The sequence below is a fragment of the Triplophysa rosa genome, linkage group LG25, assembly GCF_024868665.1.
Source record: "Triplophysa rosa linkage group LG25, Trosa_1v2, whole genome shotgun sequence".
NCBI lineage: Eukaryota > Metazoa > Chordata > Actinopteri > Cypriniformes > Nemacheilidae > Triplophysa > Triplophysa rosa.
The window spans coordinates 6,447,454-6,591,632 of NC_079914.1; the positions used below are offsets into that span (position 1 = coordinate 6,447,454).

At 39.1% G+C, this 144,179-nt stretch overlaps 3 protein-coding genes across 7 annotated transcripts in view; all 3 read left to right on the forward strand.

The window, feature by feature from the left end:
* Positions 1-12,318: 12,318 nt before the first annotated feature.
* add3a (adducin 3 (gamma) a) lies at positions 12,319-93,660 on the forward strand. 4 transcript variants are annotated; one of them, XM_057325591.1, is made up of 16 exons: positions 12,319-12,416; positions 31,873-31,917; positions 71,531-71,755; positions 78,960-79,098; positions 81,433-81,584; positions 81,793-81,873; positions 85,409-85,558; positions 85,879-86,022; positions 86,151-86,249; positions 86,626-86,799; positions 88,189-88,440; positions 89,117-89,233; positions 89,356-89,439; positions 90,247-90,370; positions 90,704-90,793; positions 91,601-93,660. In XM_057325591.1, exons 3-16 carry the CDS (start codon positions 71,561-71,563, stop codon positions 91,846-91,848), a joined length of 2,049 nt encoding a protein of 682 aa, XP_057181574.1. In that variant the 5' UTR covers positions 12,319-12,416; positions 31,873-31,917; positions 71,531-71,560; the 3' UTR covers positions 91,849-93,660. The 4 variants fall into 4 exon arrangements, with proteins under 4 accessions (XP_057181574.1, XP_057181573.1, XP_057181575.1 ...); XM_057325590.1 differs by lacking the exons at positions 12,319-12,416; positions 31,873-31,917 and adding an exon at positions 67,821-68,088; XM_057325592.1 differs by lacking the exons at positions 12,319-12,416; positions 31,873-31,917; positions 90,704-90,793 and adding an exon at positions 67,821-68,088.
* Positions 93,661-115,029: 21,369 nt separating this feature from the next.
* mxi1 (max interactor 1, dimerization protein) lies at positions 115,030-135,245 on the forward strand. Of its 2 annotated transcripts, none has more exons than XM_057325819.1 (6): positions 115,030-115,345; positions 117,683-117,785; positions 120,493-120,522; positions 131,150-131,264; positions 132,266-132,455; positions 132,668-135,245. In XM_057325819.1, the coding sequence occupies exons 1-6, from the start codon at positions 115,120-115,122 to the stop codon at positions 132,829-132,831; spliced, it is 828 nt and encodes a 275-aa protein (XP_057181802.1). In that variant the 5' UTR covers positions 115,030-115,119; the 3' UTR covers positions 132,832-135,245. The 2 variants fall into 2 exon arrangements, with proteins under 2 accessions (XP_057181802.1, XP_057181803.1); XM_057325820.1 differs by lacking the exon at positions 115,030-115,345 and adding an exon at positions 117,132-117,538.
* Positions 135,246-139,297: 4,052 nt separating this feature from the next.
* Positions 139,298-144,179, forward strand: part of cusr (Copper-only SOD repeat protein) — an 11,296-nt gene continuing 6,414 nt past the window's right edge. The window contains exons 1-3 of the mRNA XM_057324897.1: positions 139,298-139,504; positions 140,579-142,649; positions 144,075-144,174. Coding sequence (XP_057180880.1) covers positions 139,468-139,504; positions 140,579-142,649; positions 144,075-144,174 — 2,208 coding nt within the window. The 5' untranslated portion in view covers positions 139,298-139,467. The remainder of the gene's footprint in view (positions 139,505-140,578; positions 142,650-144,074; positions 144,175-144,179) is intronic.

A 144,179-nucleotide genomic window follows, 5' to 3' on the forward strand; every position in this document is an offset into this window, starting at 1 on the left:
CTACTATTTTATATTTTAAAGAAATTGTTTTGACTGTGCAAAATGCAGCTATGCAGTTGTCAAGGTGTTCTGAGTGGCTTTATGCACGTTACTATGCAGTTGTCAAGGTGTTCTGAGTGGCTTTACGTACGTTACTATGCAGTTGTCAAGGTGTTCTGAGTGGCTTTACGCACGTTACTATGCAGTTGTCAAGGTGTTCTGAGTGGCTTTACGTACGTTACTATGCAGTTGTCAAGGTGTTCTGAGTGGCTTCACGCACGTTACTATGCAGTTGTCAAAGTGTTCTGAGTGGCTTTATGCACGTTACTATGCAGTTGTCAAGGTGCTGCGTAAAAACCCCATTCCACTCGGGTGGGGTTAAGGTGTGTCATTACTAATGAACCAGAAACATCTTCTCACCTGTTCCTGTGTGTGTGTGTGTGTGTGTGTGTGCGCGCGTGTGTGTGTGTGTGTGTGTGTGTGTGTGTGTGTGTGTGTGTGTGTGTGTGTGTGTGCGTGTGTGTGTGCGTGAGGCCTATGATGAGGCTGTAACATGTAAGCACAATACAAATGAGACTTCATATTCACATTCAATATTCATAAAGGAATGTGAGCGGTTTGGACGGTATGCAAACTGGAGCGGATCGAGTGTGTTGGGGAGGCTGGTTTTGATGTTGTGCATGACTAACCTCTCAAAGCACTTCATTATGATTGGAGTCAGTGCTATGGGACGGTTGTTAATGTGTTCTTAGTGGCTTAAGGTACGTTACTATGCAGTTGTTTATGTGTTCTGAGTGGCTTTATGTACATTATCATGCAGTTGTAGAGGTGTTCTGAGTGGTTTTACGTACGTTATTATGCAGTTGCTAAGGTGTTCTGAGTTGCCACTGTGTTGCTAAGGTGTTGTCAAGTTAGGGCACTGTTTGTTATTTTTAGTCCTCTCTCGAAAGGGAGGGGTGAAGTGAGCCGTTGCAATTCGCAACTTAACCGCTAGATGACGCAAAAATCAAACAATGGTCCTTTAAGAAATTACAATAAAAAGATTATTTGCAACACTGCCAAAATGGCTAGTAAAAAGTTAAGAAATATCACCAGTTTAATGTTTAATATTAATACTCATTATAAGAATGAAAAACATTCAGAAAGATAAGAAATATTCATTTAATCTTCAGAATAATCGACTATCGGTATAGGTGTAGAAATTTAGTATCGTGCATCTCTAATAAAAAGCATTGAAAAGTTAGCTATTTGTGCTTCGTTCAATCAGCATACTTCACAGTGAGTTCATTCAAAGGTGACATACCATCAGATCAAATTTTGTCAGCGCTTTATCTCAGCCAAGATGTCACCGTCGCCACGCACTGACTGTCAGGTGTGGTCATGAGTTCATCAATGCAGAAAAATCCTTTTGCTCTTCCTCTTCAAAGAGCTCTTCTGGGATCAAGTAGACAGTCATTTTCTCAGTCCAGAAGAAAGAATCAATACCGCTGATCCTAAACCAGCCTACAAGGCCGTCACTGACTCAGTGGTGACCCAGTGGTGAGGTAGAAGATGCAGCTATTTGTGGTGATCAGATGTAAGGCTTAGGGCGCAGCCGCGCAGACACACAAGATGAAGCTCCGATTAGACAAAGACGAGTTTGACGGAGAGAATACGTAAGATCTATTTTGAAGTCCATCTGAAATCATGTGGGAATCCAGTTTACTGGATTCCGATGTCCGGTTTGAAGTGATAGATATTGTATTCAAAACAAATATTTAAACCCTGTGTAAATTGCTTAACCGTTATTGAAACACGTAATGTAAAAAAACTACTGGTCTTAAAATGCATTCATTTTCTTTGTACAAAATATGTTTTTCTTTGGATTTTTGACCAACAAAATGTTCTTGACAGGCTTTGTGAAATTCACCGGTTAACCTTTAGTAGTACACTCACACTTCCTTTAACACTAATGGACTAAAAGCCACAAAATGTCTACTTCACAGGGTCTATAAATCACGATTCCTCTGAAGCACAAATGGGTTTCAAGCTGTGCAGCCGGACAAGACCGGAGACTTTACACTGCTCTTCAAATGATGCTCGTGTGTTTGTGTGTGCTTGTGAATAATAATGAAGTGAACCGGTCACTTCCTGTTTGATACGTAAGACGACAGATGGGTGACAATGACACATCTCATTCTACAGATCCAAACATACGCATTCACTGAGTTTAAACATTTCTGCATCTTCGCCATCAACAGTGCATCAAGACCAGCCATATAGTTTTGTGTCAAACTGTTTCTTCACATATTAGCATGATATCCCTGACGAAGTGGAAAAGCAGCGAGAGAAGCGAACGAGGTGTTTTATCTTCTGTTATTTTTTTCAGAACATGAATGTGCTGACTGCTCTCTCAGTCCGTGACGTCAAACGACACCTCTGATGATGTGTCAGGTTGGTGTGTGCGTTGGTGCAGCCATTACATTTCCTGTCCACTACACTTTTCTGACAATGTGACAATCAACAGTACACTTGCAAATACGACGTGGGGTTTTTGTGAGAAGCAACTGTTTGTGCAATGCAAAAATTGGTCCTGTTTTACAGTAAAAATACTTCAAGACCCACATCAAGATATAAAGATAACTCTAACTGCTTGTCTTGAATTAAGTTGCCAATTTAAATTAGATTGGAAATATATTCTCTATAAAGTCTGTATGTAATTTTTGGAGGATCTATTGACAGAAATGCAATATAATATACATAACTATGTCTTCAGAGGTGTATAAAGACCTTACATAATGAAGTGTTATGTTTTTATTATCTTAGAATGAGCTATTTCTATCTACATACACCGCGGGTCCCCTTACATGGAGATCACCATGTTGGTTCTACAGTAGCCCTAAAAACTGCTCTACAGAGCGCGTTTCGGAAATACGTTATCTCCTTTGCCAAAGAGGTGAAAGCGTGACAATATCTTTTTCCTATGTCAACCGCCGTAGTGCTTCAAAAGGGAGTGAGTTGGTGGTTGCAATTCGCGACCTTACAGCTAGATGTCGCTAGCTTTTACACATTGGACCTTTAATATTGTATACATAGTATTACATATTATGTATAATTTAATATCAACTCAACCCTGGTTAAAACATTTGACTTTCTGGAAAAAATATGAAGAAAGCCAAAATATGAAATACCATGGATGAATATTTATTCATTAATATTTATTTATAAGCAATCCACTATTTTGTAGAGGGGGTCAAAATGACCATTTTCAACTGAATTTGGAGCCAAATTACAGGGAGTGACAAAGGACCAAAAATCATTATTTTATTTTTACACATCGAACTGTTAGAAGAATTTGTCGACTTTAGCCCTCTTTGGTGCATTATGTGCCAACAGCAACAGTTCAAAAACGAGGAAAAAGTACTTTTTCCCAAAGTGTGCATACTTGTAACTAAAGAAATATTACAGTTTTCCTAATATCCTTTTAGAAATGTCTTTAACTACCTTTATTTATCTGGCCTATATGGTATATTTCCAGAGATAGGCTATGTAAATCTCAAAAAGGCTCTGTGTGCAATGTACTCGTTTTCAATGGTCAAAAATCAAGTTTGCATACAGCATATACAGTACATATGAAAATGCATTCCATTTAATGACAACAAACTTAGAAAAATGCCACAACAAACCAACAGCATTTTGTACTTTCAGGGAACGTTTTGCCAACGTTGTTGCAACCTTTCTAGCAGCTCTCCATGCTACAAGATCACAGGTTTGGTTCCAAGCACACAAATGGATTTATTTCAATGTGATGAACTGTATGTTGCACTGCATTCTTTTTTTAAAAAGACATTTTGCCAGTTTTGGCCACTGGATTCACAGAAGAACACAGGAACAGGGTGATGTGGATTACTGTGAATGTTGTGTTGAGTACATGTGATTCATGTCATGACGGTACAACAGGATATAGACTCATCGCACTCATCTCTCACAACAAGCTGTGCCATGACACTGTCGACACACAAACACACATGCGCGCACACATCAGAAATGCTTTAGGGAACTTGTGGAAGCTGTCAACACCACACACCTGCATTAATGCCAAGCATTCCTGAAAGTGTGTTTCAGATGCTAATTGGCAAAAAATACATATAAAGTTACAGTACACAAAAAAGATCATTTCCATTACAATAACATACACCGATGATGTGCTCATGGTGGCTTAGCAGTAAGCATGTGATGCATCGCGATGTGGTCCTTATACGGGCGAGGGGTATTTGTGTCAGTTTCGCATCATTTCCTGATTACGCTTCCTTCTCTTGTGCGCATCATTTCCTGTCCTCGCATCCCATCCGTGTCCATATCTGCTTCAAAGATGCCTCCCAAACATAAGGAACTCCATTTATGTTGCTAACATACAGATTGGAGTCACCAGCATTTTTAAGATGGGAGTCATGATGATTTATTTGAATGTCTCCCTGTCCGTTTGTACAAAATTGACCTAGAAAGGACACTTGTTCATTGTACGCTTGTGTGTGTGTCCATTCACACTTACGTAAACACATATTGTGGACAAACGTCAAGGCTAGTGGTCTATTTTCATATTACCGTTTGCTACTTTGCTTACGAGCATCCGTCGTGTGATGGCAGCGCCCGTTCAACAGCTATGTGTGTTTTAGAGCGAGTGGATGTGTGTTAATCTTAAAAAATGATGACGCACACCTCATAGTGCTGTCTCACCCCCTAAAGTGTGTGTGATGGAGAGGTGGCTACAGTATGTGGGACGGCTAGCGATTGAACACACTAAACACTGACGCACTTCAGATTCAAACCGGCGGCCTACAGAGGAACATGCGATTCCATTCGACTCACTTTTGGGGCTTTGATATAGAAAAAGCAACTATACACAGCAGCACCAGAAATGATTCACAAAGATATACAATACCTCACACACACACAAACCCAATTCTCTCAAGAAGATTGCAGAGAAATGGAAGTGGAAATTGAGGTAGCTTGATTAGAGCAAGACAGAAAATGAATTGACGACAGCAGTGATGTACAGACTTAAATGATGCCAAAGAAACACACACACACACATCTGGTTTACTATCCCCGTGGGGACAGTCCATAGGCGTAATGTTTTTTATAATGTACAAACTGTATATTTTATCCCATACCCCTAACCCAACCCCTAAACCTAAAGATCATAGAAAACTTTTTGCATTTTTAGATTAAAAAAAAATATTGTTCTGTACAATTTATAATCTTTTTTGCCCGTGGGGACCTCAATTTTGGTCCCCACGGTGACACGAGTCCCCATGTGTTGGTGTGCGTTCAGGTTTAGGTCCCCACCGGGATATACAAACATGAACACACACACACACACTTGTCTGGTTTATTATCTCCGTGGGGACAGTCCATAGGCGTAATGATTTTTATACTGTACAAATTGTACATTTTATCCCCTAAACCTAAAGATCATAGAAAACTTTTTGCATTTTTAGATTTTTTTTTAATATTGTTCTGTATGATTTACAAGCTTTTTTGGGCATGTGTTTTGAGGTTTAGGTCCCCACCGGGATATAAAAACAAGGCCGAACACACACATAAGCCCCGTTTCAAAACCTACCGAGGGAGCTACCTTGCTGTCTACTTTCTACATAGGCAGCTGTTCTCCAAGACAGTATCTCACACTAAATTGCCTGCATGTGTACGTGTGGTTGGTGGGTAGTGGGGCGATGGTAGGATGTTGCTGCATAAACAGTGGGCTCCAGAGCCGAGCTGTCTCTCTCTCGCTTCCTTCCCCAGCTGGGGGGCGTTGGTGGGGGATACAGGGCGTGAGAGGGCCCCTGGCTGTCAGAGTCGCTATGATCATTTCAAACATTAGAATAGTAAAAGTAGGGTTAGTTTGAGATAGTGTAGGGTAACTAAGCCATATAATGACAGCATAATGTCATAAAGACTTCAGGTTTGGCTTTTTTGACTTGAACCCGTGACATGCGAATTTGTATCACATGACGACGTGTGACAAGATTGATACGCCATGGTGTGAACTTTTTAGTTGGAGAAAATACAACTAATAGGATAATAAATACTTGCAATAATAATAAAAAACACACAATCCAATTTTGTACAATACAGCTTAAAAAAAAAAAAAACAATGACACTGCAAGCAAGTCCGAAGGGCTGTTCAACGTTTCATCATGAATAAAAATTTGCGTTTACATAGTAATATACAGTATGTCTGTGCACTGTGAATATTTATTTTGTATTTATAAACACATAGGCCTACACGGACAACTACATGTATTTATGTAGGAAATATTTTCATGTTTATATTCATATATGTATATATAATTTTAATTATATATAAATATTTATTCATTTTTATAGTTTAACAAAATTATTATGCACAGTGCACAAACATATATTATGTACACACCAACTTTTATTCTGGATGCGATTATTCTTTGAACAGCCCACAATGTGTAAAAGAAATTGTTTTTCATCAATGACTGAATTTCATCAATGACTGAATAAAGCATTTTTGAGGTAAGGTAAAGTAAAGCACTTAAAATAGCTAGACAGGACAGAACGCTCAAAGGAGATAAATGCAAAAACGGGTCCAGTTGTAGTGTGTAACAAGCAATACACAGACATTAAAGGTTTGCTTGGTTTATGTGCCACAACACGGCTTACTTCAAAAAGATGATGATAGTGATGCTATTGCAGTAGTTTATTCTGGTTTTGCCAGGGCCGTAGCTAGTGGGGTGAAAGGTGGTGACAATTCTAGGGGCCCCCACTGCCCAGGGGCCTCACAAAATCCAACAGTTATACTATAAAGCCACCTGTTTTGTAAATAATTTTAATACATGAATTGCATACATGAGATTTTAATGAAATCCACATTCTAACTATATAAAGACGTAAACACATGAACATGTCTGAGCTGCTCTCAGAGTTTACTTCACACGCATACTTCACTGTTTCCTTTGAGAAAAGCTACTCGCACTGAAACTCAAAGGTCTTTGCAGCGGCCCGCCAAAATAAAAGTCCGGTTAATTTGAACAAATTATGACCCACACATAAAAAAGCACAGTAGTACACTTGTAGCATAATCTGTATAAATTACTATTAGTTTATTGTCATAGTGAGGGTATAGTATAGTATAAGAACAACATTATACTATATGTATTCTAGAAAACATCTAGAAGAATTAAAATATAAAAAAATAGACTTGTAGAGAATTTTTATTTATTTAAACAGGGCTCTGCACGATTCATTTTGTGGGGCTTTTGTATATGTAGATACATTTATTGGCTTTATTTAATTATATATTATGCAATACCATATTATTTTCATCAAACATTAAGACTTTATAAACATTTAAGTGGTCTATTTATTTATTTACATGACTGTATTCTTCTCAATTCTTTAATGTTAACTTCAGTTATTTGATAACAGACTGATTGATAAGACTATTATACAATACTGCTGGTCATTTTTACATGTTTTATTTATTATGATTTAATAATGTATTGTGTTGTATTATTCTTTTATTAGTTTGTTAAAAGTCTTCATGCATTTATTTAAGACAATGTTTCATAAGTTTCTATAACATTTTTAAACATTTAACTTTTAAAATAGGGTTTACAACAACAATACTATATTCTGTTAGATGTAAATAGACTATGTCAAAGTGATATGATATAAAACTTGAAATAAAATGTCCCTCTATTAGTTGGAAGGCCCACATCAATATTTTTTCAGGGGGCCCAGAATTCTCTAGCTACGGCCCTGGGTTTTGCTACAGTAGATGTTTGATGCAAACGCATTGAGGGAGCTTAGCTATTGCGAGCAGCGCCCCCTGTTGAAGAAAACAAATAAAACACGCGGACGCCGTTTTGCCTCGTGTTATTGCAATATTTTTGTCATGGAGGCCTATTATTTTATTTCACATTGAAAACTCTTTGAGGGATATTTCTGGGGAAACTCCAGCTAAGGACAGGTAACCCAAAACGTAGGTCAACCTACTAAAAGGCATAATGTTGGGTGCGATACAAGTACTTGCAACCTCTTCAAATATGTGACTAAAGACTCAAGTGCCCTGTGGCTTAAACGATTTATATTAAAATTATGCTACATTACATTTCATTTATCGTGAACTGTCCGATAATGGTAAATAAAAAGCAGAGGTGGACAGTAACAAAGTAAATTTACCTGAGTACTGTACTTAAGTACACTTTTTGAGTACCTGTACTTTAAAGTATTAGTTTTTCTGAGTACTTGTACTTTAACTTGACTACATTTGAAAGACAAATATTATACTTTTTACTCCACTACATTTATAAAAAGGTCCAAAAGTAGAAAATGGTTTCTATGCAGCGGGGTTTCATGTGTGCGCAATTTATCTGGCTTGCGATCTGCCAGGACTTTTTACTGTTGCCAAGTATTTCAGTTTTTCTATGCTCGCCGTTTTCCGGCAAGCTTTGAATGGCCATTTGGCAGATTTTGTAAGGCAAATCTGGCAACTCTGGGATCTTCTCCGCTAAACTAATGTAAACGTAGGCGCTGCTACACCATTGATAGCGCTCTAAAAAGACAAATAGAACAATAAAAGACGAAAAGTTCATATTAAAGTGTGGTGTAATCATCTGTGGGTTACGATCAGTCAAAGATCGTTGAAACATTGTCATGAAAATGATCGACATAACGGCTAAACGGTAAATAAGCATCACATACACCTTGAGCTACGCGTGTGTGTTAACTTCTGATCTGCTGCTATATCATTTAAAGCGATTTGGAAAATGAATGATGTTTTTACTGAAGTAACTATAGTTGAAGTATTCCTGTTGAAATAAAAACAATAGAACCCTGACCAAAACACAACATAAAATGTAATGGATTTAATGGTTATAATGGGAATTGTACTGTGGATACTTGTTGTCTACTTGTATGTGATGTATTCTATTGGTGGGATGGTATCCTATTGAAATAAAACCCAAAACACACTACAAAGAGGAATTTAATTTTAAAATCTCATTCTAGTTAAAAAAAATCATTGTTTTTTTTCAGCAGGGATGGTATTTGCAGTAAAACCACAGTATCCACACATTTACCATTTTCTATATATAGGAACCATACTCCAATTAATAATCTTTAGTAAAACCACAGCAACTAAAAATACCATAGTTTCATTATACTAGCTATAGTTTATGTTTGTAGTTATTATGGTAATACAAATGGTAATAAATCCAACAAACACATGGCTTCTACACTTAACTATTTACAACAACCTTACTACTTACTGGTAAATTGCTGCTAAAACTGGTAAAGGGAATATACAAAATAAAAGAACACTGCTCATAAATACATATAGGCCTAGGGGGCTAATGAGGATAATTAGGCTAAATGATCATACAGGATTATATCTAAACTAAACATACATGTGCTAAACATATAAAGCTCTTAAAGGAGTTGCTCACTGCAAAATTTGCCCCATTGACTTAAAAACGACTATGGAAAGTCAATGGGGGCGAATTTTGAAGTGAACTACTCCTTTAATACAACTGATACTGTGAGCTACTCAGTGTATTCAGTAGGTTGCTTCAGAGGCATAAGGTATACGACAATAAAACAATGCACAACTGACATAAAGGAAATTTACTTTTAATACTTGAGTACTTTTAAAAGCACGTACTTCTGTACTTTTACTCAAGTAAGAATCTGTCTTTACAACTTTTACTTGTAGTGGAGTAATATTTGACCAGTAGTATCTGTACTTTCACTCAAGTAAGGAAGTTGCGTACTTCGTCCACCTCTGATAAAAAGTATAAATGTGAATATTTCGTTCATTTTTGGGCGAACTCATTTCTCCAGTTGTTTGTATAAGTTCAGCTGGGTTAAAAACACACTGGTTTGAAGGGTCATGACTCATATAACACGTGCACTGCTGCAATGCTTGCTGATGCACGAGCAGTTATGGCTGACGTCTGAATATTAAACTCACACGGTGAGTCATACAAGATCTGTAGGAAGTCAGCCGTCAGGAAAGGGAGCTGTCAATCAATTCATGCAGTGACGCGTAAATCACACGCTCGTCAGGATGCGGTGCATAAATATATAAAATATTGCGCATAGAGAGACGCACCTGTTGGGCTTTCTGCAGACTGAAAGTGTCTCATTGACTTGGGCTGTGATGGTGTGTTATTTACCGTGACATGTAAACAACATAGCAATCCAAATTAATATAGCAGAAGCGCCATCTAGTGGTTCTTACACGTTATGAGCCAAAGAAATAGGGGGCATGAACTTCACCCCTCAAAAAATATTCTGTCATCATTCACTCACCCTCAGATTGTTTCAAACCTGTATAAATGTATTTGTTCTGCTAAACACACAGGAAGAAATCTGGAAGATGGTCAAATCTCACCCCCGTTTACTCCCATAGTATTTATTTTCCCTGCAATGGCAGTAAATTGTGGATCTGACATTATTCAAAATTTCTTCCTGTGTTTTCAGCAAAACAAAGAAATTTATACAGGTTTGGAACAATCTTAGGGTGAGTAAATATTGACAGAATTTAAATTTTTGGGTAAAGTATCCCTTTAACGTTGTCTTGGTATTACGCATTCTGTGAACACTGCCACAGATTTTTGCCTCAAAACACTTTTTCTTAGGAGGTTTCATTTATGTAGAGATAAGCTAATGTCTATTAAGCCCTCCTTCAGATTTTTCTGTACATATCTAAAAATATTTTATGACTCATTGAATGCAAATACTAATAAGAAATGTATAAATATGCTTAAAGCGGCCGTATCTCAGACAGTTTCTGCATATCTCATGTTAATCTTGAGCACTTACAGAATAGTATCGCACCCTTCAAATATCTGTAGAGTCTTTAGTTTGATCACATTTATAAAAGACAGATACAGCTGTACGATTATTTCCAAAAACATACGACGCGTGTGGGAGGGACATCAGTTTTACTTACCGCATGCGGTTCATGTCCGGCATCTTTTATCGCTGGGACCGCCGTTCCATCTATCAGATTCAAACGATCTCCACATCCAGCGTTATATCCACCGTTTATATAACATTCATCACCCAAATGCAGTGAACAAACAAATACAGCTGAACTTCGCGAACGTAGCGCTCTCACTCTCTCCTGCACGCAAGTGAAAGTGACTTGTGCGCATGCTCCTTCCCCGCTGTCCTTGATTGATGCGTGGGCGTGCCGTGTGCTTTTCCGGGAGAATTGTCCAATAAGGGACTACAGAAAGTTGTTACGAAACGGATTTTCATGTTCGAAAAAAACTTTCCGAAACCTGTACGAACGCTGGGGGAGTGTATCGAGCACAGAAATACTACGTAATACGTCCAACTCGTTTTTTTGACAAGTTGACCATGTCAAGCATGAGAAGACAGCACGTTTAACATCGTAAATAACTCAGAATGCATGAAACGCCGTTGCACGGCCGCTTTAATGCTTGATACGATATTTATGTTTACCAAGATGAAAAAATGTCTTCTGGAAATAGAAATATGTGTTGTGTGTTTGTTGTCAAACATCTATGGATGTTTTCTGAAACGTTAAAAGATACTACCACATCTAAATAAATATTTACATTGTTATAATTGTTATAGGAAATAATGTATGTCCAATAATGTAAATTGTATGGTCCAGCAGTTTTTTTCCTCACTACAATGTAATACAGCTAATGGCATCTAGGTGGAAGCATTGGATCATCATGGGTGAAGAGTAATCACTTATAAACAGCTTTATAATAATAACATTTATGAAGTTCATGGTCAGCAAATGTATATTCTATATTCCCTGTATTTGCAACTTGCCGGCATATTATTTTACAACAAGTACACTGAATTTGTGCTGAATCAATACAAAGGTCAAATATTGTAATGCATTGAATATATAAACTATTAACAGCTCAATCTGCTTTGCTATTTTATTTGTAAAATATTTTTAATTAAAATAAAAAAGTAAATAAAATACATAAAAAATACCTTGCCTCTTGAATCTTCTTAAAATAATAAAAAATATAGATTATAGATAAGAAAAAATTATATCAATATATCACAAAAGTCACGGTTTGACATGAAGCAAAAATGCAAAGCAATAGAGTTCAGTGCTGCCAAATTGTGTCCCTCTTTGAAACATAACGAAGCAAGCAAGTGACACTTTACTTCCTGTCACATAGTGAGCAGCGCCTCACTGACGCAGATCTCTATAACATGAACGCTTCCTCAAACGTATTGCGTTCTGCTTCTGACGTCAATTGCCGTGCTTTCACATCTGCGCTACGCTACCGCCCTCACGCGGTGTTTAATGAAACTGCGTGAAGTGAGCTGTACTTGAAAACTGCTCGTGCTCTTCGCGCTAAACGTGCGCAGGGATTGAATGAAAGTACCAGATTGGGCGTAATTTCCCAAACGCGTTACAGGTAATCGGTTTTTAATGCGCTTTGCTTCATGACGCTCACATCTGTTTTTTACACCACATAGACTGTTTGTGTTGTGTTACGCGAACGCACATATTTATGCTGGAGAAAACGTGCTCGTGCTGTTTCACGCATGCTTCCAGATGCAGATCTGCTGCAGTGAAGTGATGTATTTACGAGACTGTCGTTTAACGGGCTGGATTAATAGATGCCTTTTAAAGTTAAAGTATGTCGCACCACAGCATTGAAATTGTTAGCGGTTGTCTTAGACGTACTGTATTCACGCGACCGCCATAGTTTACCGGCAAGGTGTGTTGTGATAGTAACGCAGTGTGGTTTGATGCAGTACACAAATCACAGGAATGTATGTGCATGGCTTTTCTTGTGGTCATGAATGTAAAACATCTAAACTGGTCACGACGAGCTGATGCATTGTCAATAAACAACAATTAATTTGTACTTTTAAAGCTGTCCTTTATGTGCTGATTTTGCGTTTCATTCATAGTTTTGGTGATTCGAATTCACAGATTTGTATCAGTTTTGTCTGTCTTTTATGTATTGAGTTATGGACTCGAGATTAAAAATGTAATGTCTAGGTGTGAAGTGTGTAATAAAAAATTGCATAGATTGAGCCTTTATTAATATTTTCTCTATATTAAATATGAATATATACTAATATAGCCCATTCTTATTCCTGTTTCAACATCCTATTTTTAATAAGTAAAACATTGCCGTTTTGGGCATATCTTTAGCATGCAACATGCTTATGCACAAATTTTGCTCTCCTGTTAAACAATTCGGGTATTGAGACCTATTTAAATCACCTATTGAATGAAAATTTAAATGAAATTTAGCGGCATCTAGCGGTGAGGTTCCGAATTGCAACCAATTGCTCTCTGCACCCTCCCTTTCGAAGCACTACGGTGGCTCTCACAGGACAACATTTTGTCACTTTGCTGAAGGAGATAACGTATTTACGAAACGCGTTCTGTAAAGCAGTTTGTCCGTTTAGGGCTACCGTAGAAACAACAAGGTGAATTCCATGTAAGGGGACCTGCGGTGTATGAAGATTAAAGGTAATAACAACATAACGCTTCATTATGTAAGGTCTTTATACACATCTGAAGACATAGTTATGAATATTATATTGCATTTATGTCAATAGATCCTCCAAAAAATGACACACAGCACCTTTAAAGTCAATCTTAAATGAACTTAAAAGTTTGTGTAGCTCAACTTGAATGGCACGTCCAGCACCAAAGTCCTATTTTTGATTCCCAGCTGATACATACAGTATACTGATAAAATGTGGATTTGGATAAATGCGTAATGTAAATGTTATCTGTTCTAGCTTTAGCCTTTACTCTGTTCCTGATGACATTTAAACTGCTTCCATTTCTTAATATTCCTGCTCACTGGCTTCTCTTCACACTCATTTTTTTTATAAGGAACACATGAATATTGCAGATGATCAAGGGTGGTTGAACCCCTCTTTCACTGGTTTTCTTCATCCTGGAATCAGGAACAGACTTTCACCTCTCTTGTTGTCTAAGAGAGTCGAAGGTTCAGGTTTTGACACCAGGGTATGTTAGAAATGTTCTATCTACCCTGTGAGTAATATAAACACAAATTGAAACTGTAATTTTATCTTGACAAGCTTAGTTTCTGAGTGAATGTGTATGTGCGGGCTGGAGTAAGAATGGAAAGCACCAGGCTTTTTTCAAGCTGTCGGATGGATCAGCATGACCTCATTATTACCTCATGGTTCTCCATTAACGCTTATCAAAAACATATGCTGACTGCATTCGGCCATGGAAACTTTCTTTTGTTTTTAGGAGTTTGTGTGTCGGTGGTGGTATTGTTTTTATTTGGCCATTTACTCTCTCTTTCTTTGGTGTTGCCGCTCCACATGCATCTGATTTGTATTTTCCGTGTTTTTCCTGTTTTTCTTTTTCTCCGTTTGCATGTGGAGCAGCAACTAGAATTTGCAGACATAGTTAAGAACTGGTAAAGACGTTTACCAGTACCATTTGCTAACTGTAAAGACGTTTACATTGTCTATTACTGTGGTTATGTTGATTAATGCCCAGTCATGTGACCAGATATATTTTTTAGTTTTATTCATATTTTGAATTGGCTTTTATTTTTTCATATTTTTAATCAATTTTGTAATGTACTTTTGTCATTTTATTTATTTATTGATGTATATATTTATTTATATGCAAAATTCAAAAAATCACACCTGACAGCACTACTTATAGTGCCTAAATCATTATTATCATCTTATCGCTGCAAAAAAATTGAAAAGTAAGAGTTTTTTATTAAAGGTTTTTATAGTTTACAAAAATGTTTGTTAATTAAAATCATATGAAATATTATTTAAAAAAAATGTTGCCAGCAATAAACTTTAAAGTTTAATTTAAGTCGGTAAAATTATTAACTGAAAACAAATAAAAACTAAAACTGAAATAATACATGTAAATGTAAATCCACCTTTATATCACAGAAATACATTATATTTTAAATTATTAAAACAGAAAACTATTATGTTTTGCAATATTACTGTTTTGTTCTGTATTTTGATCAAATAAAAGCAGGCTTGAGATGAGTAAGAGACTGCTTTCAAAAACATTTAGAACAGTAATGTGTCCAAACCTTTGACCAGTAGCCTACTGTACTTCTGTATGATGACAGAAAACTGGCTAGCAGAAAGTAGAAGAGCATCAGCTTCTGTTAGCTAGCCTCATAAATTGTCAGTGAAATAGTGCTATCTTAAATTTAACATATCTGATTTACTGGGTGGATAGCTACTGAATAAACACATTTTAGTAGTTAAACTTTAATACCATAGAAAAAAATATATATACATTATACTAGTTGCACAATAGCTTACAGCACAAGGTTTGAAACTTAAATTTGTGTAATTTTTATGGACATTTTTTACATTATTTTGTGTGCATGATTCAAGAAATTATTTGTGTAATGTTATGGAGGAATGCACAGCGCATGTAGGGGGCGTGGTCTCAATAGCCCTGCAGTAAGCAGTGTGCTTTGGGGACGTTTTTGATAATTGTGCAGGTTAGAAATTCAACTGAAATTGCATTTAATCTGGTTGTTTTAACCAAGATTATTCTTCAAGATTTTTTTTACATTAAATTCCCTGTTATAGGGTAACCTGCAATTTTGTAAATTCCCTGTCTATTCCCATATATTCCCGTTAATTTCCATATTTTCCCGTTAATTCCCATGGAAAGTTTCTAGCCTTGAAAATTCCCTTAATTTTGCAACCGTAATAATGATAAATATTGATAAAAATATGATAATGATATTATCCACTAGGGCTGTCACGATTATTAAATAATCGTCTCATCGCGATGGTTTCAAATCATCGCAATTATTGCACATCTCTATAGAAGACACTAGGGGGAGCTGTAGTCCCTGCATATTGCATATTTTAGTGTCTATTGTAACTAAAGCATGGTAATACTTGTAAAATGTACCACCACAACACAATCACTTAAAAAAACTAAAGCATATTCCATAAAAATTACCTGCAGTACAATTTAATATTATTTAAGCAAATCTCAGTGTGAAAACCAGTCTACCAAAATTTCATTAACATAGAAGTAAAATTTTATTGTAGTCTTGCAAGTGAGAAAAAAACAGACTAGAAGCTTTTCTATGACTGATAGTATTTTAATGGTGGCTTCAATTCACACCTGATCAATTTACTTAATTTACAAGTATTTGGCGGTTGTATTATTGACAGGTAAAAGCCTAAACCTTAAATATATGATGACCCAATTTTTTCCGATGTATTTCCAAGAAAAAAACATAGTCTTGTATTCAGAACAATATGGTCGTTTCAATCGCTGAATCAAAAATGTATGAGAATTAAAAGTCAAAGCTCAAAAACAGACAATTAATCGTCATAATCGCCAAAGCCCCAAAACAGACAATTAATCGTCATAATCGCAACGATTTATTAGACAATTAATCGTCAATCAAATTTAATAATCGTGACAGCCCTATATCCACGTAATGTTCGGTGATATTATTTAATCAGAGCTAAACATATTAAATGACAGAGAATATCAACATGTAAACAAGCAGATCATATGGTTACAACAATACTTTGGCATAAGACGGCGTCGTTGTCTGAAGTGCCGGGAACGATGTCTCTGTGGGCCCTGGGTCAGAATAATCTCTTTATACATGTGTGGGTGGAAACAGGCCACAAAGAGATGGTTCTCACAGCCTTAAACACAAGTCTGTCCCACCACAGGAAGTGAGAGGAGGACAGATCCCGTGGGGCCGATTTGGATGTGACACTGAAGGCCCGTTTCACAGACTTTGAATGGGCCTAAGAGGTCTTTCCATTCAGAATCACCATTGACATTGTCCTGTGACTGTCAGCGTCCTATTGGACTCTCTAAGCAGGCGTGACATGACAAGTTTCCAGTTTCAAGTAATTTCGCTGTCATCGTTGAAAGAGATATGCCACTTGAAGGAACAAAAATAACAGCCAATCAGAATTAAGAGTGTCAGGATGATTAAAGGATTAGTTGTGTCAGGCCTTATCACAACCGTTTTGATGTGTGTGAATGAGTTGTCACGTGTTATTGGCACAGCTTGTCAGGACAAAAAAAACTGAACTTGGTAGAGAGAAAATGTATTACATTGTGTTGCATTTGGTTACAGAGGCTGTAGATGTTGGTAACCAAACAACACTGACTTCCATTGTATGGACACAAAACCACTGAGACATTTCTCAAAATATCTACTTTTGTGTCCTTCAGAAGAAAGAGTCATATAAATGTTTTGACATTTACATTTATTCATTTGGCAGACGCTTTTATCCAAAGCAACTTACAAGTAGGAGAGCATATAAACATTTTGTCAACACAATAAACATTACGGTTAGTTAACAAGGCCATGCTACTAGGAGGATTAAAGCTGGAACAACAAGATTTTTTTTTGACAGAAGACATAGACGGTTATTGGTTAGTCAAATAAATGTGGAAGAGGTACGTTTTGAGCTGTTTTTTGAAGGTTGTGAAGGATGCTGCAGTTCGGGTGGAGGCTGGGAACCGAATGAGTAAAGGTTTTTGCAAGCGATTTGGTGCCTCGCTGTGATGTTTTGAACCACATGAGAATGAATAAACGATGACAGAATATTCATTTTTGGGTACACTATTCCATTTAGTCGAAAGGTTTTGTTTCTGCTGCTAAACATGACACTTTTGTGGCAACTCTAAACTTTTTGTAAACCAAGTTTACATTGTGTTGGATGGTATCGGGCGGGACAAGTCTGCGGTTTGACAGTTGCTGATGCGAGGGTCTCCCTGGGGGGCGTATCTCTGTTGGAAAGGCATTAGTAAAAATGTTCCAGGTCAGAAGTTTAATTGACCCAATCACTGTCATTTCACATCTGAGAGCAGCAAAATCACTCCCAGATGGGCTTGCCTGTCGCCCGCTCTGCTTTGAAATGTAGGCTGAGATTCGGTGGTTGATTTGGTTGGTAACCCTGTGAACTGAAATGTGGTGAAAACAAAATGTCATCATTACTTGAGCATTTGAAGAGTTTGGCATACCGGATGAGTTTATTGTTCTTTAAAATTTAGAATAATAAGGAATTTAACAATTATTATAATTTATTTTATAATTTGTGTAATTTGTTTGAACTATAATTGTATAATTTAATCATTTGTTTTAACTGTATACAGAGCCAAAATACTAAACAAACACCTTGAAGCGACGCAAGCAGTATTTTTTTTCTCAGGTTTTCCACTGGCCCCTTGTTTATGAGGGGAGATTCACATTTCGTGTATAAAAACGCTAGCCGTGCCGTTTTCTCTAGTCAAATGACCCGCGGTGCGCGCGAGTCACTCTGTAAAGTTGAACTATTTCCATCTCGATGTGGCGCACCTAGAAAAATGCGCGTGCCGCACCGTATGCGCATCGCGAAGGCGTTGCTCCCTATTTGCGTGCGCCTGCCGCGTGTCTACATTTAAAATAGCAAACTTGCGCGCGCAAAAGACGCGAAATGTGAATCACCCCTAAACCTTTTCTTTTTAATGAGAAAGACATTATAGGGATGGCTCATCCAAACATTAAAATTCTGTCATTATTTACTCACCCTCTTGTCAAACCTGTATGACTTTCTTTCTTCCGCAGATCACAAAAGAAAATATTTTGAAAAAAGTTGGTAAGTGGAAGGCGCCGGCGCCCATTCACTTCTATTGTATGGACACAAAACCAATGCAAGTAAATGGGTGCTGGTTAAACATTCTTCTGAATATCTTTTGTGTTCTGCTGAAGAAAGTCATACAGGTTTGAAATGCCAAGGGAGTGAGTAAACAATGACAGAATTTTCATTTTTGGGTGAACTATCCCTTTGACACGTTGAAGCTGAATGCAGGTCTGAACACCCGTCTTACATCACTTCCAGTCTGAATGGACGACGGGCCTTTGTTGCTGTTCAAAAGCAACACTTTGTGTCTGTAAAATCTGCAGGGGTCCATTTGTCCGACGGTAAAATATGAGAAGCCCAGCAGCATTGCAGTCAAAACAAAGACATCCAACAACTCTTGTCTGTCATTGATATATTGTTGGCGGTTGTTTAAATTAACATGTCAGATTCCAATGGGTTCGCTTCTTGGTAATTTGGCTTTATTCGCAAATCATGCAGAGTCTCGATCAGCGAATCCTGAGATGAAGACTTTAAATCAAGATCGGTTTGGAGGGGTTGGTTTGTGGAACACAGAATGTGGTTTGGGGTTAGATTCAATTTACAACACTTACTCAAGTTCTGTTCTGTTGACGTCCTCTCTTAAGCTTTGCATAATTTAAGACGACGTAAAGTTTTCTGGATTTATGCATGTAAGTTTATGATTGCATGTGGATTTCTGTAGTCAGGGTTCGAGACTGGTACGGTCTCACAATTACGTACACAAATCTGAACGCATGTGTGCTTATGATACTATATATACACGCTGGCAACGGTATACCCCTCCCTTCGGCTAAAACAGCTCAGCTTTCAAAGGAATGTACATGAGAGTATCTTCAGGTGTAGAGCTGCCCTGCCGTCCCTTGCATGTTTTGTTTTTGTGTGTGTGTGTGTGTTTGTCCGGAAGTCATTTTTATAGCTTCTTTGTGTAATGCAGAGTATTGCAAAACAGCATGTTTACCACTGTTGTATACACAAAAAAGATAAATGTTCCTGTAAATATACTTGAAAAGAATCATAAAACTTGACCGTTTATGCACACTCTATATACAGTACATAAAACTGTTACAAACAATAGTATCTTTGTGTTTTGTTTAATAGGTTCGTATACACGTGTGTGTGCATGTGTGTGTGTGTGTGTGTGTGTGTGTGTGACCCTTTGACCGTAACTTCGAGGTTGGTGTGTAGCATCACGCCCATAAAGGAAATAAGCTCTATAGCACTGATTGCTCAATAAGGAAAGAATAATAACCTAAATATAACGTCTCATCTGCCCGGGCGGACACACCCTAGTTTTAGTTCCTGTTATCAAGTGCCCAATCGCATGTTTTTGACAAATGCTTTCACAAACAGGACACAAAAAAGAGAATATTTTGCCACACCTGCCGATAACGAAGCACAATATTTTTTACGATATACACTGCGTTCCAAATTATTATGCAAATGATATCTTTCTCTGGTTTTCCTAATTTGTCGATGCAAATGACAGTCAGTATAATTTTCAAGTAATCAACAGTTAGGGTACATTTGGAATTTTATTGAACAAACCTCCCACTGACAACAGTATTTATTTAAAAAATGAAAAACTCAAAATGCACTGTTCCAAATTATTATGCACAACAGAGTTTGAAAACATTTCATAGGTTGTAAAAAACTGAAAATGGTCATTTGTTGAATTTGCAGCATTAGGAGGTCATATTTACTGAAATCAAAAGCTATTTCAATCAAAAACATCCTAACAGGGCAAGTTACATGTTAACATAGGACCCCTTCTTTGATATCACCTTCACAATTCTTGCATCCATTGAACTTGTGAGTTTTTGGATAGTTTCTGATTGAATTTCTTTGCAGGATGTCAGAATAGCCTCCCAGAGCTGCTGTTTTGATGCTAACTGCCTCCCACCATCATAGATCTTTCGCTTGAGGATGCTCCAAAGGTTCTCAATAGGGTTGAGGTCAGGGGAGGATGGTGGCCACACCATGAGTTTCTCTCCTTTTATGCCCATAGCAGCCAATGACACAGAGGTATTCTTTGCAGCATGAGATGGTGCATTGTCATGCATGAAGATGATTTTGCTACGGAAGGCATGGTTCTTCTTTTTGTACCATGGAAGAAAGTGCTCAGTCAGAAACTCTACATACCTTGCAGAGTTCATTTTCACACCTTCAGGGACCCTAAAGGGGCCCACCAGCTGTCTCCCCATGATTCCAGCCCAAAACATGACTCCTTGCTGACGTCGCAGCCTTGTTGGGACATGGTGGCCATCCACTACTCCATCCATCTGGACCATCCAGGGTTGCACGGCACTCATCAGTAAACAAGACTGTTTGAAAATTAGTCTTCATGTATGTGTGGGCCCACTGCAACCGTTTCTGCTTGTGAGCATTGGTTAGGGGTGGCCGAATAGTAGGTTTATGCACAACTGCAAGCATCTGGAGGATCCTACACCTTGAGGTTTTCGGGACTCCCGAGGCACCAGCAGCTTCAAATACCTGTTTGCTGCTTTGCAATGGCATTTTTGCAGCTGCTCTCTTAATCCGATGAATTTGTCTGGAAGAAACCTTCCTCATTCTGCCTTTATCTGCACGAACCCTTCTGTGCTCTGAATCAGCCACAAATCTCTTCACAGTACGATGATCTCGCTTAAGTTTTCGTGAAATATCTAATGTTTTCATACCTTGTCCAAGACATTGCACTATTTGACGCTTTTCGGCAGCAGACAGATCCTTTTTCTTTCCCATATTGCTTGAAACCTGTGGCCTGCTTAATAATGTGGAACGTCCTTCTTAAGTAGTTTTCCTTTAATTGGGCTCACCTGGCAAACTACTTATCACAGGTGTCTGAGATTGATTTCAGTGATCCAAAGAGCACTGAGACACAATACCATCCATAAGTTTAATTGAACAATATAAAATTAAATGTTTACGACACTTAAATCCAATTTGCATAATAATTTGGAACGCAGTGTATTTGTGTTATGACATGAAAATGATTAGCTATTTTTTTCTCCTCAGTTGTGACGAACAGTGCTGGTTAGTCTCCTCTTTGTGGTGATACTTCTTGTCACAAAAATGTGTAGATGTGTTGCTATTTTGGTCCTCATTTTTTAGGGAAATATTATGGCATCCTTGAGACACTGCTAATGCTAAAGCTAAAAGATCAAACACTTGCGTCACTTATATCAACACCGATCTTTCAAATAAAAAAGCATTGTAGACCATGTCCTTGTTGAAAAGCATATGCTGGTTAGGTATGTTTTGAAGCATGGTAGCTGGTTTGAGCTGGTTTAAGCTGGCCTTTAGTTGGTCATGAGCTGGTTTAAACTGGTCCTGAGCTGGTTATATGCTGGTTATGAGCTGGTTCTGAGCAGGAGCTAGTTGCTAAGGACCAGCTTAAAACCAGCTCTTGACCAACTAAGGACCAGCTACCATGCTTCAAAACATACCTAACAAGCATATGCTAATTTTTTCAATAGGGGTATTGGGTTGTAGGTCCTCATGACGTTACTGTCCAAGTTACTTGTAAATGTTTTATTTACCCGACAAGCCAATTTTGACTTGCATTCAGTTCTTTGATGGGGGTATAAGCTTTGGACATTGCTCACAAACACTAAGTGTTTATCTGAAGGGTTCATATGACCGACCCAAACAGGTTTTTGATGTTCGTTTCTGTCAGGCGTCACATACAAAAATAAATATTACTCGCAATTATGTGAAGGTCAACTATGGATTAGATACTTGTTGGTGTCCTGTGAGGTTAAACGTAAGACTAGATGAAAGTGTACGCTAATTAAATTCATTGGCTGTTCATGAACTTTCATGAAGGTTTACGTTTTATTAGGAGTTGAAAAAGGTAATGTACCCCTGATAGCACACATACATCTTGGAGACGTCTTTCTGATGTCTGCATTACATCTGCAAGACTTTTTTTTTTTGTTTGCGCATTTACAATACATCTCTGAAATGTCTTCTGTCAGATGTAATATAGGCAGTTTCAAAGCAACAACATAAATAAACGTTACTGCGCATGCGTGCATTCGTGGACTTCCCTTAGACATTCACAAATAAGTGCCTGTGACAGCCTGTTACTTGGCTAAACTTGCCTCTCCAATATTTTGAATTTAGACTGCAATACCAAGGTCAACCACTAGTAATTAATGTACCATACGGTTTCTTTATATGCAACCAAACTACAGGACCCATTCAACAAATCCTTTATTTAATACAATTATTATACAAAGAATCTGCTGCCTATGACACTTTTAACCACCACATACTCCTGTCGACCCTCAAGGCTATGGGTGTCTCTGGAGTGGTGCTACAATGGTTCAGGTCTTACCTCACAGGTAGGTCATTTAGAGTATCCTGGAGAGGAGAGGTCTCTGACTCCCAACATCTCGACACAGGGGTGCATCAAGGCTCAGTGCTTGGTCCGTTGCTGTTTTCTATATACATGACATCCCTAGGCTTTGTCATTCGGAAACATGGCTTTTCCTATCACTGCTATGCGGATGATACACAACTCCACCTGTCATTTCAGCCTGACGATCCGACTGTTTCTGCACGCATTTCAGCATGCCTAGCCGACATCTCTCTCTGGATGAATGACCATCACCTGCAGCTGAACCTTGCAAAAACAGAACTGCTTGTAATCCCAGCCGACACAAAGATTCATCACAACTTCTCCATTCAACTGGGCTCATCAACCATCACATCTTCCAGAACGGCCAGAAACCTGGGAGTGGTGATCGACGATCAGTTTAACTTCACTGATCAGGTTGCCAGCACCACCCGGTCCTGTAGATTCATCCGCTAAAATAATAGGAAAATTAGACCTTTTCTATCCGTGCATGCTACGCAAGTCCTAGTCCAGGCTCTTGTTCTGTCCAGACTGGACTACTGTAATGCACTACTGGCTGGACTTCCAGCTTGCACAACCAAACCTCTACAGATGATCCAGAATGTAGCGGCAAGAGTGGTCTTCAATGAACCGAAGAGAGCGCACGTCACTCCTCTCTTCATTAAGTTACATTGGCTCTCTACAGTCGCTCAAATCAGATTCAAGACTCTGCTCCTGGCCTACAAGACCACCACTGATTTGGCACCCCCTTATCTTCACTCGCTAATGCAGACTTATATACCTGCCAGATCCCTACGCTCTGCAAACGAACAACGTCTTGTGTTGCCATCCCAAAAAGGTAAACAATCTCTCTCACGTACCTTCTCGGGATCGGTTCCACATTTATGGAATGATCTGCCCGCTGCTACAAGATCAGCAGATTCTGTAGCCATCTTTAAGAACCATCTGAAAACACATCTCTTCCGTCAACACCTGACTGATCAGTTCTGACTTCTATCTCTTTTTTACTCTTTAAAAAAAATACTTAGCTCTGTATACTGTGGTAGGCTATATGAGACCAGTTTTCTTTTATTGCACTTATGCTTTTTGTTGTCCTTATGTTGTTCCATTGTTTCCCTCATCTGTAAGTCGCTTTGGATAAAAGCGTCTGCTAAATGTAAATGTAAATGTAAAATAATAATACAAATTAATATTAACATAAATTGAATATAATATAAATAGTTATATTATTAGACACTATCCAGACATTTAGCAGACATCTTACAGACGTACCTGTGTTATCTGGAGTTATCTAGCATTGATGTCTCTTCTCAACTTGCGTTTGGAGAGTCTGTTCTCTTCAAAAATGACTGTGTTTATAGTACAATAGATATTTTGAAATGCGTTAGTCCATGTTTTTATTGACCGTAAGGATCGAGTTTACTACTGGGTGTTTAAATAAGACCTCTGAGAAATGTGCACTCTAATTCCAAATGCATGGCATTCCCTTCTAATCCTGGACCTTTACAGCCCCGATCATATTTCTTAGAGATTCAAGCCGCTATGTTCAAATACCTGATAAAAAATATATGCCTTTGATTTGGTGTAGAATAACATAAACAACCTGCTCGCAACACAAAGGGTTTAGACAGCAATCTTCTGGTTCCAGGCCGTCTTTTCCAGTTTCTATACAAGAAGTATAGCTATTATTTATCTGGCTCAAATGTGTCAAAGACTCAATGACATGAACTTCAGAACCTTCAGCAAATCTAGAAATTTCTTGCAGGTGTGTCCTGAAGTAGGGGACTCTCAGAATTTGCATTACAAAAAGGCGCATTAGCTTGGAACTGGCATCTAGTTTTTGTCACTTATTGATATTTTGGTATGCGATATGCATCAGCTGATCTGTGGATGAGACTAAAAGAGCTTAAATTAAATTAAATTAAATTAAATTCTGCCATTTAATTACTCAACCTCAAGTAGTTTAACATCCCTATGACCTCCGTTTTTATGCAAATTATGGATGGCAACGCAACCAAACTTCAAAGCGTTGAAAGTGCGTAAAGACATTGTAAAATAGATCCACGCGACTCCGGTGGTTCAGTATTAATTAATATAATGCGACGAGGATACTATTTGTGCGCAAACAAACAAAAGTAACGATTATATACAAAAACTTCCTGATCTCATTGTTCGTTTCCAGTGTGCGTTCCCGAGAGCCACATGACTTTTTTGCTTGCCAGTGTTTACAGGGTACAATCTTGCAATGCGTTACACTGTCCTAAGTGTTCTGTTGTGATGCTAAACAAGACAAACACTTGAAACATTTAAAGAGCAAATGGAGGACAATATTCTTGCATAATGACTGACGTGTAATGCAAGAACTTCCTCACCGTGGATAGTTCCTCACCACTTAAAGGCTGCTTGCTGGATGTGGAAATTTACTCAAGGACAAGGCCTTGGTTTTCTCTGAAAATGACCCTGAATGTGTGTGGCACAGTAGGTTCTGTCTGTTTGAGAGCGAACATAAGTTTGTTCCTTGACGTTAATAACAGTAGACATCCCACACGATGGTTAACAATGTTTTGGCTGCTGTGTTTGCAGTCATACTTTTCTGTAATATGAAACGCAGCCATTGAGTTTCTAACATGTTATCACCTTGGAAAAACGTAAACTCTCTATTTAATTTTTTATTCATTCTCGCGCTAGGCCGTCATTGCCGGCCGACGGAGCCCAATGGCTTATTGGTGTCGAGCCACTATCCCATTGTGAAGTTTTCATTTATCGAACCGACCACCATCAATCATTCACTGTCATGGATTGCTATGGTATCGCAGCGTTGGTATTTTGACAGCCAGAACATGTCGACTCCCCCCAGAAGTAAAGCTGATATCATTGTCTGAGCAGTCTTCTACTGTTTTGTGTGCACTCATGGTTTGTCTTAACTGCTTCAATATTTCTTGACTCTCCAACATGTCTGCATTTGGCTCAAGAATCAGGTCTGTAGTTCAAGATCTTTTTATTGCTTTTAGGTCAACCCTTACAAGGAAAGGTTTAGAGATCACCCAAAAATGAAATGTAAGCCATAATTTACTCACCCGCATGCCATCCAAGATGTATATGACTTCCTTTCTACAGCCAAACACTGAGTTTTTTTCTTCGTAGCGTTGTAATGGCATTGGATAGAGCCCCGTTTCTGAACCTCAAAAAAGGGCATCCATCCATTATAAAAGCAATCCACACAACTTCTGTAAATTAATACACGTCTTATGAAGTGAAATTTATGTTTGTTCGAAAAAATGATGAATATTTTGAGCATATTTAGTCACGTTTGGATGTAAACATAATACATCACTGGCCACACACAGGCTCCATGAATCTCAATTTTCAATCTCATTGGTTCTTGTGGTCATAATATTAGCTTTTACTCAAAAGAAGATATTTTAAGAAATGTCTCCGTGGTTTTGTGTTCATACAATGGAAGTCAATGGGTGCCAGTGTTGTTTGGTTATCAGCGTTCTTCAAAATATCTTTTGTGTTCTGCAGAAAGAAAATCATACAGGTTTGGAGTGACATGAGGGTGAGTAAAGTCTATATGAATTTTCATTTTTGAGTGAACAATGAAAAAATGTTGACCAAATATTCACACATACACCGTTATTGGATGTTGTTGCAGTGTTGTAACAGTGTTTTTCTAACGTTGAGACACACATTGTTCACTGTGGGATACTGGAGTCCTGCAGATCTCTGGATTATCAAAACACTCCTATCAGAGTTTCCACTGAGGATGTGCGGTTGCAAAAAACAGATACACTCAATACACTGCAGACCTATATGTTTGTCTTGCTTTATTCTGTCAGAGTGTGTTTGAATGACACGCGTGCGCTGCTGCTTGTACAATTCAATGCAGAGACGGGAAACGCAATCCGTTTCCTCTTCCTTTTCTCGATTAAGCGGACAGGAAGCGCTCTTTCTTTTTGACAGATCGGATAGGGATGGTCTCTCAGGTCAGCTGACACAACAGGCTGTGATGAAAGACAATGTTAATGGTGTCACTTTCTTCTCTAGAATTAGTCTTTATCAGTTGAACGTACGTGGGTCGCCCCATGTGATCTGAGACGGTCATTGTGATATTCTTTTCAGGGAGGAGCCCAGTGACCCTGTGATGTCACGAGTTGGGTCTCCGTGGTGACGGCAGCCACCGGATGGATCTGCTACATGGCCTGTGTTACGCAGTCACAAAACACAGTGACTTTGCTGCTGTAAGAATCGATTTTTTTTAGTGCCAGAGAAGGGATGTGATCCCACAATTAGACACGGCTGTTTGTAACTATTGTGGCAAAATATTAAGCGGGTGCAAAATTGCCATATATGTTGATACGGTACGATGTCAATAATCATTGTAATATCATGGTTATTTAAAATATCTCTAAACTGTGACACGGATATTCATGGATAACAACAGCAATGTCCACATACTCGCATGAAGAGGCGTAGGTGAAAACTTTAATGAGATTCAGCAAACTTATTTGTAAGTTAAGGCATGTGTCATGTCAGATATTTTATAACGCTTTAGCAGCTGTATGAAGCTTGAGAAGAGGCGCTCACAAATCCCTCCGATTGTATACAGAAAAATCTAAGCAACACTTTGTCCAAAAAATGTGTTCTTTGTTCCTGAAGAAAAGCGAAAGCCATTTGCAGTTTGAACAACAAGAAGGATTATTATTTTGGGGTAAACCATCTCCTGCACAGCGGCATTCCGGATCCACAACCCGCTGATAATTCCATCATTCACTGGGCGGCTGCATTCACCGATGAAGTTCAGGGTCACTTAGATAACATCAGTACTTACATAATTATGTCTAGCCAATGTTGTGCTAGACACGGCTGGTGGCCTCAGAAGAGATGAGATGCTTTGCCACATACAGTACATCAGCGTGCTGGTCGCATTTCCGATGCGACCTGACGCACTCAGCGTCTGTTTGGATGTTCTCATGGCCTCTAGAAAAGCCAGCTGCATTTTGAGTCCTGGGCCATCAGAATCTCAGTGTTCTCGGTTGAAAAACAAAAGGCCGTGCCCTTAGCGGGCAGTGAGACGCTTATGCAACACTGCATCATTAGTGCGATGGATTCATGTGGACCTCAAATTCACTGTGTTTGACTGTTTTTTGTCAGTCTGAGAATCTGGGAGCTTAGGTTAAGACTGACTCAGACACTTTTACTTTTTTGTAAGGGAAGCATTACAATGAGCTTTCCTGTGGCTCATTGGTTAGAGTATGGCGTTAGCAACGCCAAGGTCATGGGTTCGATCCCAGGGGATTGCTCATATCAGGAACAAAATGTTTAGTATAATGCAATGTAAGTCATTTTGGGTAAAAGCGTCTGCCAAATGCATAAATGTAAATGTAAATAACTGCATTTAGCCACCGGACAAACTTAATGAATTATGAAAACACATAATTGCATTAGTCTGCGAGATAGAGGGGCTTTGCATCTGATACAGTCTATGGTGGTCAGACTTGGCCTGAACCGAAGGACATGATCAAAGAGCAGAGAGGAAGTTCACTTGAAAATTCTTGCAAAGTATACTTCGCGAAATAACGGATGGGTGAACGTTCAGTAAACCATCTCAATATGTGAGCGCTGTTGCTTTGCCAGAACAGATGTGGCCTGGAAATCTCTTGGGAATTTTTGCCAAATGCATGAATGGAATTCTCTTTAAATATGATGAATTAGTGATTGACAAGTTCTAAACATATGAATCCAATCAGGCCAATGCACACTAGATTGACTTTTAAAGCAGAGGTAACGCACGCAGTTTCTGACGATCTTATATTAATCTTGAGTACCTATAGAGTAGTACTGCATACTTTGTATCTTCGAAGAGTCTTTAGTTTGATCACATTTATAAAAAACAGATACAGCTGTACGATTATTTCCGAAAACAGGCGAGCCCCTGAAGGCGTGCGGGGGTGGAACTACAGCACGAGCACACAATACATCATCGTATTATCCCTTCATAACTGTTTAATATTCAATATAAGTTTGTGTTGTTTACCTTATGCACGTATGCAGTGTTACATCTCCGTCACATGCTTGCAGTATTCGACCACTACACACTTGTTAACTGGCCAATCAAAGCACACCTCGATTTTCAGAGCGATGAGCTTTGTATAAAATCCACCCGTTTCAGAGAGGCGGGGCAAAGAGGAGATACAAACATGCACGGTATGTGAAAAACACAGCGTTTTTTAACCTTAAATCGTGTAACCAAATTGCAAAAAAATGTCGACAAAAAAATCTAAAACAAACGATAATATTCGTTTTAGCTGTCATATGACCCCTTTAAACGATCTCCAAATCCAGCGTTATATCCACCGTTTATATAACATTCCTCACCAAAATGCAGTGAACTGACAAACACAGCTGAACCTCAGTACAATGAACGAAGCGCATTGATGGGCGGGCTCTTGCTGGTCGACGTGTGGGCGTGCTCTTTTTCTTGCTCTTGCTGGTTGTTGTGTGGGCATGCTTTTCCAGGAGATTTGTCCAATAAGGGACTAAGAAAAGTTGTTACGTAAGGGAATTTCATGTACGAAAATAACTTCCGAAACCTATACGAACCCTAGGGGTGTGGTTCGAGGACAGAAATACTACGTGATACGTCCAATTCGTTTTTTTGACAAGTTGACCAAGTTAAGCATGAGAAGCCAGCATGTTTAACATTTTCAAGAAGTCAGAATGCATGAAACACTGTTGCACCACCCCTTTAATGTATGAAATACTGTTAACAACTAATTTAACTCTTTTTGACTAAAATAAACTGTTTATTCAGATATATTACTTATAGTGCACGAAACAGTGGAGCTAAGAGCTTGAATACCAGCTTAATTATGTTAAATGGGAGGACATTTGTCCTGTGGCCCAGTGAAGTTGAATATTATAGAATATTATATAAAAAGAATATTATGCAGCATACACAGAATTAAACATCTCTTACGGTTGTCATTTTTCTCATTGCAATTGTATATACCTTCTTTCAGCCCAACCCCCATGTTCCAAAAACCTGACTGTTCTGTCAAATATTTTGAAAATATCACATTTCTCTATCTGGGTTGTTAATATACGTCAGATTACAGAAACAAAGGGAGTTTACTGTTGCTGTTTCTAGGTATCATTGTCTGCCAGCTACAAATTCCTAGCCTATATTCAAGAATTAAACACGATTTACTGATCTATCATCACAGGGGTGTGGCAGCCTGTATGACCAGAGGAAATCTGCGAGATTGAAAAATCATTATTGCTCTTTGTCATCTCACGCTTTGTGCCTGTGTTTGCTGACGGTGCTCAGCAAACAAGGTTTAATAGTCCATTGCTGACACAAAGAAAAACACACTGGTTGCAGCAGAGACAGAAACCTGTTTTTAACCTGCCTTAGTGCAGAAAAAAAATCTTATGTGGCGAGTCAGAGCCCCCTGGGATGTACTTGTGTAGTTCAGTGGTTCTCAAACTGGGGGGGCCCAAGATGGGTCCGGGGGGCCACAGTTTTTATGTAATTTTATGTAATATAGAAATTTATAAAAAAATTTGTGCAATCAAACATCAGAAAAATTAGACCACCAACCAAGAGAATCGATGTTCCAGCATTGTATAATTGAATATTTATTTGGTTTAGTTAAAATTCTAAGTTTAAGATCATAAGTCTTTATTTGGGGGCCACAAAGCAATGTGACCAACGCAAGGGGGGCCTTACAACGGTGTGAAGTGTACAAACTGTAGCCAAAACACCCCCAGACATTCAACAGAGATAAGTGCTTCGATACAAGGTCATTTCATTTCACAGCTGGGGACCTTTTACTTGAATGAAAGGATGAGATTTTTTTAAACAAACAGCATGTGGGGTATGTATGGATGTTTCCTACGCCCATTTATATCTGCTCTACCTTTGTCTCCTGAATTTAGGAAGTTCAAATGCAATGCAGACCCGTTTCCAAGAAAATATGGGTGCATCCTTTAAAAAAGAATCTTTTGCAATTACATAAAATTACATAATATTAAAAAATTACATAAATATTTCTCAAAATATCTTCACACACTTTTCGTCCTGCAGTTGTCCAGGTCGTCTTACATGAATTGCTTAACATGCAATCTTTGTAATCTTCTGTCACACCCTCATGTTAGATATGATCTGCATCTTTTGACCTAACTGTGGAGTTGGGCGGTTTTGGGTCATCTGATACACACTGATGTCCTGGGGAGCGTGATGTGCACGCAGATGGATGTGAATGTGACCTTTTCATGCACTGTTAATGAATCAGGCTCATTTCATCCTGGCTGTGAATTATCTTCCGTTTTAACTGCAAATGAGGGCAGCATATGCAAAATGTTTCGATAGACCATTTATCTCAAATTTCATCAGACTGAATGTTCCACATCCAGAATAAAAGTTTGTGTTTACAAAATATACACTATGTCTGTGTACTGTGCATTAATTTTGTATTTATAAACACGCACACATGTATATATTTAAGAAAAATAAAAAAAATAATAAATGTTTATATATAATTTAAATTATGTATAAATATTAATATATACATGCAGATATTTCCTAAATATATATACAAAATAAATAAATACAAAATAAATAAGCACAGTGCATTTTTTCCTCAAGAATTTGTGTAATTAGTTTTTTATTTACAATACCGCAAGTGTTTTACGTAAGGGATAATGTACAGGCAGCCGGTTGTTATTGCGGAAATAAGCCAGGACAGTGGGATAAAACATCTGCTGTATGATAGAAATATTTTTGTAGCTGCTTGCTTTTAGCTGTTTGGCAGCGTTTACTAGCCAATGAATGACTATGATGATCTTTGTGTTTGTTTTAATTTTAGGCGTCATTGGAACTAACAGGCGGCACGGTCTCCGGCTCCCAGCAGGTATGACTATATAAAGCACATTCCCACAGAGAGTCCTTGAACTGCAGCTTCACGACACATTCCATGCAATGCACAGCGAGTCCAGTCTTCAGTTTACGACCTTGGTTAAATCTGTATGTTCTTTTGAATTGGACAAACACACTTTTAGGAAGAGCTGCTACAGATGAATAGGAGAAATGTAACAGTTTTACAATCATGATGCTGATATCTAAAGTGACAAATGCCAGATATAATTTCTACATCATTACATTTATAGGAATGGGAACAAAGGGTTTTAAGAAAAACAGATCACAATGTTTTTATGATTTATTAAATTGCTTTATTTCTAATGGAGGCATTTTTATAAATGTCTAATATTTCTACAAATATTTCTATAAATTCTGATGAGTAATTTATATTGAAAATGTAGATTTTTATTAAAATCTCTTTGTTCCATTCTTGTTCTTTTCATTTTCTGCGTCTAAGTCTTGCTGTTTCTTCTGGAAAAAATGCTTTAGACTCGACAAACTGGCGAGACATTTTACAGCGCTGGAGCAGGAAACTCTGGTGACTTTAATGACCACACACACGAAACTACTCGTTTATAGCCTCAATGCTCTGTTTCCATCTCGCTGGCGTTTTCTCTGAGCTCTTGTGATGAATTTACCATCACTGCAGGTTCTTCTGCTGAGAGACGGAGAGAGAGAGAGAATGGGGGTTGTACAGTGTAAAAAATGAAAAATAATTTACTGTTAACAAACATCACAGGCCAAACATTTTGCAAACTTAAGACGACATTGAAAAGGGAACGCTTGGTTTGTATATGTTTTTCCTCACTTTATTTAAACGTTTATAAAACAAACATTTCAACATACAGTTTACATTTTTGCATTTGACTCTGTAGAGAAAAGGGGATTAAAGGCTTCATGGGGGGGTTAGGAAGCACCCAAGATAAAATATATATTGATACTAATTATTTAGGGATAATTGAAAGGTTGAGTGTATAAAATGTAGCAGCATCTAGGGGTGAGGTTGCGAATTGCAACTAACGGCTGCACCCCTCCCTTTCAAAGCACTACGGTGGCTGACACAGAACTAAGATGTCATCACATTTTCGCTTCTTTGCCGAAGGAGATAACGTATTTACGACGTGTGCTCTGTAGAGCAGTTTGTCCGTTTAGGGCTACTGTAGAAACAACATGGTGAATTCCATGTAAGGGGACCCGCGGTGTATGTACATAAAAATCATTCCAAGTTAATAAAACAACAACGCTTTTTTCTGTTTCTGTGCCAGAATAAGGTATTATGTAAGGTCTTTATACACCTCTGAACACATAGTTATGTATATTATATTGCATTTCCGTCAATAGATCCTCGAAAATTACACAAAGGACCTTTAATGTAAGTTATTGCCTATAACGCAACTGATATAAACTAAATGACTTAAAAAAGACTAATTTTGCCCTTTTTTGCTCTCACATTTGATTGTCTCAGACTCTTCCAGTAGCCAGTAATTCACTAAACAAATTGTGGTCGGCAAATACCATGTTTACTCTCTCTACAAGCATAACTTGTATTTAATTTAGTCTTTGTGGCATCGCTTTGTTTTGCGGTTTCTAAGGATGAGGACTTGATCATGTAAACATCCGCCTAATTTGACTTCCGTTCCGTGAATTTGCATCAAAATAGCGTAGTGGGTGATATTAAACATGTTTTCTTGATTTTAAAAGTGAATGATTATATGGTTACAGTAGTTGTATTTGATTATTTTTTTGTAAGCGTTGTTTTTTCCCTGCAATCCCTGTCTGAACAGATCTTCACCGGGCACAAGACTACACTGTTCCTCACAAGCATCATTGTTAGATGCCAGCTGAAGATTGAATTACACTTCCTGCCAACACAAAGTGATTTCTGACATCTGGCTTATATTTGCCAGACGAGAAACACAGTTGAAGTCCTGTAGATGTATAATTTATGTTTGCTGATGGGTAAAAATCTAAAAGCAGACAGTTAAAGACAGACACATAATGGTGAAGGTGATTATTTCTGTGTATTGGATTTCTTCTTTTAAGACTTGAAAATAACTGGATATCTTGGGTAACATCAAGTGTTGTTTTGGGAAGTTTTAGGATCAGTTGTTTCTTTCTAAGCAAATCCGGAGATGTTCTTTGTCTTTTGAACGTTCGCTCTCCCCCGAGCAACAGTGCTCCTGTTACAGTGATGTTGCAAATCAGGGGCATCCGAGGACACGAGCAGAGAATGCTGGGAAATTGTATTGATAAGCCTCTTTCACATGAGTCGGAAACTACGTCACCGCAGGGTAAAGCAACTTCCCCTACAAATTAAATCCCATTGTAATAGAATGCGTTTGTGTCATTTAAAGATACTTAGGTTTATCTGTTCACTACACTGGACTTGTTTTGCGACTTTAATCTATATTAAACATAAAAATGTGCGTTTATCTGTTTTGTGCAATCAGACTGCTAATATTCATTAAAGTGTTTTGAGTTTATACACCCTGTTATTTAAACGTGATCACGTCACTGTATTATAAGAAATTACTTTAAAATACTGGTACACTGTTAACATAGAGTGGAACTGGTTAATATTGTTAGTAAATAAGATACCATAAACTGCTAAGGTAAGGTTTCTTTTTTTTATTGTAATTAAAATACGATTCATTGTTCATTCATAATACCAAATGTAAAATGTTAAAACTTCAGTTGTGAAGACGTAATAAATGTAGAACTTTAAAATGAAGTATTACATTGCGCTGTAACCAATATTAATAAATTAGACCTTATTATAAAATGCTTACCGTAAACAGATGTATTGTCCTTCTCCAATCTTTTAATGGGTCGCTTTCAATACTGCACATAAGATTCTAATGTTCCTGAATAATCATGGTCTTCCGTTTATTTTAATATACTTTATATATGAACAATTATTCACTCCCCTATCACATTAACACAGAGCAGACGTAATAAAACACGCATACATAATGCGTGACTATGATCCAATGCACCCGCCAGTAAAACGTCTGATATTATATATTTTACATTATTAAAATATTTTCGATAATGTCAGAAGCACTAGTGAGAAAAGACAACAGAAGACATTTTTTGAAATTTTCTGAAACAGAAAGTGTGATGCAAGTCTGACGGGAGGGATTTGGGTGATGTTTTTCCAGCACAACGTGCTGCCTTTACTGTAACGTTTATTTTATAAACCAGGCAGGACCAAACCAGACAGACATAAAGAATAAAATGAGACAGAGAACATCATCACTGGATTTATTATATGCAGTTCAGTAGTTAAAATCAGCAAGTACCATCAGGTTGCTGTCCCATAAACAGTACAAACCTTAAATTTAGACCAAAACAGCAGTACTAGAGCCCCCTCTTAGCTGCAAAGGGTTTTTAAATTAAGATCTCAACTTTAAACAGGCGGTAATAAGGTATTAAGCTCGTTTACATTATTTATACGAAGACATTTAATCCAGATACTCTTGTTAGACTTGGATACTGCTGTAACCGGAACATCGTTTACCCTGCGTTGAACGATGCGGAAGTCAAAAACCCTGAAGCGTGAAAAAGGCCTATTCTACTTTTTTTGGAGGACATCCTGCCATATGCTGATATTCCTGTCTCTTTATTTACAGTATGTTGTTTATTTTATTTCGCCTAAATCCACTTAATGCAACCGTTCTACTCAGGATTACTGGTAAAGTGGATTTTGGGGGCGTTGTTATTATAGTAATCCTTTAAATCATGATTCATTGTGAGCAATACGGATTTTGTTCCAAAAAAAGAACTACAAGAGCCTGAGAGCCACTTTCCGATTCTGTTTTCGTCATTGTTTCGGGAAACAGTCTAAAGCAGTGCCACATAGCGAGAAATCACTGGCCAAATTCCTCTGAATGCTTTTCTCGTGCTCGAAAGTAAAGTCGAAAAGTCGAAAGTAAACAAGAGGTGAATAATGTCTGAAGATCTGTTTAATGTTTGCGATGCCCCTTTTGAAGTACAATGGATGGCTCTTTTAAATAACAAATAAACACAGACGGCTAAAGACTTTAACCAAACAGATGGAAGTCCCATCGGCAATGCGAGTCATTCGTTGCTGCCTCATTTTTTGGCTGGACTGCAAAAGTCGTCCCAGAAGGCTTTTTTTCAAGCCTACGCTTTACTTTTTTTTCTTTTTCACTGCACACCAAACTCCACAGAGCGATTACAGCACTTTCCACCTTCATTATGATGTCACTTGTACAAAGGTTCGGAGTGCACACAACTACTTTTAAGGTATTAGTGTCTAACCAAACCTTTTATAAGTTTAACAATAATATGCCGTACAATGGCAAAAGAAAACTATGTATTGGCACAGATATGGGATGTTATGCATACATTAAATGCAGAGCAGAGTTTAAAGTGGCCATAACTCAGACCCTTTCTGCATATCTCATGTTAATCTTGAGTACTTACAGAATAGTATCGCACCCTTCAAATATCCGTAGAGTCTTTAGTTTGATCACATTTATAAAAGACAGATACAGCTGTACGATTATTTCCGAAAACATATGACGCGTGCGGGGGGGAGGGCGGAACTAAAGCACGTGCGCACCCATTGCCAACAAAACACAGACATATGACTCAGTTTGACTTACCGCGTGCAGTTCATGTCTGGCATCTTGTAGTGCTGGGACCGCGCCATCTATCAGTTTCAAATGATCTGCAAATACAGCATTATATCCACCGTTTATATAACATCCATCACTGAAATGCCGTGACAGACAAACACGCCGTGAACAAATAAACACCCCTCGACTTTTATTACTATCGCAAGTGTAACGAGCTGCAGCTGAAGGCCCACAGCGCAGCCAATCTTGACACAGCGCAGCCAATCTAGATGGTAGGCGGGTCTTCCTATCGCTCATCGGTTGACGCGTGGGCGAGCTATTTCTTTCACCTTGCCGTAGGCGTGGTTTTCCGGGAGAATTGTCCAATAAGGACTAAGAAAAGTTATTACGTAACAGTTTTTCATGTTCTAAAAAAACTTTCAGAAACTTATACAAACCTTGGGGGAGTGTATCGAGCACAGAAATACTACGTATTACATCTAACTTGTTTTTTTTGAGAAGTTGGCCATGTCAATAATGAGAAGACAGCACGTTTAACATTGTAAAGATGCCAGAATGCATGAGACACCATTGCACATCCCCTTTAATTGTTGACGGTTGCCAAGCAACACTGCATCTTGATTTTTAATGGTCATATGATTGACTGAAATCATACTATTCAGCTGTCTTTTATTTACATTTATCAAGTTCTATAATAAAAAAATGAGAAGAAGGACTTTTAATTTGTGTAGTAGCCTATTTAATTCACTAGAATGGATTATGTGAAATATGTATTTAATAATATAAACACTCATACATGATGTAACATGTATCTCAGGCTATGAGATGTTTTTTTTGTGGCGATTGTGAAAGATTTGTCTTTCTCTTATCTCTCTCTCTCTCCTTACGGTGTGGGATTTATGAAGGCCTCCATGTTTTTTCCAGCTGGCCTTTCTCTGGATCTTGGATATTATCTTGTGAAAACAATGAACACATGCTGCTTGGATCACTTCCCACTTTCCCACTCTTTCTTTTGTCATGTTATCCATGCAGTCATATGGAAACAACGATTTCCATGTTTTGATTTTTGAAGGAACATGACTTTTAGATATAGCTTTAATATATTTAAAACATTTGCAAAGGTGAATTTTTTATACCATTGGTCACAAAAAAATGTCAGGTTGTCTGATCCATGCCTCTGTATTCCGTTGGTCAAAGAAACAAAAATCATTGGTAGAGTCAGTGTTGCTTTGTGGGAAGCTCGATGTTTTTGTATCACCATAAGTGTTGAGTCAATAATACTTGCATTTATTATCAGCAAAACGTATTAAAAATAACTTAAATTTACAGTTTTACCCAATATTTGTGCATGTGTTTTTATTTTAGTAAAGGAATAGTTCACCAAACAGACCTCATTCCCCCTTGACTCCAATGGGGTATTCTTCCAAATACCTTCCTTTGTGTTCAGCAGAACAAAGAAATGAATACAGGTTTGGAACAATCTGAGGGTGAGTAAATGATGACAGAATTTTAATTTTAGGGTGAACTATCCCTTTTCAAACTTGCTTTAGAAGGCAGCAGTCTATGTAGTGAGCTTTCTAGGTTTTGGAAGAGAGACCCATCCTTTACGGGCACAGATGACATTGTAAAGGTGTTGATTTTCCTGTTCTGTGGTCTTGTAATGTAATAAGAGTCAGACTGCAGGAGATAACTCATTCCCACTCAACACAGTCTGTCTGAAGTGACTCAACTGCTATAGAATGCAGAAAACACACTGTGTGTGTGATTGTGTGGTTATTCAGTTGGGCGTTTTCCTAACAGCAGCTGATGTTAACAACTGCAACCTTATTGTAAAGTGTTATTGAATTATTATTTTATTGCACATTCCTTCGATGTTGCGTACTTACTGAAAAAAGACCGGCTTCACTTCACCTTGAGCCTTGTACTTCGAATGTTGTTCTTGTGTGCCAATCCATCATAGCAGTTTCGTGTGGATGTATAGGCTCTCGTCCAGCACCAGAGATTAATTTTTGCCTTCAGTGGCTGAAACGGGCTACTGTATTCTTTTTAGGAGGATTCTCAGTTTCATTTGGGTCTCACACTGTCCCCTGTCTGATACTTTGTGTGTCCCATCAACAGATACATTGTCCCGGGCTGAACTAGTGTGTGATGATGCGTTTGGCTTTCTGGCTGAGGAACCAGAGCAGAGACACTCAAAGGCCTGTTTAATTGGTTTGTCTCTCTCCCTCTCTCTCTCTCTCACACATTCTTTCTAGCTCGCTCTGACATTTTTGTAATTATTTTGGGTTGTCGGAGAGTTTAAAGAGTACATTCCTCAATATTTTTAAGGGCTTATTTTGGTTTATGGAGTGTCCGACAACAAGTTTATGTACATACATGATGTAAAAATACTATTATTTCGTAATAATAAGCAGTTTTTATTACCTTACTTCTTGACTGACTCTCAAATGATTCGTTCCGCGATTCATCTGTGTAATCTCCGCCTTTCCGCCAGTGTAGTCTGATCTGATTGGTCAGATAGTGTAGTCTGCTGTGATTGGTCAGATGGTCTAGTCTGCTGTGATTGGTCAAATGGTCTAGTCTGCTGTGATTGGTCAAATGGTCTAGTCTGCTGTGATTGGTCAAACGCGTTCAGCATGTGTCGCAAATGGACCGCCTATCATTACTGCTGTATTACGGTTTGCAGGTGGTTGGATATTAACAGTGTATAGAGAGAGATGGCGTCGATTTTACCTTACCAGTTCGAGCCCAAGTCTGACGAATCATTCTTTAATCCTTATACAGATGCCAGTAAGAAAAAGGACTGTTTTAGACACTTCTCTTGTAACAGTTAGTTATCACGGCATACAGTGTACGGTGTTCGTATCTTCAGATGTTATTATAACTATAGTACACCACGCAGTTCTTGAAATAAAGACTTTGCGAGTTAATATGGTTGAACACTTACATTAGCGCAACGAGTTTATAGCTAACGTTAGGTAAACAAACAGTAACAACCCCAAAAATAACGGTAACGTTAGCTAAACACAGACATGAGATAACGTCACACAAATTTAATTTTAAGTAAAGACAAAAATAAAGAGTCACACTTACAGGTTGTGATTCGGTGGAGCTTACAGGTCCAAATAAAGTTGGCAACATCTTTTAAGGAAAGACGTTTAATGTATCCTGCAGTAAAGGCGCCAAGATTGATGAAGCAATCTTCGGTAAAATGATGCGCGCAAAGTAAAACGTTCGGTTTATACTCCTTTGGTGTCGTTTGAAAAATAAATAGTAACCATTTTTTCCTCAGAAGTTCTTCCTTTGGTAGTGAAAATAAGACTGACTTAGTTTCACTACATAGAACACAGCTTCTCTTAGACATGATGCACACGTCACGAACGAGCTAGTACAGTGTTTGGGGAGGAGAGAGTTAAGTTTTCGCAGTCAGTAGGCGGGGATTTTTCTAGTGACGTAGGTACATTGTGGTTAAAGATTCGGACAGGTCATGGCTTGTTCGCGTGATTCAGAGTCGATTACCTTTTTTATAAGCTAATAACTTTTTTATTCATTCACCTTCGGATTTACAACTTGACAGATTGCTTACATTCAAACCCGGCAAAATTAAACACTTCATGAAATGTATTTTTTATGATCTCGAGGAATGTACTCTTTAATGCAATCTCCTTCTGACCTGCAAAGACCTCTGATAATCCTTATGAGGTTTTAAAAAGAAAGATGAATGTGAGAAACTGCAACATTTTGTACTGTATGGCTGTGAGCCATCTTAAAACATTTTTGTTTAGCATGATTGAGCTAAAAGTACCCAAGATAACAAGGTTTGGCTGGGTGGTGTAGAACAGTTCACCCCTGTTGGTGAAAAGCTGTAACTACACCAATCTGATGCATGAACACATATTTTTGCTACTTTTTGAAAGTAGCTATTTTTTGTGAAAAAAAATGTAATTGTGACAAAAATCATAGAAGATATAGGACACAAAAGATTATATTTTAAAGAATGTTGGTAACCAAACAACTGTGGAACCCGTTGACTTGCATTAGTTTTACATTTACATTTAGTCATTTAGCAGATGCTTTTATCCAAAGTGACGTACAAAGTAGGGGGAAACAATAGAAGCAATTTGTGCAACAAAAGAACAACAATGCATGTCAAAGTCAGCCTATCACAGTATACAAAGCTACGATTTTTTGGGGGGGAATAGGGCAGTAGAAAAGAAGTAGAAGACTGTACTAATGGGTCAGATGTTGGAAGAGATGTGTTTTTAGCCGATTATTAAAGACAGCTACAGAATCTGCTGATTTTGTGGCAAGAGGGAGATCGTTACAGAGTCGGGGAACACATCCAGTGAAAGTGCGTGAGAGTGATTTTTTTCCCTTTGTGGGACGGCACCACAAGACGTTGTTCGATTGCAGAGCGCAGGAATCGGGCAGGTACATAACTCTGAATTAGAGAGTGAAGATATGGGGGTGCCGAACCAGTGGTGGTTTTGTAGGCCAAGAGCAGAGATCTGAATTGGATGCAAGTGACTATAGGGAGCCAGTGCAACCTAACGAAGAGAGGTGTGATGTGCGCTCTCTTTGGCTCGTTGAAGACCACTCTTGCCGCTGCATTCTGGATCATCTGAAGAGGTCTGGTTGTACAAGCTGGAAGACCAGCCAGTAGAGCATTGCAATAGTCGAGTATGGACAGGACGAGAGCCTGGGCAAGAACTTGCATAGCATGCTCAGACAGGAAAGGTCTAATTCTCCTAATATTGTAGAGGATGAATCTACAGGACCGGGTGCTGCTGGCAACATGGTCTGCGAAGTTCAGCTGATCATCAATTACCACTCCCAGGTTTCTGGCTGTTCTGGAAGGAGTAATGGTTGATGAACCTAGTTGGATGGAAAGGTCGTGCTGAGTCTTCGGGTCGGCCGGGATCACGAGCAGTTCAGTTTTTGCAAGGTTCAGCTTCAGGTGATGGTCCTTTATCAAGAGTGAGATGTCATTCAGGCATGCCTAGATCCGCTCAGATACCGTCAGATCATTAGGCTGAAATGACAGGTGGAGCTGTGTGTCATCCACATAGCAGTGATAAAAAAATCCAAGTTTCCGAATGACAGAACCTAAGGATGTTGTGTATATGGAGAAGAGCAGCGGTCCAAGAACTGAGCCCTGGGGTACCCCTGTACTGAGATGCTGGGACTCGGAGACCTCACCTCCCCAGGATACTCTGAATGACCTTTCCGAGAGGTAAGACTCGAACCACCGTAGCGCCACTCCAGAGACACCCATAGTCTTGAGGGTCGACAGGAGGATGTGGTGGTTGTCGAAAGCGGCAGATAGATTCAGGAGGATGAGTGCAGATGATTTAGAGGCCGCCCTTGCCAGTCTCATGGCTTCAATGACTGAGAGCAGTGCAGTCTTGGTGGAACGACCGCTCTTGAAACCAGACTGGTTGCAGTCCAAGAGGTTGTTCTGTGTGAGAAATGAGGAGAGCTGGTCAGCTACCACACGCTCAAGGGTTTTGCAATGAAGGGGAGTAGAGATACTGGTCTGTAGTTTCCTAGCAATGCAGGATCATGGGTGGGTTTCTTCAGCAGCGGGGTTATACAGGCCTCCTTAAAAGCCGAGGGAAATGTACCAGTGGTGAGAGAAGAGTTGATAATGTGGGTCAGAGCGTGGAAAACCAATGGAGAGATGGCCTGAAGTAGATGGGTGGGAACGGGATCTAGCGGTCAGGTAGTCGGGTGATTAGATGCAGCTTCAGACACGAGAGAGAAAGAGTGGAGCGATCAGACTTCGGGTGTACTCTGGGGGACTCTGTACAATAGAAGTCAATGGTTACCGCCGTTGTTCGGTTACCAACATTCTTCAGAATATCTTCTTTTGTCTTCTGCAGAACAAAGAAAGTCATAAAGGTTTGAAATTACATGAAGTAAATTATGACAGAATTTTCATTTTGTGGTGAACTATCCCTTAAAGATGGGGTAATTGCCTCCAGCAGCTCGTCTTTTTCCAGAAATAGTCGTACAGCTGTGTCTGTCATTTATAAATTTGATCAAACTAAATACTCTTCGAAGATACGAAGTATGCAATAAGTAGTATAGGTACTCAAGATTAATATGAGATTTGCAGAAACTGCGTGTGTTACCCCATCTTTAATAATGAACAATACAGCATTTGTTCATCTAAGTTCATATCAATTTCAACATTTACTGATGCATTTTTAAAATCAGGAGTTGTAACTGTTAACATTAGTTAATGCACCATGAACTAACATGAACAACTGTGTTGACATTAAAATGAACAAGTATTTATAACAACATCTTTTGCGAATCATGATGCGTCACATTAATCAGCACAGATCTCTATCATCAAGTATTTTATTACAGATAAGAATTTTTCGCCATTGTTGGAGTTTTGGCACAGACAACACAAATGACCTTCGAGTGTGTCCAACCCTTTTCATCACCCGCCACGTTTCTGACTTATCGACCCCGTCCAAAAGCACAGTTTATCTAACATCAACCCTAATTCTGGCGCAGAAACAGGAAAAGGCTCATAAATGTTGTATTTGGAAATCTTGGCTGTGTCCTGCCAATAATAATGGGCTTATTGCTCTTTGTAGGGAAATCATGCATAGATGGCTTTGCAATTGCACTTTATAAAGCCAAATGTTTTAGGCGGCTTTAAAATGTAAATTGAATGGGGTTTGAATCTGAACTGTATTTCATCCTCAGTGAAGCGGTGATGAACAGCTTTGTATTTGCTGTAAAGCTAATACAACTGCAAACATTGAATGTTTTTTGGCAGTTTAATTGAATGGTACCCAAAAATTAAATTGGTTAATCCATCCAATGTTTTTTGCACTGATGATTTAGTAGTTTAGTATGCACTACAGTCTAGAGCATAAAGTATGCAGTTGCGGGTAGGCAGCCATCTGATGATTTCTCTCTGTTCTTATCAAAGTGTACACTACAGGTCATGCATGCTCAGATTGGTTTTCATTTGGCATTTACAGTTCATTTACAATCTGGCGAGTCAAAATATAACACCAGAAGGCTTTATATTTTATCACTAAGGGCTTGTGGAAGCAGGATAAGATGTAGCCGCACACTGTAAAAAACGTTATTTTACAGAACTTTACTGTTATTTAAAAATCTAAAAACTGGCAATTTTACAGAATTTTACCGTTATTTAAAAAAAAGATGTATTTTTTAAATATAGTAACAAACGGCACATTACATAAAAAGACTGCAAATTTACAAGAAAACATGAAAACCTAATTTTATAGTGCTGGTCGGTATGACCAAAAATGTATATAACGGTGTTTTCCAGATTTATACCGGTTTCCCGGTACATGGCGGTATTTTTTAACCACTTTTTTTACTGATTGAGAGAGGAAATAGTGCTGTTGATTGACTTAAAATGCCCTTTTATACTGTGTTGTGTTTTACATAGTCACAATGGCGTCATGATTTCCTGAAATCATATTTTTTAATTATAAAACAACAAACGCTTAAGTTAGATTTGTGAGCGGAAAGTGATCGCAAGTGATTGTAAATTCTCCTTCCTCTACTGACCCTTATTTCTCATCATAGCATATAGAGAAACAGTTCAAACTAAAAACACATCATATTATACGCTTATATTGAGCAGATATGAGGGGAACACGATCGTTTTTTGAAAATGTTTGTTCGTGAGTATATTTAATATAACGTAATGCGAACTTGCAATTGTTACACTTGTGCTGCTGTTCAGCCGCGAGGTGCGCGCTCCCATTGCGACGGGAAAGAAATATGTAACGTTACCGCTCATGCGCGAGACGCACGCAAACATCCAAACGCCTCCGTTTAGCGCATGTTTATATAGAAAAATTATGATAAAGTAGTGCTGCAGCATAGAAAGATGCATTCTGTGTGAATGACCGGTCACAGTGCAACAGTGAAAAGGGGCCCCGCTGAAACAGTGGTATGCGGTATATTAAAAATTCATATCATAACAAAAATACACACCGGTATTCGGTATGAACCAGTATATCGCCCAGCACTATAATTTTACGTAAAAATGTTAATTTACGGTATTTTTCTGCCGCCCCAGTTTACAGGATTTTTTTACAGTGTAGGTCACAAATTTACTGTCATTTTCTAAATGGTCCTCATGCACTCTTTTACTGTACTTTAGTGGTTACATGTTTATCATTAGTTTAGCAATTGACGTTTCAATAGACATAAAGCATGCCATTACCTCACAGCTAATTGTTTTTCATAGATTATTCATCCCCATGGGGAGGATTTGAAGACTGGTAATAACTCATGGAAACAGATTTTATTCACCCCTGCAGAATTATTTTAATTTTACTCATCTGCGTCGCTTATAGCTGGCTAATTTTTCACCCACACATCTGGATGTTGACCTTTGTGAAACAACGTCAGAATGGTTTGAGTTAAGGAGTTGAGGATAGTCGTACAATCTACAGACCAGGGCCCAGTTGCACGAAACCTCTTAGGGTAAGTAACCCCTTAGTAACAATACTGTTAAAATGGGAATTAAGGGTTTTCTTACCCTAAGGGGTTTCTTGCAACCGGGCCCTGTACATCAGGGAAACACATGTTCTGAATTGTTACTGTAATGTTTTCCCATATCTAGCAAGTGCCTACAAACTTCAGGTTGGGGCCTGACAGCTTTTCCTTGATTTTGCTTGTCTTTATGATATACTTGTGTCTAGATAAGGCTGGGGCCTGATAATGTACTCTGCTCCATGTCAAAAAAGCCCACATCCATGTGTCTGACATTCCAGGATATTGGCTTGAGAACTCATGGGCGTCTGTGGCTCCACACAGTGCATTTGTACTGTACATTAAAGCCGCAGCATGATTTTTGCATTAAAAATCACTACCATTAGTGTTATATATTTATAACACTACATTATATTATATTATATATTTCATTACATTATATTACATTTGTTCACTTGTGCACTTATGCATTTATCCCAACTGTGTCCAACAATGTTCGAATCCAGAGAAATTTGCAATTGTAACCAGTCTAACGTCTCTCCTTTTTGGTTTCATTTCTGAAATTTCCAGAACTTGCCTTCTGTGACTTCGATTCTGACGCTTCTTAATTTAATTTCTGGAATACTCTGAATCTTGAGTTTTTCTTGACTTTTCTCGACATTAGCAGATTGTGGCTTGCAGCTGGGTGCTGTCCTTTGTCAGCTTTTGGACCACATGAGGCTTTTCCTCCTACATGAGTAATTGGTTATGTATTGATTTTTGAGGTCCCTGAGAGACCAGTGCTTACAGAGGCCCTGCTGAGGGCTTTCATTTGGGCTGTCTGTGGTCATATCTTCTCCCGTAACTGCCGGTTCTTATTGTCTCCTTTAGTCAGCACTCCCTAGCTGAGCTCTGTCGTTTACTCGACAATTAAAAATACATCAGGAACCACAGGTCGGGTAGAAGAGAACTCTGTGTGAATGATTTGCCCAGTATATGGATCCTTTTAAGACAGAAGTTTGGGTGAGATTTACAGTATATTTAGCAGACATGTTTATTCAAAGCAACTTAAAGGAACAATACTGGGTTTTTAGGAGGATCTATTGACGGAAATGCAATATAATATACAAAACTATTTCTTCAGAGGTGTATAAAGACCTTATGTAATGAACCGTTATGTTTGTAATACCTTAGAATAAGCTATTTATATCTACATACAGAGCGGCCCTACATACATTGAATTCGCCGCCATGTTTTGTACAGCAGCCCTAAACGGACAAACAACTCTACATGCACGTTTCCTCTCCGCTGCGGTATCGTGGTGAAATGGATCACGGATCTTGCAGAACCGGTGCGGAACGCATGTGACTCGCGGATTAAGTGAAAGTTTATTCATCATTGAGTAAAAGAATAAAACGCGCTCTCTCTCTCTCTCTCTCCAGTTTCAGCTCCAACGCGCTCTCTCTCTCTCTCTCTCCAGTATCTGGACGAGTACAATATTAAAGCGGTTCCAGATAAACAATGACGCTCAAAACTGCTCCGTCACACAGCTAATATTACAACAACAACAACATATCTTGGTATGTTAGTATGTTACTCACATACTGATCCGAATCAAAGCAACCTCCTCGGGGGTGATTTTAAGATGATCTTTCTCTCCAGCGTCTCTCTGCTGGAAAGTATCTCCATAGATATGTATGAGTATCTCTGCTAAAAGCCTCAGTACCGCGCGCGGGTCCTAACCTGTCTCTGCTGTAAAGTCTTTATAATATTAACACAGGTCCAGCTCCTGCCTGACTTTTATCCTTCTTTTTAAACTTAAAATCCACAAACCTTTTATTTTATGTAATACATAAGTCATAGCTCTTTCTACAGTCTTTCTAATGCCCGCAAAATCTCTTCCCTGCGTCAACATGAGAACGACATCTTTTTGTACTGTGGTGGCCACCGTCGTGTTTGGACTGAGCGATTTGTGGCAAATCTATAATACAACGCTAGTGGCCGCTGTTAATCAAAAACTGCGCCTTTAAATATAAGAAATGCTGTACAAAGTTTTTAAAAAAGTTTTTTTTTAAATGGTTTTAGTTTCATAGTGGCTATAAACAACAATTTGCTACATGTTACTCAAAGGCAGGTGGTATTGGGGGAGGGACATTCTCTTTAGAGGGCATTTGATTGGACAAACATCTGTGTAGTGCTTGATGAGTCATCAAAAATGTTTGGGGCATTTTTATGGACGTCGTACATTTTAAAACTGTATATTTTGGTTGAAAATAGTGCTGCATGATTAATCGTATTTTACTTGCAATAACGATTTCTGCCTACCTTGTTTAATTAAACGTAATTGTTGCAATGTTAATGTGTTAGTAAGCACAAAGAAATAGTGAGAAATTGTTCATTTGTGGGGTGGAGTGTAAAGATGATAGCTGGCTTTGAAATACAGTGTCACAGAAGTTGAATAGCGGCAGATTATAACATAAAATGTGATAAGTATGCTGAAGTGTATTGAAAAAAGTTAAAAACTGAGAGAATAATCGTGATTATTAATTATGCTAAAAAAAAATTGACAAAGTTTTGAAATGAAAATTTTTCATGAAATTTTCAGTCAGCTTTTAACAATGCTAAAAGACCTCTTTTTAAAGGTCTTTGTCAGTTTTTTTGAGCGAATCTATCTGCTGAACGATCAACACCATGGTATCCATTAAACAGATTGAACTTCTATTCCTCACAGCATTGTTTTCATTCATTTTAGTATGCTGTCTACTCTTTTTAAGTCCACATTGTTTTTTTTGTCCTTCTTCTGTCATAATTATATTTACTAAAGTAAAATCATTTCTATTTACTTTTACCAACCTCAGTTTGGCTTTACTTTTTAGACGAACCAAACATCCATTTAACAATTACTTGTTCCATGGAACTTCAATAGACTCCTTAAGACGAGTTATTGAGATGGTAATTCAGTGTCACTCTCACTGGATGCTTTTGTGCCTTTTAGTTAACAAATGGACCATCAGGCAATCATTCGACAATACTAAAGACCCATTAAGATGATATAACTAGATAGGAGCCCCATTTTTTGTTACGGAAACATTCTTTCAAATGTGTTGCATAAAAACCATCCTGGTAAACCTCTCAGTGCTCGAAAACCTTGCCGGTGACGCAGAAGTCGTAAAGTTCATGGCTAAGTGTTGCCCTTCTAGCTTTAGCTTTCACATGTGAGGTGCTAAGCAGCCCCGGCGTGTGAACCCCATGAGATAGACGTGTTGAGTTTGGATTTAATGGAGGTGAATTTATGAGGAATGCAAATCTGAGCTGTTACGGTGAACCGCAGCGCTTGTTAATTTACACCCTTTCTATCAATTTCCAGGCACCAACCTAGGTTGATCGCTGTCCGAGCTGGTTTTCATCTCTAAATCTACAAAGCGAAACCTTGTTTCCACTTAACACTTTCAGCACCAAAGGTTGTGCTAGTTTGCAGGAGCCTTTGAAAAGCTTCGGCTTTGTTGCGGTCCGATGCTGCACATTGTTCGAACCGGGTAAACCTTCAGAAACCAATGAATACCACATCTGAAGAGCGAGTGAGAGGACAAGAAAAGAAAAAGGAATGAAGTAGGAGAGGGGGCGAACTCTTTCTCTCTTTCCCTCATTTCGGGCCCCCCCCTTGAACCTCCCTTGGGTTGCAGGAGGAGTGCCAGAAGACCAAAAGAAGGCAGAAAGCCGGAGAACAAAACTTGAACAAAAGCCAGCCGGCACGGCTTTTATTGCGACGGCCTTCTTCAATGTGCTGAGAGAATTTTAATCAGAGACACCCCTCCCCTCATGTGTGTCTCAGCAGAGCTGCAATGCGGAGTTGCCTTGCTATCCTGATTTCTTCATGGATTTCTCTAGAATAAAAAATGGATTTGTTCAAGAAGCTAGACACCCAAAATTAGCGTGTGATATCCCAAACCCAGGCTGTGGTTATGAATGGAACACGGCGAGCTGTTTGTATATTATAGTTGAATTCAAACAGAATTCTCTAAGCTGTCATCTTGTGGCCGGGTAAATAAATAATTCATTAGCGGACAAAGCAGGGCCAATCCTGGGCCAGGTTCCAGCTCTGAATCAAAGTCAGATGGACTTGACTCTGGGCCTCTTCCTGTGTGTTTGAGAAGACCGCTTGGACAAACCTTGACAGACTGATCCTTGTGCAGGTCAAAGCTCAGACTGTTGACCATAGACTTTGGTTAATAGCAAAAAGACTTGCTTGGCCTAAGGGCTGACATTTTTGGGAGTGCAAATGGGTGAAGAAGCTGTGTACGTGCAAATAAACTTATATAGCGTGTTTGTTGTCAACAAATATTGACACTTGACTCGTGTGTCTTGTCTCCACAAACCCTCTTTGCTCTCCGCCTGCAGGGCAACATATGGAGATGCAGTTGAGTGACCCGTCAATGACTTGTTTGTGTTTCATACACTTTTGTTTGCGAACATGATCTTAAGTGGGCATAAAAGCGGGTTTCTCTCAGGCCCTTTGGCCCATTACTTATGGAGTTTACAGATGAATGCTTCTCGTTCATAGATGAAATGCCGCGAAAACCACACCGGTTCACATGATTGTTGGTGCCGTTTTTATAAACCTTCATGTCCTGTTTGTGTTTGAGAGCAGAAAAGATAATGTTTGAATTTTGTAGAAAGATCTGTAAATAGTACACATAGTTTAATATTTAACTATAACCCCTAACTCAGAAATGAAAATTCTTTCCAAATTTACTCACCCTCGCCTTCCCAGATGTATATCATTTCCTTCATTAAGTTGAACACAAACTAGAAATGTTATTTTAAAATGTTATCATCTTTCAGATTTGAAGATTTGATTCGATTGAGATTTGAACTTTTAGCACTCAAGTTTGTTTGTATTCCAATTTACTGAATAAACTCAAAACGTTAATTGTTTTCTCTCACAAACGTCAGAAGACATTTACTAACCCTCTGGGGGGGTAATTTGGATTACTTTAATAATATGTGCATTTGCTTTTTGGAGCTTCACCAATTAACGTGAAGTATAATAATATAACATTACAGTATTTTAATACAAAATTATATGTTTGTGTTCAACTGAAGTAAGGAAGTCACATACATCTTGGGACAGCATGAGGGTGAGTAAATTATGAGAGAATTTTTATTTCTGGGTGACTATTCCTTTAAAGGAAACCTTCATTGTTTTTCCGTGTAAATCAAATTAACACTGATGTAATTGATTTAATTCGTTTTTAACTATTGTTTGCTTGTTCGGTTAGGTTTAGCATCTTCTCTGACGCTTTAGATTTTAAATCTATTTCCAATGTTGGTGCTGAAAAAAATGACAAAATGAAGTGGGTGAGCTGTTACCGGGCTGCTGTATCGAGCTTTGGAAAGCCTGCTCTCATATCCTCGGGTTAACAGTAAATCATTCTTTTATCAGTGTCAAAAGATGGCATCAGTCAGCTTTACAAGCCCCGCCCACATATCCCAGAATCCCCAGAGCTGCTCAATTATGTGCACAGGCGTCATGTAAGAGTCAGTATGCTGGAGTGACTGGCGCTTTCCCTACTAAAATGCCTGAAAGCTATCCCAAGAGATGTAAAAGCTATGTCTCTGCACTTTGTCCAATAGTAAGACAGTATCCAGTTGCCTGTGGTTTTAACACTTGCTGTAAATTATTGTATTACTGTTCTTTAAACTCGGATGTGTCTTTGAAACACAAACTGGCACATTAGAGCTGTAAATCAGATGTTTTCTAAAAAAATCTCTGTAATATTACCAGTTATATTTCAATGCTGCCTTTAATGTCATAAATATCGCTTTAATTCTACCCCAAGATATTTTGTGTAATATACAGTATTAGTTTTAGTTTGTTTTCATTGTCACGACTCACTATAGCATAAAAATCTGTCAAATCGTATTATTATGTCTCTATATATTTGCAGGTGGCTGTCTTTATTCCCCAGAGTGTACAGACTAATACAGACAGATTAAGTCAGTCCATGTTAAACTGAAGCAAATGAATTTGGGTTGGGTCTCACAAACTGGCCTCGGGAACAGCCTCAGACTCACAGGATTATTCTCTGGTGATGTAGATGTGACATTCTTGCAACAATTTAAAGAAAACCATTGGTTTTCAGCAAAGAGAGAGTTTATGAACACGCTGAAGTTGTTTTTCGTCAATGGATGTACTCCTGGCTGATTTAGTGTGGCAGAACCTGATTTGGCAGGAAAAGGTTTCATCCGAAAAGAACGCGGGCTTGTACTTGGTGCTTGTTTGGAGGACTGTCGTGGTTTTAGTTTGTGAAAAAGTATCTTCTATGTAGTTGTTGTCGATTGATAAAGATGTCTTTTGTCTCGATATTTTGAATCACAGTCCTGCAGTGCGACTGCTTCTATGACCGCCGTCTAATAAAGCGCACAAATTCTTGATAATATCTGTGTGCCTTGAGAAATTCAAATGCATTGTTATTGTTATTTTTAGCTAATTAAAATGGTAAATTTGTGCTTTGAAATTGGAGAATAATGCTGAGAGGGAGAAAGACAGGCGGGTGGTGGCTTGTTTTGAGACAGGGAATATTGCTTCATGTGTTTTGGCCTTGTAGGTTTCTTGATAACAATGGATATTCCATTTCCCTCCCCGAAGACCCCGACCAGCTCCAGCTTTGACATTACTTCATCTCTCCACTGTTTCCACCCATTTGCTCTCTCTCTCTCTCTCTCTCTTTCTCTCTCTCTCTCTTTTCTCGGCTTCTTAGTCCTGACTTTACCCTCTCTTTAACTCTTACAATTCTCTCTCTCTCGCTCTGTCCCCCTGTGGCAATGGTTCACATGCCGTATGTGTGGCCTCATGGCCTGACATTTCCTGTCTCTTTATTCTCAGTGCAGTCACAGGGGCCGGGGCTCGCCCACCCGTCCCTCTCTCATGAAAAAAGCATATCGCTGCTGTCCTTTTGATTTTGTTTTGTCATAAATCATTATTAGTCACCCTTTATGTTTGTCAGTGGGTTTTGCAAATATCTAACCAAGTATTAAGAAGTGCTTGACAGCACAGTATTTAATCATCACAAAAGTGCAGTGTTTTTTCCATTTCCTGAAAAAAAGTGAATTTAGACATCCAAGGTTTTGGAAGGACGTCGACAATATGATTTGACAAGAAAATGGTCTATTTTTTTATTTTGAATTTCAGTGTGCAGAGTTTTGGGGTGTTGGCATGAGTGTTTGTAATAAAAGGCTTAAAGAGATAGTTCACTCGAAAATAAAAAAGATGTCATGATTTACTTACCCTCACATCATTCCAAACCTGCATAACTTTCTTTCTTCTGTGGAGCACAAAAGAAGATATTTTGAGAAATGTCTTATTGGGTTTGTGTCCATACAATGGAAGTCAACGGGGGTCAACATTCTTCAAAAAATGTATTTTGCAGAAAAAGTCATACAGGTTTGTAATGACATGAGGGTGAATAAATGATCAAATTTTTTTTATTTTTGGGTTAACTATCCCTTCAAGTGTCATATTAATGGGTTTAGAATGTATCTTTTTATGGTAAAGTGATTTTTCAGCAATAATTTGCCTTAAATGTAATAAATATCATCTCAGTTTTGCCCCAAGATAGTTGGTGTCGTAGGTGTATGTGACAAACCAACTGAAATTTAAGTCATTTTTGATCTGTTACCAGCAGTGATATTAGGCATCATGACATCAAATGGTGTTTTTCTGCACACCTCATATTCCTGTAAACTTAAAACATATTTTTTAGATCTACAATGAAGGGAACAATATTCAGTAGAGAACCATTTACATTTCAATTTGATTTCAAACAAAAGCTTTTGTATGGCTTTGAAAGGCCTGAAATATAGTCATGGTTTACTTTTATGGGGATCAAACCAACAATCTTGTATTTACCAACCCATGCCATCACTACACCACAGCAATCCCAGCAAACATGAAAATTGGTGGTAGGGCTGCATAACGATTAATCGCGACTAATCGTTTGCAGAATAAACGTTTTTGTTTACATAATATATGTTGGTGTACTGCGTATGATAATTATGTATATATAAATACACGTACATGCATGTACTGTATATAATTAAGAAATATGTAACGTTTGATATGTTTTATATTTATATATATAATTTATATTATATATAAATATTAAATATATTTTTTCTTAAAATCATACACCCATGTGTGTTTATTTATAAATACATAATTATCACACACAGTACACCAACATATATTATGTAAACAAAAACTTTTATTCTGCAAACGATTAGTCGCGATTAATCGTTATGCAGCCCTATTGGTGAGGTGGTCTTATGTGGTCTGGAAATGGGCTTTGATATGGAAACAGAAATCTGGGCAAGATCAGGATGTTTTTAAACTCAAATTGACAATCTCCATCCTTTGGCATGTGGTGGACCAGATGTAGTGCTCACTTTAAAGACGGCTTCTCTGGACCTGTCAGCATTTCACTGACAGCACTTGATCAGAGGCTGCCATTCTGTGTCCCATAGCAAATCTGAGAGGAAATGAAACCCTGAGGGCTTGAATGGAGGAATTTTAGTGGCGTGTGAGAGACCAACTGATGGACACATGCTCGCCCAAAGCATCGGTCGCTCTGTCTTTTTCCAGGTATTGTGCTGACATATCTGATTAAATGTAATATTGAATATCGTCGCTGTCCTTCTGAAACCTCAGATGTCCAAATTTGCAGCTTTTCAAGAAATGAAAAAAAAACCACCGTACTTTTTAAATGAACGAAGGGATGTACTGGTTTTACTAGGAAAGCATTTCCTTTCAATGATGCAAGGTCAAGATTTTTTGATGCACGGTGAAGATTTTTTTAGATCTAAAATGTATTTCATAACACACACACACACACTGACGCATTTTTATACCGTATTGGTAATACAATAAAACTTTAATAGTACTAATAAATTAACATTATATTATGAAAATTACTATTAAACTATAAATTATTATTATTATTACTAGTAAATTATTGTTATTAATATTAAAATATACATACTATAACATAAATATAAAAATAATATTAATAGTATTATTCATTAATCATTATTATATCATATATAATTATCACAATTAAACAGCATATTTCCGATCAATAATTAAACATGACATAACTTTTCTTTGCTCACCTTAAATTGTGCTAAAAATCACCTTTTTCGAGGTCGCCTTATCGACTGCGCCTGTGCACAGACTGGCAAGTACCTCACGAGAGCCCCGCCCCAGAGAATAGTTAGTCTTTATTGATTGACGATTGGCTCATTTTACTGGAAGGTGGGACTTCCTTCGCTAGAGCGGCCATATTGACAGTTGCATACCTCGCCATTCATTGTTACGGCAGTGGCGCATCATGTTAATATTATTATCTTTGCTAATTTTCTTTTAACTTGATTCCACTTAACTTCATTTCATTTTACTACATTTTATTCTTCATTCCAACTTCATTTAAATTGAAGGGTTGTTTTCAACCCATGGTTACATTTTTGCATTTATTTTAAATGGTTGGGTAAACTATGGACAAAACCAACCATTGGGTTATAAATAAACCTATGGTGTGTTGTTATTACCCAACCATGGGCGTTTTGGGCTGGAACAGGTCTGAACGTCTACAATGTTGGTATTTTGTTAATCTTTCAGATGCATTAAACAAATTGCTAAAACAACATTATCAACTTGATTGACTCTTCTAAACCCCATCCTGCGTGTCTGGACTTTTACTCCAATTTAATCCTTAGTCCTAGGAATAATCTTAGTCTAACTCCAGGAATTTAGGTGAACATTCAACCGCCTCTTGGGCGTCTGTTACTCAATATTTTATTTCATTACAAAGTTACATTATGCATTTTCAGGGTCAAGACCCTTTTCAAAGTTGAGGCGGCACCCAGAATTCAAGACACACCAGCTGCAGAGACACACGGGAACAGAGATTTAGATGTTATGAATTGTGCAGGCTGTTGTTTGTTCGAGCATTGTCATTTCCTCTACAGCTGGAACTGAAAAGAGAGGAAAACCGCACAGAGTTTTGGAAAACTAAACATTTACCCAGTGTGAGTTTGGGCGTTACTCTGTGGAGCATCAGAGAAAACAATCTGTAGCTAGACAGACAGAATCTGTCGGCTTTTACCTCATCATGATGGGACCACATTACAGTGTCAAAACTTGCATATTTAACATATGTTATGTTCATGCTTGGCACATGGTTGGGGTTTCTGTAGCTCAGTTGAACTTGATAGAGCATTGCGTTAGCAGTCCAAATGTTGTGAGTTTGATTCCCAGGGAACAAACACAATGATACCTTAAATGAAAAAAAGAATTTGCCAAATGCATAAAGGTAAATATACTTGATATGCATGCTCTACCTTGACCACTGACTATTCGATTAATCTAGTCAGTTTTAAGGATGTGCGTCAATTAGCCGTGAGTTGTTGTGTATACTCGCAGTATGGTGTGGGTTATTTACACAAGCTCTGACCACCCGACCAGGCGAATACTTTTCTGGACAACTTGACTACCTTTTTTCACAACTAATAACAGCTGTGCAATTAATCGTGATTGATCGTAATCTGCAATTTTAGCTTCCAACGATTATTGTGCGGCATTTCATTTTTGCAGATTTTTCACATTTGTTTATTTGTTTTTCAGTTGAATTCAAGTAAAAAAGACAAGATTTTTATGTATTTTTATGTTGTTTCAAAGGTTGTGTTAAATAATCGTGATCTCAGTATTGGCCAAAATACTCAGGATTATGATTTTTGAGAACAACTAATTGCCTAGTAAAAATGAGTACTCTTGCAAGGCCTAGAAGGAATCTCTGTCTATTGCACTTCAGCCTCATGAAGTGCTCTTGAGTCATGTATTCTGATTGTGGAAATCATGAAAGAGAGAACCAAAGTCTAAGCCTCAATATTGAGTCTGCTGGACCACCCATATTCTGAGTGCCTCCAGCAGCATCTTATGGAAATTGTCTTCAGACCAGGCCTCTTTAAAGAAGCTATCTGATGGACACTGATGTGAGAAAATAGTCTTGTGTATTAAGGACTTCTGAGAGATTTTGCCCTTACAAAGAACAGTAGTGTGGCTTGGTTGCGCTCCAGGCCTCGGACAAGCAAATAATCATTCTGATGGCTGTTCAGAAGAAGTTTACAAGACTTTTCATATTGATGTCACATTAGGCTAAACACTAGCCATTTAGGCTAAACACTTAAAATGAACAAGAACCGTGTAGCTTTTAAACTGGAACTTTACTTGAAAGTTGAAGTGTATAATTCAGAATTGCAAAAATAGTTTCTGTCATTCATTATTTGGGGAAACAGGTTGCCCCGCCCCCAAGCTTATCCTATTGGTTGAGCCAAGCTTATGCCATTTGTTGCTCACTCAAACAAGTTGTTATTTTGTTTGGTGCTGAAGGATTAACTCTTTACATTTCGATTTGAGAACCTTAATCTAAGGTCTACTTGGACGTCTTGTCAACTTAGGTTGAGAATTCTTAAGACAGTCACTTCAGTGTTCAATGCGATGGTTTAAGACATCGGATCTGTGTTATGGACTTTTGGCATGTGGAGAACAGAGTTATGGAAGCCATTAACATTCCATGGCTACATGTGGACACTTATTTATTTTTCCATATGTGGGTGGGGCAGGGAGTATTGCACTGTCCCTCGCTGGAGAGCGAGAGAGAAAGTGAGAGAGAGGGGGGCTTGCTGAGGGGGTTTGAACTCATCCGCCCTCTCAACTCCAAAGAGCATAGACAGATGACTGCTTGGAGTCAGTGAGGCGGAAGAAGAGAGGAATTATTACTAGATGGATGGAGTGATGGTAGCAGAGAGAAAGGGGTTGAGATGGAGAAGCGTTATTATGGGATGTCCCGGCCCAACATTTATTGTGTAGTGAGCAGTACAAAGAGGACCGGGAAGAGAAAATTAGAATAAAAGAATTGAGAATACTTTTTTAATGCGTTCAGTTTTGTCGTACTGTAAATCCATTTCAGGGCTCAAAAAAAAACCATAGAAATATGAGCTCACACAATCCACCCGCTGCCCAGGACAGAGAGAGAGATGATGTTTTAAACAGAAAGATATAAAAGAGAAACAGATCACAGCAAGATTCTCCGCACTGCACTGGACACTGCGGAGAAATGAGACGTCTGGAAGCGTTTCATTGGTTTTAATGCTGACCGGTCAATTTGGACCCACGCTGTCTAACCTTTGAAGAATCCTGTCTTTTTTCCTCTCACACTTCTCCAGTCTGTTTTCATCTGCTCAGTCTCACTCTATCAAATTCTGTATGATCTCAGTGTTTCTTTGTGGCAAAAGCATTTAGGCCATTTTCATCTGGTTTAGGGTGGGTGTGCAAGTGTGATTAAACAGTTACACATTGTGTGAGAGAAAGACGCGAATAAAAGGAGATGAACTAAAAAACTTGTGAACTTTGGATTTACTTACCTATACTTTGGGAAGAACGGTTTATCCAGAAGAGGATAGGAAATTCTGACAAACCCTTTCTCTTTAAGGGTAAAAATTATAAAAAAATGGTTGAATAATGATTTTTATTATTGTAAACATTCAAACGTTGTCTTTGTTGTACATTATATGGATTGGGCTCGTCTGAATTCATTTGTAATTAGGTTGAATATAAATGTATGTGTATAAATTATATTTATAATTCTATAAAAACAGTAGAAGTCAATTGTAACACGTGAAGCCACTGTTATCCTTTCTCCTACTTCACTGTATTCTTCAAAAGTTCCTCATCCACATTTTGTGACATGCTTGTGTTGCGTGGGTGTGCCGTCGATCCGAGCCAGAAATGGCCTGTTGAAGCGATCTGGGTAATTTGGCACAGTGTTGATTCAACTTCCAAAAAATGTTCCCTCAGCATATATTTCAGGCTTTTAACCTCTTAGGCATGCGGGATCCACACCCAGCGCCTTTTATGAGCAGATTAATACAATGATATCTTCATGCAGGTACTTGAGATTGTATAACAGTCCAAATGGATGATTTGCGATGCGTTAAATTTCAACTTTACAGAAAGGAAACAGTTTAAGAGCTTGTCTGGAACCGCTCACCATTATCAACAGTGTACGATATCAAAGAACTCAAAGAAAAAGTTTTGACACTGTGATGTAAATCCAAAATGTTCAAAATGGGCGTTTTGTTACCACAAATGCTTTTCCTGTCTTGCATCACGTGTTTGTTTACAGTAGTATTGGTGGCAGCGCAACGTTTCTATGAGCAGTCAGTATCGTCATCCAGAAAGTTCTACGCTCATTCATTATTACTTCACTCCATGGGGTGTAGAAGGAAACAGCTGGGACAGATGACCTTTAGTCTTACATCAACACACAAGGAGGAAGACGACTCGTATGACTGATGTGCCCCTTGGACCGCCTCAATGGCCCTGACTGTGTCAGCTGTGCTTGAAAGATGGAGCTTTGTGTGCATTGGTGGGCTACTGTCAAGGATTTTACTGAAGAACACACTTTGCAGTTGGATCCAACATGTAGAGTAAGTTGGTTAGGGACTCGTTCAGCGACGGTCAGTAGACTGCAGTTAGCATGTGGTGTTGGTTAGTAATGTCAGAATAATGCTTTAATGACTGAACCCTGTTTGTCAATTGACAAAGTCTAATCCAGAAACCTTGAATGTTGACGGACTTGGTTGCAATTGTTTAAGAGTTGTAGAGTCCTAATTCAGTACCAGGAGATAACTTGTCTCCAGCTTGAAAGCTCAGAATTTACTATTGGTTCTGATTCACATCTTGTATGTGTGATGTCCCGTTGGACTTTGAAGTCTCTGGCTGGACGTCTGCGCCCCTGCAGGATATCTCTGTCTGTGAGGAAGTTTAGCTTCTTGCTTTCTGTCTCTTTAGCTCTCTTGCTCTACCTCACCCAAACTATTGTGAGTCATCACTGCTTAGATGGTGGCCAAGTGCACAAGCACCAGAATTGTCTTTGTTCCTACTCGATTTTCTACTTTGCTAAGCAGCTCAGACCACCCCCTCCATCCATTCTTATGTCCCTGGTTTACAGTAAATCCAGTGCCAGGTCCAGTTTCCCTTGAATTGACGAAACGCCTTCCTCAAACACTTCTGTGTGTACGGAAAGAGCCGAGTTTGAACGGCCGTGCTGGCTGAATGGAGTTCCCGCAGGAGGTGGTGCTGCATAAATGGATTTGGCAGAGGAAGTGACGGCTCCCGCTGCTGGGTCCCTGGACGTCTACGGGTCTCTGTCTTGGCCTGTACTGCTAGTTCAGCTCTGAGTTGACCTTCTGCTCTCTGCGCAGGGGCTCCGGAATTTTCCGATCCCCTGCTGATGGGTGTTTACCATTGATGCCCAGTGGGGCATCCAGAGCTCTCTCAGGGAAATAGGAAAATATCCGCATCAGTCGGGACTAGACTCCAGCTGAACTGTCTTGTGAGCAGCATTTAGTGCTTGTTAAAAGCTTATTGATAATTAATGTATTAATGTTAACGTCATTGTTCAACCACAGTTTCCTGAGTCAATTGAAGAGCTTTACAGTGGCCAGTTCTGGCCTTGAATGGTTTAGCAGATAGTTTTCAATTAGTTAGCTTTTTCCCAGCTTCTGCTATAATTTAATTAGATTTTCATGCCAAATCATCCAGCTCTCACTCCCAGGCGTAGAGTTTCACATGTTGTATATTGAATTGGGATTTCCTGCCCTAGTTGATTGTTAATTGTGGGATTGGCCCATTAATCTTGGCTTAATTGAGATCCTCTTAAAATACCATTTTGCTCCTGCCAGAAGTCAAAACCTTTGGAAAACAGGTCGACTACAGTGAGAAAAAATAAGTTTTTTAACGTTACACAAGAAGCCAAGTTGTACAGTAATGTTGCTATACCTACAACCTAAAACAAGAAGGTCTTTATGTAAAACTGGTTTGTGATTGTTTAAAGCAAGCTCTAAAAGAACCAAGCTCAAAGAGTTTAGCAAGCCTTTTAGCAGATTTTCTAGGCTTTAGATGAGCCCCCCTGAATAAAACTGATGTTTCTATCCTTCAGTTGGGGGGAATTCCTAAGCAGAACAAGCCGACCGCGTAGGAGAAAGTCCTGCTTGATACCTTCATTCAGTCGGCACACTTTGAAAACATAAAGAGACCCAGAGGAAAGAAAGCTCGTAACTCCTACCAGCAACCCTTCATCCTACAAATTACTCTTTCATCTAGTGGCTGATAGGGTGAAAGGTCAAGGTCAAGACCTAGCATGTATTTGCTCTCGCCTTTGGGGCGGCCATAAAAATCCCTCGTTCCTCGTGGCAGGTGGCTAACAATCACGTCGTAATCTGTCGAGAAGCTCGATGTGAGTACTCGTATGAAGAATAAAGACGAGATATTTCCACGAAAATGCACGTTTTCTCCATTCCTTCCTACGGCTTTTGTACACATGGTTTATGTTATCGTGCGTTGGAGATGTTTTCTATACGAACGAGTCCCTTGAAGACGGTAAAAAGAACCATATGTGAAGTTTTGAAGGAAGGGGAGGGGGAGACTTGCCAGGTTGATTGCTCTCTTAGGGTACGAGGTGGGGCCGCAACATCCCTAATGTTTGTGTTTGTTTCCTTGGAAACCTCTGATAGTGCAGCGAGTGGACAGCAGATGTTTTCAAGTGTGTGTGTATATATGGGGCGGAGGAGTGGACATACAAAACTTGTGAGAAAGTGTTCTGGCTCGTGGGGTAATACATCATTCCCTTTCTTTTACACACTCACACATAGCGCTTAATTTTCCCGACTACGCAATACCCTTCCAGGAAACAGACGCTCTTTCCTTTATTCAGGCACGCTTTGATTCAGTTGAGCTTTCCTAATGACAAAAAGTTACAAATAATCAGTCAGAAGTTCATGCCAAGTACAGGGGTTCGTCCTCATTTCATGAACTCTCATAACCGGCCTCACAATGGTGATAATGTGACTGAAATTTAATTTGTTAGATTGCAACAATGGTATCTGCTGATGTGAATGAGCCTCTTGTTCCCTTCGACTATCAGATATTCATTCTTTTTATTTACACGTCCAGTGGTCAGGAATGTTGCAATGACTCCATTGGGACAGTGAGATGGTTATTATTATGTGATAAAGGTTGACTATTCACGGTTTCCTATTCCACTATTTTCTGGTTTGCTAAGTAACATTTTGTCCTTACGTTTAGTTATGTATTTGTAAATGCTTTCTATGAGCAGGCTTTCTGACAACATCAGAAATGTCATCAGGATGTTTTAGTGGGACGGTTATATGTATGATTATTGATGTTTGGTTTTATTATAGATCTGTGTTTCCATATAGTGGCGGGGGTAAGCATCACACCTGAAAGGGATAGTTCACATAGTTTTTCATCATTACTCGTCCTCATGCCATTCCAAACCTGTTTGGCTTTCTTTCTTGTGCAGAACACAAAAGAAGATATTTTACAGAATGTTGATAACCAAACAACATTGGCCCCCATTGACTTCCAATGTATGGACACAAAACCACCGAGACATTTCTCAAAATATCTTCTGTTGGCCCTTTTCAAGTGATTACCTGGCAAAATTGTACAGGTGCCAACTAGCTGACTTCGTGTAGCAAATATGGAGTCTGATTTCACTGCATGTCTGAACGGTTGCCATCTCTATTATTCTGTATTACATAGACTTTTCGCAGCTTTTGTAATGATCAAAAGGGTAGCCTGTCTCTCTTTGTCATAGGCCATCACATAATTCCGAAACATGAATGAGCAAGCAAGTTAGCAAGCTTAAACTATGAAATTTGTGTTGGCATTACTTGGTTTTGAAAAGGCTTTGAGCCACGTTGAGAATTAATAGAGACAAGAATAGCTAATTAAATGTATCTAGATCAGAATGTACAGTATGATTTTAGACGGGGCTATTCAAGGATAGGATACAGTTTCAGTCTGCTGGTTTTTAATTTCTACTTTGCTGGTTGGTATAATGTTGGTTACTTTATAGACCATTTCCCCCCATATCATGCATTGATATGTACATAATGGTATTCATATGGTAAAGTCTATTTCTTTTTTAGTTAAGTTTAGTTTAAATAAAGTGTCTGGGTGTGTTTACAGTTCATTAAACTCTCATTTCAAATGAGCAAGTAAAATCCTGTTTGTCATTGAAGTCTTTTATGTGCCCTGCAGTCGAAGAGAATCTCTGATACAGATTAGATTCAGTCAATCGGAAATTAGTTTTTAAAAAATGTAAACGTTCAAGGTAAAAGTGTTTTCCGGTAATCAAACAAGCCGTCATGGAGAGGTCACCCATGAATGAAAACTACAACATTTATGTAACTCCGTCATTCTCCACTTCTGATCTTGGTCAAGCTGCATCCGCTGTTATCGGAGAAGTTGGTACACCTACCAGGAAGTTTTACCTTTAACACCCTGACCGGGTCGGAGTCTGCCAAAATGTGACGGTAACGTCACTTTTATCTATAGTTAAACTTGTTGATATCTGCTTGTGGTTGGGCTGATATTGTTTTGTACAGGTTCCGCATTCTTTAGACTTTCTAATTGAGCATTACCATGGCAACTATTAAGTGTTATCATTATTAGGAATCCGAAATATGAAAACATATGACAGTGGTCTGGTTATCTGCTTTGTGCGCATTTTCTGGTTGGCTGATCCGTATTTTCCGGTTCCTTCACTTGGGGAATTTGTTGGTGGCGATAAAGTCGGTCTGCTGTTCGGGAACTGTATTGTTACAGACAGGTCTTGGCATGCACTGTCTGGTGCATCAACCCTGAACTTGAGTTACAAACAGAAGAATTAGATATTGATATAAGAGAATACACAGTCTTAGCATGTAAATATTCATTTACAGAATGGGTTCAGATTCATTTGAACTCAAAACACTGAGGATGACAATGAAGGCTCAATGAAATGGCAATTGGAGTTTTATGGTTTGTAGTCAATGTCCGTTAGCTTTGAGAAGCTTTGTGAGATACCATTCAATATGTCCCATATATCAGTTTCTACAAAAAATGAATCAAAACAGGAATAAACTGCTAAAGGCTCAATCTGTAACTTTTGTTGGTTAAAAATAAACTAAAATCAGTTATTGAGGAAGTACACAAAATATGTTAAAAACTATCTCCTTAGTTAACATTTCTTTCTGTCCTAATATTTCATAGGTTTGATATTTTATTGATTTTCTATAGTCATGGCTTTTATTAATATTCTTTGTTTTTCTTATAAAAAAATCTATCTGTTTATTTATTGCAAATTCTTTACATGTAAAGTATCAGAGTACTTCGCAATACATTTGACTATGATTTAAAAAAAAAATTTAAATGTAATTTTTACAGAATTTTACTCTTTGAAATACTTTTTGAAATACGGTTTAAAAAGTCAAATTACAGGAAAAAGACTGGAAATTTACAAGAAAAACATTTACTTTTACATGAACAAATGTCTGCCAGAAAATTTCAGTTTTTAACACATTTTTTTACAATGTAGCCCCATTCACACTAGTAAGCTTATAATAATGATTATTATAAGTTGTTCAATAAATTCAAACCACACAAAGATACAAGCACAAAGTAACCTTCAATTTTGTGTTTTAAACCGAGATTTGTTTATTAAGGCAAAAAGTTAAAAAGGAGGTCAAAAAAATGTAAAGGCTTGTGATTCATATTCAAAGTCTGAAGTCTTTTATTTGCTTTGTGTGAGCTACGGACAAAACTTTACGTCATTGGATGAATCTTTCCTTCTGCCATGCATGGACATTAAATCCGTTAATCTCTTCAAAGTCATAACCTAACCTGAAAGTTAGTTCAAGAAAAGTTCAGAACAACAACAACAAAAGCCAAACCCACTGTGTCAAGCAAGCATTTGTCTTCCCTTGACCTGTTCTCATTCGTTGACAGTGGGAAACTTGACCTTGCCGAATGTCAAAGCGATGCACTTCAAGCCAAACCCCCAAACCTCGAATCCATCACTCCGGTTGCGTGTTACTTTCCCTTTATCTGGCAAAGAAAATGACATGATTTTCAGACCCTTTCCTTATTGATAGGTAATTCAATAAACTCCTACGATTTTCTGTGGATTGTAATGTTTGCACTCACCCATCTAACTTCACCGCTACACAAGTTTTTTAATGGATTTCGGTGGCTCAATCCCTAAGTCAACAACCTTGACCCCGTTCACAAGTGTGTGTTTGTGTATTTATGTTCCTCTGAAATGCTTAAGATCACCAGTTTAATGAGCTCATCTCTGTTCCAAGTTGAAGTCCAGGTTTAGTTTGTGTGTCGCTGAATGTGTGTTATAGAGTTGTTCAGTATACACTGCTTGCATTGTTCAAAACTCAGGCCTGGTTAAATATTAGCCTGTAGCCACAATGATTCTGCCCCTCCCTGATGGCTTTTACAAAGCCGAACGGCGCTCTGATGAAACATGAGAAATGATGGCCTGATTTGATGTGACAACACTTTTCACAACAACTGTGTGAAAATCTGCATCCCCCTTAACTAAAGCAAGAGTGGGTTATATTTTATTGTTTTATCTGTGCAAACAATGGTTGTCGCTTGATATTGGGGTGTGATCTCTGTCAAGGTGTGACATCAGACCAGTCAAAGTACAAACAACAGTATAGGATGTTGCACAGAACTGCAAGTTGTGCAATTCACAATTGGTGTCTAGCAGTGGATCACTTTTATGTATTTGTTGCATTTTTTTTACAATGCATTTCTGGCAATCAAATGTTTTGCATATGTAAGTGATAGTTCTCACTAAAATAAAATTCTGTCATGGTTTTCACCCTCATGTTGTTCAAAACCTCTGACTTTCTTTCTTCTGTGGAACACAAACTAATATATTTTGAGAAATGTCTTACTGGTTTTGTGTTCAAACAATGTCAATGAGGGTCAGTTTTGTTTGGTTACCAACATTCTTCAACATATCTTCTTTTGTGTTCTGCAGAAGAAAGAAAGTCACACATGTTTTGAATAACATGATGGGTGAATAGCTGATGAGCAAATTTCCATTTTGGGGGCAACTATCCCTTTAACTCCGGTGTTTTACCATCAAACAATGAAAGTCAAATTCAAAGGCCTGTGGGAAATACACAAGAAAATGAAAGAGCCATTCTGCACTGTGCCATTAGAGAAAAGGAGTAAACAATGAATTGTGCCTATTTGCGTAACGGCGCGCTACGTCTCACATAGGTGCACAAAAGTACACAACTGCTCCTGTTGTATTGGTATTGCGCAATTATTATAGTAGGCAGAGAAAATGAAAGGGAGAAATATCAGGCCATAGTCTCCATAAAAGATTTAAACTTCATTTCAGGCCAGACACCAGATGCATTTTTTCCACGCTGCTTTGGTGGTTCACAGGAACTCCTCTGTGTCTTCTGGCTGTCGATCACATTGATTGTCCTCCCACTGCTCTGTCAAGCACTGTCTCATGGAAAGCATTTATTTATAGTGTGTCGGAATCTGTCTTTCTCTGCCATTGAATTTTGCTTTGGTCTGAATGAATGAGGTTATTGCTTCTATTCACTTTTAATCAGTGATGGGGAAGAGCTAATCGTATCCAAATGGTGCCATGAAAGGTCCGGTTGAATGCGCAGTTTCTGCCAATCTCATATTAATCTTGAGTACCTATACAGTAGTATTGCATACTTCGTATCTTCGAAGAGTCTTTAGTTTGATCACATTTATAAAAAAAAACAGATACAGCTGTACAATTATATCCGAAAACAGACGATCTCCTGAGGGTGTGCGGGGGGGGAGGAACTAAATCACGAGCACACAATACCATCAGTATAAGTTTGTGTTGTTTTTACATTATGCACGTACGCTGACTGATTACCAACAAAACACAGACATATGCCTTAGTTTCACTTACCGCATGCGATTCATGTCCAGCATCTTGTAGCGCTGGGACCGCTCCATCTATCAGTTTCAAACGATCTGCAAATCCACTGAAATGCTGTGAACAAACAAACACACTTCAACTTCTCACACTATCGCAAGAGTAGAGTTGCTTGTCGGTTGACGCGTGGGCGGGCTATTTCTTTCGCCTTGACGTGGGCGTGCTTTTCCGGGAGAATTGCCCAAACGGGGACTAAAAGTTGTTCGAAAAAAACTTTCCGAAACCTGTACGAACGCTGGGGGAGTGTATCGAGCACAGAAATGCTACGTCATACGTCCAACTCGTTTTTTGACAAGTTGACCATGTTAAGCATGAGAAGCCAGCACGTTTAATATTGTAAAGAAGTCCAAATGCATGAAACAGCGTTAAATCACCAGTATTTTTAAGCATTTTTTGAGCGCTACTTGCCATATGAAGTTCATTAGGATGATTCTAGAAAATTTTAAGTGGTTGTTGCTAGGTGAATTTTTACAGGTCAAAAAAGTTAACTTTTTTGACCTGTGTGTGGTCTCCAAAATATTCTGGTCTCTAGATATGCTTTGGGTTTGTCCATGTTGATTTGTTTTAGTGTCTTTTAGGTTGAAGGTTGGGAAATGGAGCTCTTAGAAAAGTTGTTGAAGGAAAAGAGCATTTTAAGGAAGGAATTGTTTTTAGGTGTCAGTAAAACTGAGATTACAAACTGAGATTGCAATTTAACTATTTGCCAACACAGAATCTTGCAGGAGTTAGTTTACACAAGTTGTTGGTCAACCACAGGCGGTGAACACACCTCTTTACCCACAACAGTAACAAGATTTCACAACTTCTACACACTTAACACTTCTTGTGTATTTGTGATTTTGACCTCTGTGTGTTTACACCTATTTTCGTGTACAGAACGGGCAGAGCAACGTCTTCCACAAGTCATTGAGACTCGTGTACTAGACAGGAATGATGTTACTCATATCACACACTGACACACACAAGCGCATTGACTGCAGGAAGTATGTAGGTTATCAGATAGGTCCTTATCGGTATGTGAGACAAACCATATCAGACCTTAGACGGCAAGTTGTGGGAATGCTGTTAGGGGGCCAGTGCGATTTTCTATTTCTTAATCTTTATTTGCCAAAATAATATTCCAGACATATTCCAGAAACTCATCCCACATTTTGAATAAACAAATAATAGTGTTCACCCAGTGGTGGACCTACAGTGGGTGGTGGCATATGACAAAGTATTACCGATTTTTCTGATATTTCTGAAATGATTGAAAAGTAAACACTCAAAAGACACATTGTTTGTCTCTTTCCGAAAATGTGTGTTCATTTTAAGAGTGTAAATATTTTTGGTGATAATCAACAGCGTGCGCCAGATGGTGTAGATAAAATTTAACTCGTATTGAACCCGGAACATGAGGTTTGCAAACTGTCTTTTGAAAGTTTATTGGTTTAGTGTAATTTAACAGACTGGATACGCTCTCTTTTTTTGTTCAAATTGGAGGTAAATTGGACAGAATTGTGGTGTATGACAATTATGTTCTATTATTATGATATAATATAATGATTTATTAATGAATTATCAGTTAAATTCATTTCATCTCATCTCATCTCTCTCTCTCTCTCACTCACTCACTCACACTCACACGCACACGCACACACACACACACACACACACACACACACACACACACACACACACACACACACACACACACACACACACTCTCACGCACACACACACGCACGCACGCACGCACGCACACACACACGCACACACTGACCTTTAATTCTTCTAGCCGGACTCAAAGAGGCGGTGCACACATGAGAGCCTGCGCTCTGATTGGTTGGTTGGGTTTGTGGGCCGGATTAGTTGGTCACATGATCGCTTCAATTTCTCTTGCTACAGCAGCAGAAGATATTCACTGACACAGTCTCGCATACGAACACACACTTACACACGCACTACAGCTGAAATCCTCTTTTTTCCGGGAGTGGAGGAGAGTCGCTGTGTGGGAGTTACCCTTTGCGCTGTGTTCGGCGGATTTTACTGGCCGTTTGTGGAGTTTTGGAGCAGTTTTATCGAGTTTAATCTCTTGAGGTAATCTGGGATTCACGAGGCGGGAATGAGAGAGATGCGCTCGAGCGTTTACGGGACTTTCACTCTGTGAGGAGCAAACAGGTGGGTTTAACTGTCGAAAATAGCAAAATAGACACAACCACAAGTTTTTATATTGTCTATACTACCGTTTAACGAAGTTTAGGGGCGTAAAGTGAATCACATAATTCTCGAATCTCGCTGTTTGTGCTATAAACTAAACGTTGTAAAATAAAACTCTCATGTTCGTGCATGCACATAGTCGGTTTATTTTAAACGAGATGTCAAAACCTCATGTAGATAACTATAGTTAAACGGGGTTTCGCGTTTGTTTTCAACGCGAGCACGCGCACACGCCCCTCGCCCGTTGATACTCCGCTATTCTGAGCGCGAGACTCTTTCCTGAGATTGAAATCTGAGTCTGAAAATCGCTCGCGTCCTATTTTTAGTGCTTCTAAAGATAAAGAGAGAAATAGCACGGCATAATAATGATGTGGGAGTGGGAGAGGCATGGGGCGTACTATTTAACGAACCTAAAGTGATTTAACACTTATGCCACGCTTTAAAATGTACGTATGCCTAGGCATTAGATGAGAAAAGAACTTGGCCAAATGAAGACATTTCTAAGAAAAGTTGTGTTGAAAGGTCTAGCATCAATTGTTTGCACATGTCACTTTGTTAGATATATAGTTTCATCTGATTTAATGTTGTTGATACATTTTAGATGCCCGAGTAGTTACTTGGAGCAGTGATCTAGTCCATTTAAAAAAGGCTTGCACAGTCCTTGGCTGTGTTTTACCAAGTGCGCATTATATGCACACGAAACAGCCTTTTAGTCACTAAACTGTAAAATATGTGTTTCCAAAAATGTTGACGTTAATAGTCAAGTTTTTACTGGTCTTCATAATAACAATGGACAGTCTGACCTTCTCTTATTCATAGGTGATATTGTCTTGCCTCATTTGTGGTTGTGAAGGTTTGTGTTTCTGTCATTCTGCAGGCAGGACGTGCATCTACACAGCTGCACAATGAGGCATTGACTGTACAGGATGCTGTTGTGACTTGTATTGCTGCCTGCCCCCCTTTGCGTACTTGTTGTCTTGTGTGCCTATTGTATTACTGGTGTCCTTCCATGTATGTGTCATTGAAGCACTGTTGTCTCCCTGTCTGTTTCTGCATATCTATGAAATCCTGCACATAAGTTCATTACTGCTTGTTGTCAGAGACAGAACAGCTGTTATTGTGTGGATTGAGAATCCCGCCGCCTCTTTCTCCACATTTCATTCAAACTTTATTTTCCCTCCACACACCCACTTTCCCAGAACAGACCAATTTAAGCAATCAGCATGTCCCAGATGGACATATTGATTTTCATAACTGAAATTGACAGACTGGGTTACATAATTTATGAACATCTGCTCCCTATCTGATTTTAATTCTGTAATGTGTTTCATTTCCAGCAGATGGTGGACATTTTTTTCAAGGGCTAGTTGACACAAAATGGTTAAAATTTAAATGGTTTTCTCACCCTCATGTCGTTACGATCGCATAAAATCACTGTATTTCTTTGATGGTACACAACATACATGACCAGAGCCAGCATAAGTAGTCTTTACAACTTGTGCACTATATTCCAACAATGGCGTCAAGCTCATTTTTATTTTACAGCATACAATTCCCAGAAGAGACAAGTGCTGTCTGATAATGTCCACCCACCTGTTGTTTAGCTCATTGTATTTTTTAGTTCTACCTTTCAGGCTTGGCAGCATTATGCCTCTGTTTTGTGTGGGTGTGTCGGTTGTCGTCATCTTTCAGCACACAACAGTTGTTGCCAGCCATTCGATTTGAATATTGCATCATAAATTGAAACGTGTAATCTGGCTGTGGGACGCGTGTGGTTTGTTGTCCTGAATGCGTAATAAACCTACGCATTGTCCCCTTAAGCTCCTCCTGTTCGTGCTGCAGTTGGGGTGGTCAGATGTTTTGCGAGCTTCGATTTGAGTCCGTTTAAGAGTTTGCATTTGTGTTTGTGCTGGTGAATGGTTCTCAAAGCTTCAATATTACTTTGTAAGTGTTTCTGTAGCTCAATTGATAGGTCATGGGGCTTGCAACGCCAACGCCATGGGTTTGAATTGAGATTCGCCATTGGCTTTGGATAAAAAAGTGGTTTCGTTTTGCCCGTTGTTGACTTGGGCTTGTGCCCTGTGTGTGTGTGTTTCTGGCAGAGCTGTGTCTCTCTAATCTCAAACATCTTTCCAAGTGCCATTTGACCCGAATGAGCAGCTTAGCAACGTACAACAGAGAAAAGAATCTCCCTCCGCCCCCAGAATGAATCAGAGTAGCGTGAATGCATTGAGAAAGAAAGGGAGAGAGGTACAGGTGAAAGCTTTTTACTGTGGCTTGGTTATGGCTGACCCAGGCTTCCAGTAAAGCAGTGAAATGAAAACCATCCCATCAGAATAATATATATCCTTTTAGTGATGTTTACTAAAGTAAGCATCCCTTTTACTACTGGCAATGCATCTTCACGTGATGGATTTTCTCATTATTATCTAACAGTTACATTCATATGCCCCATCTGAAGAAATTCAGCACTCCTGTCATTTTAAATTCTGAATAACTTTATTCACACATCAGTGAATGAGATGGCCGGGACAGTAATGCGTGTGTGAGCAAAATTGAGGATTAACTAAACCTGATAGTGTTCCCCTCCTGTTGGTTGACCTGACGCCACCCTTCGCTGTTGGCAGGACGGCCCTATTTCATTCTCTGTCTTTTTGTAGAGGATAAACAAAGCCAAAGTCCAATGGGAATACTGATACTCTCAGCAAGTGAGTTTAGCTAATGTGCAACAGTTTTGGGATTTTATTGATCGGTGGATTTATAGGTGTGTGTGTGCCTTGGGGCCAGTGTTGGGTAAGTAACTCTGAAAAAGTAATTCATTACTAGTTACTAATTACATATTCAATGGTGTAATTAGATTACTGTACAAATTACGCTCTCCAAAAAGTATTTAATTACTTATTACTAATTACTTTCTATATCCTATATCAACCTTGATTACTTAAGTGATTCAAGGATAGACATGAAACGGATCTTTTAATTCATTCAAATAAATAGTATAAAACATAAAGTAGTATTAATAACTGACCAAAGTATTACAAATGTGAGAATTATACATTAAAGCACAGATTTAATGTTAGTCTTAGAATTTTGATGTCAATTCCACTATTGCACACACATATATTACACACAGTATTTAGTTTAATTACATCCGAAGTAACTGATGTAATTAAATTACAGAAAAAATCAGAGTAATCTCTTACCTTACTTTTTCAAGGGGAAAGTAATTGAATTACAGTAACTAATTACTTAGTAACTAGTTACACCCAACACTGGTTGGGGCATTCCAGATCGAGACCGCTTTGCCTGCCAAATAAGAGTTTGTGAACTGCGCACACTTCCCATCTCGGGTCACTTGATTCAGTGAGTTAGCATGAAGTGAAATCTCTCTCTCTTTCCCCAGGTGTAGAATAGAGCCTGAAGTACAAGAGAGATGAGTGGAGAGCCGAGACAGGGGGTGGTGACCACCCCTCCCCCTCCCAGCGTGGGGCCAAAGGAGAGCTATTTCGACCGCATCGACGAGAACGACCCCGAGTACCTGCGTGCACGCAACATGTCGCCGGACCTGCGACAGGACTTCAACATGATGGACCAAAAGAAAAGAGTCACACAAATTCTAAAGAGTCCAGTAAGTTTACACACAAACGAGTCTTCTGCACCTTAAACTTTTGTGTTTTGCGTTTGCCAGCTGTACTGGCAAAAAAAAAACAACTGGTGTAGTTTGATACACCCCCTTCCCCCAAGCCAGATGCTGCTCAGTTTTTTTTTTTAAAACAGATGAGCAAATGTTGTTTGGCTCTCGTTTCACATTACACCACTGTACAGGGATGTTTTTCCACTTTCCACAAACAGATTTGATCTTCAAGAATGTGCTTTTTGCTAAATGTTTACTTTTAGATTTTATAGGCTGGCTCAGGCCATGTGGTTCAGAATCGACACCATAGCACCGCGAACATTTGCGTTCGACGTTTGGCACAACTTCTGAAGCTTTGTTTTGAACCTGGGTGGTTGCACCTTACAGTGCTTCTCCATTACCTATTAAAGATTTATGGTTGTTTTTTTGGTTTGTCATCACGTTAATTGTGTGTTTGTGTATTTGATGTGATGTTTTGAGTTACTTAATCATACAACACGGTCTACAACAAAACCACAGCTGCACCACCATAACAAAACCTGTCTGGAAGACCACACCTTTATACACACACTCATACACGCTCGCTTAAAAATGAAATCCATGATTCAATCACCATTGTTGACCCTCTGATTTACAGAAAAGGGAGATTATAGCAAACGCACAGAAGATTACAGTAAACACACTGGAGAGATTAATGTTAACATGCTGCACAGATTACAATCCTGCAGACATTTCAGCAAAACACATACTGCGTTTAAAGGAATGTTCCGGGTTAAATACAAGCTAAGCTTTAACGACAGGATCCATGACATGCTGTCGATTGCAAAAAATTGTTCCTTCAGTTTGTAAAACAAACAAAACTCATGTCTCAAGGGACAAGACAGTATAGGACAGAAAACTGTCGAATCAACATTATACGTAATACTGTTTCAGATGTCTCATAAAGTCGTTATATGTGGTCATATGAGAATATGATAATAAAATCATTTGCAAATCATATCTGTTCAAAGTTTTATCTCGGTTACTGTAATTTCTGTCATGACCATGTGATGCCAGTAAACATGGTGAATGTTTATGTGGATAAGACGCTTCCGACAGAAATTACTTTGGAAACAAGAATTGATTAATCTAGAGAAATAGTTGCACCACTATTTATACGGCTGTAAAGCTCAAATAGCGCACGGTTTTGCTCAGAATAATTCATATTTAATCAATTTATGCTTTAATTCTTATTGTTGTTGTAATCTTTAATAAAACACAAACATTTCTGTTTTTAAAGGGAAAGTTCACCCAAAAAAGAAAATTCTGTTATGAATTACTCCCTCTCTAGTTGTTCCAAACCTGTATAAATTTTAGGGATGCACCGAAACGAAAATTCTTGTCCGAAGCCGAACATGATGTGAAACACTTGGCCGAAGGCCGAATAATACCGAACACGTTTTTTTGCATTTCTTCTATTTATTAAGCTATTTTTTTCACTATTTCACAAACTGAGTAGTCAGTAGTTATAATAGTAAGCAAGACAGTCTTGCTTTTCAATAAAATACAATACAACTTGATATAAAACTGAGCAAAACAAAGTAAATTCAAACAAAAAATTGAGCCCTCTCCCTTCATGAATAGCCTATATTAATTAGGCCTATAACTGACTGCTAGAAGAATGTAATGTAAGTTACTCTGTACCCCTACAACAAAACACTTCATTAAAAACTGTCTTAAAAACTGTCATTCCACATTTGGTCTATAAGATAAAAATACGAATAAACTAAAACTGTTGGATTATTATAGGCTACATTGCAAAATGATTTGAGAAAAAAAAACATCCAATGCAAGCAATTCTGACTGATGCTGACTGACAACCATTTCAGTTCACGTCTCTCCTCCAAACTCCGCCCACAAAAGCTGACTGTTCTCTCAGAAGGTGCACTCGTGGCCGGGATGCACAGAACATACTTTGACAAGTTGTTTAGTACAGGGAACTGTGTACGCGACCACTGTATGATGTCAAAGGATGTCGCGAGCGGCGGGGCTACTGTCAGGCAGCCTGCTTCCGTCTGAAGTAAAGTTACCGACCGGTAAAGACGCTTTCATTCGGAAATTTACTTCCGTGCGGCAAGTCCCGTGCTGTGTCTTTCTCTGACACTTTAAAGTGCTCAACGCACACACGCGCACTGCCAAAATGTTTGCGGCAGTAATAAAGCGCACGCGTGTTTCTGTCTCTCTCTCTGCGCTGGTTGCTGCTTGATCGTATCACGAATCATGTTCGGTAAAATTTATTCGGCAATCACATATTCGTTTTTTGCTATTTTCGGCCGAACATTTTCGGTGGCCGAACATTTTCGGTGCATCCCTAATAAATGTCTTTGTTTGGTTGAACACAGAAAGATATTTGGACAAATGCTTGTAACCAAACAGTTCTTGGACCCCATTGACTAACATAGCAGGAAAAATGACAATGGTAGTCGAAAGTGCCCCAAAACTGTTTGCTTTCTTACATTCTTCTTTTGTGTTCAACAGAATAAAATTGTTCCTACTATGTTAGTCAATGGTGTCCAAGAACTGTTTGGTTATAAGCATTCTTCCAAATGTCTTTTAGAATTTTTATTTTTGGGTGAACTATCCCTTTAAGCCAATGACTCGCATGCTCCGCTTGCCAAGTGCATTATTGTATAAGCTTTGTTTTAATTCAAGCTTCACTTTAAACTCACAACCATCATTGATCTCTGGTAAAGGCAGCAATACGGAGCGTAGAGTAAAGCTGCCGGTTTTAAGCTCTGTCAGTGTCAGGGCAAGAACATGAAATACATTCCTGCTGTCAGTGTTATCTCACTGTTTGTGATAAAGACAGAGGCGGTGTATCAGTGTGGTTAATAACAGCCTGCTGGGGTTTATTAGACGCAGCTGTACGAGCACCGAACAAGTGTTACTGAGACACTATACTCTTCTGAACCTTCCTTCATTCTGTGTGTATGGAGAAAAGCCAGGCAGGGTCGGCAGCAGGTGTATCGTCACACAGGACTGTGTGTTTGCAGTTAGACTATCAGTACTGATCCAACAAGCTTTTCTTTCATCCCTCTCTCCTGCTGGGGTTTCGAGCAGCGCACTGTGCGTGTGGAAGAGAGCCGTGTAAATTACATGTCTGTCCGTAGACTATGTTTAAGGTCAGGCTATTATAGGCCGGGTGGAGTTTGCTATTCTTAGACCTCAGCTGGTCTCTTAGACCAAAACAAATGAAGAGATTGCTTGTCATTAAGTGTCACTTTTCGTAATGGTTAAATATTTTCTCATTTAGGATACCTGTTGAAAGACAAATTTGTAGTTTTGTTTGTTAATGAGAACGTTGCTGATGTTAAGCAAATCGTCTATGAAGAACTTTCAGTTTCTGTGAAAGAAAATGTGGTTTGCTCCAAGGGATTGCAAGCTTTGCTTATCTGGTGTTTGGTTTGGATTTGGAAAAATATAACATGTTAATGATATTACAGTTGAATTTATCTTGGTGTATTTTTAGCTTGTCTACTCCCATCTCCTTCTTTCTTGAACACTAAAGCATGACATTGCTTTGGGTTAGTATTGACCCTCTTGGGTCAATTGGGACTCTGAAAGGCAAGTGGGAATGCTGAGCATAGAGAAATCTGTTTTGTTTTTATTCAGCATTTCATTCAAGCACAAGGAATTACAACCTGTTTCATAGAGCGAGGTGAACAGATGACTTTAGCTTGTGTGTTAACTAAATAGTCATCATGTCTGATCAGAGCCAAGCAGCAAATCAGAGCTTTTGACCCGCATCACAACATCATCAAGCCCGGATAATAGTCATGTTCCTCAGCACGCCATGAAAGGATATCGTTTTTTGGTTTGATATTAATATATTTACAGTAAGTTTGTATTGAGATGAAGTGAGATCATTGCTGCTTTAAAGTGATAACAGATGCAGACATGTTAATGCTCTCTTACCTCCGTTTAAGCACGTTTGCTGTGGGTTGTTAGTGAAACGATGGATTCCCACAGTTAATCTTTCATCATGCCTCAGTCGTTCCCCTGACGTGATCTAAATCTGAACGCAGCAAAACCCGAACTGGGGGGTTGAATGCTCATAAATGTCAGGTATGTTCATATGTAGTATTTGCCAAGACAAATATAGCACTATTGCTATAGTTAATACTTTGGTTTGAAATGGTATATGAATTCCAGTGGATCTCCTTCTTCCTTATTTGATCTTTTCTTACCTTTTAACTATCTTTTCTTCTATTTCTTATTTACTCTTTGTTTTGTGTATGTTGCTGCATTATTGGAGCAGTGTGGTAACAATGCTCTCATTTATGACCAAACTTGAGGCCAATTTAATTTGATTCCCATCTAGAGTGATTCAAACCCACATTACTCTCTGTGAGAGTTTGGCCTGGACTGTCTGCACAAGGATACACGCAAACACCATGCCCACTTCCCAGTGGCTTCCTGGCTACAGTCACTATGGAAATGAGAGTGCGGGGAAAGCAGTCTTTGGCTTAATCTATCCATCCTGTGGTGTGGGCTAGGATGCCTCTCTGGTGGGACATTAAAATACTTTATGGAGCGCACAGATTGGTCAAATAATGGAACCCAGGCTGAGAGAGCAGTCCAGAGCTTTGAAGGCTAGGATTGACTTTGTCATTGAAAGTGGTCTATTGTGCATCTTATTCTGGCTATGAACAATTCACTTAGACATGTAAGGCGACATAATCCCTAAATGACATAAAAACAAATTGTGTTTTGTCATTTTGTCTTTCTTTGGTATCTTGTTTATCTTCTATATTGTGATGCATGCTGTTTACATGATTGCATACTGCCCGGATCGAACATCTTGGTGTGACAATCTGTCACGTTGAGCTGAAATTGTATGTGCAGTTGTACTCGCATCTAGTCGCTCACACCTGTTGGGTGTGTGTGTGTGTGTGTGTGTGTGTGTGTTATCCCGGTGGGGACCTAAACCTGACTACACACCAACACATGGGGACTCGTGTCACCGTGGGGACCAAAATTGAGGTCCCCAGGGGCAAAAAAGCTAATAAATTGTACAGAACAATATTTTTTACAAATCTAAAAATGCAAAAAGTGTTCTATGATCTTTAGGTTTAGGGATAGGGTTAGGGATAGGGGATAGAATATACAGTTTGTACAGTATAAAAACATTACGCCTATGGACTGTCCCCACGGGGATAGTCAACCAAAGCTGTGTGTGTGTACAGTAAGTATGAACTCCGTTATCATAACTGGGGCATTGGGTCAGTGGACTCTCCCCTGTCATTACCTACAGCATATTGGGTTTCCATCGTCCTGTTTATCCTATGATTCATCTTGTTTTGGATCTGAACTCTTTGATCATTGAGTGTCTGAAAGACTCCAATCAGGTGTGCAGAGTGACATCATGTCTTGCTGAAGTTTGTCAGAACCTTCATAGAAACTGGGTTGTTTTTTAAATACTGTAACAAATGGTGTTCCTACTAATACATAAACGATATCATATCGAATCGCGATAGAATGTATTTCAAAAACGATGATAAGCTATTGGCATTTTGACTCGATATGGATTAATCTTACAGTCTAACAGACAGCAGAAATAAACGCAACAACAGTCAGTCAGCGTGCAGCTTTTATCATGCGTGTCAAAGTACAAAGTCCATTTCATACTGCACTTGGCAAAGAATACTCAACATGAGGAGGAAAACATGACTGGAAGCGGAAACAAAGGTGAAACTAACCTCGAGTTGTCATCACGCGGTTTATCAAGTGTCTTATTTTTTTCGCAATCGCCGGTTAAACAAAACAAACTTGAGGCGCAATTGCAAGCGAGTTACTTTGAAACTCAAGCACAAACGTTTTTATATCCATCGTTAACATATCTGCTAACATGAGCTGGTGCTTATGAAACAAACCAGCGCTGCCATGTACAGATCAGAGATGTAATGAAGTGAGTTTGTGTGCACATTCAAATATTGAACCTTGTATGTAAGATGCTTGCCAGATTAAAGAAATGTACTACAGTTAATGTGAGATGTCTTTAAGGTTCACTGAATTCATTGAATGAATCCCACTACTCGAGCAAGACATTATTGCAGCGTTATGTATGTGCGCAGGTGCTGAGCCAATAGCGTTCGAATGTACACAGTAACGGAGCCCTTTCATTGGTTGAATGTATTGAATGAACACTCCCTTTACTTAACGAGTCAATTGAGTCAAAATGAGACTGAATGAACTGATACATGTTGTTTATGGCCTAATATCCTCTGTGTTGCAACAGTGCATTACTTTAATTGAATTTTAACTGGTTAAAGGTTAACTTTTGTTAATAAACTGTATTTAAAATAGATTCTTTTAAATACAGTTTTTTAATTAAATATATATCGAAATAAATATCGTTATCGATCAATATAGAAAAAAACTATCGAGTTTACTTTTTTGCCATATCGCCCAGCCCTACTAGAGATGCAATGATACTAAATTTCTCCACCAATACGCTAGCCGATTAATCAGAGTGATGTCTGCCGAGACCGATTCTGAAGATTAAATTAATATTTTGTAACTTTCTGAATGTTATTAATTCATATAATGACTATTAATATTGAACATCAAACTGGTGATGTTTCTGAACGTTTTCTATATACAGCGCACAAATTCATTGCATTTTCCTGTCCTCTTTTGATTGACAGTATATATCGGCCCTGACCATCGGCTGTTCATAAACTATCGGCCAATAATGTGGAAAATTGCTTTTATTATAGTTGAATTTTCATGCTTGTTTTTTCCCAGTTTTTTTTTTAAGATTAAGTTCTCTATTGAAATATTGTGATTGAAAATCAGAGCTTAGCTTCATTTAGCTTTACTGAAACATTGAATATGATACAAAATGAATATGAACAATGAAAATAAAACATTGGTTGTAAAACGGGTGTTTGGCACAACTCTTAAGTGTGTTTGGTGTAGGCCTCTGGGTTAAAAGGTTTAACTAGTTTTGTTGTCAAGTTACGAGTGGAGAAACTGTGTGCGCACATGAAGATTTAAACGTGTTACGGGAGCATGATAGGATTACAGTTCTGTGTGTTTTGCACGCTTCACATCTAACTCTCATTAGTGAATGTGAGACATGCCTAATCTCTGTCTCTCTCTCTCTCTCTCTCTCTCTCTCTCTCTCTCTCTCTCTCTCTCTCTCTCTCTCTCTCAGGCATTTAGAGATGAGCTGGAGGGACTGATCCAGGAACAGATGAACAAGGGGAATGACCCAGCAGGACTGCTTGCCCTACGGCAGATCGCAGATTTCTTCATGACCACCTCTGTGGCGGGTTTCTCCACCTCCCCCCTTAGTAAGTATCGGCATGGCTTGATAGACTACAGACTTTCCTCTAGTCCTACAATTTCCCAAACTGCTCCTCTCTTCCACCAGAGTTTCTTAATAAGGGCCATTCCCATAAACAGACAGTTGATGAAGGACATAAAACCAGCCAACTCCGAAGTCTTTGCATTCTTTTATCTGACATCTCTCATCCTTATCAACCCCTTCTGCCCTCCTCACATGTCTGTTTTCTCTCTGCTGTGCTATGCGGAACAAATCAGGGAAATCTCTGGAAGGCCTTTTGGTACTTTACAGTTTTAGAGTCAGAGTCAAAACATCATAGATCAGAGCTTTACAGGGCAAAGTATTTATGAAGACAGGACTTTCCTGGTTCTTTTTTAAATTGGAGCACACCAAATGCTTACCTTGTCGTTGCGAATCAACCCGAAACATCAATGTAAACAAAGCTATAGGTTACGGAGTACAAAAAAATGTTTAATCATGCAGAGTTGTATGTTTAGTGGAGCTCTTGAATGAATCCTGGTGTGTTTATTCAACTGTACTACTAAAATATACGTTGGTCTTTAACTGCAGTCTGTGTTTTTTCCAGCAGTGTAGAGCTGATTGTGTTTATTGGCATCTGCTTTTATGTATAAATGAATTGAGTTTTATTGCTGTTTTTTGTACTCTTACGAGATTTGCTTATACAGTATATTCAGCCAGATTCTTTAAGGGTCATTAATAAACTACAGTTAAGAAATTACAGGTATCTTGTTTTCCAGTATTTAGCCGTATAAACCTAATTAAACTATATAATTAGGTTCAGGCACATCAGAGACTTCCTGAGGTTATTATCTGTTCATTAGGACTCAACCGCCAGTTTATATTGTGAGTCTGAATGAGATTAAAGGGCTCCAGTCTAACTTTTTTTACTTGGAAAACTGTAGCCCCTGACTGAAAATTTTAGGAGCGCATGCAAAAATTTAGGGGCACACCTTAAATTAGCCTGCGATGCAATTATTCAAATTTTTCCCCAAAATAACTGTATTACTGATACTGACAAAAAAGTTACTTGATGACAGCTGATTTGGTTCTGCTTATTTAAAAAGAGGCAGAGTCTACAGAGAAGCTTTGTTATTGAATGGTGCTAAATCGAGAGACTGTAATCTGAATTCATTTGAACCAAGAGAAATTGTGTTTGTCAAAAAGTATATATTTAATTGTTAACAGTGTTACCCATTAAAGCAAAATGAAAGGACTTGTGATATGTTCTTACAATTATTTAATTGTGTATTAAGGACACTTGTCCACATGTTCACCCAACACATATGACGAATAAAACTTAACAAGAGCATTCGCCTGACGTTCATTCTTGCTGTGAACGGATTTGAAATGATCCAGCGCCGTCTCAAGTAATCAACAGATAAATTACATTTCTCGCGCTGTCTCGAAAACTGGTCGCAAAATGCAACCATTTAGTCTTGAGCCCTGGATTAGTATCAATGAGTACATGTACACAGCAGAGGTCACGTTAACCAAAAATGATCTGTTATTGACAGAATTTTTTACCAGTGACAGAAAAATCTGAAGGCCGTCCTTCATCTTGACGGATTACAATAGGGCAATTTGTAATTCCCCGTTTTGTCATTTCCTTTCATTAGAACGTGATCGTAGGCTACTACCACTGCCATTAGCTTATTTACTAATGCCTGGTCCTTTTTGGAAAACGCGCGCACGGTCAGCGGAGACTCGCGATGCAGATGCATCTCACTAGCCGCGTTGCATGCACGCATACACACACAGGCGTGTGGTGGTGTAGTGTTTACAGAGTTTTTCCTTCAGAAAAGCGACTAGCGAGTTTTTGGATAAACATTAGCTTTCAGTGAGTGAAAAAATGTCTCTCTCGGCGTCTTCTCTGTTCACATTCATGACCAAACCGCAGCTTGTGCGAGTGTGTACAAATTAAAATAGCGTTTACAAGCACCTGTCATTGTTACTGAATGGACATATGAGCATAAACACTGTAATTACTGTGTCTGTAATTATTATTTTATGTCTGACAACAGAAACATTAAATATATAAATGAATATAAACAACAACGGCTTTATTGGGCATTCAGTTTAAATAAGTACAGTAAGTTAAGAGAGTAAACGCAAGTACAGCTTGATGACGTCACGATCATGCTAATTAGCACATAACACCACCTTGCACCATAGTGATGGGTAATAATAAATTATGACAGATTTTTTAGGAGCCTGTCTGTCAACCTCTGATACACAGCAGTTTTATGTCCATGAGAACGATGCTGAAATGTCTATATTAAGATCTCCTGTTGTAGTATTAATTGTTTGACTGTTTACACAGGTTTGGGAATGGTGACTCCAATAAACGACATGTTTGGGGTGGAGTCTAGTGCTGTGGTGAAGGGAGAGAAACAGATCCGCTCTAAACTGGCCAGCCTCTACAGACTCGTGGACCTGTTCAGTTGGGCCCACTTCGCGAGCTGTTACGTTACAGTAAGTCGATGTGTTTTGTCAAAAATGTTAATACTGTTTTATGACCATCCTAAATCTACTCAAATGTCAATCCTTTTATTTTTTTTGTAAAAAATATGAACAAAGCGTATTTCTGGAGACATTTCCAGAAATAATCTTGTTCCAAAGAAAAAAGCAGCTGCCTCTGGTTATTTGTTTGTCATATGTTTTGTGTGTTGTGTGTTGGTAGGTTCGTGTCAGTAAGGAGCAGGATCATATCCTCATCCTCCCCAGAGGACTGTCCTTCGCCGAGGCCTCTGCGTCCAATCTGGTAAGCAACTGCCTGTCTTGCATCATCATCATGGCAGAGTCTGATAGCAGCTCAGGGAACGGCCACAGGGCTGCTTGGGTCTCTTTGTACATTGGCCTTAGTCTGAAGTGTCATTCCAGGAAGACTTGGATTTGGGCTATTGTGATTTTCAAAAGGCGTTTGCATTTGGAATCTATCAGTTATAAATTATGTTGGGTAAATAGTGAAATAAATTAACCTTATTTGTTCGTTTTCAAGCTTTAGGTTATATTTTTGGCTTTGGTCGTGTAACAGCTTGGTTAAACATATAAGATGTTAATATTGCCCAGGGCTTAATAAAAATCCAAAAAAGTGTTTTCAGGTTTGTGTGTGTTGCTGTTTTGTTTGTGAGTTTTTTTTCTGTACCAATCATAAAGGGAAAGTGTTGGCAGACCTTGACTGAGCTCTTGCCAATGTTTGACATCTGCTTAATCAGCCATTTATTTCTTTGAACTCAGAGATTGTTTTGGATTCCCTGGAGCACTCGCCTGTGTGTTTGCGTCAGCCGTTGGCCTTCAATCATTTACGTATAAGTGTAGTGGTGGGAGTTATGATCTAGAGTTGTCAATTGAGGTTGTCAATTGGTTTGTCTGCACTTGTTCAGATTGGATCTGAAACCAAAGCGGATTCCAAACTCCTTAGTCAGCCTATAAGGGCCGGAACATCCTTGAACATAGGGCTGGACAATATAGTTAAAAAAACGTATCATCGATATAATGTTTCATATCATTCGATATCGATAATTATTGATACATTTTAACAGACTTTTTCAAGACCAGTAACTGAGGTTTGAATTTTACCATTGTATTGATCCAGTGACTGCGTATGGGTTGTTTATGCGACCAAACATCAGGTGTATGTTTACTTTAGAGCTTTATATCGAAAACATTTTCTATCGTTATTACTAAAGGTGTATCATCGATACATATCGTTATCTTTTTATCGCCCAGCCCTACTTGAACATAACGCAGTTGCTTCTAAATTGTGTCTTACTGGTTAGCTGCTGCCAAAACAGTTAAAAGAGAAGCTTGCTGAACAAGATCAAGTTTATTAACTGGATCATGTTTATAGCTAGCTACCTGAATAACAACATATTCGGTTTAATAACACATTTGACGTTAACATCTGTACTCCTTTGAAGAACTCAGGTTGGCGAAGTAATGAGAGAATTAAGAATGCATGTTAATTATGTGCAGCGCGACCACATGCTTGCAATGTGTCTGCATTCTTGCGTGCGCATGTGTTCTGTTTGTCACTTCTTGTTGGGGTTTCACTTCTGAAGGTTTTTTGGCGTAATCCGTTTTGACACGATGCTCGTGGCGGTTGCTGTTATAACAAATTCCTGCCAGTCAGGTGATTAACGCTGGAATGAATTTGTGAAACGCGTTTTTTCTTTTGCCTGCAGCATGAATGAATCAATAAAAGAAACGCCCGAGGCGCGCAACAGTTCCTGCAGTCGACTTGTGTGCTTTCTCATGCTGCATTTAATGTGCGCCACTATCGTTTTGTGATTCAGGGTACTAGATTTCCATAGCAAACGCAATTTTCTCAGTTAAAAAAATGTAAGCTCTCTTTGTGCCATTCCATGAGAAACAGTTTTTGTTACAAATTTTTTGATCCTGGGCTATTGGTTATGTTTTAGCTATGGTAAGTTATGTTTTGATATTTAGTACAGCTACAGTACAGGTTTGTCCAGTTCTCTTTTCGTGTGTGAATGTGTTGGCCTGTGTGTTGTAGATAGTGAGGCTGAGATAAAGACAGATCTGTTTTGCCTAGTCGGAACACACAGGCTGTTTTTACCTCAGCTGTGTGTTTGATATCTCTGTGTTGCTGACACAGTCAGATAAAGCTCACTGTGTCATCTGTGGGCGTGGCGGCTGGGTTTGGTGCCCGTTGGAATGAGGCCAGCAATCTGGGTCAGTTTTATTAACCCTTTCGTCACTTGCACTCTCTCTTCTAAACTTGTTTATTCTCCAAGCATGTAACAAGGCCAAGCAATGTCAGATTTGTTATTTTCAATAGAAAGTATGAGTAATGCTAAAGTCACCATTTTGGGTTCTGCGTCGCTATGCACTGGCATTTCTGTTGCATGGCTATATAGTTGCAAAAGTATTTTGGGTGTTAACTAGCTGGTTGCATAATGGCCAGTGGGCACCATTTTATGTCCAATGCACATATTTTGTGGGTGACTTTCACACCAAAGTCTATTTGTTCCCGAATCCGTTATAGCAACAGTAATAGTGATCCTTGCCTTAGCAGACAGAAGTTATTAAAATTGCGTAATTTGGCCAGAGATCGCAGTTTATGAAGCAACTCCTATAAACGGATCCAAATGTACATGTAATAGGAAACTAAGTTGTGATCACATTTGGGCACTGTTTTTCACTTGCAGCCTGTTTCACGGTTCAGCCTATTGTGAAAATCAATGCTTGACAGTCCATTATTTCGCATGTAATAGCAAATGTCATTTGTTTTTGCAGTGCTTTTTTTAAGCAAAGGTGAATGAGAGGACAGGCAAAAAAATAAAGCCAAACCCAAGTACTAATACAAATGTATTACTCTTGGATTTACTCTATCCTTGCCATTTATTATTTAATAAACTAAAGACTAACTCGCTCCAAATAAATCGAGAGAGATTGAGCTGCGATACTTGCCGTTACAATGCCGTTCTGGTTCTTCTCTAATCTGCATCTCTTAAGAAGTCTTGTTTGCATAATGCATCAAAGATATCGATATAAAGTGGCTGTGGACGTTTGCCAGTTTAATAGTAAAATGCGTTTTAACCAGTTTAGGAGTTTGTTTTGGTGTCAGATCACATGTTTGTGACCTTTGGTGTCGCAGCGAGTATGGATTTCAGTTTGGCCTTGTTAACTCGGTTGCGGTACAGCGTGTATTTTGGGCTGGGACGCGGCATCGACAGGCATGTGAAGGTTGTAATGGGTGGTCCGTTGTGATGCAACTCAATATTCAGTCGCACCTCTAGGGGAATTAAAACGCACCAGCACCTCCGTCAACTCGCTGACACAGACCGTACTATTGATCCAGTGTTGTTTCCACATAGGATTTGTCTTACACAACTAATGGTTGATGAATCATTTAAAAAGACAAATAAAAGCTCTTTGAATATGATAAATGTGTGTCGGTTTATAGACATGGCTGAAACGTCCTGGTTTTCTGTTCCCCACCATTGATTCTTATTTGTGGAGGTTAGTAGGAATTAGACTTATTAAAGAACATTAATCGAATCATCCACTCATCTCTGAGGATGTTTTCCTTCCAGTTAGGTGAAGAATTTCTGGATTATTGGGAAATGAGCAGCGGTTGCGTTTCGTCTGCCTTAATGTGATTGACATCTGTGGTTGGTTTGAGTTAATAAAAATGGCATACATTTATCAGAATTAGTCTTGAGAAATAGAAACATTTCTTAAAATAGTTTTAGATGAATTGTTTGATGGTTCTCTGCAGTCAAACTTAATTATGCAAATGGTTTAGTTCTTCTCTTTTCCTCTCCTTTCAGGTAAAGTTGAACATACTTGGCGATGTTGTGGATCAGGGCTCCACCAACCTGCAGGTTGACCCAGCCGGCTTCAGCCCTCACGCCGCCATCTACTCTATGAGACCGGACGTGCGCTGCATCATTCACATACGCACCCCTGCCACCGCTGCTGTAAGCATCCACCCACTGCATGCTGGGAAGTGTAGTTTTATGCTAACAGACAGTCCATCTGTAGCATCACAAACTATACATATTGCATTATGGTTGCAATATTTTTTATGTTTTTGAATCGCACATTTACTACTTGTTAAGCAATGTACAATTAAATAGTTATTTATGAATAGTTACTCAAAAATGTTAAAACTATGTGCCTCTGTATGCGATGTATAAGTACTTAGATTTATAAAGTTAGTTATTGGCATGCCTAGTTAAAATCCTTCTGTTTTATTTTGTGCAATGATTTCTGCATTAATCTTTTTCTTTCACATTAGGTGTCATCTATGAAGTGCGGTCTTCTGCCCATCTCTCAGGAGGCTCTGATCCTGGGAGACATCGCCTACTACAACTATCAGGGTAGCCTGGATGAACAGGAAGAGCGCATGGAGCTCCAGAAAGCACTCGGACCGTCAGCCAAGGTAAACAGCAAACACTTGACGCTTACAGGTGCAGTTTCTGTTGAATGCAAAGTTCAAGGTCTCAATTAAGGTCTCTATGCCCTGTTATGTCTTAACGATGCCCCGTGTGTCTGTTGTGTGTTTTGCAGCTGTTGGTGTTAAGGAATCATGGAGTTGTTGCTCTCGGGGAGACAATTGAAGAGGCCTTTCACTATATTTACAATGCTCAATTTGCCTGTGAAATTCAGGTAAAGCGCACTGGGAAAATATGACCAGGCCTAGATCACATTTACCACTGTTAGACACTTTCCAATCAATGTTGTGACATCACAGCTGTCAGGTGGTTTTTACTTCTCATTCCCAATTTCTCCTCTGTGTGTGTTTTTTAAACACACATGGCTGACAGGAGTAAGATTATAAAAGGAGATTTCTGATGGTTTGTTAAACGAAAGACTTTTTAAATGTAACGTTGCCATAAAGCAAACAAAATCTCTACTTCAAAGCTTGAAAATACATCGCTAAACTGACTGATCTAAAACTGGTCTTTAATTCGGTCACATCTATGTGTCAGATTTCTAGGAGTAGAAAATGCCTCACTCTCTTTTTCTCTCTTTCTGTCTGAAGGTGAATGCGATCTCGTGTGCAGGTGGAGTGGAGAACCTGATCGTGTTAGATCTGGAGAAGTTTAAACCCCGTACGCAGGGGGTGGCTGAAGCTGGGGTCAGCATGGGCTCGCAGAACAAATGGAAAGTGGGCGAGCTGGAGTTTGAGTCACTCATGAGAATGCTGGACAACCTGGTATGTATTGGGGTTAAAGTTAAAACGTATTCGACTGATCCATGTGGACATCAAGCACATGTTCTTCAATGCTCAGTGAGCCGTTTTTACCTCTCAAAATGGGTGTAGTTACAATATCCACCAGCAGGGACAGCGTGGACTGTGCTACCAAGCAACTCGATGCGTTTTCCCATAGGTGAATGCATCTTCCCCAGTGCACTTAGTCCAGCGTCGCAGTGGCACTTGATCTACAGTGCTGCTTTCTTCGCGTGTGCAGTAAATGCACTTTTAAGAGTTTTCTGTCAGAGACGACGCGATTTAGTGTGTTAAGTGGGCGGTTTGGTGTAGCACTATAGCTCGGGACTATGAACCGGAAGGTTGTCGGTTCGATCAACTCAAGAAACCGCCATTATCGTGCTACTGTAAGTCACTTAAGCATCTGCTAAATGAATACATACTGTCTAAGAAAGAGAGATCGTCATAGTGGAAAAACGTTCCTTTCCTGTTAGGCAGACGTTTTAGCATTTCAGACAAAAGACAGCAGACGAAACCAAAGAGTTGGTTGAACGCTTCTGCCAAGACTCCCTTCTCTCCTCTCTGCTCCATCCATTTCTCTTATTCGGCAGCTATGTAGACATTTTTCTCTCTTTTTCCCTGTGAGATAGTGAAGAATGCAGGCATGTGGAAAGTCTGTTTTCTTAGCTGAGGCTGAAGAATGGAGTGATGTGGAAGAGGAGTGAACTCTGGAAATGATAATGATACGGTGTGTCATTCAATGAGCTGCACTGGACTGATATGTTTTCCTGCTCAGGCTCGTGGTTACTTCACAGTTTTAAACGCGCATATACCGTCTTCGGTCCTTCTAATAGTATCTGGCAAACTCTGCAATTTCAGTTTGCAAACGCAGCTCGTTACATAAACCAATTCAGGTGTTTGAATTATTCATTGATCTCAATCACAAAGGCCTTTGAGTCAGTTGTTTTTGAAAACGGTAATTGAATGATTTAAGGATGGGTCACATCCTCTCTATTATGTTGCTGTCATCTGAGGATGAACTGGATGTACTTGATGTAGCTGATTGTTTTATATCAATCAGATGAAGGCTTGTCTTATAATGTAGGTCAAAATACTCCAGCTCGGGAGATTGAATTTATGGAGAGATTGAAAATATCAAAAGTAATTTTTGTAATATATTTTAGTGTTTGCCAGTATTTTAGTGCACTTTAATAGTTTTTTTTTGCCTTTATATGTTGACACACGGCCCACTTGTTTATTGACGCCGACATAGTTTATTCTTTTATAAACCTTTTATGTTTATAAGGTACTTTTGATGAACTGTAATAACCTCGGGCTGTGGTTGGTTAATTTGTACTTTTACTTTTTAATTATATATCATTTTAATTCTTTCAGGGTTATAGAACAGGCTACACATACAGACACCCCATCGTGCGGGAGAAACCGCGACACAAGAGCGAAGTGGAGATTCCGGCGACAGTAACTGGGTTCATGTTCGACGACGACGACACTCCACGTTTCCCTCTGAGATTACTGCAGCAGCGACAGCAGAGAGAGAAAACACGCTGGCTCAATTCACCAAACTGCTATATGAAAGTGAACGTGGCAGAGGGAGCCAGTGAAGAGAACGGACGCTCCAAGACCATGGTGAGAATGACACACACTCTGTTACAGTGAATAGTGAGTCAGAATTAGTGTTTTCTGTTTAAGTTGTTAAATGCTTGTAGATGATCAGAATCAGAATCAGAAGAGCTTTATTGCCAAGTGTGCTTGCACACACAAGGAATTTTCTTTGGTGTTGGAAGCTTCTAGTACAGACATTTAACACAATGACAATACAATATAATACGATTTACAGTCTAAAAGATTCTAAATTGTGCATATATAAAATAAAGACTATTTTACAGAAAATGGGGGATAATAACATATAAGAGACATTGTACCGGGTAGTACCGGGTAGTATGATCACTGCTAAAGGAGTAAAAGTCTTTTATAAGTAAGTCCAAACAGCCAGAATGTGCTTGTTTCCCAGGAATTTCCGATGGTGTAGCTGCTGACAGAGTAAACCCATAATTCTGTCATCACAGCTGAACCTGAACATTTCTGGAGTCTTTGCATATATAGTGTGAAAGATGTGTTGGTTGACTGGAAATGTATGGCACCAGTGCATCTTCAAGTTTGATGTTTAGTTCTCTTCTGCCCTCTAGTGTTTTGTTTTAGTTGTTACAGCTGAACGATCACTAAAAATGTTCAAGTTTGAATCCATTCAAGTAAGCTTTCGCTTCTAGAGCTTACGTTATATTGTCTTTCTTTTTATCTGCAGTGGATGAAGTCAGATGAGAGGAACAACGCAAGCGGGACTCCGATCTGCATTGAAGATCCCAACCAGTTTGTCCCTCTGAACACAAACCCCACAGAAGTCCTGGAGAAGAGAAATAAGGTATGCTGTATGGGCATTAAAGGGGTTAGCAAAAGTCATTAGGTTATCTGTTTATTTGTTTAGTCATGTGTGTGCCGATGGGCTCAGATTTTTTGACTAAATCTTGTCTGTGGTCTTTTTAGATCCGAGAGCAGAACCGCTTTGACATGATGACAGCGGGCCCACAATCACAGCGACTGGCAGGAATTGTAGTGGAAAGACCGCCGGTGAGTGTCAGTGCATCATAAACCCACTGTGAATCCCAGATGCGTCTCTAGGTGGCGCCAAATCCTCAGTTGACACATCAGAGGCGTCACATTAAAGTTCTGTGGTTGAAATGTGTCTCAGTATGTGGGGAAAAGACCTCTTATGTTAAAACAGAGTCTCATGTAGCTCTGCTTTTTTTCTTTTTGATGAAGGAGCAGTTGCCGGTGAAGGTACAATTTTGAGGGTTTTCGGATTGCTGTGTGTGACTTTGTTTGATGGGTTTTTTTCCACAAAAGTCAATCACAGTTTTCAGTCGTGTACCTGTTTGCAAGGGCTGGGCGGTATTGTGTATATTGAAATATATATATGAAATATATAAACCGATAGAGATAGTGCTGTGCCATTCGGTCAGGGTTTAGTCATTGTTTTCCATGAATGATAATTATCTTTGTTATAATCTTTGTTGAATGTCTAGAGATCGATTATAATATATAACAATATTGTGATATGTCGTGGCATGAGTACCTTTATAGAATTGTGGTCATACCGCCCACTCCTAATGTCTGCATGAAGTGTCTCTCTTTATGTTCGTGATGGGTATTGTTTTGCATTTGTTTAATAAAAAATTGCAGTGTTCCCATTGTGAATTAGAGAATTTGGCATATTATAATGGATTGGAATGGACAATATTGAATGTGTTTGAGCACAAGTTTGACATTTCGTGAGTTGTTTTTACTGTGTGACTCACTTCGTAACAGATGCACGAAGATGTTACTGCACAGTCTTATTTTGTGTTCTCTGTTCTGCCCACACACGTACATGTGCAGCCGTACACTGGCAATGATGAGGAACAGACCGCCCCTCTCCCTCCAAACCCCTTCAGTGAGCTCAGCGAGAAAGAGCTGGTGGATTATGCGAAACGAGTGGAACGGCATCATCTCGGCCTAGACGGTAAAACACACTCGCAGATCTGCCTTGCCTTCCACACACAAATTCAAACTAACAAATTAACGCCATGCATGAAACCCCCTTCTTTCAAGAACAGCGTTTCCTGTTAGTCACACTTAAACACAACCCAGTCAATGCTAATGAGATAACTCAACGCTCCTTACGGCAAAAATCAATAGCGTTGAGACAGACATGTGTTGTGAACATGCAAAACAGAGATGGATGACCTGTCTGTGTAATTTGAGAGCTTGTCTGCATGTCTTCCTCTAACCTGTCTACTTTTCTAATGTGTGTCCGTGTGTGTCTGTCTGTTCACTAACTAACTCACGGCTGCAGATGATGAACAGCTCACATCAGACGACGCTTCCACGCTGTCTCAGTCTGTCTCCCAAACCCAATCGCCGCAAAACACACCGGCTAAAGAAGGTACAGCAGTCTGAATGCCAGCTGTCTTATTGACCTACAACTTTGACGTTATCCACTAATGCATTCACGCTCCTAAATCATCTACACTTGGTTTTAATTGCTCGGTCCTCCCCCAAAACCCCCGTCCTGTGACCCACTAATTGTTTTTTATGTATTTGGCTTCCAATGGTGGTGCGTTTAGTATTAATGCGAGTATCGCAGTAGCGGCAGATGTTTATCACTTTAGGTACCAAATGCATCCACACAAAAATCATCTTTTTTTATCTTTCAACTATTAATCATGTTTTTACTGTCTTTGTAGGTGTTGAAAAACATTCTTGCAGCACTTTTGTCATAATGCCTTAGTCATATACAATACGCAACATTGTATCCCCATTTCAGACTTAAGAGCAGTTGCACAGGAAAAGTAGATCAAGGCTCAGGATTAAAGCTGTTATTGAACCTTACATAAACTAAGATGACGCCTTACATAAACTGAAATATGTTTACACACGGCAGGGATCAAGTGTTGTGTGAAGTATAGAAACAGGATGCATCTAGTTGCATCAATACGCTAGTTACCCAACTTGGACGTATTACGTGACAATGATAGGATGGCAAACGGTGAACAATAAAGGACAAACTCAACCCGTATACTTGAAGTGTAGGTCATGACCGAAATCCCCGAATTACCCGAAGCTAATTTTAATGATGATTCAGTATCTGGTGAATCTGATGTGCGAAAGTCTTTTTCTATAAAATCCTCACATTTTATTAAAGAGTTTACAGTGATTGATCGTTTTTCTCTCTTCACCATTTCTAATACAGAAAACCACACCGGCGTCCTGCTAAACGGCAAAGACGACCACGGCGAAGATGATGAGCTCATCAAGCGCGTGAGCAAGCTGACCACAAGCATCGAAAGCGTGGAGATTACCGTGCAGCCCGGCGAGAAGATCGAAGAGGCTCTGACGCCCGAGAGCTCTCCCTCCAAATCTCCTAACAAGAAGAAGAAAAAGTTCAGAACCCCGTCCTTCCTGAAGAAGAACAAAAAGAAAGAGAAGGTCGAAGCCTAGAGGAGAAAAGAGTGTGTCCACCCTGTGTGTCTGTTTGTAAAAGCGTTATGTCCTTTTATAACTTTATTTAGTTTTGCTTTCTTTTTTAAAAGAACACGGTTGTTCAATTTTAAAAAGTGGCACATGGGTCGATTGGGAGGCGAATAGATGGAGTTACGTGCATTTTTAGTGATTTGCCGTGTTGGAGTGGTCATGAAATGGATAAAAAAAAAAACAGGAGCAGCGAGCAAAACTCCTTGGAAACTGGCTCGTCTCTTCTGACGGAAAAGACTGAAAACACTCAGACACGCAGACCTGGACACCGTTTCCTCAATATTCATTTCAATGATGAGCCCATACTGCATTGTTTATTGTTTCATACTGTATTTTTATGAGCCCCTTTTCTAGCGCCACATCATCTCTCATTGTGTTGGTTTGAATTGCGTTGTGTGTAGGTAGACTGTAGGTGTCATTTGTCACACTACACAGAAGAGACTAAGAATCACACTGGAAAATGTTTTGGGATTATTTTAACAGGGTTTGTTTTATTGTTCCGTTTGTTGATAGTTGTTAAAGAAACGGATGCGACTTTAGCCAAGATTAGCAGCCACGACCTGCATGTTTGATGATAATCCTGTGTAGAGCCACTCCATTATCGTTCTTTGCCAAACGAAACGTTTTAAAGCAAAGCAATCACGTTTTAGTGACCTAAAATCTTGCATTTTGATTCGCTAATTCATCTCTCGGTATGTTTTTGTATAATCGAAACAAAATTTTGTTTTTATTCGTTCAGTTTTATACTCATTTCTATACTTTAACAAGAAAGTAACGACAAAATCTTAAAGCATGTTTTACAGGAGTCAGAATTTATATAACGTAGCGATGCCTGAATCTCAATCGTGTTGTAGCTCAGATTACTAAACACATGTAACGAAAATATATGAAAACTGGAATGATGTTTATTATATGTATATGAATATATAATATTTTTGTGCTGCACATTTTCATGTGGTATATAATTATATATATTATATAACAAAACAAATCTATGGATGATTTCAGCAGTTGAAGGATTATTGGAGAGAAGGAACAATGGAGGCTATGAAATATAAAAGAATACAAATGTTTAAGTGTAGTGAAAAAGGGTGGAGAAGGCAAACATATAAGGAAATATATATTTGTGTACTGTATTTTTGAAAAATGTGTTGGGTCCCAAAGCAAGTCGAGAACAGGTTTTATGGCTCTCTGTTGCAGGTTTGTTGGATTAAAATGAAAATCATCTCGACAACTTCATAGAGGTTTATTCTGGGCCTTTTGGGGGTTCTGGAGGACATTATCATTGTGAGTCACTTATGACATTCACTTAAATCACCCCATCACCATCTAGCAGGCCTGAAAAGCTCTCTGGGATGTCTTTACTATGGTTACCTGAGAAATGGCATTCTAGAGGGTTTTTTTATTTTCGCTGTGAAACTGGACATGGTTTCCTCATCTCTGTCAAATGTAAGCTGATTGCCGTGAGGTTGGGGGTCGTCTTTATTGCCCATCCATGAGACGGGATGTACGCGAGTTTGTCCCCAAAGATAATCTCTTACCATTTTAAGATTAGCAGGGAGCAGTTTGACCTCCATTTGAACTCTAGTGTGGCCGTCATATATCCAAAGAGGGCAGACAGCACCGCAGAGTGTTATGTATCCCAGTGGGCAATGTGAAGTACTGGCTATGGCATGAAGAGAGAGAGAGAGGCTTCTAAACTGTAAATGGCATGTGGTTTTGAACGCGGGCCAGGCGTGGATTAAAGCCGGACCGGGTGCGAGTTTAGGCAGAGAGAACTGGGACGAGAGAGGAGATTAGCTTGTTTTAGTGCTTTAAATTGAATTGCCAATTTCCTTTACGGCTCTTCCACTTTTGATTTCATTTCCCATAGCGCACCATAGTTTCAGACGTTTAGTTTACAGAGAGTTATGCTTCACGCATTAACCGTTCTCAGCTCTAATAATGTGCATCACATTCTTACCCTGTTGAGAAAACCAGCATAGGCTGTTCTGAAGCATGGTAGCTGGTTTGTGCTGGTTTGGGACCAGCTCAGGAATCAGGACCAGCACAAACCAGCTACCATGCTTCAAAACCTACCCAACCAGCATGTGCTGTTTTTTTTCAACCTGGCATTTTCTTTTCGCCATCGTTTTGCACCTTGTTTTACTAATGCCTCTCTGTTGTAGTCTCTGGTACAGAAGGCTGATTTTGCTTTGGCATGCAAGTTTGAGCCAAACCTATTTGTGACCTTTGAATTCGTATATAAATGGTTATCTAACAGACTTGCTTTTAGATGTATTGCTAATCAGTGTAAATTCACAAATAAAAAACTATTTTAAGAATCAAACGCTGCGCTGGAAGTCTGTGGGAACACATTTCACTTCATGTTTCTTACATTTCTGTTTACATTGAAGGTCATTCATCACATTTTCTGAGTTCATCGTGCACGATCAATTTACGGTTTATGAAATACGTGGAATAACGTTTTACGAAAAGGTTACTGATGGTAAATAGACATGCAGGACAGATGAGAGGGAAAAAATGAAAGCTGCTATTTTTGCTATTAGCGTTTCTTGGAAGCATGACTTTTTTTAGGTGAATTGTTCATTTACAAAACACGATTGCTAAACTGGTTTCTCTTTTTTTTAAGAACTGGTTTTAGTCTAAACAGACAAGACGCATTTAATTCGCTTTCAGTTTTGGGATACATCAAAGAAACCACACGTGCACACAACCGCATATCCACTGCATTTATGTATGAGCTGACAAAAGAATGACTACAATATTTAATGCAACAAAAGTCCCTTCATGCGTCTGTTAGCACAAATATCTAGTCATACTTATGCCAAAAGCTTCAATGAATTCTGTCTCTTTATGACAGAATCAACATGTATTAACAACGAACTCCAGTTTATTCAAAACCAGAGGATGAAAATGCATTTGATTATTTTGCACAAACGACAGACTGTTAGTTCGCAAGAAGGCGCATCACTCTTGTGTGTTGCGCCGACGTGCCTTTCAGCATTTTTCCCACAATGCAACGCCTGAAATATGCAACAAATGCACTGGACACTGGCGCGATTCACACGGCTGCATGCGTCAATGAAGCTGTAGGCGTGAGAGTCGGTGGCACGGAGCATCTCAGCTGATTCTAGATCAGCTTTGCCGTTTTAGCAGACAAAGAGCATGGTCAGTATGAGGTTAGGATAGGCTGATTCTAGATCAGTATGTCAGTATTATGCATCTAATTTGATTCTCCTCAATCGACTCATTTTACTCTCATAGTTTATGAGCCACAGAATAACGCTGTCCTAAGGGCTGATCTGGGGTCAGCCTGTGCATATTAAAAGAATGAAAACAAACGAATGGAAATTAAAACTGTTCTGCTGTTAAAATGGTGACCCAAAATATTATCGGCCTTATGTGCTTATTTTGACCGTGCTGATGAATGTTTGAATGTTGATTGCGAAGCATCAATATTAAATGGAAGTGAATTAAGGTGTATTGTGACTTTTTCCTCTCCTGTTGTGGGTAACAGGTCGACCACAGGTGGTTTTAACTCAAAAAATAAAAAATGCATGGCATATGTATCCAAATGGGGTTTTGCCATTTAACTTAGGGGGGTGTCACAATACACTGGCAATAACCGTGATATTAAAAAGCATGTTCATAAATATTGTGATACTACACATAAAATGTTGGAAATCATGCGCCACATATTTAAAATTTGGTCTTAAAGAGCCATAATAGTTACAAACTCTCACTCCGGCTTCCTACACAAAAAAGGAAGAAAACAAAATTAAAGAACTTGACTGATAGCAAAAAAAGATAGATACTGCCGTTATGTTGTTACAGTCACTTTTGACTGCATTATTATTCTTTTTTTTTCCAAGAATTTGAATAGATATGATATCGTTATGGGTTTTTTGCCACGATAATCATGATGGTGTGATATAGTTTCATATTTTGACTGCCCCCTTTAATACTGAATATAGATGGTTTTTAAGCAACAACATAAACAAACGTTACTGCGCACGCACGCTTTTGCGGTCCAAACTTAACTTCCGGTAGCCTACGTACACAGCCGCAAATAATGAAGTCCCTGCAGATTATTTCTGACAACAAGCAAAAGTATAACAAGTTCATTACATTAGCTAGCAAGTTAAAAGTATGTCTAGCCAGTATTATTTTAGAAGGACCGTTACTTGGCTAACAAAGTTACGCAACCCATTTTACGAATTGTGTATTTAATAAAATAAATATACAATCAAATTCAACAAATTGTTTATTTAATACAATTATTACACAATTAAATATTGATATGAATTCATATTAATAAAAATCGATTAAAATATAAATAGTTACAGTACATTATAGCCACTTGCCAGACCGATCAACAAACACAGACCGGAAGTTAATTTAGGGCCAGACTTGTGCGTCCGATGAAACTATCTATACGCTCTCAAAATGTATGTGCTATTTTAACGCATTGTGTCATGTTGTGTTGATTGTGTGTTAAATAAAAAAAGGGACCACACAAGCTTGACTTAATAGTAAGACAAAATGTGTTGTCACTAACTAGACACATCTGTGTTTTCAGATAAGTTTAGCTATTTTTTGTTCTGCTTTCCATTTGGCCACCGTTCTTTATCTTACAGCTCACCATCAAAGCGGTTGGTTTTTAACCGCATATGCTCCTGCAGATCCACCAGCTCGGAGACGTCCGTCCTGTCAGGAAGACGATCTTGGCAGTCTCCAGCTGTGTTGACGTTACGTGTCTGAGCCTATGAGCTCATGGCCACAGGAGCTGTGGGAAGTTGGTCAGTGGGTCGAAACATCAGCTCTCAGACAATACAGCCATTCAGAGCCGCGGCATCCCTGGAGAAAAGAGGGCCTTTCTTGTGGAGGTATCGTTTAGATGGGCTCTTGTAGAAAGCTGCAGGTTCTCAACATTAAGCTGGGAATTCGGAGTGGGGGGTGTTAAAAGGAAAGGGGGACCCGGGGCCTCCAGACAGTGTCTAGCTGGGAGTGTCAAAACAATAAAACAGCTCAACTCCAGATGGATGCCCAGCAAATATGAGATCGCTCCCTCTACAGGCTCCTCGGTGCAACTGCATGTGTTGAGTTGTGTGGGGTGAGGGTGGATTTGTGTCAGCAAAACTCAAGTAGGCATTGAGGGCACCCTTTTCACACCTTCTTTCTTTTACCTCTCCTACTTTCTTTCAGTCCAGTAAAGCCAGAACAGTTTGTTTGTTCGGACTGTCCAAACTGAAGTGTCGGAGACACAATGTTCTTCACGAGGCTTGCCAAGTTTTCCCTGTGGAATTTGTACTAGTTAGCAACACTAAAAGTCAGATTTAGTCACAGGACCTTGGCGTGCGGAAAGAAAACACTGTCGTACCCGTTTCAAGGTTATTGTAGTTTACTAAAACTATTCAAATGTATCGGTGTTAATATTATTTGAAAACCGTAAACTAAAATCTGAAATGTCACCGCAGCAAAAAACTGAAATAAATTTAAGTTGAGGCACTAAAATGATAAACTGAAAATAAATAAAAAGATATTTTGAGAAATGTCTCCGTGGTTTTGCATCCATACAATGGAAGTCAGTGGGGTCCAATGTTGTTTGGTTCCCAACATTCTTCAAAATACCTTCTTTTGTGTTCTGCAGAAAGTCATACAGATTTGGAAAGACAAGAGGGTTAGTAAATGATGACAAGAATTTTTATTTTTGAGTGAACTATCCCTTTAAGATAATAATAAAGCTTGGAGTCCTATGTATTGTCTGTTAAAATGGACGTCACTGTGCCAGCTTGTTCACAACGTGCCCAGATGATCCATCTTTACGGGTGTAAATGATTTTCTGTTGGTATATAATTTCCGTGTGTTAGGTGTCCCGCTGTGAGCTGGTGTCCAATAGGCAAGACATCTGGAGCAGATGGTGCATTGGAGCCCCCCGCAGCCCACCACACTCAAGGAAGAGACCCGTCCGTGTGCCAAAGCAGAAGAGAGGCAAACCCCATCCGAGACTGAAAGAGGTCAGCGGGTCACGGTGGAGGGGGGTTGTAGGACGTCTCGGCTAAGGGACAATGGCTTTAATGGAGACCATAGCACCGCAGGTCCCCCCCACACACGCAATCCTTAAGCACTGTCCTGCCTACAAAAGCACACGGTGACCTGTATCGCACTCGCTCTTTCTCACACACACAGTATAGAATGACAGTCCAGGTCAGGGAGGGTTAATCAGGATCAGCCCTCGCGCTCTGCACATTGTCTCCTGAACGTCCCTGTACCACGCTGACCTGAGCAGACGCAAATAGAGTCCGGTTTCTTAAGTGACAGAGATGGATGTGCGCAAGTGCGACTTTTAACACTCGTACGCTTAGAAATTCAAGGTTCGTGTCCATGACAACGCGTACATTGCAGTGCATTTAGTGTTGAGTTGCTGCGTTCACGTGCTCTCGGAAATTCGATAATTCCCACTTCAACCCGGAAGTAACGTCTGGATTTAGTATCTGCTAACATTAAAAGAGCACGGTTCCATAAATTATTTCCGGGTTGAAGTAGGAATTATCGAATTTCAGAGAGCACGTGAAGTCGGCATAAATTGGATAGTTCAGCCAAGATGAATATTCTTTCATCATTTACTCACCCTCATGTCATTCCAAACCTGTATGACTTTCTTTCCTTTGCTGAAATCAAAAGTAGATATTTTGAAGAACGCTGGTAACCAAACATCATTGGGTCCCCATTGCAACTTCCATTGCATGGACACAAAACCACGGAGACATTTCTCAAAATATCTTCTTTTGTGCTCAACAGAAGAAAGAGTCATAAACAGGTTTTGATCAACATGAGGGTGAATAAATGATGACAGATTTTTATTTTGGGGTGAACTGTCCCTTTAAGAGATCATAAATGCACTCTGCTTTGTGTTCGGATTTGTTGACATCGGGTCGGCTCACATATTTTTGTTGTGAGGACCTGTCAAAGTGAGCCAACGTTCTAAAACCGCTTACATCACCTTTAAAAGTAAACAGTTCACGAGCTGTTTACTTGCGTAGTTTTCTTTTCCCGTGTTGACGTATTCCTGTTGAAACAGGAAGTTCTGGTGTATATCAAAGGACTCCTTTTCCTTTTGACTGCCATTACTCTTTATTTATATCACAGTTTGGTAGCATTTAGTAACATCCTAAACCGTGCAAGTGGGTTAGGGTGGAGGTTAGCGTAAACTCACAAAAGTTAAGGGTTACCGTCTAGACTCGACCCAAACCCACTCAAAGCTGTTTCTTTACCATCAGCTGCAGGTTGAGAAAGGAAATAAAGTAAATGAGGCTTAACCGAAGAGAGACAGACTAGTGTTCTTGCTATTGTTAGTTGGGGCAGGTGCTATTATTATAATGCGGGGGAGGGTCCTCTCATACTAGAGAGGATTTCATTGGAGAAAACACCTCTGTGTACAGGATGAGTCATCAGTATTTCCCGTTCATTGTAGCTTAAGAGGAAGACTGTCAGTTTTAAGCGTGGGTTAATTTTGTCTACGTTTGGAAGTATGGGAGCGTATCCGGCAAAAAAAACCCCACACATTTCTTGATGTGTTGTGGCCATTCCAGTCCAGTGTCTAGTTAATTTCAACAAAAACCCCAGGAGTGACATAAAGTCATCCAACAGCAACATCCTGCCACAGTTGTGCTTATATCAGCTGTTTGAAATGTCAAAAAAATGTCAAATTCAGCCCAAATGTTAAAACCGAAATATTGCATGTCCACTTAAAACCCTGCCTAAAATTAGCCCAGTCGGACCAATCCGAGCTTGTTTCAGAAAGGACAGAAGCTTCTTGAACTGAAGCCAAACAGATTCGACGCCGTGTCAGCAGTACAATGATAAACACCCTCCCGTCAGCCCTCTAAATGAGGACAGGCCTCTATGAGTCCAGCTGAAGGGGGATTGAGTTTGGCCTGGATGACTTTGCAGCAAGACTCCGGGAGGCAGACTCATCGCTGAGATCTGGCTCCGTCTTCACCAATCCCGCGCTACCTCCTTCCTAAACCCGATATTAAAAAGGGATTAAGGCCTTGGAAACAACAACGGGCGATATCCGACAGCACTTCTTTCCTGCTTTTACCAGCCAGGATGGTTTGGGAACACAGTGAGAAGCAAAAAGGAGACGGCCGTGCAATGTGCGTCCAGTGTGACGGCCGGCTGCCAAGAATCGGGCAGGGAAGCGTGAGATCATATTTTAGTTCATTTCGTACCTGTTGGATCTCTCTTTCCTGTAACGTAACACTGCAAGCCGCCCTGCCCTGTCCTGCGAACTCTCGGGATATCTTGGACCGATTGGCCGTCTAATCCGGGACGACCCTGTGTCGTAACGCACACACCGGTCGCCTTGTGAGATAAGCCCATTGTGTGCATGTAATGCATCGGTCTCAGGGCAACTATATCGAGCAGTAGGTCACACTGATGCCATTGTGTTTCAAATAGGGAAAAAACAGGCATTGATTTGTAATGTGACTCCACCTCACGTAACGTGTTTTGAGTTATATATTCATAGGACGTGTACCTGAGTATCTTCGATATTTATCATTCATTCACCCTCATGTCATTTCAAACCTGTATGACTTTCTTCTGCAGAACACAAAAGAAGATATTTTGAAGAACGTTGGTAACCAAACAACATCGGGTCCCCATTGACTTGTATTGTATGGAAGTGATGAAGGCAGCATAACTTGGACAGTTCAGCCCAAAATGAAAATTCTTTCATCATTTATACACCCTCTTGTCATTTCAAACCTGTATGACTTTCTTTCTTCTGCAGAACACAAAAGAAGATATTTTGAAGAATGTTGGTAACCAAACAACCTTGGGTCCCCATTGACTTCCATTGTAAGGACCCAAAACCCCGGACAGATTTTTAAAAATATCTTCTTTTGTGCTCAGAAGAAAGCGTCATAAACAGGTTTTGATCACAAAAACACAGAGGCATTTCTCAAAATAGCTTATTTTGTGTTCCACAGAAGAATTAAAGTCATACAGGTTTGGAACAACATTAAGGTGAATAAATATTGAAAGAATTTTCTTTTTTGGTTGAACTATCCCCTTAACGTTTTCTTAAACGCTGTCTGCATCAAACGAAACAAACTTGCGTCCCATTTTGGGGTCACAACCCATAAAATAGCTTAGCTGATTTTAAGAGGAAAACTTTTTTGTTCCGTCCTTTTTTGTAGTGTAGATGTGATATGAAACTTCAGGGTGAGATTACTGGCCTTGACAGCAGCTATCATGCACTCCTAATCCACTTGCAATAGGGACTGAGGGTTGTCTTCCTCGAGCACATACTGTATGACCTCTAATATAACAAAAACAGTCCGAACTGTTCGAAATAGACAGATATAGAAGACACAGATATGTTAGCGATAAAGAAAGAAGGACAGAGACCAGGAACATCTTTTAGAAGCTGACACACGCCTGTAAAAAAGTCTGGTATTTCTCAAAATGTCAAGCTAATTTGTAACTCAAAGATTTGTGTACTACATTTTTTTCTGATGCTAAAAGGGTAGTTGTTTTTTCGCATCTGAAGCAAATGAAAGAATCTTCCCCTCCAGCTGTCATTTCATGTGAGATTGCATCAGCTTTGACATCAGTGATCCGGTTCGCATGAGCGTATATTTTTCCCAACAGAATGTTCCTGAAAGGTCGCGGTGACCACCTAAATCTCAAGGCAATTTGCTGGATAATTCGTGTGAATTTGTACATCAAAAACATTCTACAATGGCTTGCTTTTGCGCCAGTGGTGGTTAGGTTTAGGGGCGGGGCTTCATTATTGCTTTATTTCAGATTTTATCAGATGAGTTGATAGAAGTTAGCCAGCTCATAACATAGTTATGAGATGAGGCTGAGATGACTAGTAGCCTATCTGAAAGTTCTGCACTGTTTTTAAACTGTGGAAGCGAACGTTAGCCGGATGTGAGATTGTCGGTGAATAACTTTTGTTTCGAAATTTCTGTCACGTCCTCATACGAAGCAATTGCATGACTTCAGAAGAGCTGGAATATTGAGTCACAGTCTTTTTTTTAACCGTTTGACAGGGTGAATCGTCGTTCATTTTCATGTATGCAAAAGAGCAGCTCAGACATGCAAAACATCTCCATTTGTGTTCCACAGAAGCTCGTATGGGTGTGTAATGACAAGAATGTACATAAATTCTACATTTTGCATTTTAGGATTAACTTTCCATTTTACACTGATAACAGTGCTGGTTTAGTGGTGAATTCAGTCTGGGTGAGTAGTTCTTCATTAGTTTTGTCAAGCTCCTCCTACCCGACACGCACACATTTAGTTCTCTGTAATGAACTGCAGAAAGCGCCACACGTCTTTCTCTTTTCTGTCATACAGATGTCTGTTGTTACCCACCCCACACTCGCCCCTCTCTGAAGACCATCTGCACCCATTGTCTGGGGCAGGGACGAGGCTCCACCACCCCCCACCCTCCCTCTCTCTCTCTCTTGCTCGCTTGCTCTCTCGCTCTCTGTCTCTCTCTCTCTCTCTCTCTCTCTCTCTCTCTCTCTCTCTCTCGCTCTCTTGCTCTCTGTCTCTCTCTGTCGCTCTCTCTGTCTCTCTCTCTCTCTCTCTCTCTCTCTCTCTCTCTCTCTCTCTCTCTCTCTCTCTCTCTCTCTCTCTCTCTCTCTCTCTCTCTCTCTCTCTCTCTCTCTCTCTCTCTCTCTCTCTCTCTCTCTCTCTCTCTCTCTCTCTCTCTCTCTCTCTCTCTCTCTCTCTCGCTCTCTCTCTTGCTCTCTCGCTCTCTCTCGCTCTCTTGCTCTCTCGCTCTCTCTCTCTTGCTCTCTCGCTCTCTCTCTCGCTCTCTCGCTCTCTCTCTCTCGCTCTCTCTCTCTCTCTCTCGCTCTCTCTCTCTCTCTCTCGCTCTCTCTCTCTCTCTCGCCGCTCTCTCTCTCTCTCGCCGCTCTCTCTCGCTCTGGAAAAGACAGCAGCCCAATAAAAGCCGAAGAAACACAAACCCTCCTGCATGCTCTGTGCAGCTGTGCCGGTCCCAGTCCTTCCTTACTTTCCTTTTTATTGTCATTGCTGTCCGGGACTGTGGTTCTTAACTGTTGGGTCGAATGATTTGTGGTCAGCAGGGAAAACAATGCTGAATGCAAATAGCCTTATAATCATGCATGGTTCGTAAAAAAAAAAATCATTTAAAGTATGTAAGATGTGGCACATGCATGAGGTGTTCTGTATTCTTAGATGTTTGAGCAAACTAAAGCAAAACGGGTAATTTTACATAATTTTACTGTTTTATTAAAATGTTCACGAATTTTTGAAATGCTGAAAAAAAATTACAGAATTAAACTGCAAATTTACAAGATATGTGTAAAATGACACGAAAAGCATGTAATTCTACTTTACAGAAAATATTATTTTACGTTTTATTCTGGCACCCCTTCCGCTAAAAAATTACATTACATAGAAAAAATTTACCGTATTTTCTACAGGCATAAAAATCAATACATATTAATATTAAGATAGTACAGTGCGTCCTATTTGTCAAAGTGTATTTAATATGCCTGGTTTATAGGTTAAGTTAACCCCAAAAATCCTTACAACCAAATAATTCAAGTAATCCGAAGTTTACCTGGTGCCGTCTCAAATTTGCATCGACTGTCAAATGCAGGATTACAAAAGCATATCAATCTTTAGTCTTCTATAAATTCATGCCCTCGAGCGAAAGAGATCTCCACAATACTCATGAAATCTCTGTTCTAAGTGAATGCATGCCCGTGACGTCCAGATGTTCCTCTGAGAGGATTCTCAATGTCCCTTCTCAGGCACGGCACAGATGACAGATCTCTGCCTGGGCCTGCACGGGCCAACAAACCAGCAGACATTGTCTAGTCACCCAAAAAACCATGACTGGGAAGAATTAGAGCTGGTTTTGAATGAAAGACCTACTTTACAGAAGGATGATCTCTCTGGCCGTGGCTCTTTCATTGTCTCTGTCAAGGCCGTGGTGAAGCAAGCAGATGTCCTGGAGACTAAATTGATTTAGGGATTAAACTCCAGGGCAGGTGTAGGAATATGCATGTGTCACTCTGGAGTCGCATGTAAATGACTGTCCAGGAATTTGACTGCCATTTGATTCAAGTGGAGTTTAACGTTGAGTTCTTTGATGTTAAATATTGACCACCGATGATCAACTTTATCACTTTTATTTATATTGATTAATTTTTTATAAATACTTTCAGTATTAAATTAAATATCATTTATTTACTGTAAACATTATTCTTGCCCAATCCGCCATCTTGGATTTCAAATTATTCCACTAAACCTGCATTCTGAGATTACCTTCACAAAGCATATGTTCGATGCTGCCCTAAAATGTAGTTTAAAAACTCTTTCTCTTCATTTATACGCTCTTACTTAGGGAGTCGGTCTCTAGTTTCACCTTTTCAATGACATCTTGCACGTCGAAAAAGAAGAAAAGCAATCACACATTGGAAAGTCTTACATTAATTCTTATGCATGACACAACAGTGTCAAAATCGCATATGAGACGATCGTAACAGCCAAAAAAATCATGAAAATTTAGTTGTTTGCTCACAAGACTGCATGACGCAAAGGGCGAAAGCTTTAAGGCTGAAATACACTACAAGAATTTTGCTCAGATTTTGCCCAGATTTTCAGTCTGGACTTGTTGCAGAAAGTCTGTGCCAGAGGTTGCAGATTTGATCAGTTAGTGTGTTTCTATCTGAAACTTTCAAAAAGTCTGCAAGTGCATGATGTCTAGTTGTAAAAAAATCTGTTCAGATTTGAAAAGTCTTGTAGTGTATTCCAGCCATTAGCCGAATGTGACTTGGGTTTGGGAGACATAATGTCCTCGCGAGCGGGCGGCATTAAATTAGGGTGTTTAAAACGTCAGAAAGATGAGCTGTAGGCGGAGTCAAGGCACCAAATGATGAGGTTGCCATTGCTCTGAGGCGACACTGGCCTCTGATCTGCGCAAAAAAAAGAATAATAGCAGTTTTATTCAGACTTGGGGGTCTTCACAACAAGCGTCATACTGAAGTCGACAGACGCTACTTAATCTGTCAGAGCAAATTTAAGACCTGAGAACTCGCATTCAGTGGCCAGTTGTTGGTGCTAATGGTTGTCACCTCATGATTTGAAAGATCTAACACTCTGGGGATGGGCCGACTCTTGTGTATTATACATTTGTTTCTCATGCTCTCATTCTTTGGTTTCAACTTCTGTCTGGAGCCCTCCAAGTCTTTGTATCAGTGTCCCAGTAGAGATCACCTTTTACCGTTCGAGCATGATGTGACAGGAATCCAATTTCTAAGAATAACACAAAGCTTGCTGTCATGATGGTAGAATGTTACTACTGTATGTAATCGCTAGAGTGTTGTAGTTGCTTTTTAGCATGCTGCTATGCGGTTGCTAGGGTGCTTTTGGTGGTTGATAGGTGGTTTCTTACTAGCCCATATCAAAGGAGCCTTTTCAAGGTCTAAAAAAATACAGAGGATCTGTATTTGGATTCTAAAAAAAATCATGTATGAACAATAGCAATAATGACACTTGCCTTAGTACTGACCACAAACAGATCGCCGGACTCGGATACCAGCATGTTTATGTGAACGTGAGCGTGCATTCTCACATATACTTCTGCAAAACACCGTTGGTTATTGCAGATGTGGCGAAATGATTCACCAGCGTCATGTGGCTGAGTCAGAACTGGAAAAACACATTTAACATCCAAAACTAATAAAAGCAACAAATATTTGTGACGTGCTGACTGCAAGGACGTTGAAAAGCAGCAATCGATAAAGAGGAAAACAGAAAAACAACTTGAGATTAGTCAAAAACCGACTGTGAGAGAGAAAGAGACAAGTTAGAGAAACTAGAGTGTACGTTTTGCATCTTCACATAAGCTCTGTAAAATATATTTAACATTTTTAATCAGATTGCTTTTATTTACAATTTTGGTTGATACCTTGTTGTGTTGAATGAAATTATGTGTTATCTAATCTACTCTCACTTTATCCTCCATCTTGAATCTTTCACTAAGCTCAGCACAATGCATTCTGGGATTTCTTTTTTGTGATGGATGCATGCTTTCTTAGAAAATAGACAAATGAAGGTATGCTAAAAGGCCACATAAGATCGCCGTCTGCCTTTCACAACCGTTTCTGTGGTCGGGAACGTGCCTACGACGGCTTAAATACTAGGTTTAGAAACCGAGTTGTGCCATGTTGTTTTGACTCGCCCGCCAGCACTACCATTAAAAACAAGTCGGTCACCATTTCTGACCTGACACGCTGATTAAAGTGCCGCCTTAATTTGTATGTTTGTCTTACGGTCCAAGGAGGTGATAGGCGAGTTGAGCGTTCACAACTTCCATAACATCCTGGCCTCAGGCTGTCATTAGGTCTTTCAACCTGATGCTCTCTCTCTTTAATCATCTCCTTTCCTTCCCTCTAGTTTACAAAGGAGGCCTCACGCCAACAGCTGAGTTAATGTTTCGCCCACTCAAAAAGCCACATTTAAGATAAGAATTTATTTTTTATTATGTTTCGTGGTAGTACTACAGTGTAAGTATACCAATAAAAAGTATACCTTTAAAATGTTATTTATAAAAAAGTATTTTGGAGGTAGAATGATGATATCTGATGGTAACACCATGGTATTTTGATACTAATATAGGCCTATATGTACAAAAAACAAGGTAGTAGTATGGTGCTTTTTATGCTGGTATATTTTTTGTAAGTTGCGTTTCCTATGTAAACCATCCAACATAATGCATTATTTTTGAAATGCGGTAAATAAAAATCTAATTACAGGAAAAGACTGCAAATTTACAAGAAAAACATGTAATTTTACGTTATACATTTTTTTATTTATGGTATTTTTTGGTTCTCCAGCTGCTGGAACACACTGTAGAAAGAATCCTGTAAAGAAAATAAAAAATCTTGCAAAAACAACAGTTTTTTCCTGTAAAATTACATGGGCTTTTCTCTTGTTAATTTGCAGTCTTTTTCTGTAATTTGACGTTTTTTGAACATATGTCAGAAATACGTGAAAAATCTATTAATAAATTTAATTTAATTTAATTCAATTATTTGTCAAGTATGGTGACCCATACCCGAAATGTGACTCTGCATTTAACCCATCCAGAGAGTAGTGAACACACGCACAGCAAGTGGTGAACACACATACACCCGGAGCAGTGAAAACAGTAAATTTTGCAAAATTGCAGGGTTTTTTTACATTTTATGTAAAAAAATATGTTTAAAAAAGTAAAAACAGTGTATTACCATTTTTTTAAAGTGCATGTAAATGATTGAAATTATTTGAAAGTATTTTTTATATAGGGCAAAATTATTTAACACAGTGTCAATAAAATCGTTAATTTGTAGTATTTAAAATAATCAATTTCAGTATTATAAATAAAAATAAAAATACTGTGTTTACAAATATGTCTATCCAAATCCTATAAACTACCATTTACAGTTATAAACACGCATTAGCCTACCTATATTTCTGGACTTCAGATACATATCGTGATATTACGGTCTATATATTTTTACTACCACAATTTTTTAAATGGGGTATGCAATAACTTTCTATATAATGAAGTGAGCAAAACAACAATGCTTAACGTTTGTTAAATCAATTGAAATTATATTAAATTACATTTTTAAAAACTATATATAAAATTAATATAAATTCTATAAACCAGCATACATGTTTCTAATTTTTTCAAGGAAAAGAAAGCATCACTCTTTCTGTCTCGCTATTCTTCTTGCTATCTGCATTCATGTTAAACTTGATATAACTTTTTGAAGTATTAAAATGATTCAAGTACTGCAAATCAATGCAATGTGCACATTTGCAATTTTATAATCATTTTGATAAATCTTGCAGCTCTAGTATCACCACAGGATGTTTTGTTCAAGCAGAAAGCTGTTTACTCCGTAAGAGATCACATGACACCACAGACAGATGTCTCATCAGAAACAGGTGTCTGTGGCTAAGTGTCACTCAAATAATAACTGGTTATCTGGTTAAGATAGCAAACCGCAACAGAGTGAGACAGATCGCACGAGTGAATGAGAGAGCGAGAGAGTCTGTACCCCTCTTTAGCACCCCCCCTCACCATTTATCTCAGCCATTGTCACCAGCTGTCCTGTCTTGAGAACACAGGAACACAATGAGTTCCAAAACTCAAAGGGCAAGTACGTGTTTCCTACACGAGTGTTGTGTGAGTGCACAGTCATGTCAGGAGGGTCGGTCTGTGCATGTGTGCACGCATTCGCATGTAGCGTGTCAGAGAGACCGAGATCTTTGATCGCTGAGATCCAGGGAGGGTCGAGTATGTGTTGTTTTGATTCTGTTTCTGAAGGGAAGGGTGACAAAAGCCCAGCCATGATAACATTCAGGAAGTCTTTTCCTGTGTCTCGAAGGCATCTGGCTGAACAAAAGAATCCCTAAGTGACATCTGATAACTCTGACAGATCAACGTTTGACCCATATAGAACGTTAGCGAACCTGAGGGCGCAAGAGCTGGGTCAACTGTGCTTCATATTTTTCATTTCTTTTATGAATATATGAAGCTTTTGATTTTGGATAAATCAATACAAAATCTCACAATTTTAAACTTTTACTAGATACTAGATTTATATTATATACAGTATATATATATATATATATTAGTTTTATTTCTTTACAATATCACAGCTAAATAAAAACACTGTATAGGGGAATTTCACCATAGGTACATTAACATCTAAAATTAAATATGTTTAATTTATTACCGATTTATTGGGAAAAGTTTGTATTATTATTATTTTAAAGTGTCAGCTTAGAAATGTATTGTTTTATGTCCTCTATCACTTTGCCCCTTACATAAAGGAAATATGTTTTCTTATATATTAACTGTCAATATTATAAATCATTTAATAAAGGCTATATTTATAAGTTATTAGAATAATATTATTGTTAATATATTACAATATTACATTATATTGAATAATATAGCACTTGGTTCCAGTATACCGAAATGTATTATTTAGTTTATTCAATTAATTTTCCAGTACCCATATATTTTTGTTTTGTAAGAGACAGTTTCCAAAGCCAATGACATCATCTTCCCCAGAAGTGACATCATTTTAAGGTGAAACAATAGCACAGATATCACATGGTTTTACCTATGAATAATATGTGTTCTGTTTTGTTTATTGTTTTTTTATTGCTTTGTCTCATCCTAAATATTAGAATGTTAAAATATTAGATAAATAAAATGTTTAAAATAATGAAATTCAGTAAATCATTTGATACAATAAAGATTTTGCAAGACAACAAAATACAGAATTCATAATTCAATTTACCCATATGTAAACTCAATCTTTCAATCCTGTTTAATTTGTATTATGCTTGTACAGCACTTTGGTAAACAACTGATGTTTTTTTTAAAAGTGCTTCATAAATAAACCTAGTTTATTATGAGTTGATTTATTATGAGAGTATTTATTTATGAGTTGAGTTAAGTTCACATCTTAAGGTCTTTGTTTCCATCCTGTTTGGCAAAATGGAAACATCTTATAGACATTGTGTAAATAACTTCATTTACTAATCATAAGTTATGATTAGTAACTTTGTCATACCTGAGCATATTTCTGAAAGTATTTTTTGCCCTTTTATGGAAATAAAACCCAAAATGACAACATGAGCAGCAGCCTTAAAAAAATTGGTTCATAATAATACAGCGATAGTTCACCCCAAAAAAATCATAATTCGTTCACCCTCATGTCATTTAAAACCTGTATATGACTCTTTCTTCTGTGGAACACAGAATATAGTTTGAAAAATGTCTCGGAGGTTTTGTGTTCATACAATGTAAGTCAATGGGGGCCAGTGTTGTTTGGTTACCAACATTCTTCAAAATATCTTCTTTTGTGTTCTTCAGAAGAAAGTCGTACAGGTTTGGAATGGCATAAGGGTGAGTAAATATACGAATTTTCGTTTTTGGGTGAACTATCCCTTTAAAATGCTACCATGATGTTAGCGACTATTTTCTGAAAACTGTAGCACGTGTGGCTCTTTCGTTACAGCAACGTGATGGGACAAAAATCCCAAAACCACTGGAAGAATAAACAAAAGCCACACACAGACGAGCACAGCTGACTACACTTTAAACAAAGAGTCTCATTTAAACAACACTATCTTGTGCAAGTCTGCTAAGTAAATGCCTCTGGGAGGTCACAACCGGTTTACGGTGATCGCCATCGTTTGGCACAGAACAACAGACCGGCTAACGGTACATTTGTGGCGATGTTATTATAGTTTGCTGTGTAAACACCGACATATGCATACACAAACAGAAAGAAAAGAAAAGCCAGGGTCAGAATCAGTCGTTCACACTTAGAAGTGAAATGTAGCACCGAATGTGAAAAGAAGCACAGTTTTGAGCTGCGCTATACGTCAGCCTTTTGAAAACGGTATAGTTTCAGAAGTGACCGCATATCCTGTTGCATCCGAGCAATTACCTAACACTGCAACTTACAGCGTACGCACATACTTTTGTAGTCCAGAGTCGAATTAGATTTGCATTTTTAAAGGAAATTTGAGTGTTTACAAAGAAAGCAGTAGAATAGCGTTGGGTGGTTGTCTGTTGGCCCAAATCAAACAACTCACCCTAAAGCCTTTAAAGGGACAGTTCACCCAAAAATCAAAATTCTGTCATTATTTATTCCCCCTCATGTCCTTTCAAACCTGTATGTGTCATTTCTTCAATGTTGTCTCATGAAAAGATATAATAAAATGTCACAAAAATGTGAGGGGTTACTGTATATGTATTCTTAAGACGTGTACCGGAGTATGTTCGATATTTATCATTGATTCACCCTCGTGTCATTTCAAAGTTGCATGACTTTCTTTCTTCTGCAGAACACAAAAGAACATTTTTTTTTTGAGGATTTTTGGTAACCAAACAACATTTGCCCCCATTGATTTCCATTGTACACAAAACCACAATTTCTCAAAAATATCTTCTTTTGTGTTTCACAGAAGAAAGAGTCGAGTACAGGTTTTGAATGACATGAGGGCGAGTAAACGATGACACGGTTTTTATTTTTGGGTGAACTATTCCTTTAACAAGCCACTAAAAACAAAATGTTTAAGAAATCAATACGGTGTTGGCTTGCCTCGTGCCTTAGCCTGAGAAAACAAAATAAAAACTATGGAAACGTACAGTGTGTTTTGACACACAAACTCTTTTCGTATCACGCCCGTGATTCCGGTGGAGGCCTCGACTCAAAGCTCATTATCAAACGCTCACCCCCTAATGTGAACCGTTCCCCAGAGTGGCACAGATTGCTGGCATTTAATGCGAATGTCACTCAGCGAGTACGTAGGTGGAGAGACACCAAATTGTCACTACGCAACTATGCACGCACGTGGGCGCAGACCGCGACTCCCATTTTGACAATATAAGCTCCATCTTCCACCTTTTATGATTGTGATCACACATCTTATTTCCCAGCGGCTTCGAAATCGCTCCCTGAAGATTTCAGAAAACTCTCAATCACACTCGCGGTTCATTGTGTTCAAATGCAGGCAGCCTGGCTGCGTGCTACATTTTTAATTCGGTCGTGGGAGTGTGGCTTGCGGCTCGTGTGAATGAGCGCGTTAAATATTTAAGCAGGTGGACGCAAGCTGGTCTGGAGGCCGCGAGCTGCGCCTGTTGTCATGGCTCCCGGTCGCGCGCTCACACGAATGCCAGCGATAACGAGGTAGTCTGACCCCAGATAGCCTGCAGTGCTGGTTGATCATGTTGAGTTTAACAACAGCCCAGGACCGCTCCTAGACATCACACGTCCCTTTTAATTAAAGTCTCCTAGGGCTTTTTAAACGTGAATGATTGTAGAGTGCAGGGGGTTGTAAAGTGCCTTTAATTTTAAAACAAATCAGCAAGAAGTCTAACTATGAGTTAGGAAAGGCCGTAACCTTTATAGGCTCGCAGATATACGGAATGTCGTTGTGCCCTAATGAAGACTAGATTACAGTAAGCAACACTTGAAGATGATATATTCTCGGCTCAAAAGCTATATCTGTAAGAAAAAAGCTTTTCTTTTTAAAAAAAAGTGCTTCAAAAAGTTCATGCCAAGAACCATTTACTCAAAAGTTCTTATTTCTTTTTTCCAGTACAGAGAACTTTTGTGACACAGAAAGGTTCATTCAATGTCTATTTGGGACCATTCAACCAAAAATATACCTCTTCTATGGAATCATGAAGCACCTTTATTTTTAACAGTGTATTCATCTATTCTATATACAAAAAAACTATTCTTATGAGTGGTGCAGGGATGACATATTTTTGTAGGCCAACCTGGCAGTTAGCGCCACGCTTAGATCCCTCGACCAAAAGGCTAGGCCTATATGTTTTTTTCCTATAGACTTTTGGAATATTGCAAAAAATAAGGTGATTTAAAAGGTTTATGATGTTTACATGTTTTTTTCTCTCAAGATCATCTTTACAAATTAAGACACAGTTGTTACTTTTGAAGCCTAAATACAATCGTCAGAAGTAAAAAGCTAACATGAGTCTATAAACGGACTACACTACGGTCGCTATATCAACGTCACCACCACCAAGCCTCCAACAACTTTTAAACTATATTAAAAACATGTTTCTTGGTAAGTAATTACTCTATGAATGAGTCCCCATCCACGTTTTTAGAGATTTGTGTCCATGTTGCATTATTTGTGAGATTTACTTGAGTGATGACATCTAAGGGTGTAGTCGCTTTTAGCAACTTGAAAAAGCAACTTGTTGAAAAAACCAGCATATGCTGGTTTGGTATGTTTTGATGCTGGTTTGTGCTGGTTTAAGCTGGTCGTGTGCTGGTCCTTAACTGGTTTAAGCTGGTCAAACCAGCATCAAAACATACCTAACCCAGCATATGCTGTTTTTTCAACAGGGAAGACACAATATAGCTTTGAAAATTCACAAGAGGGATATAACTGGTGTGTTTTATGCCATAGATTAAGGGGTTCTGTTAACCACAGATCTTATTTCAGGCAATTTACCAAAAACCCATAGACTCAAGGGCGATGGACGTGCTAAAATGCTAACTAGCTTCCGGGGTTTGCATGCAAAAAGTCTCTGAGGTACTCTATTTACATTTAGACAAAAAAATAGGATGTAGTATTTTTGTCTAGTACAAATGTGACTCTGCCTGTGAAAACCAGGCTTAAGTCTCAAAATCTAATTCTGAGATAATGAAAACAAAAAAATGTACTTTAGCTGGGTTTTCACAGACTGGGTCACAAATATCTAATATTAAATCAAGCAAAGTGAGCTAAGATATTAATTGTTGTTTTCTGAAAAATGTATTAAAATTAAGTGAGCTCATGCTTAAAACAAGAATAACTTTTGCCAATGGGGTACAAAAAATAATCTTAATTCAAAGGGAAAAAAACAAGAATATTTTTCTTACCCCACTGAAAGATATTTTTCTTATTTTAAGCATAAGCTCACTTAATTTTGGTATTTAAAAAAAACAAGACATAATATCTTAGGTCATTTTGGTAACACTTTACAATAAGGCATGCATTAGCATTAGCTAAAATGAACTATAACCGTAAACAATACTTTTATTAATTTTTATTAATTTATTTATCTTAGTTCATTTTCATTTCAACATTGACTAATACTTTTTTTACATTAACAAGGATTAATTTATGCTGAAAATCCATAATGTTCATTGTTAGTTCATGTTAGTTAATGCATTTACTATTGTTAACAAATACAACCTTATTGTAAAGTGTTACCGTCATTTTGCTTCTGAAGGAAATTGTATTGTAATTGTAAACACAAACTGCCGTTAACAAAACATTTATTTCCGTAATGTGACATTTACTGGAGAAAAAAAACAGGATATGCAATGAGAAAAATTGTAGGCACTTTGTTTATCTGGATCTTGATGAGTGGACACTGTATATGGCAAGGGTGAATGTAAGTTTCCACAATTGTTTTTGTACATTATTTTACAAGTACATTGGTCATTATTTAATAATGAGGTCTCAGTGATATCATATTAATGCGTTGGAATAATGCGTTGGAAAACACAGATTAATCATTCACAATAAGATCAGGCATATGCATTACCAAAGCAAACGGTAATTTGTCCACCGCTAAAGATCGAGTGAAAGCACCCTAAGTCAACAACCATCTCAAGGACGAAATTACCTGACTGATGTACCAGTCTCAATATAAAAAACCTTTCTTCTCTCTTTGACAGACACCCACAATGCTTTGCAGCATTATGAGGTGGGTGACTAGCACGCATCCACATTGGGTTGAAGGCCACGTAACCAATTTCTCTCTTTTTAGACGTAGAGCTCACCGGCTTTCTTGTGCTTTCCACTTTCAAGTTTCCTGTGAACTTCACATCAAACGGCTGCAGTCCAGTGCACTAGCTTTGAAGTGCTGCAGAGAGCTGAGCTCTGCGAGCCCCTTGTGCTAGTGCGGGTAAAAGGCTGCCATGCTAAAAAAGTCAAAGACCGCAGGGAACGGACAACGAACTCGACCCACTCCGCCCTCCCGGTGCACGGGAGTCTTTGAAACATATTCCACTCTTGATAATAATGTTGTAGTGCTGCTGTCAATGCTTACAGACATGAGTTGCTGTTATGGGCGAGTAGGCCTTTCATAGTTTCATTCCATGATGAAAAACAATAAAACCTGGCCTCCATTGAATAGGTAACAAGTTTTTCTAGCAGATCTTGCTCAAGGGGTTATCTATTAGCTTAAAACCACTTGAACCTGTTTTGGGTCGTTTAATTATTTATTCGTTCATTCATTTATTCATGTATTTATTTTTAACAGTCTCTCTAATTACAAGTAATGATTGGCTTTCTATAAGCCAATCTTGATTTTACATTTGAAATAGATTTTTTTACTTTCACCATGCATAATAATGTTTATATGGTGTTCCATTTACATGGAAATGTGTTTAAATAGTGGGAGTAGTTTTCTTTACTTGGAAACTGGCCCAAGGTGATTACATCATTGTTTGGGACATTGTAGACGTGACACGAGTCCGCGGCGCCGGCGCTAGGACCCAGCCGGACGCGCATGTGTTTTTCTCCTCATCCATTTCGTTCCTCTCATTTATTCAGTAGATCCAGTGATCGCAGCACGCCACAATAACTCTCACACAGTTCTACTTCAAACTCTATTCATAGCACGGGGACAAAATGGTGAGGAGTGAAAGGCAACGAGGTGACGTGAAGGCTGAAGATGTATTCCTGGAGTCCGAAACCTCTTTGGATCAGCAGGATTTTGAGATGTCTAACGTTAGTTGTCCTTTCAATGACGTCTTCAACTCCACAGACTCTTCCGTCATTAACACTTTTCTGAAAAACGTGCAAGTTTTACTGGAGGCGGCCAATTACATTGAGAGCGCCGAGAGGAAAGATGGAAGTAAGTGAAATTCTGGTGCACTTGTGAACGTTTTTGACCCCTTTGCTTAATGCAGAAAAACTGCTTCATTGTCAACAGACAACAAAGGATTGAGTTCAACGAACAGTCAGCCAAGTAGACGAGGAACATGTGCAATGTGCCCCAATATGCGATGCACTTCTGCCCCGATGCTTTTAAAGGATCGAGTTTCCATGCAAACGAGGAGCACCTTTATAGTTTTTAACGTGTTTTAAATACGCATTAAAATGTAATGCAACCTAAGCAACCCAACTTGTTTTTGTCTATCACAGGGTTATATTTCAGCGGTATATGCACAGGTTTATATAAATTCTATGTCTATATTTTATTTAATGCGCCAGAAACACAAAACAGGAAAAAACACAGTGCAGTTAATAACCCCCAAATCACAGGTTGGCTGTTCCGACCTGGCATACTGTCATGTGGGGCAGTTCGAATTCTGGCATTGTTCAGCAATGAGACCTGCCAGGCTGTTTGCCACCTCTGTTCCTTTCTCTCGAGGAAAATAAACAAGTAAATAAATAAATAAACAACGCTGGCACAATACACACGCTGACGTCACCCCTTTGCTGTAGGAGACAACGTTTCATGTAATTTAATTAAAGCGTAAGTATAAAAGTGAGTGCCATAAAATGGAAAATTATTCTTTGTTTGTATTTCGAAAAAGTTTAATAGCGAGGACGTATAGAACTTTAGAGAAAATATCTACTTGTGGCGAAATGTTACCTAACTGTATAAAAATCATAATATGTAGTTTAATACAGCATTTTAGAAACGATATATTTAGATCTTGATTTTACTCTTAATTCGTTTAATTCTTGTGCAATAGTGTTCATTGCTATTTTGAAAAACGATACAGAATTTCATCGAGAAACAATCAACTTTTACTTGAGGTCTGCAGATTTCTACTTCAGAGTTCTGAATGTTGCCTTCCGGTTTCCTAAGGGGTGTGTTCACATGACATCCACATGGCGCACTCTGCGCTACACTGATTGGTCAGTGTCGTTGCGTTGGCGTTCACTCACTAGGGGCTCTGACCAATCGAGGAGCTGCGATGATGTGATGTCATATGTTGCTGGGCCTGGCTTGAGTGTGACTGAAAGCGGGGGCTTGTGGGAGTTGAAGTGTAGCCAAAAAAAGGAAAGAAACCGTAAAATGCGTATAATAACAGTCGTCAATGAGATATCTGAACACCTTTAATTCACAAACGTATTCACTTAAGACCTAGAAACATCAGGGATTCATAAAATTGTGTTTTTTTCAGATCTGTAAAGGTTAAAGAGGTAGAAATGGTGGACATGTATAAAGTAATTAGTATTTTCTAGTTTTGTTATGCTCTTTAAATAAAAATCATTCGAATAGATAGTCAATATCCTAGTTGATGCAGTTTTGGGATTATTAAAGATATTTTAAACTATAGTAGTGCTATAGTAATATAGAGATGCACTTGTTTAAATCCCTTACGTGTAAGAATGTGTGACATTTAAATTGAATACATTACCATAAATATGTGTGAATAATTTGCTATATTTGTACGAAACTGTAAGAAAATAACTAAGATTATTGATTGCTTTGCGTTTTAAAATCTAAACAAAGTTTTAGCGATGAAATATATATGGCTTGCTCTATCACAGACGGGACTTTAAACCAGGCTGTCCTTTCAGAGTTAAAGGGCCCGTTGGCCACAGAACTACATTTCCCATAACGCCTTGCGTCGCGATCTCTGTCCGCTCAGCTGTTAAAACAGTAGGTAAACAATACTGGGGGAGGAGAAATAAGCGCAAGCACCAGGGACTTCGCAGGCAGGGCTCTCGCGGACTTTTGTACCTGTTTCTATTCATTTTGTACACTTTGTAGTCGACAGTTTTACTAAAGCACTTTTGCTACTTTGATATTGAGGCATCGGTTATTTTATTTGTGCCAGAATTTTCTGTAACTAGCTTGCTAACACTGTAGGAAATATCTCGGTCTTCTTTTCAAGACATTGAAACAACCAATTTACCCTGTAAACCATCGGAGAAATATTCAATGCTTTCGTTTTCAAAGCGATAGCGATAGTCATCGTGATCACATATCAGACAAAAAGCATTTCTAGATTTATTCAAAGGATGACTGCTGTGCTGAATATCCAGAGGTTACTGGAAGCAGCCGAATATATAGAAAGGAGAGATAGAGGTACATTCAAAAGAGTTCAATCACGTGTCAAATGTCTCTTTACTGTATTTTGGATTGTAACGTTACGTTGTATTTAAAGGGAATTGGCCTGTGACTGATGTGTGGTCAGAGGTGTGATAAGTTTCTGATGGTTTATTTTTTCAGAGTGTGAACACGGATATGCGTCGACCTTTCCGTCTATTCAGGACTCCAGCTACCAGAGACAAAGAAAATTCCGTAATAAAAAGTACAACAACAACCACAACAGGTAAGCACATGATCGGAATCTTCTCTTTACTACTTCTATAAAGTGAGGGGAAAAACTATTGGAGCAAAGCCAGAGACGTGTGTATGGATCACACTGCTATGACATCTGTCAAAATATCTCATTGGAAAATAAAAGCTTGAATCATTGTTGCTGTATTTTCTGACGCAGTTGTTCTTTGTAATTCAACCTATTTTAATTTCCGGTTGGCTTTGGTGGCGTTTTTAAACAATGTATACGTTTAACACTATGCATGACGTTTGATTATAGCTGAACATGTATTTTGAATTCATGGAAACCATATGGACGAAATAGCATTGTAGCTTGTAAATACGCGATATTCTTTCTTTTTATGTTGTTGTTTGTTTTGTTTTGGGGGAGGGGAGGGGAGGGGAGGGGAGCTCTCATCAGCTGATTGTCAAACGGGACTGCTGCAGCGTTGAGGTTAGGGACCGTGCGAAAACTCACGTCCTGTGTTCGTCTTTACACAATACGGGGTTTCGCTTTGTTTGAACCGAAAGTCTAAATGTATGTGACGCAGCGGTGTTAGTTTCGCCTGCATTCAATTTCTATTCTCCAAATCGTGTAATGTATTTATGTTGCTGCTTTTTGTTTCTCGCGAGGGGGGTTTAATTTTACACCGGGCCCTTAAACACACGGCGCTTATTTACAGCAACTGTTGTTTTCTGGCAGCCAAGGTGAACAGCCTGAGGCGTCTTTATTTAATTATATCCCCCGTTATTCGTCTTCAAAACATGTTTTAAAAGCTATCACGGTTCATTTTAAGCTAAAAGGCTGTAACAAAATGATAATACCACCCAACAAGCGTTTTAAACCGTCTATAAAAGACGCATTTGTCACGCTCGATGTATTTGTTACCCTTGCTTCTGTGTATTTCATTGCAAAATTATTTATTTATAAATGGTAGAATAAGGATAACATTTACAGCTATAAACCTCAAGTTAAATCGGTAACACTTTACAATAAGGTGCTATTTGTTAACAATTATTTAATGCATTAGCTAACATGAACTAACAACGAACAATACTTCTACAGCATTTATTAATATTACTACATGTTAATTTCAGCATTTATAAATACATTATTAAAATCAAACGTTGTCACTGTTAACATTAGTTAATGCACCTTGAACTAACATGAATAGCTGTATTGACATGAACTAACATTAACAAGGATTAATAAATGCTGAAAAACGAAATTGTTCATTGTTAGCTAATGTTAGCTAATGCATTTACTAATGTTAACTAATAGCATCTTATTGTAAAGTGTTACCGTTAAATCTAATCAACTGGCTTATTATATAATATTAGAGTACTTATTTAATAGCCATTGACCTTAACCTTCATAAAACATTGGTTTTGTTAACTAAACCTAGTTAACTATCTAACTAGACAGCATTTTTTGGGCTTCATATGCGCACATTAGATTTTGTGTTGCTTTAAAATGCTGTCGGTGTAGGCAGACCAATACGTTTTGAGACAGGTTGTGCACTTGTGTAGGATGAAGAGAGAGCTCCTGCTGCACTTCTGAGCATCAGACATCTTGATGACTGATCTCAGGTCTGTGTTACTGTACACAAAGTGAGCACTGATGGAAGGAATGTAAGGGAAGCCCTATCTGATCTCTCGGCATGCCTGAGAGGGTGACCGGGAGGTTCACCTTATTCAGGTCGATTCAGGCTGATGGAATGATTATATGTACAGTATGTTTTTGCATACGTTGAAAACAGTTTTTGTTATTTTGTCGTCTTCTGCGTTTTTGGACAACCCACGTATTAGTGCATCGAAGCACAAGATGTGAAACATCATTGCTACAAAACATGTCTCTTGACGCTTTTCTTTCTGTAACATGTTATTAAGAGCTGCAAAAACACCTTTTTTGCCTCCCTTGTTGCATTCCTTTTATCCTCCCGAGCTCTCGCACATCCTACCGTGCAGAAGCACAAAGCTATCAGATCAGCTACAGGACATCTAAAAACACCCTTCTGGTGTTAATCGTCGACGGTAATGGGAAGTGGTCACATGACCCACGGAGACTCAGGGGTTCGCTGCCACGTCATGGTGCCCCTGCAACAGCATTGCCATGCACGATTCGGCCAGCCATTTAGAGCTTTCAGTATGTTGCCACACAAAGAGCCTCTTGGGGACGGCTGATTCACTTTACATTATTAACATAACACTGATTCGTGCTCTCAGACAGAGAGAGAGGGCGAGAGAGAGGGAACATCCACTGGCACTCACTCATTGTACGGCGAAGAGAGCTTTCTCACGTGCTCCGATATAGGCCAGGCATTGTGCTGCGTCTCTGCTCTGCACACTTCAGTTCTCTGTCTTTTCTCTGCGCACAAAGAGTTGCAGTGATGTGGGACATTTAGAGGAATCTTTATAAATCCCCGGTTAAAGCACTTCGGTTCATCGCCCGTAAAGATTAATTAGTAAATCCATTGGAACCTTTAATGAGACGTATTGTTCTTTACAAGAGACTGGGCTTTTGTCCACTTGCATATTCTCTGATGTCCTGACAAGAGCCGATGTTTAATTCAGGAGCTAGGTTGTTGAGAAATTAGCGTGTTTTTTATTATGAGGGTTATGCAGATATAAGTGGCTACAGGTTTATTGCAGATAGTACATCAACAAACAACCGAGTTGGTATGTTTGCTCATTTTTTCCTCTACCTTTGTTTTTCGTAGGTCCACACATAATGAGCTGGAGAAAAATCGGTGAGTACTTTTTTAATTTAATTTTATATTAAAACTTTACATTATGTACATCCTGCCAGTTGTTATAGCTAAATAAATCCTTATGGGGTGGCTCCAGACACTGTTTATTTTGCGATAACAACCGGATGGATGCATATTATCCCGCTCATCAGAGTTTGAGGATATGTAGCGTGTCATTTTTAAACTTCTGGAGCTACAATAGCACCATGACTCAACTTGAAGCAATTTAGCAAAAAGATCAGCAGTATATTATATAATAGTATATTATACAGTATATTATAATATATTGATATCTGCGTCACAATATGATAATGTTTACTTTAGTGCTTTGTGACTTAAAAATTGTGATGTAACTCAGTCATTAGCTTTTTGATTAAATGGAAGCAGACGACGTGCTTTCCTGTAACGCAACAGTACGTTTTGCGTTCTCACAGATTTGCTCTGTGAAGTTAAAAAGTGAAGTAATAAGTAAAAAAACTAACCTATGCAAGACAAACAGGATGTTTGAGAACACCAAAACAGAAGTTCTTCTTAGCTTATCCCTGCAGCAACAGGTGACTAAAAGTGAAATGAAGAGGTGACCCGGCTGTACTAATCTAAGGCAGTAGTTCTCAAACTGGGGGGCCCCGAGATGGATCCAGGGGGGCCACAGATTTTGTGGCATTTTATGAAATATAGAAATTGATCATAGATTTTATGCAATCAAACATCAGAAAAATAAGACCACCAGACAAAAGAATTGATGTTTCAGCATTGTATAACCGAATATGTTTTTGTTTAAATAAAAATGTTACATTTAAGATAAGTCTTTATTTGGGGGGCCGCAAAGTGATGCACTCTACACAAAGGGGGCCTTACAATGAAAAAGTTTGAGAACCACTGATCTAAGGGAAAGGTATACCAATCCTCCGCGCCTCCATCCCACTTAACCATTGCTACCTTAAAACGCAGGGACATTGCAGAAAACATATACTCGCTTTACATACGTACTTTGCATAGAGCGTCGCACAAGGTCAGTTGCATAACAGGAAGAAAATATACATAATGACGCAAACGATCACGCTAGGTGTTTGTTATTAGCAGAATAAAGTGTGATTCTTTGTAATCGCCACCGCATCTGGAGAGCGAGCATAACGTGTGAGTGTTTACCGATGATGGTATGTTCCAGGCTCATGAGTGCCTAGATCTGATAAGCTTTAGACACCCACAGTGAGGGGTCCTGCTGTTTAGGCTCCGCGCATGCAAATATGGGAGGCTCCACTTCAAAGACTCAAAATAACTTCGTCTAGAACAACAGGAACTGCTTTGTGAATGTCTATATGAAGACCCGGAGGTCAGTTCTATTAACTTTTATTAAGAAACACAAGCAAGGAGCGTTACGTCTGTTTGCATGCTATATGGTGAGATGGGAAACATCCTCAATCCAAAGTAGAATTGTTCTGAATCATTGGTGAATCAAAATAACCATTTTAGGTGATAAGGCTTTTTTAAAAACACCAGATGTGTGTGTGCGTGTGTCCCCATGGGGATAATAAACCAGACGTGTGTGCGTGTGTGTGTGTGTGTGTGTGTATGCAAGCGAATTTAAAGTCATCTCCTCCCATGCCAGCTGGGTTTGTCAGATAATATGTGAAGGGTTGTCAGAGTGCAGGCGTGGGGTTGTGTGGGTTTGAAGCGGATAAAGAGGACCGGGCTGGTGGAACAGGCCTTAATGTCAGGACAAACAAATATTACAAAATACCATGACGAATGTACAGTCAGCAGCCGCACCCTGTGCCAAACTGTATTCCCCCTGACTTGAGTATTCAAAATTTCAATACCTTAAACTCATTTCCATTCAAAGGGTGTCCTTCATGGATGTTGAGCGGACTTTAAAATGAGCCACACAATGTAAATCTGTATGAATGTATGAGGGAATATTCTTCCTGGAACCTTTGAGCAGCAGCCGGTGGCCATTTTGTGTCTTTTAGCCGCAACCTTCGCTTTCAGTTTGCAGGAGATAGCTAACTTTGTTTTTGAGCAACTGAAAGGAAGAGGATGGATATGAAAGCCTCGTGACCACATTCTGGCCTCTCGCGAACCGCAACACATAGACAGATAACACACGTGCATTCACATGAAGGCGCCGCTGTCGTTTGATCTCGTGGTGTCTTTGAACAAGTGCGGTGAGCCTCAACTTCCTGAACTGGGGTTATAAGTTGCAAAATTTTCTAAAGTATTTAGGGCAAAGGAAGATTTGAAATGTTCTGATATCGCTGATTTTATTTTTAATTATGGGTGAGATGTTCACTACAGGCTGTATTTGAGGGTTTGTTCACTTGTGTGTTGTGATTGTGTGGGCCGTGGAGCGTTTGACAGGAATGCAAAGGCTCAGGAATAAAGCTGCCAAGCTGGTTTACTGAAAATAGACAGCCGGCCCAAGAAAAGATCTTTTCCGAACATAGAGGAGCTCGGACAACAACACACTTCCACCCACAAAGAGAATCACGAGGAAAGTGTTGGTAGAAGCCGTTATGACGTATTCAAGATCTCACAGATGATCACCTTACACGTCAGCATCCCTGTGTACCAAAGGAAGCCCGAGTCAGAACGTTCCCCTTCCCTTCGAGGGGTTTCCGGAATTCCCAGGGGAAGCTAGAACGGGCTGTTCTCTCCGACTTGATGCCTTAAGCTTTTCTTGGCCAGCAAAAGCAGCTTAGGAAGCGAGATCTTTGGTCAAGCAATTAACTGCATACGGGCTCACGCACGTGCTGGCGCATGTTCGCAAGGTGTAAATACACACTCATGGTCTGCAAGGTTGACTAAGCTCAGAGTGGTTGGATGAGTCAGACATGAAGGGCACATACCCCTATGGCAGTTGTCTGTCAGGAGAGAGGACGTTTGAGAATCGGAGGTTACCACTTCCCTCCCTTGCCCTACATTTAGTGTTCTGTGTAAAAGAACACGCTGTTTTGTTGCATACAGGAACACCATCTTCTTGGAAACACAACATGCGTGGCTAATGGTGGATAAGGTAACAAAGACAACACAAACTGACTCACATCCTTGATGCCACCATAAGGTCTGTTTGCTACACACCCAACATATTTAGCCTTTTTTCACTAGTTTTGAGTAACCCAATTCTTGAATTACAGGCTGAGAATCTTACAACTAGGAATCATACAACATTCCTGAATTAAATAGTCATTTGGACATCATCAGCAACACCTTCAAAACCTGATTATAAAAATATGTCATCAAATACAGTATCTTCTTTTGTGTTCTTCAGAAGAAAGTCATACAGGTTTGAAATTTGTATATTAAGTATTATTTGTCTTAGAGATTCATCAGGCCAAGCTAGACAAAGCCACGCTAACAAGCCATCCAATTAGTAGAGACCCTGAAGGTCGTCCAATCCTGACCAGCTTCATTAATCTGGACTCGGGATCTCTGGCTTTGTGTGTCATAGCCTTTGATCTGATCGCTACGGAAGAGTTCTTTTGTTGTTTCCTTATTTACGACCACTGCAAATGCATTTTTTTGTGTTCGTGTTGAGTCGTCTTGTCTCATTTCGTCCAGTCTGTTTATGGGATCACTCCATGTTTATTAGATTGCAACCCAAATTGTCGACAACCTTGTGTCCAAATGGAACTCATGCAATAGTGCGTAAAGAATTCATGTTTTTTCATGCACAGGACCATCTGCAGGAGCTTTAGGGATGGGGGCAGCAATCACGTGACTACTCACATTAAACTGTGGGCATGTGAGTGGGGTCTGCTGGTCTGGGTTGCGTGGAGCAGATTACAGCTCGGCACGTGTGAATTAATCCATGTGCTACTGATGGGCAAGAGCAGGCCTTGCTCCATCACAGCTGTTACTGTATGTACGTGCTTTTTTGCTGCTGAATGCAACCACTCAAGACCAAATCTTTTTGTGTGCGGTGTGTTTGTCTATGTTCCTTTTAAACCGAACACACTACATGACTACTGCATGTAGACTTTGTGCACCAGTTTTCTGAAATTTTCTGCTTCCAGACTATAGATATGCTTCCACAATTCATTCTCACACAGACAATATTGCACATAGCAATACAAGAGTTGATCAACTTGGCAAAAAACAGCATTGAGAAAGGGTTGGCGGTCATTCTTACATTAATTTGCACAGAATGAGAAAAGGAATAAGGATGAGGCTGTGGTTGGGGAGATGTAGGCTGTTTGATGTTGTTTTTCTTTGGTAGCTACTTCCCACTGCCTTGCCTTCCTCTTTCGCTCTTTTGCATCTCGCAATTTCATCGGCGGTTGCACATACCTAGTCAGCCAGATTTCAAACCAGTTTCGAAGTGGGCTTCTGTGACTAGTCACATACAAGAACGCAAGGGTCTGTCAGATTGCTATGATCTGGGGCTTTGTGGTGCAAACTTAAAGATGAAAGGGCAACAAGCTTTAGTCATGTAGTGTGTGCTTGGCTTTACCAGGGGTGTGTCTTAGTCCCCATAAAGATCTCAATCTATCTCCCTCTTCTCTCTTTCTATCCCTTTCGTTATGTCATACAGTACATAGAACTGTTATTGGTTCTGCCCATGCACGGCTCAAAGGCTTCATTGTTGAACAGCATGTTTACATAGAGTGCCGTCACTGTGTCGGTCTGAACTGTCTTTTTGCCACTATCTTTCTATCTCCTACATATGTATTACCCTTTCATTCACTCCATCCTGACAACCCCCAGCTAACTTCACATCTGTAACTGTCGTTTTCTTTCCTTTTCCGTATGCCTCCCACAAGCTCTGTCCACGTTTAAAGGGAACGTGTGAGTTTGGAAGGTTGTGTGTGTCACTTTTAGTTTGGTGCATCTTTTAAATGTCAACCATACGATGTACTTCATCCTGGTTTTGGGTAGATTACACTAAAACGGAAGACTAGCACCAATAATGGCCTCCCATCTCTCTGTTTATGTGGTGGGAGGATACTGCTCTGGTTTAATCTGAGAGTACGGTGCTGCTTTCAAAGCTCCGGACCCGTATGGATCTGACTGCGATACGTCCACACATTTGCTCATTGCGACATCATAATAGAAATGCAGAGCCAGGTCTGTAAATAAAACGAGGCTTGGTAACCCAGATGAAGCTGTCAGTCCTGTCCTGTTGTATTGATCAGATGTGAATCTATGACGGTATTTCAGCAGCAAAACTTGAGAGCATGTAGATTTTAATTTGTGAACTTGTAAAGTAGGTATTTGTACCTGTACACTAAAATGTACACTCACAGCCCCAATGTGAAAACTTGTAAAATAAAAAACTGAAGTTGAATGTTGAGATTTGCACTCGTGGACAAAACTCACAAATCTGTCTTCTGAATTTGAAGTTGCAGAAAAATAGTCACAAATGTGGCTGGCAAAAACTGGCATTTACAAAATACATTGGCAGATACATATGCATAGCACATATTTACACGTTTTCATAGATTCAGATTTGAATTGCAACCACAAATAGGCATCTACAACCTCTCAAATCTGTCACTGCAGTATCAAATCTTCTCGCCTTGACTTTTGCTACTACTTTTGTGATAAACCTGTTGCAAAACTAACTTGTGCACTTGAAAGCTCAGAAGCGAGAGAAAGAACGGCATTTGATGATGTCACGCGGCTGAGCCACACCGCCCCCTATTGGCAGGAAAAACCACAATGAAAGGGGTTTTTTAAATCACTAATACAGTATTTAATTAAAGATGAAACTCTAAATCAATAAATACATTTTCCTTAACAAAAATACTACTTACGGCCACTTTTTTACTATAAATTAACTTTTCTATTTTATTCTCTTTTATATTTACTGCAATATATCTTTGTTCTATGTTTGTCCTTTATTATATATTTATTGCTTTTCTACCCCATCTGCAAAATATATTTTTTTACAGGTACATACTGTATGACAATAAAGATCTTGAATCTGATAAGGGTGATGTATAAATTAGCAACCTAATTAACAACCTAACTTAGCTGAAGCAAGTTCGCTGATGATAATGATCAAAATTAAAAACAGACAATGTACAGTCAGCCTGTCATTGTGTAAGGCTCATATATCAGAATGATCAGAATCAGTTCTTGTATAACACTGAAGGGGTTTATTCGGCAATAACAACCGACTGGATGCATTATCCTGCGGCTAGTATTTATCACATGAGAAATAATTGTACACTAAATAAAAAAACTTCCAGGTAAACCCACAACCCCAATACTGTATACAGGTGCTGGTCATATAATTAGAATATCATCAAAAAGTTTATTTATTTCACTAATTCCATTCAAAAAGTGAAACGTGTATATTATATTCATTCATTACACACAGACTGATATATTTCAAATGTTTATTTATTTTAATTTGATGATTATAACTGACAACTAATGAAAATCGCAAATTCAGTATCTCAGAAAATTAGAATATTACTTAAGACCAATACAAAGAAAGGATTTTTAGAAATCTTGGCCAACTGAAAAGTATGAACATGAAAAGTATGAGCATGTACAGCACTCAATACTTAGTTGGGGCTCCTTTTGCCTGAATTACTGCAGCAATGCGGCGTGGCGTGGAGTGGATCAGTCTGTGGCACTGCTCAGGTGTTATGAGAGGCCAGGTTGCTCTGATAGTGGCCTTCAGCTCTTCTGCATTGTTGGGTCTGGCATATCGCATCTTCCTCTTCACAATACCCCATAGATTTTCTATGGGGTTAAGGTCAGGCGAGTTTGCTGGCCAATTAAGAACAGGGATACCATGGTCCTTAAACCAGGTACTGGTAGCTTTGGCACTGTGTGCAGGTGCCATGTCCTGTTGGAAAATGAAATCTGCATCTCCATAAAGTTGGTCAGCAGCAGGAAGCATGAAGTGCTCTAACACTTCCAGATTTTTTTGTTTGCGGATTTTTTTTTTTGCCGAGGTGCTGAATCTGCGTGAGAAACCATGTGTCTTACTGCCACAAATAAAACTGCTGATGTGTGTTTATGTGTATGTCCATGCTTACATGGCTAATCGATCAATATTTACTCTGTCTGTCTGTCTATCTATCTGTCTATCGTTTAGTTCTGTCTGTCTGTCTGTCTTAGTCTATCCTTCAGTTCCGTCTGTCTTGTCTATCCTTCAGTTCTGTCTGTCTGTCTTTGTCTTTCGTTCAGTTCTGTCTGTCTGTCTTGTCTATCATTCAGTTCTGTCTGTCTGTCCGTCTTTGTCTATCGTTCAGTTCTGTCTGTCTGTCTGTCTGTCTTTGTCTATCCTTCAGTTCTGTCTGTCTTGTCTATCATTCAGTTCTGTCTGTCTGTCCGTCTTTGTCTATCGTTCAGTTCTGTCTGTCTGTCTGTCTGTCTTTGTCTATCCTTCAGTTCTGTCTGCCTGTCTGTCTTTGTCTATCCTTCAGTTCTGTCTGCCTGTCTGTCTTTGTCTATCCTTCAGTTCTGTCTGCCTGTCTGTCTTTGTCTATCCTTCAGTTCTGTCTGCCTGTCTGTCTTTGTCTATCCTTCAGTTCTGTCTGCCTGTCTGTCTTTGTCTATCCTTCAGTTCTGTCTGCCTGTCTGTCTTTGTCTATCCTTCAGTTCTGTCTGCCTGTCTGTCTTTGTCTATCCTTCAGTTCTGTCTGCCTGTCTGTCTTTGTCTATCCTTCAGTTCTGTCTGCCTGTCTGTCTTTGTCTATCCTTCAGTTCTGTCTGCCTGTCTGTCTTTGTCTATCCTTCAGTTCTGTCTGCCTGTCTGTCTTTGTCTATCCTTCAGTTCTGTCTGCCTGTCTGTCTTTGTCTATCCTTCAGTTCTGTCTGCCTGTCTGTCTTTGTCTATCCTTCAGTTCTGTCTGCCTGTCTGTCTTTGTCTATCCTTCAGTTCTGTCTGCCTGTCTGTCTTTGTCTATCCTTCAGTTCTGTCTGCCTGTCTGTCTTTGTCTATCCTTCAGTTCTGTCTGCCTGTCTGTCTTTGTCTATCCTTCAGTTCTGTCTGCCTGTCTGTCTTTGTCTATCCTTCAGTTCTGTCTGCCTGTCTGTCTTTGTCTATCCTTCAGTTCTGTCTGCCTGTCTGTCTTTGTCTATCCTTCAGTTCTGTCTGCCTGTCTGTCTTTGTCTATCCTTCAGTTCTGTCTGCCTGTCTGTCTTTGTCTATCCTTCAGTTCTGTCTGCCTGTCTGTCTTTGTCTATCCTTCAGTTCTGTCTGCCTGTCTGTCTTTGTCTATCCTTCAGTTCTGTCTGCCTGTCTGTCTTTGTCTATCCTTCAGTTCTGTCTGCCTGTCTGTCTTTGTCTATCCTTCAGTTCTGTCTGCCTGTCTGTCTTTGTCTATCCTTCAGTTCTGTCTGCCTGTCTGTCTTTGTCTATCCTTCAGTTCTGTCTGCCTGTCTGTCTTTGTCTATCCTTCAGTTCTGTCTGCCTGTCTGTCTTTGTCTATCCTTCAGTTCTGTCTGCCTGTCTGTCTTTGTCTATCCTTCAGTTCTGTCTGCCTGTCTGTCTTTGTCTATCCTTCAGTTCTGTCTGCCTGTCTGTCTTTGTCTATCCTTCAGTTCTGTCTGCCTGTCTGTCTTTGTCTATCCTTCAGTTCTGTCTGCCTGTCTGTCTTTGTCTATCCTTCAGTTCTGTCTGCCTGTCTGTCTTTGTCTATCCTTCAGTTCTGTCTGCCTGTCTGTCTTTGTCTATCCTTCAGTTCTGTCTGCCTGTCTGTCTTTGTCTATCCTTCAGTTCTGTCTGCCTGTCTGTCTTTGTCTATCCTTCAGTTCTGTCTGCCTGTCTGTCTTTGTCTATCCTTCAGTTCTGTCTGCCTGTCTGTCTTTGTCTATCCTTCAGTTCTGTCTGCCTGTCTGTCTTTGTCTATCCTTCAGTTCTGTCTGCCTGTCTGTCTTTGTCTATCCTTCAGTTCTGTCTGCCTGTCTGTCTTTGTCTATCCTTCAGTTCTGTCTGTCTGTCTGTGTTTGTCTATCCTTCAGTTCTGTCTGTCTGTCTGTGTTTGTCTATCCTTCAGTTCTGTCTGTCTGTCTGTCTTTATATCTGTCTGTTGGCCTGTATTTGCATTCACAATGCAGATTAATTGTGCCTTTTGTGTGTGCACCCACAATTGTTTTTCATTATGTTGCATGATTCCAAGTTTAATTTGGATAAATAACTTGAGGTGTATGTGTTTAAAGCTTAGACAGCAAGCTGGCGTGACCAAACATACAATTAAATTTCACGATCATGTCAACCCCTGACTATGTGCGTGTGTGTTTATATATTTAGTCATGTGAAGATCTGTCATAAACACATTTTTGCTCCGGGTGTTAGAGAGAACACGTCTGAGCATGCTCAAGCGTAAGAGGCACGTTTGATTCGAGTTCTCTATATGACTAATGCGGAGAGGAGCGTATCTACCAGAGCCAGATCTTGACCAGAAAAACAGATTCTGCTTCCAGCTTTGATGCACAGATTCTGCACACACCCACGACTATCGAGGGTCATCCTAACACTATGTTTGTCGAAGCACTGGCCCACGTGTTACATAATCCTTCTGCAGATAGATTGCCGTTTACGCTGCAAGTTATTAATAGTAACTCAAGCACACACAGAAACCACCCTTCCTAGACCTTTTTACGTCTGTCTTTTGTGCATTTGGGAACACAGGTTTGTTTTCATTTAGATTTCTCAGGTATTCAGGGTTTTTTTTAGTTCTGCGGAAACGAAACTGGATTGTGCGTGATCTACTCTGATGTAAGGTGTGTTGTTTTTTGCTTTAGCTGTGAATAGACAAACATCGTGATCAAAGTTTCTGTCTGGTGACTCAAACAAAGTCATTTATCATGCTACACACAGACTAAAGCAAACATACTATGTATATACAGCTGCCCCAGCGAGCACTCCTGCGTGTGATGTGACACCCGTCATGCCTGGAGACAGTTGATTTGGTAGCTGTTTTTAAAGATATTTGGGTTGGTTGATATAGATGTAGGTTAGCGATGAGTTCAATGAAGACGAATTGGAGGCCCATTACAGTATTAAGTACTAGCTGCAATGTTCTCTAAAAGACCAGGCTGCTTCCCAGTCCCATGAACGCACCAGGATGATCAATCAACATCTTCCACATAGGCAGACAGTATATGCGTTTGAAGAGCGTCCTGATAACAGCGCCCTCTCTGTGGTGCGCAGACGTGGTGATAAGGCTTGTGATAAATCTACCGCCGTTGTTACTGGGCAGACAGACTGTATGTGTGTGTGTGAGAGAGACAGAGCAGCCATCTTTATAGCTGATAAGACAACACAAATGGAATTAGGGCTGAAAGCTTCAATGGCACAATTTTCGAGACATGCGCTGATACTGATCACCCACGTTCATGCACATGTTTTCGCAGAATGCAGACAGAACGTCTGCGTGTCCCCAAAGGCCACCAACAGCGTTGGACTTATGGGAAATTCTGAAGTTCACGTCTGTTTCAGCATAGAGACATCCTAAAGCACTTCTTAAAATGCAATTTGAAAAAGGTTGTCAATCACATGTGTGGGTGTGTGTGTCTTTGAGTGTGGTATTGTCTTTTATTGTAGAATGTTTTGTTTGTCGTAAAACCACGAAACCATACAGGCACGGCATGTTGCTTGTGGTTTTTCCAGGGCGTGTGTGTATGCGTGTATGAGGCTGACGTTTTGGTTTTCTTGCGTTTTTAGGCGAGCCCATCTTCGTTTGTGTCTGGAGCGATTGAAGACTCTCATCCCGCTGGGACCAGACTGTAGCCGTCACACCACGCTGGGACTACTCAACAAGGCCAAAGCACATATAAAGGTAAATTCAAGAGCTCACACATATACAAGTCCTTATGATCTGTTGGTCTTCTATTAGGATTATGTTGGAGCTGTGGCCTAGGGGTTAATGCGCCTGTGCTTTGGGTTGTGGCGCTCACGTGGGCAACACAAGTTCGAATCTGATCAGATGGTGTTCCAGTCCGTGATTCTATTGGTCTTAAATGAAAAATGAAATCTATATTAAGTATATTTATAAATGCATACATAACGCCTTATCGTAAAATAATAGCGTTGCCTACATTTCTTATATTACAATTTAATTAACCAAATATATGGCTCATGAATACTAATTTCATATGATTACATTTGAAAAATTAATGAAAAATGTTGATAATTACTAAATTTGTGAAACTCATTGGATCATCCTGGATACATCTCCCAACAAAACCAATGCATGCAAACACACACTTGAATAGCAACAACAAAGATACCTGGGTCGTACGGAAGTTACACACTAATGAGTTTCTGTCACTTAAAAGCTTTGCTGTAAAAACATTTCAACCAGTATTGACTGAAGCCTTCTATTGTTTAGAATATGCGTGTGCTTAAACAGTTAATTTCAGTTTAGTTTTCATTCTGATGTCAGACTGGTTTTCCCCTCATAACAGGTTAAGCTCTCCCAACCAGTTGTGTGTGTGGCTCTTTGTGGTTTCATCCTTGGTCACGCTGTACGGTTCTGCGTAATGTATTACCAGGTCACATTCAGAGGAATTATTGATCCAAACTGAATTCAGAACTGTAGTAAACACATCCATCAGCCACATGAGCCTGACAAAACAAACATGCATCCCTGAATCAGTTCAAAGTCGTGTTGGAGCACCGGCGGCCTAACCATCGGTGCTCGTACGGGCAGCGTGAGTTTGAGCCCGGCTTGCAACACTCCCCGCATTACTGGTGCGTTAGTTGCAGTGAATTCTTTTGTGTGTGCCTTAGCGATTTTCTGTAATTATCCCTGAGTCGCTGTAATTTGTCTTCCTGTAGAAACTGGAGGATGTGGAGCGCAAATCTCGGCATCAGTTGGATAATTTGGAGAGGGACCAGCGCCACCTCCAGAGGCGACTGGACCTGCTGCGGGCCGGCGGGGACGTGCTGGAGGGAGAGAGGATACGCACCGACAGCGTCGGCTCCACTGTCTGCTCCGAGCGATCCGACCACTCTGACTCAGACCAAGGTTTGGAGCTCTGTTTTAATATAAGCACACACACGCTAGCTATAGAGCTGCATTTTAGAACCTTATTTTTTACAAAAATGCTATTGTACAGTGTAAAATGCTGGGACAAAAACGTCTTTTGTTTTCAGCACCATGTGATGTACACAATACAACAGAAATGTTGACTTTCGATTTACATGTTTCTTTCACTTTTCTTTCCCGGTCATACGCAGAAGAGATGGAGGTGGACGTAGAGAGCACAGAATTCTCTCACGGAGAGCTGGACAGCATCAGCACAGCCAGCACCAGCGATCTGGACGACCACAGCAGTCTACAGAGCACTGCCAGCGACGAGGGTTACTCCTCCTGCAGCATCAAACTGGCCTTCAACTCATAAAAACAAGCTCACCGTCGACACGCGCACTATCCCAGCCCTCGAAACGAGTCATAGCCCACCTGTCCCCTTCTCGACCAATCAGAGACTCTTATTGCAGTCAGGTGACCAGAACACAGTCCCAGCCCTAATGAATATGCCTGATTCGTTGTTTATGTTCCTGAATGTAAGAGAATATGAATGAGATGGAAACAATCTGTGATTGTGATGTAATTGGATTTTAAGATTTAAGATATTCCTAAAAGAGAGATTTAACAAGCAGTAGACTGATAGTTGTGAGTATCTTAACCCCCTTTTTCCGAAAGGAAAGCTATAAAAAAAAGTTAGTTGATTGTTGTTTTGTATTTAACCCTTTTCACACGAACGGGTCGTGAGCTGGTCACATTCAGCAACACCTATCAAAAGTACAAATTGAGACGCCTGACATCCAAATCTCCATATCAACAAACCTGTTGATTTGATCTGATGTGTTTTTTGTTAACATCGCTGCTCGACAGCGAGAGAGACTGTCATTGGTGCTACATGATACAAAACCAATAAAGCAGAATGTTCTGCTACGTTTCATCAAAGACAAAGGAAAACAACAATCCCAGTCGGGAATTCTGGTGCATTTAAACTGCGGAAGCAGTTTACGCACAGCAGCTAAAACCCAGCGATCTTGCACTCGACCGCGTAGAGCCCTCCATAGAAAAATACCCCACCACGACGTTGAAATAGATGTCTGTTCTGGCAGTAATAAGCAATAAATCTCTCGTAGTCGAATGCACACAATTAGCACTCCTCCTCTTGAGACACAATACTTGTGTCCGTCCAAAAGAGCAAAGCCAGCTTGCTCGTTTTGTACATAAATACGATAGTTTAATAAATGAAAGTTAAAACGAAAAACCGAGTTGGAAAAAAAAGGTAGTTACCCATGGGTAGAACTATTGCCTCTGTTGCTGTATGTCTTGTGTTTTGTGCATTTTAAATTATATTTTTGCAAAGATTGACTATCTTCCTCTGAGAGTTCGGTGGCATGGACAGTATTACTTGTTCATTATGCTGGATGAAACGCGAAATAGTTTCAATTCTGTGGCTGCCCGAGAAATCTTACGACTTTATTTTCAAAAGATTGAAAGAACACACTGAAGTACTTAAAAAATCGAACACACAGGAGTGAACGCCAGAGCGTGGACCTCTGTTAAAGGCATGCTAACTCTGAGTGGCACTCTTTCTTTATTTATTTGATTTTTGTTTATTATTTTATTAGTTTTAAAGCTAAAAGGCATTCCACTACTAGTATCGTGTGCTGTGGACGTAGAGTGCGTGTGCGTGTCGCAAACCATTTCGCGCCACGCGCTTCGCACTCATGCTTCCTGCTGTACTGTATGTTAAACTTTTTTCTTTTTGTGGGGAAAAGACGCATTCAGACTTAAGCCACGTTACTTAAGTCATATTTATTTTCCTCCTCTTTATCCGGCATCGGAGAAGAGGTTAACTTATTTCGTTCGGACTTATTTCGTTTAACGCCATTCCCCCATCAGTTCTATTATCTCCAATCCTTGCATATCTCAATATTCCCATTGTTTTGCATCTTAGAGCTTCTAAACTGTAAACTCATACGTTTGTGATTTTTCCCGATTTTTTTTAGTGCATATTAAAGCCAAGTCTGATTTGTAATCGTTCTGCCTGCAATCGAGCAGTACAGACATCTGCTAGGTTTCCAGATCCAGCATCAACCAAATGCTATTGGCTGCTGAAATGGCCCATATGTGTGGAGCAGTTCTACCCACCCCAAATGTTAGAGAGTTTAAGAATTGACTGTTTTGTTCCATTGTAAATTATAACTTTCACGTACATAGAACAAAACATTGGAGTGCTCGAGTCGAACTGAACGTGGTGCTCTCTCAACACCAGGCCAAACCAGAGACGAACCTCCTTCTCCGAGGACTTGTTTTCTTTCATGTTGTGTTGGCTCTCGTTTTTGTTCATGTTTTGTTGGTTTATAAATCTGCACTATTTAAAGCCAGCACCCATACTGAGATGCCAGCGCTTGTTTTGTTTTATTTTTTATTTATGAGAATGGCCTGTGTCCTTTTGAGGCCATAAGACAGATCTGGGCCTGTATTCAACAAAACTTCCAAGAGAAGTGGTGCTGGTCTGGCATCAGCTTTTCCACGTCTCTGATCTGTCACTCCGAACTGAGGGAAAAATGTTAAGCTTATCCTTGTAATGAGACGCATGGTGTCGATATCATCACGGGTGTCCACAGAGAGACTCGGGGTAAAATGATCTGTTAGATGTCTGCTAAAGCTTTTTCACCCAGGGAGAATAGAGGTCCTGATAAACTTGTGGCCATTCTTTGTAAACATGCACTCTGATACTAGCTGTGAGTTAAAATGCAATACTTACAATAAACACCGAGATTGTCAAAAAAATGACCAAAAGACTTTGTTTTTTGTGATTTCCTCATTTAGCCTTCCAAAATAATCACTTAAAATACTATATGTTCATTTTGTCAGTGTTTAGGAGTACACTATTAAATGAATGGTCTCAAAGCACACACGTGGACTGACAGTCACAAAACTCTTAATTTTATTGATATACACACTGTAGCTAGCTAGATGTTTTGTGTCATGGCGTTAATGTATAATGGGCTTAAAGGGATAGTTCACCCCAAACTTAAAGGGGTCATATGACACGGCTAAAACGAATATTATCGTTTGTTTTAGATGTAATGCAATCAAGATTTAAGGATCAAAAACTCTGTATTTTTCACACACCGTGCATGTTTGTATCTCCTCTTTGTCCCGCCTCTCTGAAACGCGCAGATTTTTTACAAAGCTCTGAAAAGCGAGGTGTGCTATGATTGGCCAGTTAACCAGTGTGTAGTGATTGGTCGAATACTGCAAGCGTGTGACGGAAATGTAACGCCTCTTACCATATTTGGAACATCAGGTTCCAAAGCAACTGTACTGACAGGTACGCCCACCTTACTTGCGTATACATTTGGGTGGTCTTAGTCAAATCATACCACGATCTCAGGTAGATTTGTGGGGGTGTGGTTACACGAGGCGTTTCAGGCAGGTCTGGGTGAGCATTCGCTTTTAGGTAGAATGCATCTTTTGCAATTTTACATGTCTAATACATGCATGGGCAACTTATAACACACCAAAGATACAGAAAAATATGACCCCTTCAAATTCAGATTATTTGAAAGAACAATGGTAACCAAATAACACTGACCCCCATTGACTTGCATTGTATTGACACAAAATCACTGCGGCATTTCTCAAATATATTCATTTGTGTTTCACTAAAGAAAAATATAAATCCTGAACGATGTGAGGGTTAAAACATTATGACATCGGACATTGGATTTGGGTCAACTATCACTTTAAACAGCTGGAAGGCTGTTTTAACCACTCAGCAGCCAGGACTGAAACTATCAGTTTGATAGAGTAATATAATAAACCGTTGTATTACGCTATTGTTATAGTTATTGTGAGTAGAAATCCATGTTGTATTTATGTTATCATTAAGGAAGCACATTTGTTATGCCAATATGTTTACATATGACCACAATTAAATATACACTAAAACTATAGATACAATTACAGATTGTAGTTTCCCAAAACGAATATTAACCCATTTACAGAAAATACATTTTGTCTAAAGATATTGGGTCTGCAGTCTGGTGTGACATGATGTCAGAATACAAAATGAATCATCTTTCATTATAAATATTTGTCGCCATCTAGAGGTCGACATACCCTATGTTATTTCCCATGGTACATTGGGCCTTATGGTGACTCTGACCCTTTTTTTCAAGAGTCTAACTTTCTGATGCCTTATCCCAGTTTGTACACTTATGCCCTAAATATATATACTTCTAAACGAGTAGTAAGTTAGTGTGCTATTTTTAGGACATACTACCACCTCATGAAGTGGTATATACACTTTGAATCTGTAAACATGGGTTTTTGAAATAAATGGTTTATTAATTATTTTATTGTTAGATATAACTACATTTTAAGACAATAATAACATAAACATGTTTGTTTATCTCTCAGTTTATAATATTGTTTATGTTTAATATTGAAAATAATTTAATATGTACACTCTAAGACTTTGCCGTAATTCGCAGCAGGTTTGCAAGTAACTTACTGTAGATTTAATGTACAATTTTGTTTTAAGCATAAACTTACCTAGTTTATATATTTTTCTTTCATAAAACAAGACTAAATATCTTGGGTCACTTTTCTTATGTTAATGTATCGTAATTTAAGAAGTTTAATTTTTTTTACAGAAAACAAGAGAAAAATGCTTAGGAAGAATGTCATTTTTTGCAGTGTTGCTGTGCTAATGCCAGTCTCTTCTTGCTCATTTTGAATCTCAAAGTGTTTTAATTTTGATTAAAGTAATTGAAAACAGTACTAATTGAAAAGTATATTAAGTAGTAATTAAAGCTACAGTAAGTTACTGGCAAACCTGCTGCAAAACTGCAGCATTTTTACAGTGTACAAATTCTTTTTTAAATGTAATATATTAATTATTTATTACTTTATCGTTTTGTAAATAGCACGCTGTCGCCTGTTGATTACGCCAATAATTTGACGGTTTAAGAACTTTTGACTTTCTTAACTGTCTCAGGCTTTCATGTTAATGTGAACGGAAAGAGAGAGACACTTGTTGGAATTGACTTTGACAACATCATTGACCAAGTTGCTGAGAGTCATGAAGTCTTGCCACCTGCTGACCTTTTAAGAAACGTCTCTTGTTTTCCCCTCTTCCGCATGTAGGATAGTTCCCCCAAAAATGAACATTCTGTAAACATTTAATCACCCTCTTGTAATGTCATACCTGTATAAATTACTTTGTTTTGATGAACACAAAGAAAGATATTTGGAAGAATGTTAGCAATTTTCAGTTCTGGAACATCATTGAATACCTTAGTAGTCAAAGGTGCTCCAGAACTGCATTTCTAAATTCTTCAAAATATCTCATTTTTATTTGCAGCTTTTTATATTTAATGCTCTGTGTAATTTCTTATTTTTCATATGATCACTTTGTGTGAGGGTCAGACTATACAATTAAATATGTAGATTTTTCTAATAGTTTTCTAAACATTAAGTATTTTTAAGTATAATTCTGAAACCTAAAAGCTAAATTAAGGTATTTAACTCTTATTTAAAGTATATTATTGTACACAGAAAATGATGGGATCAATATATAATGGAATTTTTTCAATACTTATTAGAATAATGTAAGCAATTTCAACTTTTCATAAGATAATTAACTATATTTTCTATTCAGTTTAATGTAATTTCAAATTAGTTTAAATCACTTGTACAGCCAAATAGATTTTCTAATAACTTCCAGTGTACACAGGTGTAAAATGAACCTCACTTAAATAACATCATTTGAAGATCACCTGTTTTACTAAGAACAGAGAAGTGGAAGACTCAGCCTACACTCATGCTAATAATGAAGTGAAAATGATTTATTTTAAGTTGCCACAAAATGATTAACCAGATTAGGCCATTTTCAGTCACAGTTTACAGACGGTTCTGTATTCACTCGATAGAAAAACCAGAATTTAATTTGAACGCTATGATAATATGAATCTCTCTCTCTCGCTCTCTGTCTGTCTCTCTTTGCGTGGACTCTTGTCTACGTCACTCTTGTGTATGGCTCTTCTCATTCAGGCCACTACAATCACTATCTAAACTAGGACTAGCTGAAGAACCTCAAGAGTTGCTGGAGCTGCTAACACTGAAAATAAAACCTGCTTCTATATTTAGCGGAGGCGTGTTGTGCGTTGGTCACATCACAAGGAGGGCGCAGCCAGAAACAGAAAAACCAAGGGATGCCAAATATAGCGGGTTATAATAATCCCACCTCAAAAAGGTTGAGTTCGTTTTGGCATTAGAACTCTATAAATCCCGACTTTGTGGCAGTTCAAAGAGATTAGAGTAATACTGGATTTTGGTGGACCTCCTTAAGTCTATAATCAGTTTTTTACTACTTTCAGGAGGGTCCCGTATCCCCCTCAATTTGAGCACTGCTAAGGTTTGACTTGAGTTTAAGTGAACTAGTAAATCGATCAGAAAGACAAGTAACTATTATCTTAGTTAATTCTCCTAATAACTTTAAATGAAGACAAATTCGACAATTTTGCTTGAGAGGTCTCTTACTAAAAAAACCTGAAAGAATCTCAAGACAATATTGTCTCAAATTCTGTTTAGTTTAACCCAGATATCAAAGTCTGCATTCAAAACCATCAGTTAGTTTATCGCAGTGATCAGACACATACTTGGTAATGGCATTCTACATATGTTATGTCAGCTGTGTTGGTGCCTGTGTTTAGGAAAGCATGAACACAGGATGTCGAGAAAGACCTGCCCATCCAACCACTCCCCCCACTGCCCTCCCTCCAGACTATAGAAGAGATCAGCACACACACCTTATTCGGCTACAAACTGGGAATTACATCAGAGTTAGACCGAACACACACACATGCGCACAGGCAAACACAAACATTGACTATATAGACTCCTGTAAACAAAGGCAAAGGGGTTCCCCTGGCAAACCCCTCACACATATCTGTTTGTATTTTCTACCTCTTGCTTGCATTCACACACACACACAGCTGTCAACATGTTGCTACCGGCTTGTATTCTGTTCCTCATGTGGGGTAAGTACCGAATTATTATTTTCCAAAAGAATAAGTTTTGCACCTTAATACTGCATGTTTGGGGTGTCTTGTTCTTTGGGTTTCTAGAAAACGGTTGAATTAAATCATTCTTGCCAAACTAAGGAAATGCATCTGGATTTACTGTTATTCCAAGCTCAACATACGCTTGTGGGTTTGTTTGTCGGGGTCCTAAGATATTTGTTGATGAATTTATTGATCGTCATGTCACCGTCTGTATTTGTTTAAGAATGGTTGAATTAATCATTGGCCTCACGGGCTACACTTGTGTTTCAGTATCACATACTGTACATGATAAGTGCCGAATTTATAACAAAACAAAGTTAGACTGATGATTCGCAGATATTAAAAATCTACTTTTGACTTGAAATGGCTGCAAATAGAGATTAAAATATAATGTAATTCCAGGAAGCCTTAGTTTTAAATGGTTTGGTTAAAATGTTAATTCAACCTTTGTACTCTGTTACACAAGGATAGCTATGGGCAAAAGTAAAATCATGCTTCCATGACTTTAAGTTCTTTAGGAATGACTGTTTTTACATACAGTAAGTTTAGACAGGCATGCTTGCATGCTTTACCATCACTGCTATTCTGACTTTTTGACTCACATTGACATCATTTATTTGTGTTATCATCAGGGTAATTCCCCGAATTACTTTACTTGGTAGAATCTCTTAGAAAGTGTGTAATTGATACCTGATTATTAGTATTATTGTCCTTTAATCCACATCAAAGGCGTCTTGTTACAGGTGAAGTGTAAATATGGGTAATATGCCTATTCCAGGACTTGAAAAATGACTCACCTTTGTAGATCTGATTAATGTTTTCACAAAACGACACACATCTGACTGGTCTGTTTGATTTATTGCATGTGATCTGCTACAACTAAAACTGAAATGTAAAAAAAATCTTGACATTTTCGCAAACACAAATTTTACGGATGTAGATTACATGCAGTGCTTAAAACAATGTGGTTTAGGCTAAAAACATGGTGTTCTATTACTTCCCTATATAGTTTTTAATGTCTCTTTATCAAGTTCCTATTTGTCTGTTAAGGTTTTGCTTCCTGCCTTCGGTACCGGGCTGATATCAACATGATGGGAGTCACTGGTTGGGTCTTCTTTGACTCCAGAGACCAGAAGGCCACGGTCAACCTGACAGGAAAGAGCACATGTCGATCGTATAACATCTCTCTTACCGTGTTCCCGGTTATGTATGGCCACTTTGCCTCACCCTGTCAGAAGTCACACATAGGAGACAATGTTTTCACATTTTCTATAAATACACTCCAGACTTTCGTGAATGTATCCACTCTGTTTGCCAAGAATCCACGTTTGGAGGCGCTCTCAGTGCTGGTGGAGACTTGTAACGGCGCTAGAGCTTGTGCTGGGCTCACGCCCGAGTCTCAACGGGTCAAAACCTGGCAGGCGCGATTCTTCGGTCCTGTGGCTGGAAACATCTACATCCGGCAAGTGACTGGAGAACAGGGAGCCGGCATTCTTTCAAATCTACTAGATTTCAAACAGACCAGGACTTTTCAAAATGTGAGCATTTTGGTCTCACAAAGTTCGGCCACAAGCTGCGCCACGCTCCTGGGTAGTCTAGATCCGGCAAGCCTCACAAACTTGGGACTTCTGAATGTGGGGTCACCTCTAGAACCAGTCAAGTCTCGGTTGGATATCGCTGCTTTTCGTTCTGGAGATCGTTTTGCTCTCCTAAACCTTGGCTCAAGTTATGGGTGTGCAGAGATCCGAACTGTTGCTCCAAAGGTAGTTAGCGCTGTCTTAAACATGAGAGCAATTAAAGGGTACTACACCTTCCGTCAAGAGTCCCCCTTTGATCTCACCACCATTACGGTTAACCTGACAAACCTAAATAAGAGAGTCGGGCCGTACCACGTTCATCAGTTTCCTGTACCCCAGATGGGATCTCCCTCAGAGAGCAGCTGTAGTGACAACAACGTTGGGGGTCACTGGAACCCCTTCAATGTGAACGTTCAGACACCGGCGTATCCACCTCCAAAAGGTTCTACGCATGATCACTTTGAAGTTGGAGATCTGAGTGCCAGACATGGTTCTCTGGAGAATGCAAATAACTTTCAGGGCACTTTCACAGACTGGAACTTACCTCTGTTTGCAAGAAACAGCATTGTGGGGCGATCCGTCGTCATACACCAGCCCAATGGAACCAGATTTGCCTGTGCAAGTATAGGCTACCCTGGTGAAGTGACTGTTGCGAAGGCAGTCTTTCAAAGTCCGGCGGTGGGGACTGTCCTCTTCACTCAGCTCAGCAGTGACCCTTACTCTGATGTCTCTGTGTTTCTGGACCTTTCGAACGGACGCCCTTCAACACCAGCCACGCAGAACCATTCCTGGCATATTCACAATAATCCCATCAGCACAGAGACTGATAGCGACCAAGGACGTTGCCTGTCCACTGGTGGGCACTGGAACCCATTCAACATAGACACCAATTTGAGTAGTTATGCCATTAATTGTAGTCCCAATAGCCCTTTAGCCTGTGAAGTCGGAGATATCTCTGGCAAGCACAAGGCTTTGGAGTTACAACCACAGGTTGGCAAAGTTGCCAGCAAGAGCTTCTTCACCGACACCACTTCATGGGTGTCTGGAATGATTGGTCGCTCCTTGGTGGTTCATGGTCCTAACCATACGGCTCCAAGGATTGCTTGCGCAAACATCACCTTGTTCCGCTTTCCTTCCGCTCGCTCTGAATCTTGGTTTGGACCTGGATCCTCAGATGGCCAAATCCAATTGTCCCAAGTTTCCCCTCAAGGACCAACTATTCTCAACATCTCCTTCACTGGACTCAACAGCAGAGCTTCTGGATACCACGTCCATATTCTCCCAATCAAGAATGTTGGGGAACCCTGCTCTGACAGCAACATCATGGGTCACTTCAACCCTTTTTATGTGAACACGGCCTCATCTCCCACTCCAGGAAATGGCACTGTTGACCAGTATGAGATTGGAGACATCAGTGGGAAGTTTGGAACGCTGGAGGGTCAAAATGACTTTCAGAACTTGTACCTGGACAGTAACATGCCACTTTCAGGATCGAACAGCATCATTGGCAGATCACTGGTCATACATTACACTAACAGCTCGAGGTTAGTGACTACACAAATGAAACACCTACCAACAAGTCACATAGAAAACAAGAATTGTTAAATGTGACATTTGAAATGGCTCTGTTTTATTAAAATGTTCTGAAATGGTTTTGATTACTTCTCTCTGAACTTTTAAAAGCTGAACAAAATATAGAGGTGGGAGGGAAATAGTTGCAGGTGCAATGCTGCTTTTTGTTTCAATTCCCCATTTTAATGTATAAGCCTTGACAGACTTTATCTCAGAAGTTGAAGACTGAAGCACACTTAACAGCCATGGGTATTCTGGATAAAACCCTTATCGGTTTTCTGTAAAGCTAGTTTGAATAATAATAGTGTCAGTGTTCCAGTGATGTATAAAGTACCTAAAAGCAATACTTGAGTAAAAGTACAAATATCTTTCCAGAAAATTACTTTGGTAGAAGTGAATGTAACCATTTAGAATATGACTTGAGTAAAAGTCTTAAAGTAACAGATAAATATTGTACTTAAGTATCAAACGTACTTTTTATATTAAATCTACTTAAGTATTTAAAGTAAAGTTGAAGCAAACGTTGTTAATATTTTTTTAGCGTAAAGATAAAAATTGGTGCTTAGATAGAAATGAACAACTTTAAAAAGCTCCGTCTCAAGCTCAGTAGTTTTATCTGGAACAACATGTTCCCAAATTGCTAAACTATGAAAATACAAGTTCAGAAACCACATCTTTATACCTTTACTTTATAACTTATAACTTTATAAAAGGATAGTTCCCTCCCGCCCCCAATTTTATCTCTCTAAGAGAACAAAATCAGAACAAATCTGTCTGGCCCTTATTTCTTTCTTTCTTTGCATTTACCTTACAGTAACAAACCAGTCATTGATAATGAATTGAAACGGAAAAATGTGCTGTTTATCTTTAAAGGAAACAGCACATTAAAACCTTGTGTTGAAATTAATTGCGTAGAGCACCTTTATGCACTTGCATGAGCTTTAACCAATGATTGGTTAAGCATTGTCATGGTGACCGGACCGCCGTCTATTTCAGTTCTGTTTCTATGCTTTTATTTTGTAGTAACGAACATGCTTGAAATGTATCAGAGTAAAAGTATACATTTTGTTCAGGAAATGTAGTGGAGTAAAAGTAAAAGTCTGCAGAAATATGAAGAAGTAAATTACAAATACTCCCAAAACATACTTAAGTACTGTACTTAAGTATTTTTACTTCGTTACATTACAACACTGCAGTGTTCACCTACATAACTTTTGGTTTGATTTCAAGAACATGTGGGAAGATTCACTTCCATGTCCCCAAACACGTCATTTAAAATAAATCAACCAGACTAATGTGACTAAATAAGGAATATTAGAAGCAACATTATCAGATTTCTTGAAAATATTAGATAAAAAACAATTATATACATTAATAATAGTTGTTTCTGTTTACAGAATGAGGTGTGCTGATATCTCAGCGGAGAACTTAACAGATGGAAACTGGGTGATCGCCAAAGCCATATTCAATGATGCAGTAACTGGGACAGTATCAATGGTAAT

Bases quoted from the DNA above. Each gene is read 5' to 3' on its own strand.
- mxi1 (XM_057325819.1), top strand. From the start codon at position 115,120: ATGGTGAGGAGTGAAAGGCAACGAGGTGACGTGAAGGCTGAAGATGTA. The intron at 115,346-117,682 runs GTAAGTGAAATT...TTATTTTTTCAG, and splicing joins CGCCGAGAGGAAAGATGGAA to AGTGTGAACACGGATATGCG. The intron at 131,265-132,265 runs GTAAATTCAAGA...GTCTTCCTGTAG, and splicing joins AGGCCAAAGCACATATAAAG to AAACTGGAGGATGTGGAGCG.
- add3a (XM_057325591.1), top strand. From the start codon at position 71,561: ATGAGTGGAGAGCCGAGACAGGGGGTGGTGACCACCCCTCCCCCTCCC. The intron at 81,585-81,792 runs GTAAGTCGATGT...GTGTGTTGGTAG, and splicing joins TCGCGAGCTGTTACGTTACA to GTTCGTGTCAGTAAGGAGCA. The intron at 86,023-86,150 runs GTAAACAGCAAA...TGTGTTTTGCAG, and splicing joins CACTCGGACCGTCAGCCAAG to CTGTTGGTGTTAAGGAATCA.